Source organism: Stegodyphus dumicola, chromosome 7 (assembly GCF_044657685.1).
Source record: "Stegodyphus dumicola isolate Sdum_Otavi_A_Nest chromosome 7, ASM4465768v1".
In the NCBI taxonomy this organism is placed as follows: Eukaryota; Metazoa; Arthropoda; class Arachnida; order Araneae; family Eresidae; genus Stegodyphus; species Stegodyphus dumicola.
This window is the reverse complement of record NC_140774.1, coordinates 147595142-147738719: the sequence shown is the minus strand read 5'-3', so window position 1 is coordinate 147738719 and position 143578 is coordinate 147595142. Positions and strand designations below refer to the sequence as shown.

Here is a 143578-nt window from a genome sequence, read left to right as displayed (position 1 = left end):
TATGTAATTTTTTAATTCTGATTTAGAAAGTAAGAAATTAAAACCACTTAATACTGGTATTTCAGCCCAGGTTTAAATCCAGGAGAGTAGGCTGACTGCATGGTTGGTTTTTCATAGTTTTCTCCATGTGTAACGTGAGCCAATTTCCCTTAGGCAAATAGCTCGCATGTGGTCTGCCATATTCAAATAACTTATCCTGTATTAAGTAATACTCTTATTAAATAAATAATAAAAAATGTTCTTCAACTTAAATGAAATTGTGGTTAGTAAGTAGATAAAATAATCATTGCTAAATGAGAATAAAAATTATTAAAGGAGATTGAAATAATGGTTAATAAAAATTGAGTTTAAATTGGAAGCTGAATGAACAAAATTAAAGCACCTTGCCTAAATATCAAACATGTAGTTAACCTAATGTTGCAAAAGCATCACTTGCAGAATAACTAGAAATAATATGTTTTATGTTCTTTAATCACTTATATGTATATTATGCCCTAAGAATTGAATTCTATTGTTTCTGCCTAATTATTATGCATATGCATTCAAACATAGTAGATACTTAACCAAAACCAATTAGCCAACTCATGTTGATTTTAAAGCAATAATCTATTGCAGGACTACTTCAACATTGGAAACTGATTTACCGGGCCGTACATGGCTTAACTATTAGATGCTATAACTATTCTTCGTTTGTAAGGCGCTGATGGTGTTGGCAACGATTGTTGGGGTAGTCAGGAAAGTGAAGTTGAACGGAGCAGGGGTATTAAGGAAGTTATTGAACACCTGGTTGACCCGTTCAATATGGTTATTGTCGTACGGAGCGGGATTAAGAGTGAATGTATCTTCCATATAGTCCGCAAAAGATTTAGCTTTATCTTCTGTATATGAAGTTCCACTAGGTCCATGGATAGGTGGAATAGGTTTATAAGGTTTCTTGAATTTGCGGGAAATGTCAAATAGGGAATTGCCCTCTATAGCTAGGTTATTTAGGAAATTGGTCCATTTTTGGTTTTTGAAGTTCTTGATTCTTCTGTTGATTTCTTTTTGCATAGAGTTTAGTTCGTGTTTGAGTTGTGGATCCCTGGTGGTTTGCCACCTTTTACGGATCCGGTTTTTCTCTTTAATCCTATTTCTTATATCGGCAGGCAGGGTAAGGAAATTCTTGTTCACATAAAAATTATTGGTGGCTTCCTTTAAAGCAGAATTAATGTTGTTGGTATATTTTGAGACTTCGTGTTCTAAATCTTTGTTGTTGTACTTTGTTGTTTGTTGTATAGGTTACCTTGTATGGAGTTATTCAGAATTTCAGAGTATTTGATCCAATTTGTAGCTCCTATACTTCTGTCAAGTGAGGGGAGGTATTTATCAATAGGGATTTCAAATGCAATGGGGTTGTGGTCAGAAATCAGGGCTGAAATTACAGAGATATTGCATCTGTTAGTAATGTTATTTGAGATAAAGAAGTCAATTGTGGTGGCGCTATTGTACCCGTAATGGGTGGGCTCGTCTGGAGCATGAATGTTATAATTATTTGATTGAATGAGTTTAAATATGTCATTTCCTTTTTTGTTAGCAGATCCTCGGATCCAGCAGGGCTGTTTGGCGTTGAAGTCCCCTCCGACAATAGTAGAAGTATTAGAATTAAAGAGGTGAATCAATTCTTGTGCGATGGGATTATTATTTGGTGGGATGTATATATTCGAAAGTTTGAATTTTTTATGTTCTATTACAATTTCTATTGTGTTACTTTCGAAACTGGTGCTGGGATTAGGAATTTGAGCGTGTTTTATGCTCCTTTTAACAAATGTGATGATGCCACCGCCTCTTCCTGTCTCACGATTCGTACGGTAGGTGTTATAATTAGCATAAAGTGCTTTGAGTGCTGGTTTAAGGTGAGTCTCTTGTATGAGTATTACGTCAGGTTCAGTTTCAATAATGAGGTTGGATAATTCATCTTTTTTATGGTAAAGACCGTTAGCGTTCCAAGAGAGGATTTTTATGTGGCATCTGTTCTTGAATTTATTAGCATTAAAGATGATTTCCTATTTTTTCAATGATTTCGACTATTACGATTATTTTATCAAAAGGTGATTTCTTGGTTTTAATGTTTTTGAGTCCTTGTATCACTATTGTTCAGATTGTTTTTAGCGAAGAGAAGTCAAAGAGGTCTGACAGGGAGGATTCTGCGGTGCTGGTAGTTTCTTCTGTTAGAATTTCGTTTTGAATGGAGGTTTGAGCGATATTTTCGTTACTGTTTGATGTCAGCGGAGAGAGAGAGAGAGAACGGAGGACATGGGCACTATCCCTTTATCAAACGGATAATTAATATAGCACCACGTCCACCACTATCTATAGCACCCCTTCAAAATACATAATGCCACCTGAAAGGTATTCAACGTGCACAACAAAACATACAATATAATATGTTACAAAGTTACAGATTAATATTCAAGATACATTACTGGTACATTACTGATACAAACATGACAGATGCTGAACTGATAAAAGGCTGATATAATACTAATATTAACACTAGTCTTGTCTTCTGTTAGTCCAGGGATTGGTTGCTGGTGGAGGACTGGGCTGGAACTGAACTTGTTTGTTTTTTGGTCTGGCCGGGCAATTTGAGAAGTTGGCTGGGTGAGGACCTTTGCAGTGATAACATATGGCTGGCTGGTCGCGACTGTGGGTGCATTCTATAGGTTTGTGATTGCCTCCACAACGGACGCATACCCAGTCTCTGGTGCAGAGCAGGGAACTGTGAAAAAATCCCTGGCCTCTATAGCATTGTGGAGGGCCAGGTTTCTTGCGTAATGATTCTATTGTTACGTTCATATAACCTATGCGTTTGATTTTGAATACTTCCTTATTTTCTTCTGATTTTGGTATATGTACTAAGAAATGCGACATTGGTTTATTTTCTTTTCTGTTTCTTAATAGTGTAATAAAGTTAACCTTAAATCCTTTGTCAAGAAGTTCTTGAGTGATGGTTTGGGGATCTGTGGTGATGGGTAAGCCTCTTATTATGACTTTTAAAACTTTATCTTCGGGCAGTAAGTAAGTGTGGGCTTTAAGCTTTGTTTCTTCAACTATTTTGCGAATGAATCGATGTGAGTCAGAGTCTGCAGGCTGTATTTCAAGGCGGCGTCCTTTTAAGGTGCCAGTTATCTCTTTTCCGGTTTGCTTGTTTAAGTTTTTTAAGAATTCATCCGCTTTTGGTACATCATCTACGACAATAATTGGCACTTTATTAATTCTGCTTGTTTTGGGGTTGGAGTTTGGTTTTCTATTTGCGGGAATGGTGTCACTTTTGTTTGGTTGGTCTTTTGGGGTGGTAGTGAGCTGAGTGGCTGATTCATCTTCGTTATCCAAATGCATGTCGTCTATTTGGTTCTCTAATTGTTTATATCGATTGCTGGTTTTGAGGGAAGGCTCTTCATCGGAGTCAGAATCCGTTTGTCTATGGCGCAATTTTCTTTTTCTTTGTTCTTTGAAACCACTAGTGGATTGAAGTATGTCGCAGAAGTTTTTAATCTCTTCAAATTGTTTAGCAAGCTTTTCGTTAGAGGTTTGTAATTCATTTATTTTTGCATTGGCCATCTCGTTTCCCTGCATACGCAGTTGATTAATGGCTTTTACAAGGAGAAAGTTTAGTTCTTTTTTATCACTAGCGGACATAATCACATTTGGGTCGTTACGGATATCTCGGATATCTTCCATCAAGGATCTGGTAGTTTCGACGTCATTGGATAAAGTAATTTTGTAACTTAATATTTGGAGAGCGTTGAGTTCATCATTAAGATTTCTCATGTGAGGATTTTCTGAGTTTGGAGGTGAATTTTTCATGTTTATGTTATTATTAGTTACAGTTATGTTTGTTGTTTCATATTGATTAATCATGTGAGGCAAATAAGTTGGAAAAAGGCCTAACTAGAGGCCGTACCCGAAGGTACCCTTATCAGCACGGTGAATAAAGGAAATCAGAAGAAAGAATAAAATATGACCTGTTTTATCCAGCGAAGAGTGCAGCAGTGGAGTTAAGGCGACGCTTTTGCGAGGCAAAAGCCAAAGAAGAAACAACTCTGAGCCCGTGAGGCGAGGTCGATGAACTCGGTACAGTAGCGGGGGTGGCAGCAACGCAAGGAAACGGAGAGCGAAGCGATAAGACGTCTATCTCGAACGCTGTCCCACCTCGGAATGAGAGGAAACTAATATCTCAGCTAGTGTGGCACAAAGATTTTTTTTTTTAAATAAATAATCGACGAAACTCTAAAGGGTTAAGCAGAAGTCGCCATTATGCTTTCAGCGGTTCGTTTCCCCGAACCAACATGGAGGAACTCTTTTTTTTTTTTCTTCTTTCATATTAAATTTACGATGTTACCAGCAATAGGAAAAATTCGAACGAGCTTTAACTGAAGGGTTTCGCTTTCTGTTAAAGTATTTTTTTTTTTAGAAACACTGCACGAACGTCATAGAGATAACACCTCACCACGTAATTTGCAGAACTCATTCAGAAGGGAATCCAATTTTGAATTATTAGACACATTGATACATTTGAAGAAACTGCGCTTACATGAGCGGGTGTGACTTCCAGTATCCGATCCAAAATGCTTGCGGCTTTCGAAAAATCGAGCGACTCAACAGGCGCTAGAATAGATTGAACATTTGGCGGCATTTACTGAATAAATAATTCCAATGACAATGAGTCGGATATACCACCTTTTCAGCTCGCCTTTTCATGACAAGAAGCAATTCGTATGTTTTTCTGTTTCCACGTTGCTCCATGATGAGTAATTTCCGAATTTCCTGGGTACTGCTTTCCCCGCAACTGTCAGGAATGGCAGCTTTCAGGTCTTAATGAGAAGCATAAGTACACATCTGAAGTATGATGTCTCGAACCAAAAACCCGTAATAGACTTTGGTATGCCTAAAGCAAAAGTTGATTCACGCATAACAATCCACAATGCAGGATCAGTAGGATTCTAGATCGGTATCTTTACAGCTGCCGTTTCCTCCATGGTAGTGGATGAAGCAAAGAAAATGAAGTCCTGAAACAACCAAGCTTTGGGATGAATTTGACACTTCAAATGAGTATGGACGGGTCGCCATTGTAAGAGTTTAGGATGTGGCTCGGTGATAGTTCTTACAACACATCACTCCAGGCTGCTAAAAACAATCAAATACAACTTACCCGTAAATACAACTAATTCATATTAATACAACTTATTCATAAAAACACAGAAGCTTTTACACGATACTTGTACTTTACAGAACTGATGGTAAAGGCAATGTGGTGTCAGCTGGCGGGCAGCTGAACATATGGTATCCATAGTCTCCTTGAATGAGTGTTCGTGGTGAAAGCCTCGAATCTGGGGAAGCTTGAAGTTTGCACGCAGCCCGGAGCTCTACACACTCACTTCGACTTCGCCGTAAGTATTACTGTCTTTACGGGATGCCAACACTAGTGTCCTGTAGTTTTTCGTGATGGAGACTGATTCTACGAACGCGTCTAATGAACTTAGCCCTCAGCAGGATATTTTAATGTTCATTATGAGTAATTTTACGACTACTAAGTTTAATGGCTTGCCACATGATGAACTTATTCTTCTGAAAGAAGCGACCGAAATCGTAATCCAAAGCATTTATGGAACCTGATAAGAAAATCACTGGAACAGAAAAGCAAATTACAAAGTTATACTTCATCAATAGAAAGAATCCCCTTATACTCGCACTATGCAAGCCTTAGAACAGGAATTAACCGGAGAAACGGGTATTAATCCTTTGCACTCGAGAGATGACTCTCACTCACCATATGATTTGATGCCGCAACTCGAGATGTGGCTCAACATGTGATTTGATGCCGCTCGATACAGAAACTCGATGCACGGCAATAACTGCTTACGTTTCTTCAAAGCGGGTTCGTGCGCTCTTTCTGTATAATCTTATGAAGTGTAAAATGATACCCCTTCAAATGGAGATGAGATTTTCTTATTTAAAATCTTATCTTTTCTTATCTATTACAAAGTCTGTTCTGAGAGAAATGGACCCTGAAAAAGGCATCAAACAATATATTATGTAATACTTGCCCGACAAGCCGAACATGCATCTTGGGAATTATTTATAGTGGCAAGTGCGAGAGAGAATTTTCCACAATGAACTTAATTTGCAAGCCGCAACGCGAATCTCTACATGTTAAAACTCTTTCTGTTTTAATGTTCATTATAGTCGTCGTTTCTTCACTCAAAAATGTTCAGCCAGCATCTTACGTACGTTCGTGGCAAGCAACAGGTTATAGTCAGTCAACACAGAGAAAAGGACAAATATCTTAGAAGATCGGGATTTGATTACATTGTGGAAAATACAGTGACCTTTGCACTCGAGAGATGACTCTCACTCACCATATGATTTGATGCCGCAACTCGAGATGTGGCTCAACATGTGATTTGATGCCGCTCGATACAGAAACTCGATGCACGGCAATAACTGCTTACGTTTCTTCAAAGCGGGTTCGTGCGCTCTTTCTGTATAATCTTATGAAGTGTAAAATGATACCCCTTCAAAACGGTTCAAACCCCTTCAAACGACTTCATAAACGGTTAGCACGAAAGCGCTATTACATTATTAGAAAAATGAACCTCAAGCAGTTTAAAATTTATTGACAACACAGTTTAACAGAACATTACTAATTTCTTTGAAAATCTGAATTTTGAATGTATTAAAAATTTATGTTTTTAATATTATCCATCGGTAACTGATATAAAAGAGCTTTGTTTGCGTATTATGTTTGTAGGAGACATTAGGTACTTTTTTGAAAACAGGAGAGATGAAAAATGAGCAGTGCCCTCGCCGGGATTCGAACCACGGATCTCTTCAATACGCGCCGAGCGGGCTGACCATGCATCACGAATGCTACCTTATATGTTTATATTTCATATTTCTAGCATTTATTATTATAATAGTTTAGAAAAAATTGCTTAACTGTGTTGTGTGGGTGTAAATACACTACATTAATATTAATATTCACATAGCGTATTACATTTTTATTGCCTTTTGAATTTTTGTGTTTTAATTAGTATAATTTCTCATCCATTTTTTAAACACTTAAGAAATATGAAGCTCAAAAATGTCATTTATGTTAATTTATTTCAGCAATTACGCATATTTTTGTCATTTAACCTTCCATTGATTTATGCGCTGGAAAAAAGTCAGTTTAACCAGTTTTCCCATATAAAGGAATAAAATAATTGTTCTGATAAAGATATGTATAAATTAAAACTCCGAAGTTGCTTTTCTGGAAGAGATATTATTGTGTGATATATTTTCCAACAAATGATGAAAATGTTAATTTTTTTTTTTTTTTTTTTTTTTTTTTTTTTTTTTTTTTTTTTTTTTTAAGGGGAACTATTGAATAGCAAATTCATTGGTCGAATTGAACTTCGGTAATTTAAAACTTGTTAAGAAACTTGGAATCAATTCATCAGAAAACCTGAGTTTTTATATTTTTTAAATTTGCATGTTTTCCCCGTGTATTTTTATTTTGTTTCTATATGTGTTATATTTATATATTGTTTATCTGGTATTCATAATTAAAAGTTTAGAAGCTTAGAAACTATTTCAGCGCATTAAAATTTAAACTCGTTGTGCAAAACTTTGTCATTATCTTTTAAATTTCTGCATATTTTAAACTCTTTTAAGCGATGTGAAACACAGAACTTCAGTACCATAAGTATATATCATAAAACTGAAGTCACAAATCTTAAACTCCAAATTAAAACAAATTATATTTTTCCTAATCCTAGTAAGAAAATATATGCATTTATGTGTATGATACCCGATTTCATTATTAAATTATGTAAAAAATTAGCCTCGGGCTATTTTTTTACTTTTTTTTTCGGTAAATTAAAAATCTACTTAGGATATATTTATGTTAAATTTATTAGTCTAAACGTCAAGAAAATTTCGTGCAAAAATAAGATAAAATACATTATTTTATTTTTAAGCGACAGTTCTTAGTAAAAAACTTAAATTTCAGGATGGTTTGGTTTATGTGATTGCTGCAAAGCCTCGAGGGCAGTCTACCTAAGGGGAGGAGGGATGCCTTCGTGGAGGACTTTCTAATGGAAACTGGTTAGTATAGACGTTACAAATGGGGAAAAACACGAAAACGCCCATGCAGTGAGCCTGTTCGCGGTAGTCAAACCTCGGACCGAACTACCAGTGTTCAGCGATTTAACCGGTCAGCCGCTGCTGGCTTTGTTTAAATTTCAGGTGCGCATATTAATCTTCGGTACTTTTTTTTTTCACTAAAAATTAAACTTTTTTTTTGATAACATTTAATGTTCAAAATATAGCTGGTGTGAAAATAAATAAAATTAAAAATTTTGTTTAAAAAGTAACTATTACGTTTTGCGTTTCTGTAGAAAAATTATTTAGAATAAATATTTTTATTCAGATAGGAAGATCAATATTAATTAACTGAATTAAAAGCATATGTCACGATTACGAAAAAAAGCGAAATTTATTATTTATAGTATGTACTTATCTTTTATCTTTCGTAGCCTACTGTATTATTAATTTTCTCGTATCACATTTGTTTCACGACTGATTTAATTATTATAATATATTTAATTGATTATTTATCTACTTATAATTTATTTAAAAGCAATTAATAATGTATTTTATTTAACTTTAATTTCTTGTAATTTAGTGTTTTAATTATTAATATTTTGTTCAAACCAGTTTTTATGTATAAATACTCTAATATAGGTATTTTGACACGAAATCGGACTTTTTCTGAAATAGCGTACCAATTTTTTTCTATATTTCAATTCTACGACTCAAATTACTCCAAACTACCAAGTTTTGTAAAAATCGCAGGAGTAGTTTTTAAAAAATTAGGTCTCAAAGTTTTAGCTTCTCAATGTTAATTGAGTTTGGTATATATTTATTAATCTCTCTTTTTTTTATTAAACTTATTTGATTCTTCCTTTCACATTTCGAAATTCAGGTTCATTCCAAATAAAATTCATCTATTTTTTATGATTTATTTTTAAAATTTGTATTTTTAAATAATTTTTAAAAATTTTTTTAAAAACATTTTAAATTATAATGCATAAAATTTTTATCATCATCTTAAAGTAGACTTATTTCTAAGCATACCTGAAAAAATAGAGTTTTTTATTCAAAATGTCTGAAGATATACGTGAATTTATATATTGCGCATTTTGAAATTTGGCATATTTGTTCAAAGCGATAAAACACTAAATGTGGTTTAGACTGCTAAGTACAAGGATGCGACTAAACGTCACAGAAACGATGTGACTAAACGTTCTTGAAAGTAGAAATGATGTGATTTTTTTCCGCTCATGCACAGTGTAAAAAGATAGGAACGAGGTGCCTTTTTCTCCGCTCCGGCATATTGGAAGGGAAAGGAAAATTGGTTGCCATATATTAAGAATTCGCCCAGTGAATTATTCTTGGCGGAAACTGTAAAAATTGCGCCAAGATAAATTTTTGAATTTCTCCGTAAATTTCGCACCAAACTTTACAAAATTTAATATGTAGGCATAATTTGAGGTGTAGAATCGAAATATGGAAAAAAAAAAAAAAACTGGTATGTTATTTCAGAAAAAGTCCGATTTTATGTCAAAATACCTGTGTTAGAACAACGCTATATATAAATCTAACGGTTCCCAGACAAAAGCCCACTGGACCACTAGACGAAAGCGCACGCGACAAAAGCCCAGACACACACAAAAAAAAAAAAAAAAAAAAAAAAACACTATAATAATTGCCCACGCGACAAATACCCACAGCGATGAAAGCGCACATTGATGAAAGCCCACACTGATAAAAGCCCACGTTGATAAAAGCCCTCATAGACATAAATCCACGCTGATAAAAGCGCACATATTCAAAAGGCACTTATTGTTTTTTATTACTAAACGGTGTATTTATAATTTTAATTATAATAAATGGAGTATTCAGATCTGAATTTAATGTCTCAAATATGTCTGTTTGTATATTTTATCACTTTATTTGTTTAATTTATTAGGTTGAAAGCAAATTTTCTACTCTCTGATTAAGTGATTAGCTATAACGTTTCGATGATAAATCTGAAACTGCATTTTATTATTTATTTACTTATTTAACTTTGGTATGTGTATGTGAAAATGAAAAATATCATTGTGGAGTTTCTCACATGCTATTTAAGGTAATATGGCTGAGATTAAATATAATTATGTTTCATTCTTAAAACTATTAACATTTTAATTAAAAACACTTTTTTTACTTTACTTTATTTCTTTTTACTTTTTCTTTTAGTTCCTTTTTTGTTTAAGAATATTAAATTTATTTAAGATTTATCATTAAGCACAATAACAACTTGGCTAACCGATATTTTATTCTTTACTTTAGACTGAGTTTATTATCAAAATTTAAAAATATTCCTCATTGAAAGCTGTTTTGAATGTAACAATTATAATTTGGCGATTTTTAGAGATATTTTCTTTTGGATTTTTTAATAAATTAAAACTGTCAGCTGACACCCTGTCAGAAAGGGAATTCCAAATGTAAACTTTTAATCTTTCAACTACAGCAATTTGGAATAGTGTTTTTAATTTTCATTTTATTTATTTATTTATTTGAAGGGAGGATGGAACAACTGTTAGAAGTCAACATATCTACAAATTTAAGTACAATCACCTCAAACTATAGTAATAAATATGAAGCATTTTATTAGAGATTGTGAAGATTACAAAGAACTATGCATATAATAACATCTAATAAAATTTTGTAACTACATAAATATATATTTATAGAGTCATCAGATTCAAAGTTCATCGTTTTTAGATTCTAAGTATACATATTATATAAATTCATCTTTCATTAATAGTATTCTATATAGTAATATAAAATTAGTATTAATGTTTCAAATTGTAATTTTTTGTTTCAAAATGTAATTAATGTTTCAAATTGTAATTGTGAAAGAATATTTAGTGCTCTCTTATTTACAGTTATAGTGCTTTTAAATCTCCCTATTGTAAATAGCCGTTTTCTAATTGACGTTAGAATAAATTAATTCCATTATCCATTAGAAAATAATTATAGTGCATTATATCTATTGACATTTCTAAGAGGTCGCCTTTTGAAAGAGACTCGTATTTTTTGTGAACATAAACAACCATTGCCAGCGAATATCACATTTCTAGGACCACCATATCTACAACCAAAATCCTTTAAAACCGTGAATGGTTGCGTTTATAGAAGGCTCACTATATTTTTAATAAAACATGTACATCTTCGTTATACACTTGCTACATTTTGATTTTCTGTCAAAGCAGAAGAACAGTGGTTCTATTTCTTTAGAATAGAAGAATCTATTTCTTTAGAATATTTAGTGGTTCTATTACTCTAGAAGTATGCGAAATCAAAAAAATGGACACTGCATGACAAAAATGGAATTAGATTCAAAAACACACATCTTGAGCATGCCTGAAATTCATTATTCTGCTCGGAATAAATTTATCTAGAGAAAATGTTTAATAAATATTAGAACTCTAAGGGTAAGTCAGGTCAAAGTAGTAAGGGTCATTTCTTCTGAATATATCTTTTCTTAATCATAAAGTGACTTTTCGAACAGCGAATGAAACGGGAAAGACAGAATAAGTGCGAACAACAGCGGACAAACGACACTATTTCGAACTCGGCATGAAAAGAGGACGGACGAAATGGCACTAAGGCAAGGGAAAGCATGCCTTCGTGGACGTTTTAAAGGGTGAGTGAGTGATTATGGCGCAAAACCAGAGATGATTATGACGCGCCAAACACAAGATGGAGGACGTTTTAAAGGAAACTCGTTTGTATATACGTTACGCAAGGGGAAAACCACGAAATTGCCCTTTTCACTTCGGGATCCCAGCTTTTCCATCGGGATTTGAACCCCGGACCGAGCTACCAGTGTTCAGCGTTTTTACCGCTTGGTCGCTGGTGAGCCTTGTGCCTACATGAAAAGCTTCAGAACTGAATGACTGACGCTTTCTTAATGTACAGCTTTTATTCCACTTTTATTAATTTTTATTCATCTAACTAATTATTTATTTTTTTCCGATATTAGAACTTTTTCTGATTTATTTTCAAAGGAACAATGTCTAGAATTTTTTTTTTTTTTTTTTTTTTTTTTTTTTAAATCGAAAATAAATGATTAAGATCTTAGATGAGATACGTTCTACCAATTAAAAAAAAAAAATTTTTTTTTCGCGTTTAGAATGTAATATATGTAAGTTGTTATGCATACTGCTTATCTCAACAAATGCTCAAAATTTTTTTCTCTTTTGAAATCAATAGAAATTTTTTTATGAAACTAACCCCAGTAAAACGTAGAATTTTATTTAATTTTATGTTTGAATGTTAGCTTCAAGAATGGAGCTAAGGAAAAAACTTATAAGGTCTAATCGTTCACGGGAGATGCAAATTGTCAATGACCTTCTGTAAGATTTCTAGTGACTTCTTACTAGTCAACAGAGTGCGCCGAGCGGTAAAGTCGCGGAACAGTAGTAGTTCAGTCCGAGTTTCGAATCGCGCGGACGGGCTGGCTGCATGGGCGTTTTCGTAGTTTTCCCCATGTGTAATTTGTATACGAGCCAGTTTCTCTTAGAAAGTCTTTCACGAAGGCATCCCTCCCCTCAGGCAGATAGCCCTCGAGAATTTGCATTGCTGAACAACAGAATAAGGATAAAGGTTGAAACCTTTTATCCAAGAGAACTATTTACAAGAGTACACCTTGTGCTTAACATATAGACCACTGCTTGTGGTGTTATTTTACTTAGAATTGAAGGGGCCACTTAATATTTAACTGAAGCAAGTAGACATTAGCTCTATAGCACACTGCCTACAAAAACAACAACCTTCCGGCGTCTTCGAGTCATAATGGAATTGCGACTCCAGCCAACACTGCAAGTTATGCCACCGCCGAGCGTTAAATTAGATCAAGTAAAATGCATTACATTACATGATACATATAGCGATACATAGTTGTACAGGTGCAGGATTTAATAAGTTATTTATTGCTGTGGGTACAGGCATCATGTTTCAGGACATTACACATTCCAGTAGATAAAGGTGTGATGAAGATGATAAAGACGTGACGTAGATGATGTTCTTTCAGGACGTGTTTACAAACATGATCTTTTAACATCAGTGTTTACTATCAAAATCAAGTTAGCACTATAAAATTGTTTACAAAGCTTACTTCATTCTGCATATTTATGCTTACTGTTTACATTTAAATATTATTGTATAGATGTGCTGATACTGTAGCTACTCAGTATTGACGAATGAGTTGCTAAAGTATCATTACAACCATACAGCAATAAATTGTTGTGTTGATATTTTAACAACTCAATCGACAAAATATTGAGTTGCTAAAGTATCAGTGCAAATAATAAATTTAACATTTCAAGGTAATAAATTAAATAGAGGTGTAGAGTTCCTCACTGTGTAATTCTAATTTACTGTTGAAAGGGAAGAATCTTAAGAACTGATAAGCGAATAATCGCTTGAGTTCGTGTGACAGGAAACAACAAGATAGAAGTGTAAACTAACTCTTTATTATTAAAATTTAACAAAACTCCGTCTTGGAGTGTACAATAAAGCTGACACTTGGGCTTTGAACTTAAGAGACTAAGAATAATACTAAACTAAAGAGGTATAGCCGAAGCTATCAAAATTCTAACAGAGTTAGCCCCTTAACGTTAATAGACTGCGAAGCTTTCAAGGGCCTAAAGTACGGCCGAGCGTGATAATAGCTTACGAGAGAGTAGCCTAAAAAGGCGGTATCTCTCTCACTAAGCCAGAATACATAGTATCTCTCTCACTAAGCCAGAAGAACTTCACGGTTAAATACCACTCTTCCTCATTATGTATTCAGACGTGATTCTAAAACTACGGTCTGGCCGGAAGTAGTAAGTTGAAGTTAAGAATCGATAGGAAAGGAACTTTAACTCAAAATTTAACTGGTAATAAAATTAACATAATCCCTACAGAGGAATTCAACTCAAAATTTAACTGGTAATAAAATTAACATAATCCCTACAGAGGAATTCAAGATTAGCCTAACAAGCTTTCTCAGACAATTAACTTACTGGCGCACTTAATGCAACGGCCGCAAATGGCTAAACCCTGACAGCAGAAGTCGAGTAGCCAATTCTCGCATTTCAATCGCAAAAGCTTCGCCTTAAATACTCTTAATTCATTTTGCATCCTAAACATGTTTACTTACTAACTTATGTACATTCGGGTGAGGAAGCGGAAAGTAGAATTGACAGTACAGGCTGAAATAATACATAACAAGATAGTATTTTCTTCCTCCTTCCAGCATGGCTTCGTGGTGTAACGGTTAGCACACTCGGCGCGTATTCGAGAGGTTCAAGTTAGAGTCTCGGCGAGCGCGTTACTCATTTTCCACGTTTCTAGCATGACGCCTGAAATAAAAAAAAGGTGGTGGATAATTATTCTTCTCCACCAAGATTTGACGACTGGGTCCCCTAATACCCTAATACGTCTTTAAAAGGGGGTGTATATAAAGTATTTTCTCCCTCCTTTCAGAATGCCTTCGTGGTGTAACGGTTAGTACAATCGGATCGTATTCGAGAGATCCAGACTCGAGTCTCGAAGAGGGCATTGTTTATTTTTCATGTCTCTCGAATAAAAAAGAAAAAAACCTAATGACTCTACAATAAGAACTAAAGATCCGTAAAGTATAAAATTCTATATTTAATTCAACTTGACTCAGTTTAGACCAGTGATTCTCAACAGTTTTCCCCTCATGTGCCCTTTTCACCATTGCTAAACGATCATTCAACCACTCCTTCCCAAAACTTGAAAAGTTGGTAAATACCAAAATTTGAATAAAAGTGCTTTTTTATATTCATAAACTAAATCTAAATACTTAATACGTAAAGAAAAGGTTGATTAAATTACTCTCTGAAACTGCGAAATTCCCCTTAGGGTTATTTCTCCTGATTGAAGACTCATAGTCTAGAGAATTAGTTTTTAATAGTGACTGAATGTACAGATAATTTAATTTGTCACACTTCTCTTATACTAACTTTTCTTATATAAAACTTCGGATTACATGCATGTTTTTTGAAAATAAAAGTTAAGACACAAATTTTTAAAAAAGTTATGCTTAAAATTTGATGTTGAATTCAAAAGCGTTTATTTGCTAGTCAGACCTAATAAATCTAAGAGATTAAATTGCATTTCGAGGTGAAAAAAATGACTTCAATGTGATAGTTTTTCTAAATAATAAATTTTTACATGTTATGTTATCAGGTTCAATGTTTCTTCTAACCTTTTTCGGGAACATACAAGGACCTGACTAGGAACAGAGAGCTTACTAAAGCTATGTTCACTAATTGTAGTAAGTAGACAGGATACAGACGAAGGGTATACAAAACCCTTTATTTTTCTTTATATACAATGACTTCCGTACTTCGGAATACAATGACCCTCCACTCGGGGTCTAACGTAAAAGATATCAAAATAAAATTAAACTCTAATTTAACTTTAGAATAATACATGTGGAAGATTGGCCTTATAATAACAGGAAGCGTATGTAGCACAGAGACTGTGAACACTACAATACGTTTAATTTATCAAGAGGATTAAAACCTCTGGCCTGGAAGGCAAATAGCAACTGCGTAACTTCTAAGGTAAGCGGCCTGCTTCGAACTCACTGCTTCCTCTCTTTTGCTTGGCAAAAAGGCCACACTTAAATACTTGGCGTTCGCCAGACAAACTTTGCATAAAATCCTTAACGCTTATAATTCTGGCCGGAAGTAGAAAATAAGAAGTGATAGTAAAGATTTAAAATAAAATAAACGTTAGTAAAACTTAAGATCCTTACATACTTCCCGCCAGAGTTAATTAGTTTGAAACTGAGGTCTAAAACGACCTTGTTGAAAACTTAGCTCTAGAATATAAAGCGAGGCCAACCTTTTACAATCATAACTTCGTTAGAAACTAGAAAATTTAAAAGAAAGAAATTTGTTACAATAGCAGCTCCCAGGATCTACAACAATCTTTTTTTTTCATCTGTACTGCATCTAAACAGGAGCTTTATTCAATTCTGGTTCCTTCCAGAGATCTGGAAGGAAAACTAGTTTAATGAAATGTTACAGAATGACATTGCAAATAACATATAGAATATACTTCTCTTAACCTTCTTATTTCATTCATGACTATTTTAATTATCTCTCCCCGTGCTCTCTGACATGTGTTGTAAAAGAACACCAAACACGAATGTGTTTCTGTCTACGTGTGCCACACTTCCTCCTACAATCAAAACACTAAAGTGTTAAAATTCAACATAACGAGACCTCTTAACACACCCTACTTTCAACTCTAAACCCTGAGGTACTATTCTAAAAGTGGCTAACTCTAAAGTGTAGCGTCAGAGAGCCTAACTACATCATTCAACCTTTACCACATATTCGCCATGATTTAATCTTTACAGTCACACGAATAACAAATTTTTAACATTACTTTCACTTTTACCATATCACGGTATTTCTTAACATTTAAAATAACAGTTCACATGTATATAAGAACATATCAACATGCCGTTAATTTTACACATTTGAAAACATACATTAGTAGTACATTGTTAACTTCTATTCTTTTCAAAGCAGGTGCCAATTCTTTCTACATTGAAATAATACTACATTTCAAAAAGTCTTTCAGACTAAAACTTCTTTCTTGCTAGAATGTTTTAAATAAAATTTATACAATAACTTTTTACAATATTTAAGTCTTTACACAACGCTATTATATATCAACTTTAGTTTTACGCACGAGTAATTTAAAAACATAATACGAAAATCGGTCACAACTCATTTCTCGCCCTTTTGGCGATAAAGGTAGACCTCGCATGAGGTAAAACTTCTTGAAATCTGCCACTTGCAGTAAGAATGAAAGATTAACTTAAGTTTGCAAAGTAACATAAAATTTTACTTATCTTTGTAATATTCGGACATCCTTTTCTGGGCCCAGTCTTTAAAGGTACTGCAGATATTAGCCTGGTTTATCCTCCTTCTTGTACGGGCTCGCCCTTCAGTGCTTTCCTCTGGAAGCTTCCGTTTTTCACCAGTACGGCCACCCTTGAACACCTTCCTTTTCTCCTCTGCTTGTGGTCTTGGCCGTTTAAAGGCAGCTGGTCTTGGTGGAACCGGGAAACTTCTGTCGTGATCCTGCTTGGACCTCGTTGTTGGCCGTTCAAATTTTTCTTGTACTTTTTCCTCCGCCGCTGATGGCCCTTCCGCAGTTCGGCGACTTTTGCTGCGGAGAGTTCTGTCGGATGAGTCGATCTTCCGTTTTAAAGCCGAGTTATAGTTGCCGTCCTTTCTCCTGGTCCTCTTCACATACGCCGTCCTTCTCCCTTCTTCATTCTGGGGGTGTTCGTGAACTCTGTTTTCTGGACGGTGGAACGACTTCTTTTTCTTTTTACCTTCAATTTTTCCGCGGGGCAATTTTCTTTTCACTTGCTTCTGTCTCTCATTGGCTTGCCCTTGTACTTGTCGTTTTCCCACCTCTGGAACTTGTACCTGCGGTGTCTGCCGTGCCGGATCCTGCAAAAGATCTGAAAAGATTTGCATTTTATTACGATCGAAGTAGGGCTTAATTTGATCAATATTTGCGGAACAGGTTTCACCATTTCTGGCCTTTAACACTACAACAGCGTGAGTTATTTTTCTATAACATATGGTCCTTCAAATCGTGGAAAAAATTTGGCAGTTTTATCTTCTGGTGCTGAAGAAAGTGAATGCTTAATTTTTAAAACTTCATCCCCTACTTTATAAGTTACTCCCCGTCGTTTCAAGTCATAATATAATTTCTGTTTTCTTTGTGCTACTTCCGTATTCTTTTTTGCTTCTTTTGTTAGTTTTTCTATATCACCCATTTTAAATTCTGGGGCTCTTTGTTGCACATAAAATAGTTTATCTATCGGTGTTATAATCTTTCTGCCTAGAAATAACTCAGCAGGAGTTTTGCCCGTTGTATCATGTTTTGCGGTCCTAAGGGCGAAAGCAAATTCATTGCCATAGTTATGCCAGCTTTTATGAAAATTTTTAACATAACTACGGATAATTTTCACTATATTTCTGTTGACCCGTTCCGCTATATTTGATTGCGGCCGATACGGGACCATTTTTAAATGACGTATGCCCAGTTTTTGGCACATGTCTTCAAATATATTACTTACAAATTGAGGACCATTATCCGATATAACTTTTAGGGGCGCCCCGTATTTTAAAATATATTTATTTAAAATAGAATCAGTAACTAATTTCGCGGAGGCTCGTTTTAAGGGAACAATTTCGGTCCATTTACTAAAATGATCAACCATAACAAGGAGATAGCGACTTTTATTTAACTGACTTTTTGGGAAAGGGCCCAATAAATCGATGCCAATTATTTCATTTGGAAATTCGGATTTAATACTATTTAGAAACCCGGCCGGGCGGAAATTAATATAATTAACGGCTTGACATGTTGGGCAGGACTGGACATACGCCCTTGTTAACTTTTGCAGTTCAGGAAAGTAGACTGCCTCGCGTACGCGTTGGATAGTTTTTCGAATACCAGCATGAGAAGCTAAAGGGCTGTCATGGAGCTCTTGCAGGATATTTAATCTAAGACTAGCTGGGATAACAGGTCGAAATTCGTTGTTGGAATTCGTAGATTTTGTATAAAATAATAGACCATCTATTAGTTCGTAATGGGCCGCCCTATTTCTTATCGCCACAATATCTTGGTGGCTAAAATTTTCAGGATCCTTCAAATACTCATAAATACTTCCAAACTCAGGATCCTTACCCAGTTCGGTTATTACAGTTTCTCGGGAATTTATTGTACACGCTGTAAGCATTGCAACTTTTACGGTATTACCCTGTTCGTCTAATTTAATTCGTGATAGGGCATCTGCTACGATATTTTCCTTTCCGGGGGTATGCTTGATTACCAGATTATATTCTTGCAGCTTGAGTGCCCATCTTATTAACCTTGGAGATAAATTTTTCCCTGAGTACAATCTAGTTACCGCCGCATGATCAGAATATACTGTTATCGGCGCCTTTCCAAAATAGACTCGGAACTTTTGCACTGCTAACAGAACTGCAAGTGCCTCTCTCTCGGTCGCGGAATAGTTTCTTTCTGTTTGATTTAAAGTTCGGCTAAAAAATGCCACGGGCTGCTGATTTTGCGAAAGTACCGCTCCTACCGCATAATCCGAAGCATCCGCTGAAATTTCTAAATTCTCATCCTTTTCAGGAAATTTCAACACAGGGGCTTGCGTTAATGCTTGTTTTAATTTTTCGAAAGCACTATTGGCTTCGGCCGTCCACGAGAATCTTGCCTTTTTCCTTTTTAATTTTAACAATGGCTCAGCGATAGCCGCAAAATCTTTTATAAAGGACCTATAATATGAACAAAGTCCTAGAAAAGAAGAGAGCTTCTTTGCCGTGTTTGGAGTCGGATACTTTTGTACAGCGATTATTTTTGATTCATCTGTCTCGATCCCTTTTTGCGATATTTTGTAACCTAAATATTTTAATTCAGGGGCTGCAAATTTGCACTTTTCGACATTAACTTTTAGACCGGCCTCATTTAATAAAGAAAACACCTGTCTTAAATCCTGTATATGTTGGTCGAGATTATCACTAGTAATAATGATATCATCTAAATAGATAAATGTGGACTTTCCAAGAACAGGTCTTAACACAATGTCCATGCATCGCTGAAATGTTGCTGGGGCCCCAGAAAGGCCAAACGGCATACGCAAAAATGCATAAGTGTCAGACTTGGTTATAAAAGCAGTCTTAGGCACGTCCTCAGGCCTGACCCCTATTTGAAAATAACCATTCGTTAAGTCTAAAGTCGTCATAAATTTGGTTGATTTTATGTTCCTTAAAATTTCTTCTATGATCGGTAACGGATATACCGGATATTTCGTTATGGAATTTAATTTACGGTAATCAATGGCGAATCTCCACCTTTTTGGATGCTCCAAAGGATAATCATTATTTTTCTTACATAAAACCACCGGGCTAGCATAACTACTTGAGATGGGCGTTATGATCTTTTTACGTAGCATATCGGTAATATGCCATTCTATAATTTTTTCCTTATTCTTATCATACCGGTATGGTTTTTGACGAACCGGCAATGCATCTCCGGTGTCAATACTATGGTTAGTAACCTGAGTAAATCCTGGAATATCACTAAATAAGGAAGCAAATTCACTTACCACTTGTCGGATTCTATCTTGCTCGTCATTAGGCAGGTGGTCAAGATTTAATCTTGGCGGTTCAACCTTTTCTACACGCACTGGTTTCATTGTCAGCCTAAGGGACGCTTCATTAAAATCCAGTGTAGCTTGTGCGTCTGAAAGAAAGTCTATTCCTAGGATTAAATGTGCTTGCAAATTCTTTACTATAAAAAACATCACCTTTACTTGTTCGTCCTTGATACGGATATATAAAGTTACTTTACCTACGCACTTACATTCTTTTCCTTGCGCCGCTAATACTGTCGTATTATCCGCATTATATATGCGGTATTTGCGAAAATACTTTCTAAAAAAGACTTCTGCCACACAGGAACACTGCGCGCCGGTATCCAGGAGTGCGGTGGCCGGGATATTATTTACCAAGACTTCAATCTTCGGAAGAGTCAAATTTTTCACCATTACTGTATTTATCTTGTAGGAAGAGGGGTTTTCGTGGCCTTCGGATTTCTGCACCCTCTCGTCAGCAGAAATCCGTTTTAGTTTAAATTATTTTTCCTTTCCGTGCTTTCCTTCTTTTTCCCCTGGCCTTGAGACTTTTTTCCTGGGTTGCTATTGAACTGTCGACGTTCGCCGGCTGTTTTTGAATGCTCGGGTTTCCTTGCCCACTGATTCGCTTTTTCTCCGTAGCCGTATGCTTGAGTTTGCTGTAGTCTTGGCGTACCAAATTGGTTTCGCTGTTGATACTGGCGTCTTCTTTCGACGTCCGCCGTTCTTCTACTTTCAAACTGGATTGCTAGCTCAAATAACTTTTCCAGTGTAGTCGGATTTCTCAATTCAATAAAGTCTTGCACTTGGGGTAGTAACCTCGGCAAAATCACTTGAATTATTTCAGGATCCGGACGGTTTCCATACAAGAGCTTGAAAACGTGAATTTTTCTTAAAATAAAGCTCGAGATGTTTTCCATTCTTTGTTGATATATACTGAAAAGTTCTGTTTCTAATTTCGCACGATCCCTTACAACAGGGAAGGCTTTAAGTAGGGCAGTCTTGAAATTTTCGTAAGTATAGGTGGGACTTCCTGCTTGACCCAAGAGACTTCTGCCGATACATTTGAACCAGTTAAGCGCTTGGCCCCTCAAAGCGCTGGTAGCTAAGGTAACTTTTTGAAACTCGTGCACGGGGTAGAGCATGAAGTGGTCATCCAATTTTTCCAAAAAACTGGTTACCTGTGAGTTTCCATTAAACGTTGCTTCTGGTTTCATCGAAGCGCGCATGGTCTGGACAATGTACCCAAATCCTTCCAGGGCGGCAGCTGGCATTTCTGGATTCTGAGCTGTTTCTGCAGGCAGCACAGGTTCTTCTTGAAACTCGGCCATGGTTATTCTTCGTCGGGCGCCACTATCAGGTTCAATGTTTCTTCTAACCTTCTTCGGAAACATACAATGACCTGACTAGAACAGAGAGCTTACTAAAGCTATGTTCACTAATTGTAGTAAGTAGACAGGATACAGACGAAGGGTATACAAAACCCTTTATTTTTTCTTTATATACAATGACTTCCGTACTTCGGAATACAATGACCCTCCACTCGGGGTCTAACGCAAAAGATATCAAAATAAAACTAAACTCTAATTTAACTTTAGAATAATACACGTGGAAGATTGGCCTTATAATAACAGGAAGCGTATGTAGCACAGAGACTGTGAACACTACAATACATTTAATTTATCAAGAGGATTAAAACCTCTGGCCTGGAAGGCAAAGTAGCAACTGCGTAACTTCTAAGGTAAGCGGCCTGCTTCGAACTCACTGCTTCCTCTCTTTCGCTTGGCAAAAAGGCCACACTTAAATACTTGGCGTTCGCCAGACAAACTTTGCATAAAATCCTTAACGCTTATAATTCTGGCCGGAAGTAGAAAATAAGAAGTGATAGTAAAGATTTAAAATAAAATAAACGTTAGTAAAACTTAAGATCCTTACAATGTGTTTCTTTTTCTTAATCTAGGCAAAATAATGTTCAACATGTAATAACAGCATAAAACCCGGAAAGGAAGTGTTCCAGTGAAATTCAATTTCTATATGCTGTTTAAATGTGCTTCATTGAAAGTTTTTGTATATAAAATATTACGGTAAATTAAAATGAACTGTTTTTAAGCGTTTAAAGTTAATCGAGTAGTATAATATTTTTTATTAAAATAAAAATTATTTTTAATGTGCAAGATTACTTTTCTTACAACACCGGGCTCATGGTTCTTAAATCTTCTTGTTCTAGAGTTCAGAAACCTTCGTTATTAAAATTATTCGAATAGTTTAACTTTTATATGGTTTCAGATTTTTCATTTTAACTTTCATATGGTTGCGTTTTCAACCGTATGGAAGTTAAAATGAAAAATAAAACTTTTACGTAAATTTTAATATGTTTTTTTAGAAATAGTTCAGTAGTTTTACTTATAAACAATGGCCTTGCTTCGATATAACAGACATGTTTAATTAGTTCATCAAGAAATTTTTAGAGACACTATCGAATCAGGAACTAGCATATTTTTGCACTCTGCAGCTTTACTGCAAAAACAGTGAATTATCCCTATAAAAATGGTTAAGAAATATTTAATTCCTTTCGTTTTTCAGTTATTGAAATTTTTTAAATAATTGAAATTCTAACTAAATCCTTAGATAAAAAGTTATTCAAGAACTAGACTAAAGAAATGCAAGAAAAGGGTTAACTTCAGTTATAAGCGGAATTTCAGATATTGTTATTTTCTAGTAACTAACAAAAAACATTTAAAATCCTCTTTAATTTATTCCTGACCAACCTTTAATTGCTCATCTGTCTCCCCCTCAGAAGCCTGAGGCCATTCTTTGGCACCCCAGGTTCGATAGGGGATAAAGTAATTAAGCAAGGCTCACCTCTCTTTAACTGCTTTTTCACACAGCTAGGGGCAAAAGAAAAGGAACGCAATGGTTTTCCGCTTGAATAACCAGCGGCCAGATAGAAAACTGCTTGACAGAAGCCCACAAGACGAATGCCCACTTAAAAACAGCACACATTTTCAGGAAATCCAAAATAGCTATGACTTCCTGAAAAATCTTACGAGTAATAATTATTATGATTAAAAATGAAATTTCAAGTGGGAATGAAATTAATTTATGTAAAATCCAAGTTGTCAAAATTTAACTAGATTATTTGAAAACGTGCTTTTAATTCACCATTAATTAATTAATTAGTATTTGTGGTATTAATTAGTATTTGTGATAGCGCACACAATTGCTTTCTTAATCATAATAGAATACGGTACTTTTATTTTTTTCGTTGAAATGAAAGTTCGGCTTTAATTCTCCATATTAAATTCATTATATGCAAAATTCTCTGCAGTGTTAAATTATTCATAAATTATTCTCTGTATATGATGAAAATTAAAATACATTTTATACTCCTTATAATTTTGTAGAATTAAAAGAAGCAGTGTGGCCAGTATTCCCTTTCACCTCGCTTTGACGAACTTATACGAAGGCACTTCCATTTGTCGCGTAAATAGAAAAACAAAGTTACCATACATGTATATGTTTTTAATTATATTATTTTGATTGACTCTTTGTTCTGTATACCTATAGGATTTTAATTCAGCCGGAGCCCAAAATGAAATGTGTTCTGCTACTTAAATTTATTGTTCAATTGTTTGTTATTAATTTAATTTAGTTTTTATTTTATCTTTATTCATGAATCTGCTTTGTGAAGCTGAAGAAAAAAGAAAAAAAATATATTAATTTTAACGTAGCATATATATCGGTGTGGGTTTCTGTCAGTGTGGGCTTTTGTCTCGTGCGCTTTCGTTCAGTGGGCTTTTGTCTGGACACCAAATCTAACATATGTCCTAAGTCGAGCTTTCGAGACATGAAAAACGCAATTTGAATTGTGTCAATCGGCCCAGTAGAACAGAAGATATAGAGCTGCTCCCTCCCGCTTTTTTTTTTTCGTAGTGTACTGGATGTTTATGCTAAACCACACAAAACCGCAGCGGCTCCAGTGCTATGCCACAAATGCCAGCGCTACGGCCGCACTCGTTCGACCCAGGGCTTAATTTCTAAAATCAGAAGTGCCGGAGCTCTATGGAAGATTGTCAGGAAGAAGGGAAAATTAAGTAAATAAAATAAATAATTAAAAATAAAATGATTAATAATTAAATTAATAATACGTTATGTTTTATGAAAATTAAATTTCAGTAAAATATAACTATATAAATAAAAATTTAATAAACTATTAAATGCATGACAAATAGTTAAATAAAAGAATAATAAATAGTTAAATAAAATATCGGCTTCATCTACTCACGCACTATTTCAAGAGATGAGAGATATATAAAACATTCTTTGTCCAGAAAATCAGTAGTGAAATATAAAATGATTAAAGCGTCACTAATGAAAATAGAGAGAATGCTAGAAACAATATGGGAGTAAGGAAAGAAATTTTAATGGAGAGCTGTAGCTTCGTAAACAAAGAGAGAAGAGCCCTAAGCTCTCTGACCTCGATATCCTACGCATATAACTCTAGCTATCAAGCGTATTGCGACTGGATAAAAAAAAAAACTTTCTCCCGAATACGATCCAATAACAACATGCAAGAAAATGTAAGGTCTGTGCAATTGGCAACTTTTGTCCCTATATTTGGTTACATAGTTCAAGTCTACAGCAGCTTTGCAGTGAGAGTTCACTAGCGCTGGATATGCACGACTAAGATAATCACTTTTATTACTTTTGCGAACAAAACATTTTACTCAAACTTATAAATTCATTGCACTACCCGGAGAATAAGCCTATATGCATTCGAATTTATAATCGATTTTTAACGCATGTTTATTTTTAAAATAAAATTTGCACGCTGAAACAGTATTTCATTTACATACAAAAAGTGCGGCAGTCCTTCTATTTAGAGCTCTGGTGCGCTTCTGCTAGAATCACATATTACCTCAAAAGTTGAGAAGTGCCGGAACCGGGCTCCATTGGGCTCTGGCGCAATTTAAGCTCTGGTTCGACCTGCTACAATACAGAAAGATACTTATAATATGCAGAAGCAGAAGTAACTTAAGTCTGTACAAGGAACAGGGATGAACTACCAGCTCCTTGTGCCCTCCGTGGCGAGAATCATGCTTCTTATTACAAATGTTGCAAGAAATACCCCCCCCCCCCAAAAAAAAATCTTAGAACAGACAATATTCAACCCAAAACAATTAAAAGTTTAATTACAATAAGGAAGAATTCCCCACCGTCCCAGGAAATGAAAACTGGAGAAAACTGTTGAATGACTGAAAACTGTTGTTGTCAAAAACTACAAATTCTGCTTGGAGTGAGTGCAAAACAAGACATCTGTCTACTTTGTCTGTCTGTCTGTCTGACTACAAAAAAAATAAATGAAACCGCCTGGCTTAAATTGCAGTTCGCAAAAGGTAAAGCTTTCTTCGGAAATTTCCAAAAAGCTAAGACTCTTATGCAGAAATTAGAAATAGGCATGACTGCCGTAGACTATTTCATGAATCATGATCTCGAGTTCTAAACTTTTGTTTCTGATAAGCCTTCTTTAAACAAAATTCCGATTGTAGAGCAACAAGTGGTTTGGCAACCGTTTGTTATGTTTCCCGTTTGTCTTCCAAATACTTGACGCGTGAAGTCGGGCTAGGGGTACATGCTGTGATAATATATTTGTGCACACTGAGCTTTTACTGATCTGTTATTTAAATGGCTAGATTTTTCCGTGCTGTTATAATGGGTCCACCAGGATCCGGCAAAGGGACAATTTCATCTCGAATTGTTCGTGAATTCAGTTTACCATATTTAGCCAGCGGTGATGCATTACGGGAACAAATTTCAAAAGGAACTAGTATGAGGAAATTTATTTATTTTGAATGAATGTCATTTTATGTCATGATTTATTAGTAATTTAGTATTAAACAGTTGTGAGAATGTATTCGTCGTATGTCAAAAATTAAGCAGATCCTCAAAGGCCCAAGTTTTCAGAAGAGTAATTTTCATACTGTCAGTGTGATGTTTCTTGTAAAATTTTGTATTATAAATGTGAATATCAAGGAATTTTTTTGAGTTGGCTTTTGTTTTAATCGCAGTTCGTATATTCAGATAGCATTCCTTTGCAAATTTTGTGTTCATGTCATGTTATATAAAACTTAATTTTTCAACCTTGTTAGACGTTAAAATCAGTTGGAATGTATTGGGAAGGGTATTTCTAAATCTCTTAAAAATGTTTGTAAAAAGATTTCGCTGAAACTTAATTGTTTCTTTAAAATTGTTTTAATACACTATAAAATATGGAAGCTATGCATTTTCTTTTACCAATCTTTCATATTTCTAACCCATGATGGTTTGAATTAAAAGAATCAAGTATTATAATATTTCAGAATTTCTTAATATATGTATATATATTACTTCTTAATTTATTTGCTTCTCTTTCTCATATGCGTTAATAATTATCCAGTGGTTAAAAGCAGCACTTCAATGAGTGATCATTTCTTGATGCTTTGCTTCGATTTCTGCTTTAGAAATTGCTACTTGGCAATAAGTATTTTTCCAAATTTTTTGTCTGATTTTATCACAGCTGTAGTCTCGCACTGCACAAAGCACTATATATATATATATATATTTTTTTTTTTTTTTTTTTTTTGTATATAGCCCATCTTTCAATGTTACTAAAGGAGGTTCTCTTGGCTTATGGCATGTTCTTTTTCGCGTAATATTATTGTATAGTATTCACTTCTCATCTTCAGTAATAAGCTGTTTAAAAAAGTAGTTTCTTTATTTCTTTTGCTAAAAATATATTTATGGATGCTCCTTGGCGAAAATTGGCGTTGCACAAATCCAAAATAACAAGTCAAAGAATTGCACACACTTGGTATCCATGTACACATCGACCGATTTTCGCTTAAAAAAATCATAGACTTGCACAAAATAGGCATTGCACACTCCCTTGACTTAACCAACATTTAACACACAAACTAGCCTTTCCAAATCTTTTCCCTTTGTTCAAATTCACTGCAGTCATGCAACCAGTTATCTCATAATAGGATTTCTATAGCATTCAACTACTCAGGTTACCATAAATGAAACAACAACTTGGCAATAAATGAAATAACAACTTAGTAATAATCCAAGGGGCACCCTTAAGTTTACTCCAATCTTTCTTTTTAGCAAAGAGTAGAGCAATCACATTCTTCTGTGTTTATGTCATGTTCATGTCACTGCTAAGTATGGAGTACCCATACAACAGTTTTCTTCAAATGATCATGATCTGAGCTTTTTGGAATCATTAGTTTATCTGATGATTTCTGAACTGTATGTATTTTAGTGATAGTTCTTGCAGGGCCGGATTTACGTGTAAGCTGCACGAGCTATAGCTTAGGGCCCTCACTTTTTTGGAGGCCTCCAAAAATTATATTAAAATATATTATAACAGACTTATAAAGTTCCCATATCTCAAATATCTTAGGGTCTTATCAAGTCTAAATCTGTCTCTGGGTTCTTGACTGTAGAGGATGATTGCCTGAGTAGGCATCATCTTCAAGGCTGAAATTTCCATGCTTTAACTTCTCAAACTACCTTTGATTTGTGGTATCAGAAACAGCTCATTTCCCATATACAAGACAGATTTTGAAAATAGCGTATCATAGTTTCCTCTCTTAATAAAAGAGTATAGTATGACAAAAATGAACTTTTCGGCTCTCCATTCTTAGCACTACTCTAAAACAAAAATTATGCGAAAACTTGCACTAAAATTACGTGACATGAGCAGAAAAAAAAATCATAATTCAGTATCTGCTTTGATTAGTCACTTCTTTTCAGCAGTTACAAAATAATTAGAAGAAAGCATGCTTCACTTTAAAAACTTCAGAACTCTCTGGATGTCCCAAGATAATGATTTACTGTTGTATTGTAATATGTTTAAGAATACTTTACTTATGAATTAATTCAGTTGATATTGTGCAATATTGCTAGGCAAGAATATTATTTATTTTTTATTTACATTTATATTAATTGATTTAGTTTTTGCAGATTTGGATTTATAAAAGGTTATGGATTTTTAGTTTCTATTTTTTGAGTGTGATTTGTTAAAGATTAAAACTTATCATCTGGTGGGGAAGGGGGGATTTGCATTTTTCAGAGTTCATGTGTGAGTTATTTGTGTGTCTATGCCATAATTTAGAAATAAACTTTATTAAAAATGCAAAGAACTAATAAATCATTGTGGAAAAGAAATAATAAAATAGAAAAGTGATGAAATTAGTAGTGCTATTTAAATAATTTAACAGTTGGTTCAGTATGGCTAGGCTAGAATTTAAATAAAGAAACATTAAACATAAGTTATATGCTAGTTCCTGTTGTGACTATTCATACATATTTAAAAAATGTACTGTTCATTGAAAGAATGTACAGTGTTATTATAGTAATATAATAAAAATAAAATAAACTACTTAATAGTTTACTTGTGCAAATTGCTGTATTGCACAGGTAATTTCTGTTTTATTGCACCCTAATCCATGACTGATCACTGGCTAAAGCAGCATTCACACCAACATGGTCACACGTTCGTGCGTAAAGCGTTAACCAATCGGGAGTGAGTTTTCAGAGGCGGCATTCGCCGGATGGCCACAGACCGTATGAGTTGACTTCAACTTTTTGATGCTTGACGCATCAGTCTTATATATAAGACTTTCATATTTATATGACATCATGAGCTTCAAATGTGGTGATCACATAGCAGCAGAGATTGGCTATGTAAATTAGCATTAGTGTACAGATCAATGTATCAAGACTTTGCTTACTGATGTCAATCACCAATGGGAGCATACAACAGTAGTACTAGTAGAGCATCTGATTTTTCAAGAAGAATATTTTTAAAAAAATTAAATTTAAAATTTTGTTATTCCTGCTAGCAATTTAATATTTTTAAAGCCTGAAACTGAAAAACATTTGAAAGTATTGTAGAAAGATTTAAAGACCTATTGCTGCTGTTCCATTTACCTTTGTGTTAATTTGGTCGTGCTACTGGCTGAAAAAATTGTCTGTAAATCTAAAAGATAATAAGCTCTTTAAAGAACATTAAAAGTGGAAGAAACGGGTTTCAGTATTAGTATGCTTTTTTTGAAAATTTTCCAGAAATAATGAAAAATATGTTTCTTTTATTGCAGAAAAAGGCATAATTGCTAAACAGTATATTGAAAAAGGTCAACTTGTGCCTGATGAACTTGTTACAAGCCTTATTTTGGAATTACTTAGTAGTACTTTCTCTTCACAGAGTTGGCTTCTTGATGGTAATAATGCTTCAGTAAAAATAACTTTTTGTACTAAATTAAATTTTTTAAGTATGTGAAACTATCTTTTATGGAAATTTCTTAGTTACTGAGTTTAATTTAATTATTTGGGTTCTTTTTCATTAAAGCCATAGTACTTTTTTTGAGGGGGGGGAGGAGGTGTATTTTTTTGTGCTATGTGTCGGTAGTTTTTTTTTTTTTTTTTTACTTTCTTGATAAGAATTGTCTTTATAACCATTGCTTGTGTATGGTTTTACATATAATTTCAGTTTTTACTTTTTCTTTATCTTAATTTCCATTGCAGTGCCTTAGGATTTGCCAAGAGTTAAAAAGGAAACTATTCTATTTCTTCAAAAAAGAGATATTCATCACAAAGACAGACTATGTGTGAATAACCACCTCATGAAAATAAAATATGACTTGAAGCCAAAAAGGCTGTGCAACCTTTGTTCATTCTGGGAAGAAAAAGATGCAGGGCTGGTACCGGAGTTGTGCAGTTCAGCCGGTTGGCAGAATTTTGCAGCAGCATAATTGTTAATATTTAGAGGAGTAACATGCAGCAGAATTGAGGAATGGGGAAATTTTTAGAATTTAAAGAATAAACTGTGTAGCAGAATCTAAAAATAATAAAATTTTTAGAAATTTGAGTTCTGGGCAGCAGAATTTACAGAGACCCACAGAGCCTGCCCTAGAAAGATGTTCTAAATGCAAACTTGGTTTATTGTTATCACACAATTATTTTGTTATTGGCTTATGATTCATTTACTTATAGTGCTGGGAGTTAATCTCTATTGGGTTTTGCAAATCAGAGCCTATTTAAACTAAAACACAACAGAGCTGTTGATTGGAATAATTACATAAGAGATGTATATACCAAGTCCTTACTACCTTATACTAAATCTGAAACCGGTGGATGCAACAAAATTATGGAAACTGATGAAACTTATTCACAAAAGGAAATATAGCACTTCCTGTATAATTAATTTTGAGGAAGTTTTTGTCCTGAAATTAGAGAATTTTTCCTTGTTGCTGTTCATTTCCGAAAATTTTTTGCAGATACTCATGTTATGGACACTATAAAAAATGAATTTCTTTGATTCAAAAGTCAAGTACATGTTTGCTGTACAAACGTGCATGACAGATGAAAGTTGACATGAAGAAATAAAATAAAATTATGCAGAACTGACTACAAGATATTGGAAAGTAGACTCTACTTTTTACAGCCTTTCTACTCTGAAGATGATGTGAATTGTTGAGATTCTTGCTGTTATTTAACTCTTGCATATTTTTCATTAGGTAATATTTACCTTAGAAATTCTTTCTTGGATTTTATGTGTTCATATAAATCACTAAATGAATATTTAAAATTCACATTTGAAATTAAATATTCTTTTAGTGTTGAAAATTATTATTGACATTTTGAAGACCAACTATTTTCACCATTGTGAAAATACTTTGTATTAGGGCTGATGCATTTGGCGGCGAAGCTGATTTACAATATATGAATTCAGTCGTATTTAAGAATCCTGGATGCTTTTAAAACTCAGGCAGAAACTTGTCATGCACTTGTCTTCTGCAGTGGCTTTGACGCATATATTTCTGCAGTTGTTTTCGATAGATTAATGCAATGATGAGAAACAAATAGTTACCCATATGCACATCTTCAAAAAACAAGCGGTTAATGGTTTAATTGATTTTTCACAGTTATATTTTGTCAATATATGGTTTTTCATTATAAAATACTGATTATGCTTATTATTTTCAAACAAAATCATAAATTTTTAAATGTCTAATTTGTTATAATATATAATTTTATGAGCAGTTTCTTAAAAAAATAACATACGTACTGAACATTTCATTATTTAAAAACTTTTTCAGGTGGCCATAGTTCAGCAGTTGGTGATAATAATGCCCCAAACACATTATAATATCCTACTTGGTCCTAAATATGAACTCTGTGTTATAGAACTTCAGATAATGGCAAGCCATACCTCGTCCACCATTGTGGTGATCCCGAAAAGCGGTCTACTGTCTGAGAATGAATTCGAGTATTAGGATTGACAAAGTTATACTTAAGGTTCACCATAATGTGATGGAAACCAGCTTTCTCAAGTTCTTATAACTGCATTAGAAATTAATATATATCAATGATCCGTCAGTCACATGTTCTTGTATGTCACCCATTAAGTGTTCTCACATTTTTGCTTCCCACTTGTTCCAAGAACCATTCTTTGTCGTTGTGGCAAATACCGCCTAGAATCCACTGTTATGGCAGTACTTTGCCAGCATTATTCTTTTGCTTTACAAAGAGGATTTCATCAATTTCCATAATTTATCGATTCCTTATATTTTCTTGTCTGAATGTTTGTCGGAAATTCTGAGCAGACTTACCCCATAAATTACTGCAGTCGACAACTGCTCCTTTTCTTATGTGTTTCTCATGTTAATTGCTTATTACATCACCAAACTGAAGCGAGTTCCTCACTGCTACAATACATAAAATGCAGTGCAATGAGAAAGGATAATTGTGATCCTTTAAAACAAGTCTAAGCACGGCGTTGCTTTTACAATTGCTGAGATTGCATAGTCTAATAATATTTTTTGAACATATAAATGCATATTAATTCCATTTTAACAATTTTTTTCTTTTGGTAAAATATCCTTTTCTTTTTAAAAAACCATAGGTTCCTTTTCAGTTAATGGCAAAATGAAAATAATAAGCATGATAAATATTTGCAATGCAAAACTGCTATAATTTAAAAGTAAAAAGTGTCATCAGCTGAACAATTGTGAATTATGTACACATACAAAAACCGTTAAACTGCTGTATTTTAAAAGTGAAAATTTTCATTAAGAGATCAAACTTACATGAACTACAAGCACCTACGAAAGATCATTAAGTTTTAAAAAAGCACTGATAGAAGAAATGCATATGCAAAGATTGTTAACCATAAACATTTGTTTCTTGCTGATGCAAAAACATTTACAAATCAATAATCTCTCCAAGCCTGATGTAGGAGACAAGTACTAAATACAGGAAAAAGGTATAAATCTTGGATGGTCACGGCTAATCCTGGAAATCTGGTAACCTTCTTCAAGAGCCATAATATAAGGGGCAGTATTGTAGTTTTATAATATATGATAGAACTTTTTACTTAATCTGCAGTGGTGAAAATTCTCGATCTTAAAGTTGAAGAAAATATTCCAGACCTTCAAAACTGTAAAACTGCATATTTTATTTGCATTACACCAATTCTCATTGCGAATTTTTCCTTTTTAAAATTATCTTAGTGTGATATTTATAATTTGCTGCAGTGTTGAATAGTGAGAATTCAAGTGTTTTGGTGTCAAGTATTTCCATGATTTTAATAAAGTGAATTAAATACTTTCAGCAAAATTTGATTCTTTTCACTTATATTTAATAATTTCTGGGCAGGGAGAGGAAAGGTTCTTTAGTCTAAAAAAATTTAGCATAACAGTAGAACATTTTTGGCAAAATCTCAGATGTATCTTTTTCATGTTGTTGTGTCCATATTACATGGAACAATGGTTGCCAGAGCCTACTCCAAAGAGAGGTTGGACTTCTACTTTCCAACCTCAATTTTCATGGAGAGCACCCTGGGATCCGGAGGTCTCTGACCCCTCTCGACTTTCACTAATCCACATAAGAGGACTTTCAACTCACCATGTATTTAGAGTGCCGCCATGCCGTATCGACAGTATACATTTACAAACGTCCATGTCTTCTTCAGTATTCGAACCCTGGCCTTTCAGTACCGTAGGAGGCTCCCCTAACTACTGTACCATCTGGGCGACATCTTTTTCATGTAAAAGCATGAGGACTTCTTTTTTTCCTTTTCATGTTAGGATTTTGGACAAATGTAGTGCATGATGCTAAATTTCAATTATCTATCTTTTTTTTTTTTTTTTTTTTTTTTTTTAAGGGAAAATATGTGTACTTTAGTGTATATGAGGAGAACAGCAGCTTAAAAAAAACTTTTAAGTGTACATGTCTTGTATGGGAAAAGAAGAATGTAAAAAAATAGATGGCACTGGATGTATCATTGAAATAAATTAAAAAGTCCAAACAGATATTTCTCCCCAAAAGCATCAACAATTTCACTATATTTTAATGGGGCTACAGATAATCAGAAAATATTGATTTCTTTAAATATTATTCTTATTAGTTGTACTGATTAATTATATGTCATATAGATTTTTAGTTTATATATATAATATAAATATATTTGTAACTAATACAGTGCTTAGGTAAAATAAAAAGAAAGGCATTTTAATATTCACAGATTTCTGCTATGTAGATTAATCATCTGTAAATATCAATACTTTTCTGTTATCAGGACTAGATTAAAAAATGTATGTGGATATGCATGTATGTGCATTTATGTGTGTGTTGTAATGCATTTTGCAGTCATTGACAAAATAACAGATAATCTTCTCAGCAAAATATAAATTTTTAGTTTATGGAGATAGATAATTTGAATACAGTCTTTTAGTTACAAATTTTTCATGCATCTGCTAGCTGGTAAAACTTCAGAATTCTCATTTTAAACAATTTCTTACATTGCTGAGCAACGGTTACATCATACAAATGTGACATTCCACTTATATATAATATAGTTATTTGTTAAATAACAAAATATTACAACCTCTTCCCCCTCCAGATAAACATTAATTTATATTTTTATAAATTAAAGTTTACAATTTTTTTTTCAAAACAACAGAATATCAACACAATAGATAATTGAAATACTACATATAATATAATAATATACAGTAAGGAAGAGAGGAAAGAACAAAATATTTTTTATTTGTATAGAGAAATAAATTATTAATCAGGCTTAATGGGTACGACTTAATGGGTCTACATTTGTATGGTTTCTACCACTTCGATGAATGACAGTGTAATTATAGGGTTGTAATACTAGTGCCCATCTCGTAAGTTGTGGATTTAGACTTGTATTATTTTTTAGCCAAACTAGGGGATTATGATCAATCATAATGAGGAATTTAGTATACATGTCTAAATAATATTGCAGTTTCTTTACAGCAAAAGTAATGGTGGCGCATTCCTTTTCTGTGGTAGAGTACTTTGTTTCAGTTTCTTTTAACTTCTTACTGAGGTGTAATACTAGATGTTCATTGCCTCGTTCGTCTTTCTGAACTAAAATGACATCTATATCAGAGTTTGAAGCATCAGTTTGCAAAATAAATGCCTTATTGTAATCAGGTGAGTGTAATAGAGGCTTTTGTGCCAGATTTACTTCTTCAACAACTTGCTCTTGTCTGTTTGGTTTCTTTAAAAACGTCTCCTTGACTTGAATCTCAACTGTAAAACTTGGCAATTCATCTAGAACTTTTAACTGAGAATCGTTTAATTTTGTCAGATTGCTGCTTGTGAGATGAACTTTTGTTCTTATCTGTTACTTGCATTCTCAATGATTGTGGCAACTGTGAGTATCCTTAATCATGTTTGTGCCTCTTTGCTAAGTTTTCTGACGCGTGCATAGATTCTGAACGTATTTTTAATTTCTTAGCTTTAAAAGCACCTTCACGAGTTCTTTTATCAGATGTTCTTTGATCTGCTGTTAACAAACTGTCAAACACATCTTTGCGTTTTGCATCTTGTAGGGGAATAATCACACACTATCCATAGAAGATGAATCACCAGGTGAATAAGGTGAGTCAACTTCCATATTAATAACTTCAATTTTCATACCAGGAGGTGACCGCTTAGACTGTCTGTCAGACTTTAGAAGCTTGACTACAGTCAAAAGTCGTTAATCTGGACTCGTTGGGACTTCGGCGATTCCGGATTATCGATTTTTCCGGATTATAGATCATCAGTTTAAATCTCGTAAGATGGCATGCAGAAATTCTAAAATTAAAAATATGAAACCGTAATTTATGAAATAAAGAACAATTATGATCTAAAGGGTATCAAAATTTGCAAAAAGAAAAAGCTTAATATTTATTTGTTTACTTTATTAAACATTTCTTTCAATGTAAGTTGTTTAAGTTTTGCTTCGTTTCATGTGATAATACTTTCTCTTTAATTCTATTAAACAAACATAATTTCTTGTTCAGTTACAAAGTTCCGCCGTTCAAGTCCTATAATTGCTGTGTCAAGAACACCGACTAATTTGTCAATCGAAATTTTTTTGTTTTCAATAACCTCTGTCACTTTTCTTCGCTATCGGAAGCGAATTATAATGACGAGGAACTTGTTTTAAATCATATCAAAGACGGAGCATATCGAGATGAAATACTACATTTGGTAAGGAATTATAAGATAAATAAAATAAAAACATCTGCGTTGAAGATAAGGATAGTGCTGACAAATCAACTTCCAATTCATTACGCGCCCGCCGCCGAGCAGCGTGAAATTGATAAACAGATTTCGGATTTCAAACCATACTTTCGCTTTAGATCCTTTACATATTAACATATATATATCGGAAATTCTATTTGATATAATCGAAAGTTTAAGCTTACTTTTATAAAATTGCTCTTACAGTCTGCAAAAAATAATAAGCCGGATTCAATTCGAAAATTAAGGAACAACGCAATCATCAACATTAACTGAAATAGATAATTAGATAATTTTAGCTTATACGTCCATTATACATAAAATGCGCACGAAAAATGTATTCTGCACTTGCGCACACTCATATGCGCAGTCGTAAAAGGTCTTACGCGCACGCGTGAACACCTCTGCGCATGTGTCAACGCGGCGCATGCGCAGAAAGTTTTTAGTTTTGATGTCCGGATTATAGATCATTCCGAATTATGGGTGTCCGAATTAACGACTTTTGACTGTATTAGGAGGGTGAGTGTTGACCAAACTACCCTGAGTTTTAGCACTATTATTTGTTTGGATCTGCATCAAAGATGAATAGTTCTGCATTTGATCGCTATGTTTTTTAGGAATAACAATTAATTCCTTTTGATTTTCATTTTTGTCCATTTTCTTTTTCACCAACAACCCGTTTCCTTTTACTTTTAAATCATTTATCTTGCTGGAATAGTATTATTTTTAGCTTTGGACAGCTATGAGGCTAGATCTCTGCTTTGATGCTGATATTCAATTAATTCCTTAGAATTAACAGTAATTAATTTCTTAATTTCTTTGTCTTCCTCATGAGCTTGTGGTAAAATATCGTCATCAGTCTCAGTAATAGACAGTTCTTTTTTCCCCATTTTGGTGTCTTTACTTTGATCTTCTTCACAAGATCGTTTTACTTGAGATCATGTTAAAACCTCATTTATTTTTTCTAAATTTAAGAATGATTTATCTTTGAACAATTGGGCAGTTTTGTTACCCAATACATATCTGCCGGGATCATGTGTAACAACAGCTGCCTTTCTCTTTATATGACCAAGTTCACAATTAATTTCAACTTCAGCTAATGGTAGACACACTAAATGGTCATTTAAAAGTTATTGTACCCAGACACATTCTCCAGTCATTATCAATGTATTTTTGTGAAATAACATCTACTGTGGCTCCTGTGTCTCGAAGAATAGGCATTTCATTCCCATTAAGAAAACTGTTAATTGTATATGTCTCTAATAAATCATCATTCGAAGATACACAATTTACCTTTTCATTTGGTTTTGAGCTAGGGCACTGAGGCTTAAGATGTTCATATGGCCCACACTTGAAATACTGTAATTTCCGGAAGAAACGCCGCGGCGTTTACGTGTTTAAAACTTAAATTTTCAGCGGGTGCGGTGTTTCTACCCATGTGGCGTTTAGGTGCACTAAAAATAAAATATTTCCTATGATGGTCATTGTACATAGTTTGGATGGCCTTGTCATTGTGCATAGATTGGTGCTGTTCCCACACAAAAGACCACTAAGTTGCTTTTTGCGAATGTTATTTTGTTGACGTTCTTTCCCTTGAACGGACCTACATGCCTTATTCACCCTAAATGAGATCTCAGAACAGTAACATTCTTCCCCCTTTCAAATCAACATTCTCATCAGTTTGAATAGTCTCTCTCCTCTGCCATTCGATGAATCTTCCAGGACCCATCCTCTTTCCACCCCTGCCTTTTCTGCAATTTTTTTCAAAGGCGGACACGACTCCACCTGCCTCACAATAACGAACTCTGACGTATTTCCCCTTCAGCATGAATGGATTTTTCTTGGCATTCTGCCAAATACAGATCCCATCAGTTAGGGTACAAGTACTTGTTGGATAGTTTTTAATTAGGGAGCGGAAAATTTTTGAAAATGTCTCTAAACGGCACAGAAGCTATACATTTCTTACCTTTAATTTATTTTTGAGTTATGGTTTCATTTCATGCATTTTTCTTAACTGGTATGTCATATATCAGGACTTAGGTTGAGTTTTTGCATCTATACGGCCCACGACGATGTCATGCGCAATTTAATCTATTGCGGCGTTTCTGTGTAATTTAAATTTTTTTCCCAGCATTTTTCTCGAGTGCGGCGTTTACGCTGATGCGGCCTTTCTTCCGGAGATTACGGTAACATGGTTGATATCTTTTGTTGTATAAATTTTTGTGGTTTTTGTTTTGGAACTGATTCCTTTGTCGATGATCTTTCTGGTATTTTGAATCATGCCATCTATCAGAATGCTTAAAATGAGGCGGATGCTCTATTTTTTCACAAAATTATCATAACGGGGTTTAAATGATTCTTTGTTAATTTTCTCAGTCTGATTAGCAGAAAATTTCGATTTTATTCTTTTTCTCACATCTTCAAAATCTTCAATTTTTTTAACCATCTCAGTAGGTGAAATGATGGTAGTCCATTCATCCATAACATGTTCTTTGAAATCAGGAGAAGTACTCTTTTTAATTTGATCAACCAGCATGAGATCTTTTAGCTGTTCAAAAGTTTTAATATTTAATCCGTTAAGACATCCTTCTAAATAATTCTTTAATTCATAGCAAAAATCATACCGAGTACTTTCAGTAGATTTTTGGTGTTTATTAAATAATTGTCGGAATTTTTCTGCACTCCATTTAAATCGTTGTAACAGTAAAGTTTTTACATATTCATACTTTTTAGCGTCCTCTTCTGCTTCTCTAGCAAAAAGCTGAACAATGTCAGGAGGCAGCAATGAAATAACTTGAGTCACTTGATTTTCAGTAAGTATATTCATAATTTTAGCTTGATGCTCAAATAACACCAGAAATAAACTTATTTCATCTTCTTTAGAGCTGAAACATGGCATGAAATCGTGAATTCTGATTTTTAAAGGCTGCGCGGGTAACTGCGTCTTCCAATTGAACTTCCTAAAACTTCCAATTGAAGTTTCTCTAACTCAAACGTTCTTTCACATTTCTTTTCTCTTTCTTCTCTTTCGCATTCTTCTTTTCTTTCTCGCGTTCCTTTTCTCTTTCGTGTTCTTTTCCCTTTTTTCTTTTTCGCATTCTTCCTTTCTTTCTCTTTCTTCTCTAATTGCAGCCAGTAGTTCTCAAGTAAATTCCTCATCATAACCGGCACTTTCAGTAATCAGTTTATGCAACTGAGCAATCTTAAATTCAGATTTCATGGTTAAACCTAACTTTTCTGCTAGTACTTTTAAATCCTGTTTTTTTACTCCTAGCTAAGAATGACATGTTGAACAAGTTACCTTTAATAGGCTTTCTTTTATAATTACCATATTTGACGGCATATAAGACCCACTGGCATAAAAGCGCACCCTTATTTAAAAGGCCACACACATGTAGATGTAGAAAAAGTGATGTGTGTCTAGACCTTTATCAGGGCTAAAAATAGCATTCATTATTGAAAGTTAACCTGTGTCCTTCACTTATAAGACGCAGGCAACTTTTTTGAGACCAAATTTAGGAAAAAAAGTGCATCTTATATGCCGTCAAATACGGTAAATCTTATAAATCGTGCTTGTATTAAATATATATATAAAATTTTGGCAAGACTTAAATTGTCAAATACAAAACTAACACTAAGCAATTGTAGAGAATAATTTAAACAATTTTGCCAGGTTGGAACAAAATAATATAATACTATATCGGGTTGACATTTTAACATACTATTCACAAGCCTCGTTGGTGATATAAACACCTTTGCCAGTTAGGCAATACAATGGAATTTTTGACGATTTTACTATCTATCTCCACGCCTGGTTGGCAATAACTAAAACAATTTTTGACAGTTTGGCAATACCATTTTTACAATATACAATCTGTAATATGTCAGGATGACGTTACTATCTACCACACACCTGGATGCCGAGAACTAAGAAAAAACTTTTGACAATTCTGCAGTATAATCGAATCACACTACGTCAGTTTGACTTTACTACTTATTTTCCACACGCCTGCTTGGCAGCAAATTCAAAAACTCAGCTAGCAGTTCTTTATATATATATACAGTACAAGGTCTTCTCGTTGGGACTTCGGCGATTCCGGATTAGGGTTTTTTTTCCGGATTCTAGATCATCAGTTTAAATCTGGTAAGATGGCATGCAGAAATTATAAAATAAAAATACAAAACCGTAATTTATGAAATAAAGAGCGATTATGATCTAAAGGGTACCAAATTTACAAAAAAAAAAAAAAAAAAAAAAAAAAAAGCTTAATATTTATTTGTTTACTTTATTAAACATTTCTTTCAATGTAAGTTGCTAAGTTGCTTCATTTTATGTGCTTATACTTTCTCTTTAATTCCATAAAAAGAGATAATTTCTTGTTCAGTTACCAAGTTTCGCTGTTCAAGTCCTGTAATTGCTGTGCCGAGAATATTAACTTGTCAATTGAAATTTTTTCATTTTCACTAACCTCTCTTTCACTTTCTTCAGGCCTTAATCCATTTTTTGCAGCAATTCCACTTTTTTTTTTTTTTTTTTTTTTTTTTTTTTTGATGGACATCCAAACATGCTTTCGCTTTGTAGATCCTTTGGCAGCTCCAGAATCAGAAACTCTTTTTGACATAATCGAAAGTTCAAGCTTATTTTTTAGAAAATTGCTCTAACAGTCTGCAAAAAATAATAAGCCAGATCCAATTAGAAGATTAAAGAACAACGCAGTCTGCAACATTAATTGAAATAGATAATTAGATAATTTTAATAGCTTATACTTAGCTTATACCGTCCGTTATACATCAAACACGCATGTGTAAACGTATTATGTGCATGTGTAAACGCATATGTGCATGTGTCAAGGTATTATGCGGATGCGTAAACACATATGCTCATGCGTAAACATTACACATGCGCAGAATGTTTGTAGCTTTGAGGTCCGGATTATAGATCATTCCGGATTAAAGACTTTGTATATCTATCTATCTATCTAATAGATAGATAGATAGATATAAATGCTGGGATGGCTTACATATATCAATTATCAACATAAAAATTCAATACAAATAGCAGTAAAGACAAAATAATAATTTAAAATACTTTTTTACCACAAATATCAATTATAATTTACGCCTAAAATTTCTTAGTTTCAGTTATTTTACACAAAAACTTCCACTATTTAAATATAATTCTGAAATGAAATACTTAAATTCACTAAACACTTTTTTATGAAACCAAAAGTTAATCTACCTTCGGAGATCAGCAATATCCTTTTCTGACAATTCTTTGCTAGGCTGTAAGTTAGAGATACCCAGAAGATAACCGTTGAATGATCCGCTTCAAAATCTGGCTTTAATGCGGCAGACTTCTGACTTTGTTTTCTTCTTTGTTTATAAATAACTTTGTTTATTTCACATTGAAATAAACAAATTCGGCATTTGGTATTAGCAAACTTGTTCTCAAAATTTCAGCAACATTCTGGGATTAGGAGACCAGCACCATCGAAATTGATAATTGCACTCCTAATTTCCGGTATCTCGGTGTACCCTCCAATTTTATAAGACTGTAATGTATTTTGCAGTAATTGACAAAATAACAGATAATCTTCTTAGTAAAACATAAATTTTATTTTTAGTTTACGGAGATAAATAATTTGAATACAGTCTTTTAGTTACAAATTTTTCATGCATCTACTAGCTGGTAAAACTTCGGCATTCTCATTTTAAACAATTTCTTACGTTGCTGAGCAACGGTTACATCATACAAATACGGCATTGCCACTTCAATAATAAATATAGTTATTTGTTAAATAACAAGATATTACAGTGTGTACACTGATACATATGTACATACATACATGCATACATCCATAATCCATACATGCATACAGACATGTAATTCTGAATCCAGTCCCGATAACAGAAGAGTACCTAAATATCAATAATTAATGTAAATTTTATTTACTTAGGCAAACTGCTTTTATTAAATGTATTTATCACTCTGAGTAATTATGTTTAAAATGGATATTTTACAGAGTTTGTGTGTACACTTTTTAAACAATTTTGATTAGGCAGTTAACAAAGCATAAAAAATTAATCATCAAAGCTTTTTTGTTTAAGAGATAAATTATCGTCTTTTGTTGTCAAAATTTGTATGAATTCAAAATGGCTCATATAAATAACTCTTGGATAGAAGATTCAATTTTTGCATTTTCTGAAGAAAAATGGTCTCACTTTTCAATAGAAAAATAATGTAGGAATCTGAGAATTAAGTTACCTAAAGCCACAATAAACAATATTCATAACAAAGGAAAAATTTAACAATCACTGCTTTCTGCTGGAGATAACACATAAAATATTTATAAATTTGAAAACCTGTGTTATATAAACACCTTTGCCAGTAGACACACTTACTCAATGAGCAACATCACTAGCTTGCTTAATGTTAAAAAGGTTATAGTGATGCACATTTTGGAGAATGTTAATTTGACACACTTTCTTAAACTGGAGGTGGGAAGCAAGCAGCATAATAGAACTTTGTATAACAACCAATATAAATTATTTAACGTAATTTGAAAAATACACTTGTATAACAAACAGTAGAAACAAATCCAGCTACAACTAATACTCATAGCTAAGTACAAACAATGGGTACAAATCCAGCTCTGACTATTAACTGAGAAAATTGTGCAGGTGCAAAATTGTTTTGCTCAGTTGAAATGTTGATAGTCACAGTGAACCACTGATGCAGTTGAATCATAATTTGAGGTTTCCTCCAAAGGAACAAAATATTTTTTTCTGATTTATCTTTCCACTTTTGTACATAAAATTGCTTTAGACAGTTCATTGAAGAAAGTCTGAAGTAGGTTGTTTAAAAATTTTGTTAGGATTAGCTGTTAAGCATTTTCTGTTTTTAATTTTATCTAATTAATTAAAAACTGGCTTGAGACATTTTTAATTATGTATGAACTTGTATCTTGACAAAGAAAATAATAATTAAACAGAGCAGAATTATCGATGAATGAAGAAAACAAATTGTGAAACATTGGATATCATTGTGCTATAACATAAAAGAAATGAAAATTTAAATACTATTTATAATTATAACAATATTTCTATTATGCATAAAAATGAATGCTTTATATTCTGATGCAATGAAGAAATTGAGAATTTGTTACTTTATTTTAAAGGATTTCCTCGTACAGTACAGCAAGCTGAAGATTTGTCTGCAAAATATGAAATTTCCTCTGCTATAAATCTGGATGTACCCGATGAAGTAATTATTTCTCGACTCAAAGGACGCTGGTTACATCCAGTCAGTGGCAGAGTATATAACACTGACTTCAACCCTCCAAAAATACCAGTAAGCTAATAAACAATGAGTATGTGCATATTTTATAACTATTATAAAATCTGGAAATAAAATTGACATAAAGTAATTTCAGCTCATTTTTAATAAACTTCAGCATAATACAGCAGAAATTTTAATAATCAAATTATTAAAATTTTAATAATTGTTTAAAATATTTTAATAATAAAAAATTTATAATAAATTTATAATATATATATAAATAAAAAAAATTTAATAATTTCAGCAGAAATTTTAATAAACTTCTAGATTAATTTGGTACTGTTTTTCAAATGTTTGACTAATATTCTGGAATGATTTCAAATATTATTTAAGAATCACTCATTTGTAGCATGAATCGAAAGTACTTTGTACTTATTTGTTATCTTCAGATAGAAGTGTGGTATTTATCCATGTAATTCTAGCAGTGATTTTTATATGAGTCATTTCTGTTCTTCACAGGTTACAATGGCTATTTTCAGAAATAACACTGAAGCCATTTAACTGATTGCTTTTATGATTTCTAGTGGAATTTGCCTAATCGTTGCCTACAATATAACTTCAAATCAGTTGTTCTTTTTGCTGCTGTTATATAAATTCTATAGGGTATGATGATGATTAAAAAAAAAACAAGGTAGCAACAAGTAGCAATACAAAGGTATGAATTTCTGGCAAATTGTCATTTGTATTGTTGATCATTGCTTCTGTGTCTGCTGGATAACAAACAAGTACTAATTAGTGTTTAATTAATTATTAATTTAAGATATGGTCTCAAATTTATAACAGTCAGGAATTTGCATGTTTTATTGTTTATTAGTTTTACATATGTAAAGGATAAATATCCTAAAATTTGTTGCAATGAAAGTACAGTGGAATTTCATTAATTTAAATCGTGTGTGAATTAGCAAAATCACTCAAATGATCTGAGGAATCCCTTAGAAACTCCAACAAACTCCTTCCCCATACCTTTGTGTACTTTTAACCATTTTCAAAGAACCAACCAATCCCAATGAGAATAATAGTTTCTGTCCTTATTAAAAGTTTTTTCAAGTTTTTATTGATTTATTTTTTCATACTTTAGTAGAGATATTTCTCTCTCTCTCTCTCTTTTTTTCCTTCTTGAGTGGAATTCATTTAAATAAGATTGCTGTTTAACACTTTTTACGCAAGCATTTGTGCATAAATTAATCACATTGGGAATTTTTTATTTTGTTTTGCAGTTTTTTCTTCCAAAGCTGTGAATATTTTTCATTTTTATACCTTTTTTTATCTTGCTTTCTGTGTGAGAGAGCCTATAATTCAGCTTTCAATAATTATGGGTACATTCTGATTATCTGTTCAATCCTGAAAAGACTTCATCGGCCATCTCAGTTGTTATTTTTTTATACTGTTGGTGGTTTTAATTCTTCTAATAAGTATATTCACATTATTTTAGTTCATGGGTTGGCAATGCAGTGACCGCAGCTGTCATGGCACTTTCTGCCTTTTCCCAATGCGCCTGCACTGAATTATTCTGCTTTTTATGCAACTCTGCAGTTTCGAGTTTATGTTTATATAATACATGTTAACATTATATATTTTTACATCTATGTATCAAACAGCCATTTTATTGCATCAGCGCTTCTTAAAACTTTCATTGTTGAGAGAAGCCGACTAGTCAGGTCAGCCTGATAGCCCAGTGCGATGTGGCATGGTTGGTGCATTTAACTATAACCTCTCTGATGCAATCACCAGTACATGCAGCAGGAAGACTTAGCAGGTGCGAAACTAGACATCTGTCTACTTTGTCTATCCATGACAATTTTGAGTAATTTGTAAACATTCGTGATTCATATACTCCGAATTTCTGACTTTTAGACCAGCTATGAAATCAATCATAGACAAGGTATGTAATGTGTATGTACTACACTCACGTTTGTGAAAATTGCAACACCATGAAGGACTTACGCGAGTGAGCTGAAATTTTCAGGAAATGCAAAGTAGCGCATGATATGCAGATGATTAGAATTGCAAATCCGTAGCGCATGCGTATGCTGAGCAGCGCCCTCTGAATGGCTGATGGATCCGAATAAATAGACGGCTGTAGCGAGGCGTGTATGGTTATCGGTGGTTATCTGCTAGTGGTAAACGTTAACTCAATCTGTACTTATGCCTCGTCGACGAAAGAGAGCGAGATTTGAACAACTTACAGAGTTTGAACGAGGGAGAATCATCGGCCTTCGTGAAGCTGGATTGTCGTATCGTGCAGTAGCCTCTCGTGTGCAGCGTAACAGCAGCACAGTGATGCGCATTTGGAAGCAGTGGACGGACGAGTGTCGGACAACTCGGAAATCCTGGAGTGGACCCCGAAATGTGATGTCAGCTCGCGATGATAGACACCTGGTCCGCATGGCGCGGATGGACCGTACAGCTTCCTCTAGACAATTGGCAGCATTGTGGTCAATAGTTACAGGTGTTTCATTGTGTGCTTCATCAATTCGTAGACGTCTGCTGCAGTGTGGACTGCGCGCACGGACTCCTTTATACAGGATTCCCCTAACGCACGACCATCGCCGCCTGCGGCTACAATGGGCCAATCAGCATAGAGACTGGCGTGCTGATTGGCAGCATGACGTGTTTTCTGACGAATCCCGCTTTAATTTGTGGTACCATGATGGCCGCATTCGTGTCAGACGCTATGCCGGTGAACGCCACCTTCCGGAGTGCATTATCGAACGCCACAGTGGACGAACACCCGGAGTTATGGTCTAGGGCGCCATAGCATATCATAGACGATCTCAATTGCTACGAATTGTGGGCAATCTGAACAGCAACCGGTATATCCGTGAAGTTCTACAGCCCGAAGCTGTTCGCTTCCTTCAAAGCTTGCCAGGCGCTGTATTTCAACAGGACAATGCCCGCCCTCATACTGCTCGGATTGTTAAATCCTTCTTTGCAGCGCAGCAGGTACAGCTTCTTCCTTGGCCTGCGTGTTCCCCGGATATGTCGCCAATTGAACATGTGTGGGATGTCATTGGTCGGCGTCTTGCTCGTGATCCTCGTCCTGTTGCGTCTGCAGACGAACTTTGGGTACGCGTACAAACGATATGGAATGCTCTTCCTCAGTCAGACATTCAAACTTTGTTTGACTCCATGCCACGTCGTGTAGCAGCACTTATTGCGGCGCGTGGTGGCCACACAAAATACTGATTCTGATCTCTTGTTCTTGTTTGTTTGCTTTGAACATTTAATCATTTATTTGTACCACTACCACTCAACTGTGTATTAAATTGCATTCAATTATGACGATTCCTTCTTGGTGTTGCAATTTTCACAAACATGAGTGTATATTGTTTCTTTCTTGTTAGATTTGTATATGTACTTTCTAATCACCTGGGATGTTTTCTTACAGAGATTTTCTTACAAACTGATGACTGTAACAACCTACGAGGTTAAAGTTAAGTGATCACGCACTTATAATTTTAATGAAGAATGGGAGCACCATATTTGCTTTATGAATCATAAAGACAAATATATATATATATATGCTTATTATATAACAAAATCATTTCCAAACAGTGCATCCAAAGTGTGACTCTGAACATCCTAAACTTTCTGAACTTGAAAGAAATAAAATTTTATCATTAAAGTCATCAGTTTCAAAGCTACAATTACAAAGCTACATACTACTTTTGCCAAACTGTTGGAAGCATGAAAGGCAGCAACCATTGCATCAATTAAAGTTTTGCATATACTTGTTAAGAAAAAAAAAAAAAAAAAAGAGTGGTTGGAGCAATAGCAATGCAGACGTACATTTTGCAGATTTTAAAAATAAAAAAGGAATTGTTTCAGCCATAAATGCCATGCACTTGTCAGGTAGAACTATAACAAGAAAAATTAAAACAATTGCAGACCCCTTAGAAACCCAATTGATGAAAGATATGAATATATGTGCTTTTTTTCCCTTACAACTGGATGAATCGAAAGATTGACTGATGTAGCACAACTGGAAATAAATGTCAAGATGGCCTTTGACAATTTTACCATAAAAGAAGACTTTCTAAAAATTCTGTTGCTTATAGAGTGCACATGAGAAAAAGATTTATTTTGTGCAATAAAAAAAGTTTTTGATTGAGGCTAAAATCCCGATTGCAAAATTATCTTCAATAACAGCTGACGATGAGCAAGCCATAACAGGGAAGAACATTGGATTCATTGTTTTATGCAAACAATATCCTTTTTATTTTTCAAAATTTAATTTGCACTGCTAAAATTTCAAAATTTATTGTACACATATCACAGAATTTATTGTGAATGTATCACTTCATTATACACCAGCAATCATTGTATGAAAAATCATTGAATTCCAAGATGTAATTGCTGTTGGTACAAAAATAATCAGTTCAATAATAATCAGTTCAATAATTAAGATAAGTGGAGTGCAACACAGACTATTAAAACTGCTTTTGAGAAATGAGGAAGATATACAATTTACTGATCTTCTTTTGCACACTGAGTGAGGTTTGTTGGCTGAGCAAGGGAAACATGCTTGTGTTTTGTCAATATGTTACCAAAAATAAAAGAGTTTCTAACATCCCAAGGGAAAAAAATTATGAACAGCTGGAAGACAGAAACTTTGGTTAACAATTTTGGCCTTTCTGACTGATTTAATACTGAAATTTAATAAGATAAATTTGAAATTACAACGCTATCAAGTAGCTTCAAGTTAGTGTTACAATTGTATAGGTTCCAAGAAATTTATTAACACATTTTCCCAACACTGAAAAAATGATAGAAGGAGCATAATATTAATACAGACTCATATCTTAATAATTGTGTCTGCATTGCAAACTGAATTTAATTCTAGATTTGTTGATGTTGCAAATTTAGAGCTTATTTTAAAATTCTTTATTAATTCCTTTAATATTACTGATAAAGAAAACATGGCTACAGCAATTTTTAACTATTTTCATCTTAATAATGTGCAAAAATTGGAAATAGTAAGGTTGCAAAATGATGTTATTTTAAAATTTTATGAAACTAAGATATTTTGGGGCTTGTTAAACAGAAATCAGTATCCTATTTTAAAGTCGTGCTGTATGCACGCTGTGCTGTAAATCAATGTTTATCGCTCAAGTACTTACAATTGTGAGACGTTGTTTTCGAATATGACTTATTTGAAATCATTCAACTACAATGTATTGTTCAAAACTTATTGATTCACACTTGGATAATTCTTTAAGAGAATGCAACTTAAATTATATTGTCGATTATAGTAAGTTAGCAGAAATTTGAGTTAGATGAATTACAAACTCAAATTTCATACTGATATATATATATAAAAAAAATATTTAAAGAGTATAAAATATAAATATTTGTTATTGGTTCAGTGAAATTATATCTTCTAAACACAACTAGTTTGCAATATGATGTTTGATGCTTAATTATGAAACTTGAATGGGTGGTGTCCATTAAGAATTTTAAATTTTATTTTGTGTCCTCAATGACCAAAAGGTTGCCAACACCTGTTATCATGCTGCTCATTTCATTTGCTTCTAAATGTGTAACTACTAATACTTAAATAAATTGTTTAGGACAAATTTTTCAGATTCAGGTTCCAAAGAAAAGGTTAAGGGATGGAAAAGCTGCCTTTACTTCTTCAAAATGTAAGCATTTTTTGAAAAACCATAATGTCACACAAATATTAACTACTGCTAATAGACACAAACTATTGGCAAAGTAGAAAGAGTTAATCAAACTATTTTAACTAGATTAAAATGTAAGTTAAATTCTTATCAATGTAATATTACATAGACAAAATTATTGCCTTAGGTTACTGAAAAATATAACACCATGTTCAGTAAGAAATTGTCCACCATCTGATTTAATGGGTGGAAAATTACCATTTCATCCATTAATTAAAAATCAAGATCTATAGCCACTAATTGAAGAAGTTGGAAAAATTGATAAGAAAAGGTTTGATAGTTACTAGAATATAAACAAGCAAAGATATGACATCCATTTAATTAAGTAATTTTAAACCAGATGATTTAATAATTTGTGAGGAATTTCATTATCTTAAAATCAGAAAACTCTCTTTTCCTTTTTCTGGCCCTTACAAAATTTTGAAACAATACTCTGACTTTATTTTTGAAATATATGAACCAAATTCACTTGCTAAAAGAAATTATGAAATTAGCCATTCTACTAGCCTCAGACCTTTTAACCCAGCAAATAAATTTAAATATACTGTTAGAAATAGTAAAATACGTCTTGCTACTAAAAACTAATTTTTATTTTCCAAATTATTCATTAAAATTGCTTTAAACCTTTAAAAATGTTTGTCATCTGGATGTGTCTTTTATCCTTAAATGCTAATAACACTAGAATATACTAATATAAATAAACCTCTAAACCTAAATGTGACAAATTATTCCTGAATTTGATTCTTTCTCCAATCTGGCTCCTTTTCTATCATTTCCATTCCTTTTTTGCAGAGTTTTTGTGTTCAAATATGCCTCCCTAGACATGCTCCTAATATTGAAATTAATTTTTTTACGAGAGTCAGCAAAGTCTATGAACCTAATTTTAGTTTTTGGCAGAAATACTTGTCAGTATCTTTTAAATTTTTGTATGTAACCGAAACAAAATTATCAAATGCAATATTTTCTGAACACAAAAAGTAAGTTAAAATTAATGGACTGGAACTTAATAAATTCCAGCCCTCAATTTCAACACATTCATGAGTATAAAATGACAAGGCCTTGCCTTTCAAAAAGTGTAGAAGTATAGTTAATTCATCTTCATCAGAAGTACTTTTTGTATTAAATCATTTTTCAAAACATAAACTATTTATCAACAGAATGTTCTTGTTTGAATCAAATATAGAACAGTAAATTTATCCTTATCTAAGGAAACAATTTCAGATATTTTCAGAATGTACTGTATCAACAAAATTGGCAACCCATGATGTCACCAAAATATGTTTATGTGGAACTCGGGTAAGTGCCTACACAGAGCAGATGAGCCATGGACATTAGTGTTTGCTTTAGCTACATTGAATATTTTTCCCCCTTGTAAAATATCATGAAGAGACTGGAGTTTGCTGGCTGGTGAAATAAAGTGTTGCATTTCTTCAGGAATATGGTATTTTGTTCAACAGTAAAGAATGCAAAAATATTCAGTCCATGAAATTGTACTTTGTAAATGATCAAATTTTATGGATAAAAATTTCAGTGCCAATATCAAAATTCTACAGTTCTCTGATGGTTTTTTAAAGCAAAGACAGGTTACTCTGCACATGAGAAAAAGAGTACTTGCAGTGCCAAATTTCTACAATTGTTCCACTTTTTTCAAGTGAAAACAGACTGCTGTATACATAGAGACAAGAGCAGTGTGTGCTGAGCTAAGTTGTTCTGCAATTATCTGATGTTTTTCGTAGCTAAACTAGATAGCTGCATATATGGCGAGAAGAGCAGGGGGAAAATGTATATTTCTTGCATTTTATTATTTTGTTAATTGGTTGTTGGTTTATGTAATTCTTAGTGTGCTGCCATTTTAGGAAATGGCTGTTGTTTTCTGCATCTTAATCAGCAAAAAAATTAGTCTCCAAAGATTGGTAACTTTTCAGAAGGGTTGGGTGGATAATCATAAAGTATCTAAATATGTTTCATTTTATATATGTGTATACAAAATAGAATGTCTGTGAAATAAATATAAAATTAATGTTTCCTTGATAATAGTGCATTTTAAGTACTTGGTAAAGTTAAAATATATTTAGATCAAGTAGAGACCTGCTAGCTGGAAAAAGTTGTTGTTACATTTGATATGTACTGTGAACATGATAAATGGCCAAAGTTATTATAATGGAAGAATGCATTTTCTTCATACGAATTAACTATTAAAGTATGAAAAAGTAAACATACGAATTAAATATTAAGGTATGAAAAATATTATATATATAAAATGTTCTAAAATAATTAACAAGTTTCTTTTGATTGCTGTTTGTAAAATTTCAATTTTTTATATATGTTTAAAAAAGTTATTGTAAAAATAGTTAAATGTTAATAGAGTTTAGTATAAAGCTTTATCTTCTAATTTGGTTTCTATTTATACTATTACAAGATGGCAGAACTGTGTTATTCTTTCCTTTTTATCATAAAATATTAACAAATATTGAATTACTATACACTTGCCATGTCATATAAGTTTTTGCACAAGATTCACTTATTTTATTTTTAATTTTTATACATTTTATCATGTAGCACAAAGATGATATCACTGGCGATGACTTAATTCAGAGAGATGATGATAAGCCAGATGTTGTAATGGCTAGATTAAAAAATTACAGGAAATACAATTCTCCAGTGTTGGGATATTATAGGTAAGCAAAATATAAATCTTATCTTGTTAAATTGTTACTTTAAATATATTTTTTTCTAGATTTAAATTTTCTTTAATGGCCTGATTACATGTATTTAGGTGAAATATTTATTTCTGATTAATTTGGGATGACAAAAGTAATCAAAAAATAAATATTAATTTCTTTCTTTCAAATTAGTTATTTTGGTGTAAATTCAGTAATCCCCTCAGGTTGCCGTAAGTCAAAATTTCAATGTTTCATCTTCAAAATCTAACATATGGTCTAAATTAAATTAAAATTTTGCTTTCAGCTTACTTATTTCTTCCATTTGCTTTTTGATAAGATAGAATTAAAATATATACTATTATATCACAAGGTAGAGTATAAAGTGAACATATGGGTATTATTTTTTATTTGATACTCTTTTATTTCCAGTGTGGAGAAAATTAGAGTCCTTAAGCTCAGTGTACACTCGAGCAAATTTCAAAATGCAAATTTCTTCCATTTATGTGATCAAATTCAATCGTAGAACCTTCTACATTGCCCCTTAAAAACATATTTGGATTTAAAGGCATTAAATCTTGAATGTCTTCGGATATGTATGTCAAAGGACGGGAATTGACGACATTTTCAACTTCATATAACACAGTGAGTAATTCTTCGTAATCTAGGCTTGTCCTGCCTAAAATACTCTTCAACATCTCCTTTATAATTCTAATCAGTCTTTCCCATCATCCTCTCCACCATGCCGATGTAGGAGGATTAAATTTCCATTTAATTTTCTTAATCATGGCTTTTCCCTCCACTTCCTTCAAATTAATTTTCTTGAAAAGATTATTAGTTCCCATAAAGTTACCATTGTCTGAATGTATAATACTTGGTCTTCTTCTCCAAGCTATGAATTTTCTCAGGCTTTGCATAAATGCTTCTGTGGATAGAGTAGTAATAATTTCAATGTGTATTGCCCGATAAACAGCACATGTAAATATCACTATCCATGTCTTCTTCTGGCCTCGAAGGTATAAAGGTACAGCCAAAATCGACACCCATAATCTGGAAATATGCAGAGTCTGTTACTCTCTCCTCTGATAATGGTATGGGGTTTACGTCAAAATTGGTTACCTTAAATCATCTACAGCGACCACAGTTTTTTATTACATGACGAACTGTACGCGGGCATTTGAGAATCCAAAATTTTTCTCTCAGAATTGCCATTAAGGCTTGAATACCTGCATGGGAATTTTCCTTGTGTTTTTTCTTGATTAACAGGTTGGTAATAACGGGGTTGGGGGGAAGAATTATTGGAAATCGAAAATTTCTACTGTCGTTTCTCTGAGAGATCTTTGTTGTAGTACGTATCAGTCCTTTCTCATCCACAAAAGGTTGCAATGATACGATTGTATTGTCTTCATGAGATTCAAAACTTTCTTCTTGGATTAATTTTAAAAGAATATTTTCTGCTTCTGCATATTCTGCAGAAGTAATGTTACCGAAGATACGATCTTTAGGTAATTTTCTGGCATTTTTGCCGAATCATTTTATCTAAGCTATTATCCTTACTATCTTTTTATATGAAGAACATCTGTTGTAGAATAAATCCCTTGTATTTATAATGTGGCTAGCTGTTATGGCACATTTTCTTTTCTCCAAATTTATTACAGATTTGTCAGGTTGCACTAGTTTATAATAAGTGTCAATCCTTATGTTTTCTTTCAGCCATTCTGGCCCATTCCACCACTGACCCTTCACTAATTGCCATACTGTACATCCTCTTGAAGCTATATCTGATGGGTTCTGTGAACCTGGAATGTGATACCAATCATTTATGCTACTTAGTTTTCTAATTTCGTTTACTCTATTGGCCATGAATATAGCCCAAACAGCTTCTCATTTAATCCAACAAAGCTGGAATCTGTCCAATAAAAAGTTTTAATATCCATTAGATGCAAGTCTCTTCTTACCACTGCAGCTAGTCGAGCACCAATTAGGCAAGCTAATAATTCTAAGCGAGGTATTGTTGTCACTCTCATTGGAACTATTCTGGACTTAACTTGCACTAACTGACAATGTATGCCTTCATTATTTCTATTCTCATAAATATGCGTGTATCATAGGCCATTTTGCTGGCATCACAGAATACTTGCAGACTCCATTTATCAGGTTCATAAATTTGAGAGCGTTCGCAATCCAACAAGGAATTTTAATATTTTTCAATTCAAGAATTTTACTATGGCATAACTTAAACTTCTTCGAAATCTTCTCTGGCACTTCTTGATCCCACGAGAGTTTTAATCTGCAACATTCTTGTAATAATAATTTCGGCAGCGGTGTCAAAGGACAAGAGAATCCAATCGAGTCGAAGATGGCTTGTGCTAAGGATAAAATTTTTCGGTACTTACGTATTATCGCAACCAGGTTGGCGCTATTTGTAACTTTGAGTAAAAAAGTATGAATAGAAAGAAAATGTACATTTATTAATTACAGATAATTTTTAATACAGTTTTTTTATATTATTTTGTTTTAAAATATAAAATAGCAATTAAACCATTCCGGTTTCGAATTTGAATAAGTTGAACCCTACTTACGGCTTTAGACCCTACTTACGGCAACCCTACATGTTATACGTAGTTTTGTAAAAAGAGCATGTGGAGATTCACAAAATTTTCCTGCATTTTCGTGCAAATTCTTGTAATTTATGAGAAAATGGCAGCGTACATGGATAAAGTCCAGAGTGTGCGCAATGCCATTTTTGTGCAATTCTGGGATTTTTTTTTACGTAAAAATAAGTCGACGTGTACATGGTTATGGCGAATACGGTTTTCAATCAGTGCTAAAAGGAATAGCCAAAAAATTTCAGACGAAAAAATAATTCTGCAACTTATTCAAATTCGAAACCAAAAGGGTTTCATTCCTCCCTCCATCTTTATGTTTCGGAAATGCTTTCGTTTGTGATCGACATTCTACATTAAACCCTTGTCTGACCATTGTTATTCTCTCTTCACCTTCAACTTCTTTCTTCAGAAATGTCATCAAAAGTTCTAATTTGTTTGTTGAAATACCTTTGTCAGCTGAGGCTAAATTTCTTTCCCATATTCTCAAAATATGATCTGATAAACAGGCTCCAACAAGAGGATACAACATAGTGGCATATTTCTCAGTTGTAACCTTTAAACTTTCTAATGCACGTAAATGTGTTTCTATTTTATCATGCAGTTTAAACACAGAAATTTTATTCGCAGAATTACTACTATTTTTCATCACTAAACAGAGTAGTTCCCTCACATAAACTTCAACCAAAAGGTAGTCTCTTCCAAACCTGTCTTTCAAATGTTTGATAGCTTTATTATAATTTTCAGAAGTAGGTGGAAAACTCTCTACAAGATCTCTAGCTTTAGATCCAGGTTCCGTACATTGTAGTAAATACTGATTTTTATCTTCGGAATCTATTTCCTGATCTTCATGAATTTTTCTAAACTGGCCCCAAAATCCCAGCCATTCTTTTGCTTCGCCATTAAACTTTCTTAATTCAATTTTAGGAAGTTTAAATTTCCATTTAACAGCTTCATTTTTATCTTTAGGTAAAATATTTTCCCTTTTACTAAAGTTCTGTTCAAGTCTAGTTACTTTCATTTTAAAATATATAAATTTATCATTGTGTGATTCAGTGGTTTCGATTTCTTTTTCAAATTCTTCATTAGAACACTTGGTATCTTTACTATTAACTCTAATGCCTGTTTATCCAAATTATTTATCTTTTGCCATTTATCTTCAAGTTGAGCGAAAAGAACTATAATCTTATCTAAATCTAATGTATGAACCTTTAAAAGTTCATCTAAATTATTCACAGTCTTAGTAAAATTTGTTCTTAAACAACCTCTAAATTGTTTAAGTTCTTCCATAATTGAAATCAAAAGTAGTGAGTGTTATCACTGTTCATAAATCAAATTCTTAATAAATAATCCAAAGTTCAACAAATGTTCATTATAAAATCAATCATTCAAATTTTAACCTTTAACTGCTGTGAGTGGTCTCTTAGACCGTGCGACATTTTCCATTAAGTGCTTCCACCTCATAGAATAATTAATGGGTATTGCTATTCTTAGTACCTTCCTAAAACAGTTGTCCAAGGTCACATACCAAGTTGCATTTGGCTACCTCTATTTCTTCTTTTATTTTTTTATTTTTTTAAATTTTCCCCCCTCAGCGGTCTGTGGGACTGATCACAGAAGATACGATTCAAAGTTCAGCCGATAAAGTTCACTTTTCTTTGTTACATATTTCACTTTTTTATAAATATTCTTGAAATTGCTTCAGATGCGTGCAGGAAACATTCTGTATATCTTACCCAAGACCAATTTTAATAAATAGTTCGAAATTGGTCTGATTTAGAGTTCTCTGATGAAAGTTCCCATGATGAAATTATTGAGAACGACCACAACACAAATTCAGAAATATCTGCCGATGAAAATGAAAATCCACGTTCTCCTTCTGCAAGAGATTTTTTTATTGGAAAAAATGAATTCAAATTGTCTATTCAAGTGCCCAACAAGGGTGTTCGAACTCGTAGTCACAATATTATTCTTCATTCAATCTATACAACTGCTCGTAGAACCCGGCATTGGTCTATGGCAATATTTTTCAGAAACTTGGATATCTGTGCAATAAATGCATTCGTATTATTTCAGTCTTATCCTGTTGGCTCCGAAAATGAAACAAAAAGATTTCATTAGCAATTCAGTTGGTGCAGTCTCATGTAAAATGGAGGACAACTTCATCATTTTTACCTAAAGAACTCAAACTTGCAATAAGACGAGTTTTCGGAATAAATGATGATGAAGGGAAAATTGCGATCGAAGATGATAAATTAGATAAAAAAAGAAAGGGCTATACACTGACTACCAAGCATTTGGACACCTGTGATAGAAAAGAAAAACTAACTTTATTCAAAATCAATAGTTGGTAGAGCCTCCATGAGAGGTAATTACAGCGTGGACCCTCCGGGGCATACTTTCCACAAGTCTTTGTATGACAGCTAGTGGTATTTTCTTCCACTCGGCTTGGAGAAGACATAGAAGTTCCTTCACCGATTTTGCACGGGTAGTGCACTCCTGAATTCGGCGATGCAACTCATCCCAGAGGTTCTCGATAGGGTTCAAGTCTGGACACTGGGCAGGCCAGTCCATTCGATGAACTTCATTGGCACCATACCAAGCCTTGGTTAACATCGAAACATGACAACTGGCATTGTTGTCCTGAAAGTAACAGGGGTCCAACCCGTAAAACTACCACAATGTAGGAAGCACATTGTCATCCAAAATAGTGCAGTATTCATCGGAGTTGAGCTTACCATGAATGGGGACCAAGGGTCCCAGCCCATACCAGGAAAAACACCCCCAGACCATAATTCCACCTCCGCCAAACTTGACTGTTGGCATAATGCATTCTGGCAGGAGATGTTCTCCAGGTAGACGTCAGACCCAGACCCTGCCATCTGAACGGTAAAGGGTGAACCTTGATTCGTCACTCCAAAGAACCCGTTTCCACTGGTCTACGGTCCAATTTCGATGTGTTTTGCCCCACATTAACCAAGAAGCGTGGTTGGAATTTGTGATCAAAAGCTTATGGGCAGCAGCACAACCATGAAAACCAAGCAGATGTGCTTCCTTACGGATGCCTGTTGAAACTTCTCGCGGATGAGGGCCATCGGTTGGGTGCGGTTCTTCCGAATTTCTCTGTACAGCATTCGTTGGTCTCTATCTCCCAGTTTCATTGGTCTGCCGACTCGGGGCACATTCCGACAATCACCGCTCACCTTCCACTTCTTAATCTGTCAATGGCGACTGTCAATTTTGGGTACTTCAGATCGCTAGATATATCCCTTAAGGATCGGCCACATTTGTGATACCCGATAATTATACTTTCTCGAAATCAGAGAGCTCCGAACTGCGAGGCATCTTGCATGCGACTAAAGCCGATGCTGTTTCCTACACGATATATACCGGCGGAGTCCGTGATGTACTTTAGGACCGAAGATATCATCATTTGCATAGGTGTCCAAATACTTATTGGTATTCAGTGTATTTATCCACCGAGCAAAAAAAGAAAAGGAAAACAGCTTACAAATGTATAGAATGCAAAGAACCAATGTGTCTACCATGCAGTAGAAAAGTATGTATAAAATGCAGCTCGAATTATAATTTTTAAAATAAAGATTAATTTTCTATAGTCTTATTAAAGCATTCTTATCGCAAATTTTAATGCAAAATAAAAAAGTCGCATTTTAAAATTTACTTCTTCCATCCAGATACGTAAGTGAAATGATTATTATCACAGTATATACTTTATTTTAATGAACTCATTGTTTAAAAATTGCTTTATATCTTCATGAAAAAGTTAAATATATGAAATTAAATAACATTTATTCAAATAAAGTAAAACAATATATTAATTTGCTTTTAGCAGAAGCAGTCTGAGAGACCGCTCGCAGTAGTTATGTGACAATTTAAGTCACAGTAGTTAAAGGTTAACAGTAATACTCTCTATTTAAAATAAAAACTCAAAAGTCTCTATTTCACTGTAATAAGTTTTGAATTAAAGCTACCTGGCATCCTGTCGCGGATGCCATTTTGTTACGTTACGAAAAAATACAAAATATCAAGTTAATAAATCGAATTTATTTTGTACTTACATTGCCAAGTAGATCTTCACAAATCCAATAATGTGAAGCTATTAGAACAAACTTTATTACAGTCTATTTACAAAATATATATTCATCACCAAAACAGTTCTTCATTTGTTTTTACATGGGACCTTTTTTTTTTTTTTTTTTCGTTAATCAGTTCTCAACTGTTTATTTTTATCTCAAAAACATCTGCATTGCTCGAGCACTGTTAGTCAGCACCCTCTGTCTATCAGCTCGTGGTTTCGTAACAACTACTCTCTCGCTGAATTTAAAAAAAAAAAAAAAAAAAATCTTCAGCTATATATACAATTTTAATGATACTTGGCAAAGTATCACTTTGCCTAAAATCATAAAAGCCATATTCAGTAGTATATGGTTCCTTCTTTCAATACTGAAAGTAGATACTTTTCGCCAAAAATCACGAGAGTCGGCAAGATTGCTGTATCAACATCCGTGAGGCTGTGAAAACTTCAGTTGTTAGCTGATGTTATGTCTCTTTTGTTTGTCTTTTTTGTATTATTGTGGTTAAATCCTTTCTGAAAAATATATGAATTGAGTGCTTTGATCAGTTATGATTAATTTGTGAAACTTGAGAGAAAATTAGAATCTGTTATTGGTCACTGAACCTGTAGGATTAATTCTTAGATTTTGGTTTGGAACTTAAATGAATGCAAATTTGGTTGTTGAATTTTTGTAGCCAACTTTAAAATAAATTTAACTTTCTAAATTCTAACTATAAAATTTGATGACAAATTTAGGTATTTGAGATAGAAGTTACCAATGTATAAATGGTAATTCCCCCCCCCTTAAATAGGAAAGCATCAGATGAGAAGATAATAAAGAAATGTTCATTAATTTGCATGTTTTTCACTGATTTAAATTTCAAATATGATATTTTGGGATAAATTGCTTTTTATAGCATAATTCTAATCTTGAAGTAATCTGTGTTTGTAACTAAAAATTATAATATGTGCCTTCATTATTATAGGAAGAGGAATATTTTAAAAGAATTTACTGGAAGAGAATCAAATGAAATTTGGCCAAGAGTTAAATTATATTTAGAGGAAATTTTAAAGAAGGAATGTGCATCTGTTCGTACATTGTGATAGTCATCATTTTGTGTAAGATGCAGTATAAGCAACGATATATTATGATAAATATAGATTTGAAATTCCACGCAGTACACAAATATCTGTTGTGTGAATGTTATAATATTTTTAACTTTTTTGTATAACTTTATATGTACGCTCTCTTTTTATTAGCTCTTTATTTAATAATGCTAAGTATTATTTTTGATAATTTTAGTTTTTATCAATTTTAATATAAAAATGAAATTTATTTTGTACTTATTAAATTTTCACAGAATTTGATTTCATTTTTGTAATTAATATATGTTTGTTGTTACGATGAAGCTACTTAATTTCAAAGAACAAAAATATTATATTTTTTATAATTTTTATGTATGTGCCAGATTTAAAAAAATTTCTCAGGTTTATTTTTTTCACGTTTTTATGTATAATTTTAATTTGTGCTCTATTTTTCATAAATTATTATTTAATGCTGCAGAGTATTATTTTTGATAATTTTATTTCATGTCAAATTTAATGTGAACTGAAATTATATATACACTTCTTTGTCAGATTTTATGAATTTTGACATTACATCTTGTATAATAATTTTGTTGTATTGATGATTTCCAAAAATGATATTATTTTTCATACTTTTCTTTTAATATATTTAATATATTGAAAATGCAGTGTTTTGCATTGTAACTTTGTACACTTTTTTGTGCTTATATGTTTATACATCTGTTCAAATTACATTATTGTCATCTTAATGAAAGTATATTTATTTCAGTTGGTATGTATATATAATTCATAATGCATAAGGAAAGCTTTGTAAATTTTAAATGAATTTGTGGTTTTAACTATTTATAAGAAATAAGTATTGTACTTAAAATTGTACTTAATTGTGGATTTTTTAGTCATATTTTTCATCTTTTATTATTTTAGTCATATTTGCATTTGATATTACATTACTTTCTGAATGCATAATTGCATATAATGTATTTTCATGGTTTAATGCATTGATACTAACTAAATATCAGTTTCTTAAATTTAGAATTAAGTTCCTAAATAAGTTTATGTTTTTAGTAAGTAGATATTGCTAATGATAATTAAACTGTGATTCCTGGCAAAGGATTTTTTTGGCATTAAAAAATAGGTATTTAAAAAAAAGAAAAAAGAAAGAAAAAAAAATCATTTCGGAATTAATGATCAAACACTTTAGTATTATAATAAAGTATGTTTTTTATACTTTCTGTTTGTTTAATTATATTCTATTAAAACTAAGCACAGTTTGTGATGAAGCAATAAAGTGACATTTTAATGAAAATGCTGAAATTTTATTAGTTATGTGTATAATTTTCTTTCTCTCTCAGACAAGATCAAAAGTTCATATGTTTGTATACTCACACACATAAAAATTGCATTTTGTCAGTCTGAAATACTAAGCATATGGGAAATTACATGAATATTTTACATTTCTATAATAGGCTAAGCAACATATATTTGTTTCTTTGATGAAATATGAAGTAAGTATTTTTTAGTATTTCAGTAATTGGAAGGATAAATATAGATGTGAATTTTAAAGTCTGTTGAAAATCATGATGAATATTATTTCTTTAAATAAAAAAAAGTGTTTTTGTTTGAGAGGCTATATGTGTAATTCCTTTAAAAATTTCTATCTGTTTGCTATCATTTTTAGAGCTTATTTTCAATATCATTTGAAATTTTTAGGGTGAAACTGCAAAATGCATTGATTAATTTTTACTAAATCTTCTGATAATTTGATCATCAAGTCATTCTGTTTGTAAATGACTGATGCTAATATCCTATTGTAAATACAGTCAAAAGTCGTTAATCCGGACTCGTCGGGACTTCGGCGATTCCGGATTATCGATTTTTCCGGATTACAGATCATCAGTTTAAATCTCGTAATATGGCATGCAGAAATTCTAAAATTAAAAATATGAAACCGTAATTTATGAAATTAAGAACAATTATAATCTAAAGGGTATCAAAATTTACCAAAAAAAAAAAAAAAAGCTTAATATTTATTTGGTTAATTTATTAAACATTTCTTTCAATGTAAGTTGTTTAAGTTGTTTTGTTTTATGTGATCATACTTTCTCTTTAATTCTATAAACAGACATAATTTCTTGTTCAGTTACAAAGTTTCGCTGTTCAAGTTCCGTTAATTGCTGTGCCGAGAATACCGACTAACTTGTCAATCGAAATTTTTTTGTTTTCACTAACCTCTCTGTCACATTCTTCATGTCTTTATCCATTTTTTGCAGCAATACCACTTTTTGTTTGTTGGACATCGAAACATACTTTCGTTTTGTAGATCCTTTGGAAGTCCCAGCATCGGAAATTCTATTTGACATAATCGAAAGTTCAAGTTTACTTTTATAAAATTGCTCTTACAGTCGGCAAAAAATAATAAGCGGGATCCAATTCGAAGATTAAGGAACAATGCAATCATTAACATTAACTGAAATAGATAATTAGATAATTTTAGCTTACACCGTCCGTTATACATTAAACGCGCAGGCGAAAACGTATTCTGCACTTGCGCACACGCATATGCGCAGTAGTCAAGGTCTTACGCGCACGCGTAAAACGTCTGTGCGCATGCGCAGAAAGTTTTTAGCTTTGAGGTCCAGATTATAGATCATTCCGGACTATGGGTGTCCGAATTAACGACTTTTGACTGTAATTCGAAAAAAAGTGTATTGCTTTTGAATGACTAGCTGGTGTAATTCAGTGGTCTCAAAACCAGATTACGTGAAGACTAAATGCTTGGCCTAAAAACAATTGACCAGCCAGGTTTTTTTTTTAACAAAATAAAAATTTTTGTAAAAAATAAGTAAGTAAATTTAAAATTTTACTGATTAAGTATTTATTGAAACATACATAAATAATAATAATAGTAATGCAAAGGAAAACATTTAAATTTTTATTTGTTTTCAATCTGCAATCAAAAGTTTATTGCTTGGAAAGCATTTTTATTGGTTACAATTTCATAAGTCAAACATATTGGCTACCAAGTATTAATATTTCTAGTATGTTTAATTAATCATTAAAGAACTTTAATTTCAACTGAAAATAAACAAATTATGAAAACTTCATAACTTTTCAAAGGAAACTTTTTAAGTGAATACTGGAGACTAAATGATGACAATGTAGTAGTCTCTATCACATAATAATAGTAGCAAGTGAATATTTAAATGGGAATTATTGGGAATGCAGCTCTAAGCTATGTTGTAGCACAAAATTGCAAAGCCTTCAAGCATAATCAGTGTTTCATGACATCTGTCTTTTGTTTTGTCTCATCTTTCAATTTTTAGGGTAACCCAAATTGCAAATAATTAATTATAATAATTTTTCTTTTTTTATCTGCTGATCAAAATCAGTTGTTTAATTTCAGTTGAATATCAACCAATTGTGAAAGTAAGATGGAAAAAAAAGCGTTTTCAAGCAAAGATCGAAGCAATTATTCAGTTCTAGGTACATCAAAAGTAAAGTTGCAGAAGGGTGCAATTAATTGCTTTAGCTGCAAACAATTTAAGTGCAGCAGAATCACCATATCAAGAATTTGGAAATGTGCTTCCAAAAATAATTGTCATGGTGAATCTTGAGCTAATACTGATTCTTTGAAAAGCAAAACTGTGGGCGTAAATGCAAAGATTATGGAGAAAATTTTAGGCATATTTCTGTTAGCAGAAGAGGTACTATAGAAGCAATAAACATAGTTGATAAAATTTCTTATGAAAAACTGGATAATATGTTTCTGCGACTTCAACATATTAGGCTGGAAGCAATGAGGAACAGTGTTTCCTATAATTTTAAACTCACGCATATAGGGAAAGCAAAGCTTTGCAGCAAAGGGATCCTACCTAAAGTTTAGATTGTCATAACAAAATCATTGAAAAATCTAAAAACTATCTGAAGACTCAAAATAAAAATTAGGAGTAATATTTTTAATTTATTGTTTAGTTTAATCTAGTTTTTTGATAATAAATGTTCCATTCTATATTTTCTTTTGCTGCTATTATTATGGGGAAATTAAATTCATTCTCTGCTATTGTTATTATGGGACAGAAGGAATATTAAATTTTTCTTCAGCACATAAATTAAAATAGATATGTTTGTATATAAATAATTATAAATGTCTCTATTTCTTAGAACAGCTTGATACTTTTGCCTTGGAGAAAAATTACTTTGGCAAGTGCGAACAAAAGTTAATCAAATCTGTGAATAAGATTTATATCACTTTGTAAATTAATTAGCTCAATTTATAGACTTTCTGGTGCATTATTCATGTTTGCTTTTAATGATAATAAGAATATTGTAAAGTAGGACTTCAAGTATTTAAAATTTTGAAATCCTTATGATACCATATTTGAAACAAATGCTTAATTGAAATGCATTTGCAGGCTGCATAAAATTGTTTCAGGGGCCACATGTTGTTTGCAGACCATGAGTTTGAGACCACTTGTGTAATTTATAAAGTATTTTATTAACAGTATTTTCAGATATGAAGATAGTATTTTATTTGATTACATTCATTTCAGCATCATTAACAGCATGTTATAAGTCATTGTTGAGTAGATCTTATCAGTGCAGTATTTATTGAACAGCATGTTTACTTATTCAATTTTATCTGTAATATTTTATCCTAAATGATCAGCATATTTGTTTGCATGTATATATGTAAATATTTAATAGGTGTTAGGTATTTATAATACTATTTCTTGGCTTCTCCATTGCATTATATGTTAACTTGTTTCAAAGATAAATTAATAATAAATTAGTAAATATTAAAAGAGGAATTTTTATTTGTCATAATTTTTTAATAAAAATTGCTTAAAAGGTTTTCGATAATTGTATGTAATTGAAAAACGTAAATTATTATTCAATAGATGGTTATTAATATATCTGTGATCTGAATGAACTAGTCTTAAACCTTTTTTAAAAAATAAGATTTCTAAATTAGTTATTGTAAGTTCATAAGTATTTCATATACTCAAAAAGTAATTTCTATGCCAATTTTATATAGTTATTCTCAATCATTAAGAATTTTCTTTTTAACAAATATCTGTGCCATATTAATCCACAGAAATGAGAAATAAACCCACAGAAATAAGAATAAAGACTTTAAACTGTATATTCTGTCCATTTTTATTTTCAACAATTTCATCCAATGAGGAATTTTATAACTACTATATAGTCAGCCATCCATATGCATATGCTCCGGGCATCAGTTTTGAAATAAGAACAATAAGATAATAATAGAGAGAAAAGAAGGAAACACAATAGGGAAAAAGGTTTTTTATATTAGGCATATTAATAGAATTATTTATACTCATAAATTTTTTGATAAGTTAACTGTAATATCTTTTTAAATGATTTACGTAATTTTATCTTCAGTATTTTTTGGATTTAAAAGTCTGTTAAATGTAATCATATTTTCCTTTTTAACTCACTACTAGTGAAATTCTAATAATCATCTTTTATAAAAAGTACTTTGGAATAGTTATTGAACAACAGAAACAAATTTAATTTTAGAAGAATTATTATTATTAAGAAGTCATATGAAATATGTGATATTAGATTTTAATATTAGCCGGTATGCAAACCAAGGCATTTTTTTTTTTTTTTTTTTTAAATTCAGCAATTTTTTACTTTACTATCACAGTTTTATAAACCACTGCTGAAAGGATTAGGTAAATGTAGTAGTGATTAGCACCAAAGCTGGCATGACTTAATTTTATCTTACAATTTTAAGATATTTTAATCAACATGTTTATTTGCTAGTGTTTGCTTTATTTGCTCTTTTACTTAAAAATGGAAGAAGAAGGAATTTAATACATAAACTGTAACTGATACATGAACCTTATTAACCATAAATAATATTTAAGCCAGTTTTGCATATGTGAAATATTGAAAAACAACTTGAAATTACTCTTGGAAGTATTTGATAAAGCATTTTTAATTCATTCCTATTTTCTTTTTTATAATTTTTTTTCTTTTGTCTTCTCTAAATATTTCTATCATAATGTTCTAATATTTTTTTAATTTTGTGCCATATGATGTTGAAGCAGCTGATAAGAGTAGAATTTTCTGAATTATAAGTCATGTTTATCTTTTTACATGATTTTGTAGAATATTAATTTGTATATTAACTGTATGTGCAGCCAAATTGGGATTCACAAGTAAGTAAATATATATATATATATTACTTACTTGTGAATTCCTATATATAATCATTGTTAATACATGCTTAAATATTAGTTAATCTTTTAAGTGCCCAATGTTTTACCTCCAAAGCCTATACTTCTCGGAAAAGCCATGCATAAATTCCATTTTCTTGATTATAATTTCAAAATGGCCTTCCCACTTTGTACGTTGAATTCTTTCATCTAGTATATAATACTACCTTAATTGTCAGAACATATTTCAAGATGCATGTCTGTGTATTTAAAGGTATCACGACAAATATTCTTGAACATAAATATATATATATATTAAAAAATATTTCCAGCCCTATATATATGATCCTATGGACCTATATTCAAAGCCTTGTATGTTTATATTCTTATATAAATGGCTTGGCTGCGTGAAGGGTTAAGAGGTTCTTCTACTCCCCCTTCTTTTGACAGAGAGAAAGGTGATATTTCTAGATCAATTGTGCCAATTTTTCTTCCAGAAATTAAGTTTTCCTGTGCTTCTTTATTAATTATGCTAGTTAAAAGTTAAATGTAGTGCATTATAAAAATTTATGCCCCTCAAAATTCTCAATATCTGAATGAAGAGTTTAACAATTCTTTGAGAATTGTCTTTGTTGAAATTTGTTATTTGTTACAGTTTACCCTTTTCAGAATATTGGAAAAGTATACAGTGCATAATAAATATAATGCATTCTGTCAAACAATAAAATTTGTGAATATTTAAAGACTCTAGAAATGTTTATCAAATTTTTCAAAAATATAAATTTGTTAACTGATGTATTCAAAAACTGAAAAATTATTTTTGATTTTTGTATTTGAAATAGTATATTGTTTATATTTCTGTACTTATAATGAAATTTTGAACAGTGTTATTTTATATATAATTGTAGAGCATAATTATTTTTGTAATTTTTTAAATTTTGATAGTATTTTCTCTATATGTTTATATTTATTAGATATCTAATTTTAATGTGATATGAAAAAAGATAACACATATATAAAGTGTTAGTGTTAAAAAAATGTATTCCTATTCTCACAGTATGCTATAATTATTAACTGAATACACATATTATTATACTGTTGTTTAAATGCATTCTGTTCCATTATATTCTAAAAAAGTATTTTTTATATCTTCCATGTGTCAAACTGATTATAAAATTAATAATTTTGTGATATTTCTGAGACAACATATTTTATGAGTATTATATTTTCATTTCTTAGGACAGTATGTTGTATGATTTTATTACAAATACATGTAATAAATTGTTTTCTTTTTGTAGTAAAACATATGTATAGAAATAAATTTTTTCAGTAGTTGTTTCCATTCCTTTAATGTTAGAGTATATTTTATTTCATTTTTCTTTTATTGCTTTTGATATTTGTTTGTGTTAGAACTTCCTGCGTGTTTTCCCTAGAATGCAGCAAAATAATATGTAGTTTGATGAGCATTATCTCCAGATATACAGTATGTCTAGACAAGTCTTGTCTTTACATGGCTTTTAGTATAGTTGTTGGTCTTAGGCATGCATTTTCAGCCCTTTAAATGAAAGAAATATTCATTTTTATGGTATTTTTAAACAATATAAAGTTTTGTATAATATATGCAGTCCAATCTTCCCTCCCCTGGTTTCTGTAGTTGTATTTAGTAAGAGTTTACACTCATCCTAAAAAGTAAAGCAATAAAGTTTGACTGTGTGATTGACTGAGATATTTAATTTAAAAATTTGAGAGATTTTTAAGAATTTTAAGTGCTAAAAAGCAATTTTTTGTCCCCTTTCTTGAGATGTCAGTTAAAAAATAAATTAGTCTAATTTGAGGTTGATCTTCCCCTTTTAATATCATGCATTGGATATTTCTGTATAATTTACTAGTATGTAATAATTGTTTTAATCTATAATTGTTAGTTTATTTGTCAAAAAATATTTTCATGGAAGTAATTTATCTGTTCTACAAATGTAAAAAGTATTCACATACAGTTTATTGCTTTACGATGGTAGTTCAATAATTATGCTAAATATTTCATTTGACTATATTTACGATTTTATATTTTTCATTTTTAATTTATGCAGATAATGCTATTAGTTGGTTATATGCCAATACTTGAAACCTGCCAATTTTTTCTAGAACATAAATCTTGCAACAATCTTATAAAGATCTTCTAAAGGGTGTCTCACTCAAAAGAGGCCCCGGAAAAAGTGTGATAAAAAGCATAAAACAGAAGGAAAGGAAACCAAATTTTTACATAACATGCCTTTATGTTTGAGAAATGAAAGTGCATTAGAAGAGGAGCTATAAGTGACAGTTCAACACAGTGTTGCATTTTCGTGTATGTTGCTCCCAGATTACACGTGGTAAAGTGATGAAGCGTGGTTCCACTTGTCAGGATAAGTGAACTAATGAAACACACGTTTCTGGAGTAGTGACAACCAACATGCAACCCTCTAGGAACCCTTTCATTCGCAGAAAATGGATGTGTTTTGCGCAATACCACAGAGCTTATCATCAGGCTAATTTTTTTACATTATTGTCAAACACTTTTTCATTAATTTGTGCAACATGCCACACATCTGTAGCAAATATAAACGCGATGGAATAACTTTTTCCGCCTTTCCAGGTGATCTCCCTTGAGTTTTTTTATGGGGTCATTTTAAAGGTAATGCATACGAGCACAAACCACACACATCGACTATTTCCGTTAGAATGTCTGTCGTGACATTACAAGGAGTGTCGCCCAATACTCTGGCAGCAAGATATGTGAGCATACAGCGCTATATTTGACTACGTGTATAGGTGTGGGGGGGATCAATTCCAGCACCTCTTCTAATGTACTTTTATTTTTCAAACATAAAGGTATGTCATGCAAAAATTTGATTTTGTTTCTTTTTTTATAAAATTTCATGACAGTTTGGATATAAATGGTTGTCATTTTATCTATTAGCATCATAAATGTTTAAGTAATACTTCATTTAGTCACTTAAATATATATATATTTACATACAGATTTGTAAATGTATTTGATTTCAATAATATAGTATGGGATCATTTACAAACTGAAATGCTTATCAGCTCTTCAGTTTATAAATGACTCCTTCATCTTAAACTTTAAATATCTCTGCCAGTTTTTGTCATATGGTTTGGTTTGGTTCAATTGGTTATGGCAAAGTGTGCTAGGGTTATTTGTCTGAGGTTGAGGGAGGATTTCATGGAGGACTTTACTAAGGAAAATTGACTCTAATCTGCATTATACATGGGGGGGATGTCCTTTTAGCCAGTTCGTTTGCCTGGAATAGGACTACCAGTATTCAGTAACTTCACTGCCTCAGCTGCTGGTGGTTGAGGCCGAGGGTGATTTTGCCATATGGGAATTTAACATATTGTGTTTTATTTTTTTAAATAGATGTAAACTATTATATGAATGGAAGAACTGTATAAAAAGTTAAATTTTGAAATTTGAATTTTAAAATTTATTTTTTAAATTAAAAAATTGTCGCTTGAATATTATCTTATTTAAAACATTTTTGCTCTTCAAGGTACATGTCTTAAAGGAATTATTGTAAAACGCTGCATAAAGATCTTTATGGGCATAATGTTATGTTTTATACATAATTAGTTGCTAATTACATTCACCGATGTTGAAAATGCAACACCAAGGAGTAGGCAGAAAGTGGTGAAATCCGGCAAACAGAGAGACGGCAACGAACAGTAAGTGATCTTTATTACGAAATGATATGCACAAGAACAGTGTTGGCTCAGTAGGTTGTAGGATCACCTTGGCCGACGATACGTGAAGCAACATCTAGGTACAGATTCAGTGAGACTACAGATGGTTTCCCGAATGGCTCTCCATTTGCTGTAAACCAGCAGTTCTCAACCTTTTGACTAGCGCGTACCATCTAAACAAAAAGTGAAAAACTTTCATACCACCATTACATTTTACAATGATTATTTTTCAGTTTCTCGAATATTAAAAAAATATTTTGCTATTTGCACAACCTAGTGGCTATTTGTATTAAATATACACACATAAAAAAATTACATTAAAAATTGGTTACCATTTTAACTATCAAAATTTAAGTTATATTACTTAAATTCTAAAGTTTAATGCGAAATTTGGACCTGTTTAAGACAGATCAATTTCTTTATGTTTGGTCTTATTTCACTTAGCTTTAACCGCAAATTAGTATCCACTTTTAATTTTGTTCTTTATTTATTTTTCATATATAACATGGAAGTAAATCCTTGTTCATGCAAAACAGGTTGTGCAAAGAGGCAATAAGAATTTAATAGATTTATTTGAAATGCCTTTTTTTTTTTTTTTTTTTTTTGTTCAGCCAAAAGTTTACAAGTGTGTTATTTTTGAAATCTTCAGTTAGAATTCGATCACAGGAAATTTCTGTCAATTGTTCTTTTTCTTCAGGACATAAAATTTTTGGAACATTTGAACAAAATGGATTTCTAATTGAATTTTCTTTTTCATAATTTTCGGGAAAATACGTGTTGAAATTATTTATTAATGAAAAACAATGATTTTTAATGTCAAATGCTACTTCTTTGATTTTCAAATTATTTTCGGTTAGAAAACTTTGTAAAAGAGATAAAAAGCTTAAAATATTATTATCCAATTCTTTGATTATTAGCTCGAGATTTTTTATCATTGCTTTTTTTAAATCTGTAATGGTAAACAAATTAACACTTTGGCCTTGTAATCCTAAATTTAATTCATTTAACTTAAATTCATTAACTAAAAATATCACCTAAATATGCCAAACGGGCCCACCATAATTCACTAAATAAACATTTTTTTCAATTCGAATTTCTGATCGAAGTTCAAAAAGACAATTTAAAACTTTGCCCCTGGCCACCTTACTTCGGACTATAAAAAAAGCGTTTTATATTCACTGCCCATCTCTTGGCATAAAATCGTAAGTATTCTTGAATTTAAAGCTTGCCTTTTAATAAAAATTAAGAATTTTTGCAACTTCATTTAAAATGATTTTCAGGGATTGTTTAGGCTACTAAAGCTTCACGATGAATGGAGCAGCTAGTAAATTTAGTTTCAGGTGTGGCTTTATTTGCAGTTGATTTATCATGAAACGATTCACAAAATAAATGCCCATCAGCAATTTGTTCTTCGAAAGGTATGTAAACTAATAATTGAACAAAGTTCATTACATCAGTACTTTCGTCCAATTGCAGTGCGAAATACTGTGTTTTATTTTTTAAAGAAATGTCTCTTTTATGGGATTTGCCATTTCATGAATTCGTTCACTTACTGTATCATTTGATAACGGAATATTATTAAATTCGTTAGACGCTTTTTCGTTGAATAATGTTAAAACGATATCTTTAACTGCTGGTCATATAAGGTTTTCTCCAATAGTGAGCATGCCTCGTCTTGGCAGTTCTTAGGCTTATTAGGTAATTAGCTTCCAAAGCTTTCTTATTTGAAGTAACAAAAACATTTCATTACTTTTATATTATTTTTGAACTCCGATAATTTCCTTTAAAAGTATTATTTAGATTTATCGTTTAAAATGGCATGCTTAGATTCAAGATATCCTTTAAGAAACGATGGTTTCATACTTTGATTGAAAAATAGTTCACCGCGAACAACACATTGAGGTTGAGGGTCCATTTCATCTCCATTCCAAATAAACTCAAATGATAAATAACTTTAATTATATTTTCTAGAAACAATTTTTTCTTTTCTTTTAAATATTTTTAGTGCTAGTAGCAGTGGCGTAGCTAGGGTGGGGCAAGGGGGGACATCTGTCCCCAGGCGCAGCATTCAGGGGGAGCCAAATTGATGTTACGAAATTTTAGAATGAAATGTTTTCCGTTCTTGGCACAGAGAAAGGGGCGCAAAATCTTCAGCTGTCCCCGGGCGCCGAAAACCCTAGCTACGCCTCTGGCTAGTAGATTGTTCATCACCTGTGAAGCATCACTTTTCTGCCTAGTCAATCCTAGCCATTTTTCCATTTTTTAAAAGTCTGGGTTTGTTTCATTATTTTTTCACAAATATTTTAATGCACAATATGTAAGATTCTTTAAAAGCAAATGATGGTATTCTCAAATCATGTAGAAAAGTGAGGAATACAAAGCAACAACTTTTTCACTTGAAGTAACAAAACCTTTCATTACTTGTTTAGTATTTTTAAACTCCGATAACTTCCTCCTAAAATATTCTTATTCTTGAAATTTCTCACGATTTTTATATAGCTTGGCTTTCATTATTGCAACCAAAAAAATGATTTTTGGAGTCTGAAAGCGCTTGGTTTCTCTTTAGATACGTATAAAAGGAAACCGAAATCGTTTCATCAGTGAGATACAGTACTTCTGCTTTGTGTGTGAGAGTCCGAAACACGTGTCTGAAAAAATCGTGTTCCAGTTCTGCAATGAGAATCAAGCGCTGCTGTGGGTCTTCTGGGATATACAGTACAAAGTGCGTAATCCGGACGTCCATTATCCGGAATAATCTATAATCCGGAACTCAAAGCCACAAACTTTTTTGTATGCTTTATGCATGCGCATGCGCGTTGGGAGGATGTGTCTCCAGATACGTTAAAAAATGCTTGGCATAATTTATTACCAGCTACCATATTTCATGGTGAGGACGATGAAGAGGATAGCCGCGAATTTAAAGGTTTTCGGACGTCGCAAACTAAAGGTGAAATTTTCCAGTTATTGGATTTTGTAAAGAAATGTGGAGAAGCGTTAATGATGAAGATTGTATAACAGAAGATTTTCATTGCGACGACAATGCCCCAATCAATCAATTAACGGACGGCGAAATCTGTAGTATGGTTCTAAATCCAGGAAATACCGCTTCTGATAGTGAAGAAAGTGACAGAAAGGTTATTGAAAACAAAAAAATTTCGATTGACAAGTTAGTCTGTATTCTCGACACAGCAATTACAGGACTTGAACAGTGGAACTTTGTAACTGAACAAGAAAGTATGTCTGTTTATAGAACAAAAGAGAAAGTATTAGCACAAAAAACGAAGCAACTTACATTGAAAGAAATGTTTAATAAAGTAAACAAATAAATATTAAGCTTTTTTTTTTTTTTTTTTTTTTTTTTTTTGTAAATTTTGATACCCTTTAGATCATAATTGCTCTTTATTTTATAAATTACAGTATCATGTTTTTAATTGCTCATCAGCGGTAAAGTCGTTGAAACACTGGTAGTTCGGTCCGAGGTTCGAATCCCGCGAACGGGCTGGTTGCATGCGTGTTTTCGTGGTTTTCCCCATGTGTAACGTGTATACGAGCCAGTTTCCTTTAGAAAGTCCTCCACGAAGGCATCCCTCCCCTTAGGCAGAAGATAGCCCTCGAGGCTTTTCCGTAATTAAATAACCTAACCTAACCATATTTTTAATTGTATAATTTCTGTATGCAATCTTACCAGATTTAAATTGATGATCTATAATCCGGAATCGCCGAAGTTCCAACGAGTCCGGATTACGGACTTTATGCTGTATTAGTTAATGAGCCCATAGCAAGATCAGGGTTGTTATTTCGTTGGTCTCGCCAGTGAGCAGTATAAATTTCACGTGCTTCCGGGAAAAAGCTTGAGAAACTGTGATTTTTTGTCTTTGTTATGTCTGCAAAAAATGTAAAATACTCATTACTTTTCGGTGGAAGGGCAGATATTCTTAAACATGTGCACACACCAGGACAACGTGAGATATAAAACATGTTTCAGTGAAAAAAAAAGGACCGAACCGTTATTAATGCAGAATGCCTCTTCTGGGCCTTTTTCTTTAGCACAACATAACACTGAATGCATTGGATCATGCTACAGCTTTATTTAGAAAAATGTTTACTTGTAATGAAATCGCTAAGAAATACTCAAGAGCAAAAACGGCTGCAGTTGTAGATGAAATGGCTTCAAGAAATTGGTATGAAAAATAAATCTTCAAGCATTGATTGCATTAAAACAGTTCTGTTCTGCCTCTCTACGGATGGAAGCAATAATACCGATGCAAAATTGTATCCAGGTTTTTTTTTGTTTTTTTGTTTTTTTTTTTAATCTAGAGTTTTCAGAAATTCAGTATAGTTTACTTTCCCTTCTCAGTTTAGAAGGAGATTTGACAGGTTTTAATCTATAGTATAGCTAATTATTAAAACTTTAAGTGCAATTCTTCAGGATAATTGCTTAGCACTTAGTGACAAGAATGCCCCAATATTGGTAGGCTTGAAGACGGATGTTGCAGGCATCTTTAGAAAAGATATTTCAAATTTGCAAATTATGAGGTGCATCTGCCACCTCTTAAATTTAACAGCTGAAAAACGGGCAGCTTCTTTTCCATTAAATGTAGATGAACACATTGCTTATATTTATTATCTTGCAAATATTTCTAAAAGGAATAAAAAACGGAAATAATTCCAACAGCTGAGTAATACTAAAATAAGAAACAATCTTACACATATAGGTGCACGCTGGTTATCTTTAGAGAAATGTTTATCTAGACTCCTCAACCAATGGAGCCAACTTCTTACATTTTTTAAGAAAGAAGTAAATGCTTCCACAGTTAAGACTCTATTGAAAGTTATAAAATACTTTAAGTAAATGGAGATATATTCATTAATTCCACTGTTAAAAACAGGTGTCAGAAAAATCAAGTAATTTCTGGAATTGCGACCAATTTTGTTGGAAATTCTCAAAATAATACTGCAAAATATAAGCAAAAGGCTCTTCCAGAATAAAAAAAAGTCACCTGAAAGGCACACATTTTCTGATTATTGTAACTTTATCTCATGAAGAACAAATATTTATGTTTTTATCTTCAGACCTTAACAAAGCTTCCCCCCCCCATTTTTTTTTTTTTTTTTTTTTTTTTTTTTTTGTACGCTCTTACATTTGCACACTTCTACAGTATATAGTTCCATGAATATATGTTTTGCAATCAACGATTGTATTATTTAATACGTCATCTATTATATTATTTAATGTTTAATAAAACTGATCAGATTATTTTTCTATTATTAAAAGGTAAAAGTATTTTGGTATTACTTGCATTTAAGAATTAGTAACTGAACTTTCAGGTAATAATTAGTTACTATTTAATGTTTATTCAATATTAAAAAATATATTTTCTTTCTATGTATTTTCATTATTTAAAAAATCTTTCAGTCCTTGAGAAAATTCCGATTTTTTGAGTTTCATAGGCTGGAAAGTATGCATCAGCTGCGATACAAAATACGAATTTTAAACTTTTGTGTGATGAACACAATCTTCTTTTAACAAATATAAAAACAAATATTTTTTCAGTTTTCACCCCTTTCTAATTTTTAGTATAAAGGTCAGCTGGTTTTTAATATCGCATGGACCACAAAAATTAACAATCCCAATTAATTATTTAAATAATACTTTTATTTATCTTATTATTGTTTCTTAAATTAATGTGCTGTAAATACGTGTTTAACCTGTAAAGTTAGCAATAAATAATGTTTTCCTTTTTAGGATGCACTCAGAATTAATCTAGGTGCACACTTTATTAATATGTCATCCATGTATGAATCTGTCTATCTAACGTCATTCATGTGTATTTTATCACACAATCTAAAATAATGTAAGTAATGCACAATTTCGCTGATATTTAGTAGTAATATAATCCACTACTTTGGAGACTACTCCACTGCCCCATTTTAGAGAGCTACAAAAATTATCCACCTCTCTGCCTAAATTATTATTATCACTGAATTACATATGTGTATAAACGCAAACTATTTATCTCTATTTTTGCATATTTACGTATATATACAGATAAGAATTTTGTAATGAAAAACCAAAATTTTACTAGTGTATGTCTCATTCTCTTATCACAAAAGTTACACTGTCACACAGAATTATCTCTCGATTAGATGATAAACAGCAAGTAACACACATGCATGCACCTGCAAAGATAAAATGATTCAGATGCTAAAAGTTTCTGAGCATCAGCATTGATGGCAATTTAGAGGGAAACTGGATCATTATCATGCAGCCAAAATTCTAGCTTTTATCATTTAGCTGCGAATTTAGAGGATATCTTCAAACTAACCTATTTGTTTGTATGATATAATTCTTTAATGTTAGAAACAAACAAAATTTAAACTTATTACGTTATAACGCATAATATCGCGTAAAATATTCTATGTAATATGATATGATGTGAGTAATATGATAGTTTTTAATTGGTTGAACCTACAATTAAATTCCATTTTTTCCAGCCCCTTGTTTTCTAGCAACAAAAAATGCAGGAACTGTTTCTAGAATATATCTGATGCATTCTAAAATCTTAATGAGTAATTCAGAGTTCAATTAAGGTTTTTTTTTTTTTTTTTTTTTTTTTTTTAAATTATGAATTGTGCATTGTATAGGGCAGTGGTGGGAAACTTTTTATATATTAAAATGCCACATTTATATAATTAATGCATTCGCTTTTTTCACATTTATATTATTTTATATAATTAAAATGCTACATTTAAATTAGGCAGTGATAAAGGAGGCCGCACAAGTTGATATACCTATAAATGCGACTTTTGTGAAATTACTATAGTTACATTTACGTGAATATAGTTATCAATCAAAATAGTTCTATTCATATTGTCTTACAAAATGGTTACTTTTTTCGCAAAGATTTTGCTGATGCAAAATGCAGTGAAATGATATCATCCCCCCCCCTTTTTCTTCTTTTAATAAAGCAGCGAATCCTTCTTTTTTACCTCTCATGAAAGTTGCGCTACCCGCGCAGACACTGACTAAACTACTGATGTTTAATTGTAATCTATGGTATATTTGTCTGAAGTTTTCGAAATGTCAATTCCGCGAGCTTTTCCAGTTAGTGTACCCAGCGCAAAAAGTTCTTCGTAACACTGAAAATCTTTAGTTACAACACGAACAAAATATAAAACTTGCGCCGAGTCAGTTTCATCAATGCTTTCATCTAAAGCAATTGAAAAGTAATCATCTTCATTTTGTATGATTGTACAAAGTTGCAGTGTTACATTTTCAGATAATTTGTGCTTCTGATCTGTTAGAATTCTTCTTGAAAGGAGCAGTTGTTTGTATTTATCAACTTTTTCTGGATCTAACATACCTACTGCGCTATGCATTCTTTAATTCTTTCTACGTCACTAAAGGCCTGCCTCTTTTTCCAAGCATTTGTTCGATTTTGTAAGTAACAGCAACTGCATGGGTATTTTTCTTTGCAAAAGTATTAAAAGACGCCTGTTGATGATGCTTTTCATGTTTCAATTTTTGAACAGCTTGTCGAGATTCACCTTCTAAATTAAAATATTTATGTTCTTTATGAATCAAATAGTGTTCATTTGCATTCGCTTTTTTCAAAGTGGTCAAAACTATATTGCATAATAAACACATTATATTATCTTTAACAGAAGTAACAGAGGGACAAAAGTAGGTACTGTCTATCTCTCAAAACAGCCACCGTCATGTTGTCTGGTGGGTGGCGGTTGCTATAGCAGCAGGGTCAGTGTATTTCAACTAGGGTTGAGCCATGGCCAAAAATAAGAACAAAACAGAAGAATTTCTGTTCTTGGATATTGGCAAACAGAAAGTTCGCTAGAATGGCGATAATTTCAAGCTATGAAAGACTGTAACACTGCAGCATCAGATGGCACTAAGTTATAAAATTTTGTTAATTTTCAAATTATCGTAATCTATATAGTTAAATATTAATACAAGAGCTAGAGGCGCACAAGAAATTCACGGAGGCCGCAAGTTCCCCACTTCTGGTTTATACTTTCGACAATGCAGTTCGATTAATAAATTTCGTTATTTGAGATCGCATGCTTTTATTATTTGTGATATAAAACTGTAGATAAATTTTGTAAGGATAATTATTTAATCTCTTGTTCCCATGAATCTGTATGATAAATTATTTTTCGATTTTATTTCTTTAATTATTTTATGAGTTATTTAAAAAAAAATATGTTTTTAACCTTACGCAATTACGTTTTTAGCCTAAATGACTTATTGGCAATTAAATTATTCAGTTAAAAAACCGGTTTCAAACAATTATTGAATTAACTGAAAGAAATTATTGAAAGAAAAATCACTATTTTACTTTCAATAATTCTGTCGCGTCAAATGGTCGAAAAGGCGAATGATTTTCGAAATTTCGCCAGGAAAAAATCATAAATTATATTAAAACTTGCAGATAAACTTCACTTAAAAAATACTTTTTTTGCTGTATTCCATGGTGCAAACAGTAAACTTCTGAGAGAGTTAATTTGTTTGTTAAATGAAAGGACTAAAAAAAAATTTTCAATATTAAATATAAAAACATCTAAATTTAATTATGAGAGAAATATAGCTGCTCAGTGAGTGTTTATGCAAAATTTGAGCTAAACAGCTTATCAGGAAGTAATTTAATCTTTGGCAAATTTTTGATAGTAGCAACAAACACTATGAGCGAATTAAAAAAAAAGTTTGTAAAAACGTGGCTAGTTAAAAATATTCTAAAAATATGGTTAATTAATTTTTCTAACTGTTTTTGTTTTAAAAGAAGGTGAAAAGCTTGTTTTATAACGCTTTTAGAATTTTAAAATCTGATAAGTACACTGATAAATGATTACAGTATTCCCTATAAGGTAAAATTAAGAAAATAAACTTTTTAAATGGAATACTTAGAAAAACGCATAGAAACGTTTGAAATGGAAAATAATAATAAAATGCAAAACAATAATAAAATCGTCATAATTGAAAAACAATAATAAAATCGACACGGTAGATTTCATTATAAATAATTTGAAACGCTCAATAATCCTTAAATTCTGCTATTTTTTATATTAATAAAATGAAATTATTAGTAAACGCATAGAAATCTGTAGAGAAGTAAGTAGAATCGCGTGTCCTAATGACATCATAGCCTCGAAAGCATTTTTCACGGTGATGGCCAAGAAGAACCGATTTGTTTCTATTTCAAACCGTAACGTATTATTTAAAATAATCTGATGTGGGTACCACATCTGACTTCTTTGTACCGCCTGTTAAATTATATACGATTTTGCAGCATTTCACTTAAACTTATTTTCTTTAATTTCATTAGAGATATAGTATATCCTCATTCAATTATTTCAGTTCTCACTTACCGGCAAAGCAAATATACATAAAAGCTCAAAATATATCTATTAAAAATTTTAAAATACAGGAAAATATAAAACACCAATACAGTTAAATCAATTTAAAAAAGACAATTTTTTCAATTGAAATTAGAGGGTCTAGGCAAAAACAAGCGATTCGGCCAGCCAGCTAAAAAAGAGATATTTTTGTGTGCACAAAACTGAAAGTTTACTTTTGGTCCCACTCGGAAAAGACACTGAAGGCAGAAACTGACTTAATTCACTATTCCACTAAGAGTTCTAAATGTAAACAAATGGCTGCTTCGTTAGGCTCAGCAGCTCTTAGACAACTTTCAAATATAGAAAAAAAAAAAAAAAAAAAAACGAAGAAAAGTAGCACAATTTCCACTTCAAATCTTGGAATTAAACAAAGTTTACAGTCATGAATACAAAATACTTGATTAAATACGAAGAAAAATGAACTATTTACATATTTACAGTTACCAAGATGCGTTATGGTGTATTGTGCGGGGTCTCTTTACGCTTTCAATTATAGGATCGTAGTCACACAAACTTCGGAGGGAGGCTTATCCCGAGTTACTTAAACTTTCGAAATTATGAAAAACTTCGAAGAAATTATGAGATGAGATTGATATCTGTTCGTGCATGGCTTTTACGTTGAGGTCGTGCTGAATACCTGCATTTCTCACGTACCAGAAAGCTTTCACTATGGAACGCAGAATTTTATTCTGGGGAATATCAAGTTTAGCACACTCTGTATTATTGGCGGTTGCCCAAGCTGGCACAGCATAAAGCATGATAGGCCTTATTAAGGTGATATAGAGAGTTCTTTTGATTTTGAGTGATAATTTAGAGTTCTTGCCTGTTAGGCTGTAAAGTGCACAAAAAGCCGCATTTGCTTTATCTTCCACTGCTTTCACATGATAGGCGAAGGTGAGCCGGTTATCAATAATAACTCCTAAATATTTGTAAGAGCTTTCACGCGGAACAACTTCATTCTTACTTTCGATCTCATTATTTATAATTACACTTTTTCTGTATCGTCTAAAAAGAACAACAAAATATTTGCTTGAGTTTAAATTTAGTATCTTCCAGACCTCACACCATTTATTAACGATGTTAACTTTTAACTGCAATTTGTCCATGGCGAGCAATGGGCTAAGTGAATCCGTGAGGACCACCGTGTCGTCTGCATATTTCAAAATTTTACAGTCAAGAGGGCTTGGCAAGTCGTTAATATAAGATGTTGAAAAGACAGGGGGCGAGAACCGCTCCCTGTGGGACTTCACTATAAATTATTTTCTTGCGAGAAATAGCATCTCCACACTTGACTTGAAAAGTCCTGCGTTTAATATATGAAATACGGAGCTGGATCAAACTGACTGGAAGCAGAAAGTTGCTAAGTTTGTGGATTAGTCCTGCGTGCCACACTCGATCGAAAGCTTTTTCGAAATCGAGGAAGCACGCAGCAACTGCAACTGCTTTCTTTCTCTGAAAATTATTTGCAACATATTCTACAAGGTTTGATGAGTGGTTTCATATTATAACTCAAAATGCACAAAATTTATATCATTTGAAGAATTATCTAATCGTTGCCTCATATTCTATTCAAATACTATAATAAATCCAAAACGCTGTATAAAAGAAACGAAGCAAATAAAACAAAATAGAAAGAGTTTTTCACAGACGATTCAGTATTTTTCATTCAATTAATTCAGTTCTCACTTTGTCACTAGGAAAAATACATAAAAACTCAAAACATCTACAGTGGCGGCCAAAATTGTGGACACTTTTGGAAATTTTTATGTTTTTTAACTTTGTATGCTTATAGAGAATGTTACGTTTCGCAAAATGCAAACTTGTATAGATTATTCTAAAGAGAATTTGTTACTGAATTCAATACAAAACACAAAATTAAATTATTTGCAATACAAAAAAAAAGTTATATGTACTTTAATATAAACAGGGGCGTAGCTAGAGGAGGGCAAGGAGGGGCATCTGTCCCTGGGCGCAGAATCCAAGGGGCGCCAAACTGATGTTACGACATTTTAGAATTAAATGTTTTCCATCCTTGGCAAGCAGTAGGGGGCGCGAAATCTTCAGTTGTCCCTGGGCGCTGAAAACCCTAGCTATGACTCTGAGTATAAATAAAAAACACAGTTATAAAGTGATTTGTAATGTCTAGCTTTTCTGGCCAATCACTGTTTTTGTTCTGAGAACCAATCAAATGTTAGTAACTGCCAGTAGAATCTGACATCATGTTTACACTTGAAACAATTCATTATTTTGCTTTGTTCTGTAGAAGGAGGACCTGTTTCTTATACACTGCAATTACAAGTAGGAAGTTTTGTAAAAATTTTTAATATTTGGTCAAGAAGCAATGACATCAAATAAAAGAGAAGATTAGACACCTAGAAAGAGATGTAATATTTTTGTGTTACGAGAAAGTGGTCTTTCCTATGCTGAAATTGCAAGACAGGTGGGTGGTTCACTGACTACATCTGGAGTCCAAAAGTTTTGTTTACGATATCAGGAGACAAATTCAATAAAAAACAAAGAAGGAAAAGGCCGAAAAAGGTGCACCACATCTATTGATGACAGAAGAATAAAAAGACTATGTCTCCAAGATAGAAAAATGTCATCAGCGGCCATCAGAAGTGATCTGAATGATGCTGGTGTTTCTGTCAGTTCAAGAACAATCAGGAGAAGATTAACAGATGTTGGACTGAGAGGCAGAATTCCACGAAAAAAGCCTTATCTTAATTTTCAGCAACGAAAAAAAAAGACTACAGTGGGTAAAGGAACACATTAATTGGACAGATGATCAGTGGTCACAAGTTATATGGAGTGATGAAACTAAGATAATGTTATTCGGTAGTGATGGGGGAAAATATGTAAGACGTAGAATAGGAGAAGAGCTACATCCTGACTGCATTCAAGCAACTTTGAAGAACCCAGTTAGTGTTATGATTTGGTCATGCATGTCAGCAAATGGTATTGGTCGCCTTCATGTCATCGATGGGACACTGAATGCCAGAAAATACATTGACACTATTCTAGAACAAAAACTTCTACCTTCCATCAGAGATCTCTTTCCCAACAATGCTTCGTTTATTTTTCCGCAGGATTCTTCTCCTTGTCACACGGCCAAAATATCGAAAGAGTGGTTTCGTACAAAGAGCATTAAATTGTTGTCATGGCCAGGAAACAGTCCTGACCTCAATCCTACCGAAAATTTGTGGCACCGTTTGAAAACACTTGTCCGAATGAGGCGCCCATCAAATAAAAGGGAACTAATTGAGGCTATAATTGTTTCCTGGCATCATGTAATAACGAAAGAAGAGCTTAAAACACTTGTCAGCTCAATGAAACGTCGATGTGAAGCTGTAATCAAAAATAAAGGGTACCCTACTAAGTACTAATAACTCACTGCAATCATCACTATCTAATGTATATCGATAACTATTATCGTTTAACTTTTTTTGTATTGCAAATAATTGAATTTTGTGTTTTGCATTGAATTCAGTAATAAATTTTCTTTAAAATGATATATACAAGTTTGCATTTTGTGAAACGTAACGTTTTCTATAACCATACAAAGTTCAAAAACATAAAAATTTCCAAAAGTGTCCAAAATTTTGGCCATCACTGTATATTAAAAATTTTGAAGTAAATCGTAAACACTTATTTTCTCGAAAAATTCCAAAAAGGATTAACATGATTTAATTCGCAATAATAAATGAAGGCGTTATCTTTGCTGTTGCGAAGCTTAGTCTCTCTAGTTTGGCAGCAACTCTACTATTCTGCTGTTTCAAATGTAAACAAATATGTCCGCCATGTTATTTAAAAATTAGGCTTAACCGCACTTAAACAGCTTTTAAATTCTTGATAATTCTACAAATACTGCTTGCTGATTTCCTAAAGGCATAAAAACCTTAACCAGAAGATAAGAACAACATAATTCAATCATTTTTAAAGGAAAAAATGCACAATTTACAAACATATACGAGTAAAGAAACTGAGATCACTGACCCGGGTAACAGAGTGGATATATATATACATATATTTATATGCGTTTGGTGCGGCCCATTCCAACTAAAATACGAGATGTACATCTACATGTTATAGCAGTCCTATATACAAAATTTTAACGTCCTGAAACTACTCGTTTTTGAGTTATGCGAAATACATACGTACGTACGTACAGACACCATGAAAAAATTCTTTTCAGAATTCATTTTAAAGCAATTTTATAATTTTTTTTTTTTTTTTTTTTTTGAGGAAAAGAGTCTTTTATTCTGTCCTTATTTACAGATGTCACGCAAGAACATCGTTAAATTGCATTCTATACCGGTCAAAATGGATATTTTCTTTGAAATATGCTGCGTGAAACTTTTCGCGATTACAATACTTTCTTTTTACTTCGTACAAGGAAGTAAAAATAGCTCAACCGAACTACCGCTGAATTTAATCCCTCAATATTGTATCTGTATAATGTACTAATTATAAAAATGATAGAAACTAAAATAAATCATTTCCTGGCATAATAAAGAAAGATAAAACGATTAAAGAATCACAAATGAGAATAAAAAGAATGCTATAAAGAGTAACAGAATACAGAGGAAATTTCGTTGGAGAATGTTTAAATATTAAGACAAAGAGAGGAGTCCAACACCTTCTGACCATTATTCTCTGCTGATATAAACCTAACTGTAAGGTATAGAAGGTGACAGAGGGGGAAATTATTTTGAAAGTTAGCTGAGATCAAACGTAAGGTTCTGTACTAGGGACAACTTTCTTCAGTATTCGGTTACATCGCTCTAAAGCAGTGTTTCCCAATGTGGGGCCCCACGCCCCACAGGGGGCAATACAATTGTTAAGGGGGCAATTCGAAAAGGGACTCGTCCAGAGTTTAAGGGAACAAATGACGTTCAAATTTCCAAATTTTCTTCAAGAAGCAGAATTTTTCGAACTTTAATTTTTTTTTATTCCCCAAAGTAAAAAAAAAAAAAAAAAAAAAAAAAAAAATGTAAGTGATGCATATGTCAAAAAGTTTTTAAATTGCCGTGCGCTTAAAATATTTTATAAAGAATTTTCGCTGTAGACATGGACGTTTAAATGCCTTAAAAGAGCATTTAAATAGCTGACGCATTATGCTTTCCAAACGTTTTTCCCTCATTTCACCGAACGAATTTCTTTTATTTTTCACTGTAGTAATGACAACAGGTTTATTATTCTTCCTTTGAATGCCAATAACAACTGCTTTCGGCTTTTTTTACATTGACCTTATAAGGTATTTCTCCCGTCTTCTTGGCATGCCTGCGCGGTGTGGTGGTGCGCACGCTGGGCGCGTATTCCAGACGTTCGCGGTTCGATTCCCAGAGAAGGTGTTTGCTCATTTTCCTTCTTGCCTACTTCCAAAAATACCTAATGTCTCTACAGTGGCGCCCAAATTAAAAGAGTGGTGGATGATAGTTCTCCAGACCCAGGATTTGGTGATTGGGTCCCCTAAAAACCCCAGCCGCCCTTTAAAAGGGGGAGTATATAAGGTATTTCTCCCACCTTCTTAGCATGTCTTCGTGTTGTGGTGGTCTGCACGCTGGGCGCGTATTCCAGCGGTCTGTGTTCGATTCCCGGCGAAGGCATTGCCAGTTTTTCATCTTGCCTGCTTCCAAAAAAAAAAATCTAATGTCTCTACAACCTTATATTTATTTCTTTCAGCCTTTAGTGAAATGATGGTTGCAAGCAAGAAAAAGGTTCGTCAGCATTCGGAGTAATATTTAAAATTTGGTTTCATACCCGCTGTACACAATGAACGGTCACCTTTTTGTTTTTATGCCAACAATATCTGACCAACGAATCAATGAAACAAGGTAATCTTGAGGCACATTTTAAGGCGAAACGTAATGCTCATATTAATTCAAATTAGAATTTTTTTCAAAATTTAAAAGAAAAATTTTGAAAAAAAAAAGGTTAACATTAAATTCTCTATTTACCGCCCATGATGCAACTGTTAATCGTGTTCTTTTGGCTATTTATCAAATTTCATTACTCATCGCTAAATGTGGGAAAATCCTACTTCAGAGAAGAATTTAATCAAACCATCAATATCAGCATTTCTTAAAACTGTTCTAGAAAAAGATGACAAAGACGTTAAAGCTATGCTATTAAGTAACAATACTGTTACAATAGAATAAATGAAATGAGTGGGGATATTGAAATATAACTTGTTGGAAAGCTGAAAACAAGAAAATTTTCGGTGCAAATGGATGAATCAGCTTTGAGAGACAGTGAGGCCGTACTTATAACTTACGTAAAATATAGTCATAGAGGTGATTTTGCCGAAGAAATGTTATTAGTGTCATAAATTATTAGAAAGCACCACTACCCCCAAAGATATTAAGCTAAAAAAATCACTAATTTAAATTTAAATTTGTTTAAATCAATAAAAAATACAATACATTTTGTGCTGCAGATGGTGCTCCTAATATGATAGTTCAAAAATAAAATAAAGAATGGAATAAAAAAAAAGGGTTGCTTAAAATTGATGAAAGATGAGAATTAAGAGATGCTTCTTGTGCATTTCTTAATTCTCATCATATTCATAGGTAAAACCTGGTAAGTAAAAACATTTCGCCAGTTCTAAATAAAGTACTAAATTCAGTTATAAAGTCTATCAATGCTATTAAAGCTAGGGCCAAATGTAAACGTCTTTTCAAGTTACTTTATGAAGAACAAAATGAAGAGTATATGAGACTTCATACTGAAGTAAGATGGCTATCGAAAGGGAAATGCTTGAAAATATTTATGGAACTATTTGATACTCTTAGTTATTTTTTAAGCGACAAACCTGAAATGAATTTAGCCAAAGAACGTCTATGATATCGGCTACACCAAAGAATACATATTCTTTGATGTAGCCTATATCATAGACGTTCTTTGGTACATATTCTTTGGTGAAGCCAAAGAATTGAATACATATTCTTTGGTGTAGCCGATATCTTTGGAAAACTAAATGTATTAAATAAACTGCTTCAAGGAGCAAATAAACTCGTCCATGCAAAGGTTAAGATATTTAGTTTCATTATCTTTGTTTAATTATGTCAGGCAAATTATACTATTTGCAACAAAAATTATGAAAAATTTCATTGGCTCCAAGAAAGGGAAGTGTGTGATACCGCTATACATGTTACTGACGATCATCTGAAAATTTTATCGGCTGATTTAAAAGAAAGGTTTTTCTCTAATTTGAAACAAAGTGATTTTCCAACTTCGATGATGCAGCTAATGTTAGAGTATCTCGCTGATATTTCAAATATGCAGTATCAAGAACTCGCAGAAATGCAAAATGATCAGTCAATTAAAACTTTAGTTAATATAAAAGGAGCGATGGAATGGCTTTGTGAGGAAAGCAAAATCAAATATCCAAATGCAACAAAATGTGCAAGAGAACTATTGTTACCGTTTCCATCTTCATATTTTGCTGAATGCTGATTTAGTGCCATAAATGATTTGTTGCTAAAGAAAGAAGAAATCGTCTGGATATAATAAAACGGGAAGACTTGAGACTCAGGTTAATTAAATTGGAACCAGACATAAAATTCTTTGAGAGCAAGCATCAAGCACAAGGATCTCACTAAATTTAAATAAATAATTACTAATACATAAAATAATACAGAAATTTTTTTAAATTATTTTGTTCTTGAATTTCACTTCTCCATATTTTGAAAGTTTACTTACTATGTTTGCTCAAAAAATTTCCTAGTGATTTCTTTCTAAAACCTATCATTCAAGTTTCTTTCGTGAACATTTCAATTTTTGAATATTAAAAATTATGTATATGTTAGGAGGAGCATAAGAATTTCAAAGAGAATTAGTTGGGGCTTAGCACAAAAAAAGTTGGGAAACACTGCTCTAAAGAGTTTGCAGATGGTCTTTTCTGCAGGAATTCACTAGCATTGGACCTGCATTAGTAATAAGCCTTTACCATGAGGGTGGGGTGGGGGACTTTTCCTTACTTAAAAGTCTCAACCTCCGTGCAAGAATTTGTTTCTTAGAGAGATATGAGGTCAGAAGTTAGAATCGATTTCTAAGGTTTACCTATTACTAAAATTAAATTTACAGATTAAAAGTATTTACCGCTGAAACTGTAGTTCAGTTGTGTCAAATAAAAGTGTCGGAGCCCACCTACTTTGAGACCCGAAAAAATTAAGAACTGCAGCAGCCGGACTCTGCTGGCAGTTTAAGTTCTGACAAGTAATGACTGTATTTACAGCTTTCATTAAAAATGGGAAAAACGGACCTTTTTTTAATCACAACATTGGAACGTCACCATCGAGATAGATAAGGCCTGCGCGCTGAGTTACTACGTCACTGCTAGGGGACCGGTCTTCGCGCAGTTTAGCTTCCTTGCTAAACACCCGTTTTTGTAAACCTATTCTATGAAATTGGTATCTCGTACTATAAAATCAGTCTAAAACAAAATTACAAGCGGCAATATAATGTTTTACAAAGCTTATACGAATATGAAATATTTTCATTTTCTTTTGTTGGTATTTATTTTCAAAACAAAATTATTTGAGAATGGTTGGTGCTTTTAAAAGCAAATCATTTCTTTGAAGAAAAATTGGTTTTAAAATTCAAGTAGCTAAAATTTTTACTTTGATTTTTCTGCACTGTCTTTGTGTCTCTTGTTGATTCTCATCACCGCATCAAATTTTTTTGTTTCACCCACTACTTTAACAAAATGTTTGCCATTGGGAACACATGTTATCTCTCATTCTATAATTATTGTATATTTTTATATCTATCATATTAATGTAGCAGGATTATAAAACATCAAACGAATGCAAGAGACTACTTAATATTTAGACTAACATTTAAATGCCTTATATCAGTCAGAAAATTTTTCTGAATGTAATAAATTACTAAATAGTCTAGTCTTAAAATTATTTCTTACTTACATATTGTATGTTAATCTGTATTACAGTTAATGTTTTCCTCTTAATGCTACATAATTATTCGACAGAATCTGTAGTTAAATTGAGATAATGTTTATTACATAGCTCTGAAGACTATCAATATTAAAATTCCAAATAAGACAGGAAAAAAGTTTTTTAAATATAGTTATACACAATTTTTTTGAAAATATTTTAAAAATATACGAAATACTTAAAAAACTTTTAGAAACTGAAATTTCTTTACATCATACCTATTTAACTATAAGCGTTACCTCTGTTCTGAAAATATTTTTTCTATTAATATCCACATAAAAAGAAAATATAAATCCTAACATCATGTTCAAAACTTTTCTGTATAATGTAAGCAATTATTTTAACTTAACTTACATAGCTTTTGGTGATGCCACGTACTCAAATTAAAGATTGTAATTTAAAAGATAATTAAAAAAATTTTTTTTAAATTGCATTGAATTGAAATACAATGAAAAAAAGTATGTCTACATATGAATTCAATTACTACTGCTTCTTCAATAACTGTACATTTTAAAATTTTCATTTTGCAGTTTCGCAATTTAATTACCTTAATATGAATCTTACATACATTACTTTAGAAACTTTTCTATTATTCTCAGAAAGATTTATATTGCGTAACAAATTTTAAACAAACTGATTGCATGATAATAACATATATAAAAGTGAACAGAAGCTATATTAGCTAAACATATCCATTTAAGTTTCATCATGATAAAATGATATTTAATTATTTGCAAAAAACATTGATATTTAAATTTAAGAACACAGTACTCTGCCAAGAATCAAATTTACTCTGCATTTGATATTCTACATATTATGTAATGAAATAAGTGTTATGCTTTTAACCCCTTAGGACAGTTATTTCATATAAAATTAGTTTCCAATTAAAATAAATAATCATAAATTTTGCTGACAATTTTTATATTACTAGTGTTAGTAATTATTACAAGGGATGATGCTTCAGATGTCAAAAGTAAACATAAATTCAATTCTTAAAACATAATGAATAAAAAATTACAACTTATAAAAGCCGATAAAAAGTTTGCTGAGGGTCCCTTAACCGTGACGTCACAAGCCAGTTTCGTTTCAGAGCGCAGGCCTTGTCTATCTCGATGGTGACGATTGGAACCGTTGGGAAATTGGACAAATTCAAGAAAGTATAGTCATGTTGCTTTGAGCAGTCGGTGTTGCTTTGAAGAGTAAATAATTTCATATTTTATAGCTTGAATTTTTGGAAACTCTAAAATTATTTAAGGTGTTTCTGGTGAATTAGAATTTCAGTTCAGATTGCATTTTTTTTTAGTTTTTGCAACTGACTTTTTTAAAATATTTCATATTTATTTTATTATTATTTTTTTAATTTTTAAAGTTTAGTGAAGTTTTCAAAGTTAACCGTGATTGCATAAGCGAGTATTATGTTGCAATGGCAACTTGAGTATGAATGAGTAAATCCAATGGCTTTTGCGTAACCTACTTATGAGAGTGCGATAAGTGTATTTTGTTTTCCGTCATGGTGTTTGAAGTGTTCCACATGTTGAAGTGTGCTCAAATTATGGGTTGAATGTTTTTTGAAATGCACTTAGACAGTTTTTATAAATTTGTACCCTAATGTCGAGGTTAAGTTCTCCAGATGCACAAAATTTTTTTCCGAAAGCGCTACATCTAGATGTGGATGAACGCCTTAATTCGTGGATTTTGGATGATATTCAAGACCTGGATCTGGATGATACTCAGAGCAGAAATGTTCCTACAGTAAAAAATATGCCTGAGTCTAATGACTCTAAATGTCCTGAAGAGTCTTGGACGTTTCCAGATCTAAATGTTTGTGATATAAAGGACAAGAAAAGTTCTTACGTTAATGATGTTTTCCATTCCGATATACCCTATCCGAACGAGCTTACATACAAAGACTGTAAAACGGGCAAGCAGTCTGTATGGCATATATCAAACGAACCAGATTCATCCCTTTATCCAAGAATAACTAAATCCAATAATTCATCTTTGCTTTTCTGTGATAAGTCTAAACATAGTTCAGACGAAAGTAGTCATGTAAATAACAAATCTAAACCATGTTCTAGCAACTCTTGGTCTATAGGGCAGTTAATAAATAAAAGGCAAAATGATAGCATTTTTGAAGAAAGTAATGTAGGAAAAGAAACTGTGCCAGCAAAGATTGAAGGATCGCCTACTTTTGTATTCAAGAAGAGAAATGCACTGCCATCTAGTACAAACTCTAGTGATCAGATACAGGTCAAGACTAAATTACGTTCAATGTGGAATAATATGAAATATGGTAATGTTTTAGCTAAATCACAGTTTATTAATCACAGTGTAACTGATTGAGTTCTCTAGCATAAGTGATTACATATGGTATTGTGAAAACTAAAGTAGTGTATGCTTACTTATACCTGAAGTGTTTAAAGCTCTGTGATCATTGTCTTATCTTCTGCAGCCCTCTTATATGAGGGTAAGATCACTGAGGTGTGGTAATTGTGTCTTGAATTTGAATAGCTGCAATGAAGTAATTGGTTATGTGGTTTTTCCTCTATGTAGTATGAGAGTAAATACAAGTCAATTTCTTATAATTAAGACTTTGTAAAGAATAGGTAATTCTGATGTGCATTGCTAAACTAAATTACTTATATAATTGTCTTCAAAACTGTTAATGCATACATTTTTTTGGTCTTTTGAATCAAAATATTTTCCTTGAAATCTATTTCTCATGTTAAACAGCTATTCAGCTATTATGTACTTTGTCATAATTTTCTATCCAATTATTATATATTAACATCAATTAATATATATATCACTGATAGATCCAGCTCTAGTGTAGAATTGGGTGTTCCTTTGATTAGTGACAATTTTTTGAAAAATTTTGCCGATGAAATCTCATTTCTGGTTACTTTGCTTTAGCCTCCTGATTTTTTTTAAATAAAAGTAGATTGATGTGTACATGGTCAAATTTAAAGCAGTGCGCAATGCCTAGTTTGTGCAATTCTGGGATGTATTTTTAAGTGAAACAGATCGATGTGTACATGGACACTTGGATTAGTTTGAGTTTATGCAATTCCCTGACTTTTAATTTGGTTTTGTGTAGCAGGCATCTTGAAATTGTGTCTTCCTGGCGCCAATCTTGGCGTCAAAAAAGAATCGCCAAAAAACAAGGGGCACGCAATTGTAAACTTTTACCCTGTTATAAATGTTTCTAACTGCCTGCCGCTTACTTATAACTCAGAATTTGTAAAAATTAAAATGTCTATCTGATTCTTAAATTAGAAATTTTTGTTTGTTGAATTATTTTAATACTATGTGTAAAATATATTACCCCATACAGTTAATTTTATAGCTTATGTATTTTTGTTCATTGTTTTATCCATTAATAATTAAGTTTTGAACTTTCATCTGATATTGTTTGTTTCATATGTTTGAGTTACTCATATAAATATGTACATTTATATAGCCATTACATAGTACATTATACGGGGTGTTTATAATGTCCCGGACCCATTTTGATGTTTAATAACTCATAAAATAATGAAGATATAAACAAACTTATGGCATTTATTGATTGAATAACATATATTTTTCTTTTCAGGTTTGAATATCTTTACTTTTGTAAACATCGTCTGCATGTGTGGTTAATTTCAGATAATTTCATTTTCCAGTCTAAATATCTGTACTTTCCTAAATATCATCTGCTTATTAATTGCATTTTTCTGTCTTTTGTTTTTGGCAACTATTGCAATGTTATGGACTTTTTCCTTTGGGGATTTGTAAAGGACAACGTTTACAGGAGGAGAGTGTCAAACATTGAAGACCTAAAAGCCAGAATTACAACCGCAAATGCCTCTGTGAATGCCGACATGCTTGCCGGTGCCTGGCGTGAAATTGAATATCGACTTGATATTATCCGTGCGATGAAGGGGGCACACGTGGAAGTTCATTGACAAGGGTCATGAAACTTTTTGAGTCTATCTAACCGTTTATGTTATTAATTTTAATCTATCTTTATTATTTTATGAGTTATTAAACATCAAAATGGGTCCGGGACTTTATAAGCACCCTGTATTTAAGCCATTCATATATTTATTATTACTGTATGGATAATTCTTCATTTATTTATGTTTTAATTAAAATTCCTGTCTAGCAATAGTTCCCCCCATCCCCATTTTTAGCTGTCAGTTAGCTTCCATGATAGCTGCACAGATTTCCCTTCAGTTTGATGACTTTTACCTCTCACAGTTCTCATAAGAAATATGTGCACTTGTATTGTAGTAATCATCAGTTGATTGTAATGTTTCATTTTTTGAATGATATCAGTAAATCTGATATTCCCATAAATTATTAATCAGGCTTCAACTCAGAAAAGAAACCATATGACAGAAGAGAAAATGCACGCGCTGCTTATAGAATTTATGCATTTTGTACATTGAAGTTAGTTTTATTAGGCAGTCAATAATTTCCCCCCACATTCAGTTCAGATTACAATTCAGGTTGTTTAGTGCATAAGGAAATTATTTCTAATAAATGCCAGAACACTCTGTGGTAGCCTCATTATATTTCAGTTTGTTTATTATTAGAGGTGTTAAATGTAAATTTAATCAATCAGTTGTTTTTGATATTAAAATGTAAGAAAATCTCTGCAAAACTTGAAATTATGCGATTGTGCATTGAAGTAAAGAGAAATGCAAATTCAGTTTATGCAATAACCAATTTGCACAACAGTGTGATTCTGTTTTCTTCTTTATTCAAAAAATTAATCAATTAGTGCAATTTTTCATGACATGGAAAATTGGTAAAAGTATATTTTAGGGTATTCCTTGGCGATTTTTGGCGGTACATGCATATCGAATTTGTGCAAGTCTTTAACTTGTTATTTTGGCTTGTGTAGCAGCAGTTTTTGCGCCAGATATCGCCGCTACGCAAAGCCAAAACAACAAGATATAGAATTGCACAAACTCAGTATCCATGTACACCGCAAAAATCACCACTACGCAAAGCCAAAATAACAAGACAAAGAATTGCACAAACTCAGTAACCATGTACACATCAATCTATTTTCACTTAAAAAAACATCCTAGAATTGCGCACTCCCTTGACTTTATCCATGTACACATCGACCTCTTTTCACCTAAAAAAAATCAGAGACTTGCACAAACTTGCCTTTGCGCTCTCCCTTGAGTTTGTCCATGTACACGTCGATATATTTTTCGGTAAAGTGCAGAATTGCCCACTTATTTATTTGGGCCTTTTTACAAGAGTGAGAAGAATTGGATTTTTGTCAATTTTCTTTGACTTTTTAAGCGAAAATAGGTCGATGTGTACATGGATAAACCAAGGGAGTGTGCAATGCCATTTTTGTACAATTCTGGAATGTTTCTTTACGTGAAAAATAGGTCGAAGTTGTACATGGATACCGAGTATGTGTGACTCTTAAAAACACACCAAGCAGTGGGCGATTCTGCCCTTTCCCCACATTTTCACTTAAAAACTCAAAGGAGCACCCAATTCTACAGTAACAAAAAATATATAATCTCAATAAACTACATTTTAAACCAAACAATCAAATAACATAAAAAGGGATTATGTTATTTGATTATGCATTTAAGGGCTAGACCAGAGATTACGGTCCAATCGCCAAGTGAAATGAAATCGCGCCAAATCTGGTAACCTCTTGGCTTAAATACGAATCAATGCCTTCCGATCATTTACTGCTTATTACAATTTCTTAAATTTTGTATAAAATGCTTTACTCCATTTTGCTGTCTTAAAAATGGTATATGATATGAAAAATTTTAGTATTGTTGATCCTATAAAATACGTAGTTATTAACTTTCAAATATATTGGGTAAAGAGCAGAATCACCCACTTATTTGTTTGGTGCTTTTTACAAGAGTAAGAACAAATGGATTTTTGTAATTTTTTTTTTTTTTTTTTTTACTTTACTTTTTAAGTGAAAATAGGTTGATGTGTACATGGATAAAGTCAAAGGAGTGCACAATACCATTTTTTTGCAATTCTGGGATATTTTTTAAAGTGAAAATAGGTCGATGTGCACATGGATACCGAGTATGTGCAATTCTTAAAAACACACCAAGCAGTGGTTGGTTTTTCTTGTCCTGTTTTAGATATTTTTGCATGTTTAAATGATCTATTTTTGTATGTTTACAGAATTAATTCAAATTCGCAACCATTCCAAGTAGCGCATGACGTAGCAAAGACATTGCAAACTGGTCCAAGAGGTTGCAAAGTGGTCGTAGTAACGTCTTTGCTACGTCATGTTCTACTTGGGATCTAATATGGGGATATGATGAGGTAGCGATTTTGTAACACGTGTGAAAACAACCGATTTGGCGACTTGGCAATTTTTTTAAAACGGGCCAAACTGGACCGTAATATCCAGTTTTACCACATTTAAGCATTACACAAAACAAATATCCACCTACCTCTACAAAATCCCTTAACAGCATCCAAAAACTTCCTAAAATTATCTGAACTGGAATCTATCACAAACAAAAATATGTTAGTGACTTTGAAAAGAATGCTTCATTTGGGTATCGTTACATCTATTTTGATTAGTCATCTAGTGCCACTTATTTTTTACATTTTTCTCTTTCCACACAAAACATGCATACTTCTCATTTTTTTATACGGTTCTTCCCATGTACACAGTAATCTGTTTTCATTCAGGAAAAAAAAAAAAAAAAAAAAAAAATACAGAGAATTGCACAAACTCTATACCAAATACAGCTTTTGGCTTTGCACACAATCTCGGCTCCAGACTCCTAAAACGAGGGAAAATAGGGTACTTACTATGATACAGTCTGGCATATTGATGAAAGTTACTTATCAGATGCAAGTTGGCAATTGTTTTTAAAAGAATGCTTAACTATTGATATTTATTCCAAGTTGACGAACATTATCAACATGTCAAAAGAAAAACACTTCAGCAAAACATTATCAACATGTCAAAAGAAAAACACTTCAGCAATTTGAAATAGAAAGTTTAATAAGTAAATAAGGATTATATGATGTATTAAAAAATGAAACACATTTTTTCACCAAGTTCTGTAATTTATGTTCTCTGCATGTACACAGTTATTTACTAACACTAAAAAAAAAATGAAATCACAAACTGAAACCTAACTTACGTACAAGTTATCTGCTAGACACATATCATTGCACACAGAACCTTCAATCTTGCATACAGTTGAATCCATTCTCATTGACAAACATTTTCAGTTACAAATACATAGTTTTAAAAATAATGAATATCTTTCAAAAACAGACAAGTCATGACTGGAAGAGAAATATCCCACAATCCTTTTGATTCAGGCCATGCAAAAGAGGTGATGTTGGTTGTTAAAAACTGAAGAATTGTCATGCACATTGTTGCCAATTTTGGTGATTCCTATTAAGGTGTTTACTGCTATATGTAAGTATAGAAAAATAGTACATGCTGCCTTTAAATGAGCCACATTATGTTTCATGCTTGCAGAAAGCTGAGACTCATTTCACCAAATATATCAAAACCAGTGATTTGGAGTCCACTGTTATGTTGAAATTGGCATAGCAGGAATATAGTCGTAATCGGCAGTTATACGGGTGAAAATATCTGGCAAACTGGAAAACCGTCTGTGCAGATGTAATGCACATACCTGGATTGCCACATGAATACTTTTTAATGACATCAAGGGTTACCAGGTAAAATACCTCTTGGCAACATGGAGCTTTACCTCATCAAAATTTTTTCTTGCCTTTTCGATGGGAGTGTGGATTATAGAAAATTACGGCTGATCTTTGGAGTATGGTAACAGCTAGTTTGGCGACATTTTGGTAAGGCGATAAAGGTCACTAGCTAGGACTTTAGCAATGTACATGGATAAAGTCAAGAGTTTGCGCAATGCCATTTTTGTGCAATTCTGGGATGTTTTTTTAAGTGAAAATAGATCAACGTGTACAGGGATGATACCGTGTATGTGCAATTCTTAAAAACGTGCAAGCAGTGGGTGATTCTGTACTTTCTCCCAATTTCGCACCTAATCTTCGTCATGATTAAGCACTTTTGTCCATAAAAGTTCTAGCTTAAGCGTAATTCGGCTAGCAGATTGTTGGAAAAAAATGTTGAGTTAAAAAAAAAAATGCCTTTCTGAAAACAAAATGGCGTCTCAAAAAAAAAACTAGCAGGGTTGGTCGCCAAATTTTCGCCAAAAAATTGCTAAGTTACCATAATCCGAAGATTAACCAAAATTACCAAACTACTAAATGATGATTTAAAGTATATTAGTACTTAGGTATATGTCCACACTGAATAATCCAACTTGGTATACATCCTTGTTTGGACACGAACTTTTTTTTGGGAATATGACTCATTTAATTCGGACTGCACTCACTACACTTTATTACCTCTTTTGAGACAGTCTTGTGACTGTTCATGAGCATCAGTATCCTTGTTGTTGTTATTCAGTAAACAACTCATGCTATAACTCTGAGTTTTTAGTAATATTTTGTTTTTTTGCATTAATGTTTCATAAATTCATTAACAAAGAGTTTTAGGATAGTTAATAAGAAGAGTCAAACAAAAAGAAGATGGTTAGGATCACCATGGAGATGGATTGTTAAAAAAGATGAAGATAAGGGGTATATCCAAGACTTGGCTATTGTATACATATCTGGAGTACAATGGTGTACAGGGTTATAAAAAACAAAGACACTAAAAAAGGCTAATTTTGTGAAAGAAGTGAAATTGATTTCCAACAATCAGAAATCTTAGAGAGCGGGGGCTTTCAACCAGGGAGGGGAATTTCATAGTTAAGGGGGAAACACAGTCACCCTTTTATTTACCTGTTAAGTATTTAGTTTTAGTTTATGAATATAAAAAATAAAGTTTTCATATTTATCACCTTTTCTTTGGTTCTATTTATGAAGCACATTAAAAAAAGTCTAAATTTAAATGAACGTACAGTCGAAAGTCGTTAATTCGGACACCCATAATCCGGAATGATCTATAATCCGGACCTCAAAGCTACAAACTTTCTGCGCATAGGCATTTACGAGTGCGTGTAAGACCTTTACGGCTACGAATATACGTGTGCGCATGCGCATTTAATATGTAACGAACGGTATAAGCTAAGCTAAAATTATCTAATTCAGTTAATGATGCAGATTGCGTTGTTCCTTAATCTTCGAATTGGATCCGGCTTATTATTTTTTGCAGACTGTTAGAGCAATTTTATAAAAGTAAGCTTGAACTTTCGATTATGTCAAATTGAATTTCCGATATATATTTACTAATATGTAAAAGATCAACAAAGCGAAAGCATGTTTCGAAATCCAAAATCTGTTTATCAATTTCACGCCGCGGCGTGCAATGAATTGGAAGTTGATCTGTCAGCGCTATCCTTATCTTCAGGGTGGATGTTTTTATTTTATTTGGCTTATAATTCCTTACTAAATGTAGTATTTCATCTCGATGTACTCCATCTTTGATATGATTTAAATCAAATTCCTTGTCATTATAATTCGCTTCCGATAGTGAAGAAAGTGACCCAGAGGTTATTGAAAACGAAAAAATTACGATTGACAAATTAGTCGGTATTCTCAACACAGCAATTACAGGACTTGAACAGCGGAACTTTGTAACTAAACAAGAAATTATGTCTGTTTAATAGAATTAAAGAGAAAGTATTATCACATGAAACGAAGCAACAACTTACATTAAAAGAAATGTTTAATAAAGTAAACAAATAAATATTAAGCTTTTTCTTTTTGTAAATTTTGATGCCTTTTAGATCATAATTGTTCTTTATTTCATAAATTACGGTTTCATATTTTTAATTTTGTAATTTCTGCATGCCATCTTACCAGATTTAAACTGATGATCTATAATCTGGAAAAATCGATAATCCGGAATCGCTGAAGTCCCGATGAGTTCGGATTAACGACTTTTGACTGTATTTGTATTTTTTGAGTTTTGGAAAGGATGAGGGGAGAGATTGTACAATAATGGAGAAGGATTTGCTTGGAGCAGAAGGGCTGAGAACCACTGTATTAGAGTATGTTAAAAAATTGCTAGTGGATAGCAGAAAACTCTTATGTACTGTATAATGTGCAGTGCTGCATTTATGTACAGTATATATTTCGCCCACTGCATTTGTTTTAATATTAAACAGTATTATAATAATTAAAAATAGGATTTTTTATAAGAACATATTAATTGTTTTCCCTTTATTTATATGTCCAAGGGTCTGGAATAGATTAATGGTACATACCAAGGTACTACAGTCAGAAGTCTTTAATCCGGACCAGAGGCGTAGCTAGGTTTTCAGCGCCTGGGGACAACTGAAGATTTTGCGTACCTTTCTCTGTGCCAAGAACTGAAACATTTCATTCTAAAATTTCGTAACATCAATTTGGTGCCCCCTGAATGCTGCGCCCGGGGACAGATGTCCCCCCTTGCCCCACCCTAGCTACGCCACTGATCCGGACTTCGGCGATTCCGGATTATAGATCATCAGTTTAAATCTGGTAAAATGGCATGCAGAAATTATAAAATTAAAAAAATGAAACCGTAATTTATGAAATAAAGAACAATTATGATCTAAAGGGTATCAAAATTTACAAAAAAAAAAAAAAAAGCTTAATATTTTTTTGTTTACTTTATTAAACATTTCTTTGAATGTAAGTTGTTTAAGTTACTTCGTTTTATGTGATAATACTTTCTCTTTAATTCTATAAACAGACATAATTTCTTGTTCAATTACAAAGTTCTGCTGTTCAAGTCCTATAATTGCTGTGTTGAGCATACTGACTAATTTGTCAATCGAAATTTTTTCGTTTTCAATAACCTCTGTGTCACTACCGGAAGCAAATTATAATGACGAGGAATTTGATTTTAATCATATCAAAGACGGAGTACATCGAGATGAAATACTACATCTAGTAAGGAATTATAAGCCAAATAAAATAAAAACATCTGCCCTGAAGTTAAGGATAGTGCTGACAGAAACAGATTTGAGTGGTTAGAGAAACAAAGGATATGCCTTATCCATTTTTTGCAGCAATTCCACTTTTTGTTTGATGGACATCGAAACATACTTTCGCTTTGTAGATCCTTTGACAGCTCCAGCATCGGAAATTCTGTTTGACATAATCGAAAGTTCAAGCTTACTTTTATAAAATTGCTCCAACAGTCTGCAAAAATAAATAAATAAATAAATAAAAAAATAAGCCGGATCCAATTCGAAGATTAAGGAACAACACAATCTGCAACATTAACTGAAATAGATAATTAGATAATTTTAGCTTAGCTTATACTGTCCGTTATACATTCAATGCGCATGCGTAAACCTATTATGCGCATGCGTAAAGGTGTTAGGCGCATGTGTAAACGCCATGCATGAACATGCGCATGCATGAACGCATTCGCAGAAAGTTTGTAGCTTTGAGGTCCGGATTAACGACTTTTGACTACTGTGCTGATATTATTTTCAAACCTTCCCAAACTGGTTTTGTTATTGTAGATGCATGAAAATGCTAACTTTTTATTTGTTAGTCATATGATAATTGGTAATGGTGTAGTGTGCGATCTACCGCTTTTATTTAGTTAGTTATTTCTCAAATAACACCGCTAAAGTGCTATTTTTTAAGATGAAAATACATATAAATAATTAAAGATACAAATAAGTGAAAATTATTCCTTTAATTAATAACTTATTAAACCTTTTATTCAATTAAATTTAAATTTCTTACAGTTTTACAAAGCACAGCATAAAAGCCCTTAAAAGAATGTTTTTGTGAGTTTGTCACAAATGTCATGCAACATGCCAAAAATAATCATCACTTTTACTAATGAATCTCCCCCATGCCTCTGCGAGATAACTTTGAGGATTTGTAATGTGGTACTCTGCATTTCATGTAGATTCTTCAGCTTCAAAATCCTCTAGCATAATTAAATTGTTTAAATATTAATACTATCTGCAAGATTGAGAAGAACTTTATCAATCCTGTAGATAATAATTGCAGACCAAACTAAAAGAAATGATTGAAGCAGTAACTGGGTTTTAATGTCTCCAGTGAAAATTTTAATGCCAAATTCTAACCGAAACTGGTAGATTGCATCTTACATCATTACATGATAATTTTTATCTCTTTGTCCCTTTCATTATATTTCTTTCTTTTAAAATAAAAGTTTTATGGGAATTTTAAAGTTATCTGTTATAGTGCTTCTTTACAATTTATAGATAAAAATTATTCTAATATTTCATCAATTTTTGAGCAGAAGTATAGCTTTTGATATATTTTAAATCTTAGGAAGGTTGGAAATATTGATTTAAACATTGCAGATAATCAAATTAATGTTACATTCTTATAGTTTTTTTTTTAACTTCGTAAACTTGACTTATTGTGTGTTATTCTACACAGTTTGCTTGTAATTTTCTTATAATTTAAGCATGCGCAACAAATCTGTGAATTTAAATCAAATCAGGCACATTCTCCTTATGTCTGTTTTTTTTTATTTGAATTATTTGCATTTGTTAATTATTATTGAGTGTAAAGAATATAAATATAAAATTTGATGTCTTCATAATAACACTACCAAGCTACTGTTTGTGATCTTATTGCATTAAACAGTAGTAATTACTATTTTTGGTTTTTAATTCTGTGTGTATTTCTTTTTCATCACAATTTTGTATATTTATTTATTTGGTGTTATAAATTATGTCATTTGTGATTATTTCATGTTTGTGCAGAACTATATTTTTATTCCTCTTCCAAGGTTGGCGAGTGAAAAGAGAAGTGAATTTAAAAACAGACTCAGCAATATGGCTACTGGGGAAGTGCTATCATAATAAATTAAATGGTATTTATCAGGTATTGCATGATTTGTGTGAAATAGAGATAAAATTTTTTTTAGTGTGAAAAGTTGCATTAATTCATTTTTAAATGTGAAATGTAATGAGTGTTAAATGCATTTTTTTCCCTTATATTATTTATAAAACCTTTAAAATAAATGTCTGAAAGTGAAATTTTTAAATTTACATGCAGTTTCATATCATTTGAATACAAGTGTGGGATTCTTCTGTTAATTACCAGAGTAAGAATTCTTTCTTACATATTCACTTCCATGCAACTTCCTTTTGGCCAACTCACTTGGTTTCCAAAATTGGCTAATTTAATTACCTAATTTATAACATGCAAATTACAAATGTTGCAGGTAATATTTCAGATATTAACTGTTAAATTCTTATTTATAATATTTGAAATAATTGAAAGACTTAAAGAAGAGATAACCTATTTGAAAAGGAAGTACCACTTCCATTTTTTCATATAAAAGACACTGTGCATATTATATGCCTCAAATGTCCAAATCTTATTCATAGGTTCATTTTTGTATTCTCTAAATATCCATGTAATTTTAGATTTCAGACCAGAACTTAAAATGATAGTAGGTATCCATGATTAAAAATGATTAAGTCAATTTACAAGGAAGGTGAATGCTTCTCTGTTATAGCAGCCTACAAGATTGAATTGCCAATCAACCGAGATATATCCCCCAAATTTGGCTACGTGTTCTTGTACCTTGCCATATGATTGTATATTAATGCTGGCTAGGTGTTCTTATACCTCGCTACGTAATCACATATTAGCACCATGTTGCATTTTTTTCTTGCCGTGTGTTCTTATAGCATTAATTTTTTTTATGAGATTTTCCTTTTTTTTTTTTTTTTTTTTTTTTTTTTTGCATGAATATGATTTTAACAATTTTTAATTTACTAAGTAATGAGGTGAATACTGTATCATTTTTTCAAGAAAGAGGTCTTTTATCTGACAAACCAGTATGCAAAAATGGAAACAACATGAAATTTTATATTAACGATGAAGTCATATGAAGGCGCAATGTTAAAAATTGAAAAAAAGAAGAAGGACCTGCATATTTGAAATTTTTTTGAGATACCTTGGAATGCTGAAATTATCAAGGTATTAGTTTACTCTACACAAGTCTAAATTATATTATTATAATTATGTCTATTTTCTGCAATGCTTAAGGCTTATATTTTCCGAATACACAAATTTCCGCATCTAGTACAGAATCTGATCTAAATAACAAACGAGTTATTGCTTATTCAAACAGCATAAAATGTGGTCTTTTGGCCTATAAATATCATTTACAAAATCACTTTGTTGCATATGGAAAGAAATTTCTGCTAAATTTCTCCTTGCCGAACACACTTAATGCTTCGCAGCACAGTTGGAATGAAGTCCTGTAATTGCCAAGTATAATGTCAACATAAAAGGTTACCATGCAATTTCTGCTAAATTAGCTAATATTAAAAAAAAAAAAAAAAAGTTTTTAGAAATTTTTGCGAGTAATTTTTCAAGTTGCCTTGAATTGATAGTAACGTGGTGATGAAAGGAGAAAGTAATAAAAAATTATTGACAAGTTTGCATCAGGGCAATAAGTTATTCAGTAGGTTTAAAATCAGTGATTGACTTAAATAAACGTTTTGAAATGAGATGGATTCAGAGCAAAAAGGCAGCTGCAGAGCTAACAAATTGTTGATTTTTTAGATTTAAACTAATTAATGATTGTGTTTCTTCAACATGGAGGCATGTTATTTAGCATCAAACTGAAATTACGAATCAACCTTTCTCAAACTGAAATTACTTTATTTTGAAAACTGAAATTACTTTATTTTGAAAAAATGTCTACTGTGCATGCAAAAAGCATTATACGAACGGTAGCTAATTTCAGAGTCTAATTTTTTCTCTCTTTTTGAGAAAAACAAATATTAAACAAAATTGCTGGTGGTTCAGAGGTTTGGATATAGATCATTTAGGGTATTAGATGTTCGGATTTTGTGCTGTATTTAGAGAAATGTGAATGTGGTGGTATTTTAAATGTCAGCATATTTTTGATTGCAACATTGGGTAATAAACATAGAATACTGTTACTTGCTTTCTTTGCTACCTTAAATAAATGATTAATTTTCAATAAATGTGAAATTTTGCATTTCAGACCATGATAACATATTAATTGTGTGAACAATTGAGGACTCTGTGCTTGAAAATGATTTTGGGGCAGGAAAGTAATTTACTTCTTAAAGACATTCATCACTTATATTGACTTTTAATCCCTTTATATAATATTGATCTAAAATTAAAAAAAATAATAATAACAATCAGAGTCATTGAAAAGTGTCAATATTTGGCAATTCTTAATTTTTATTTAAATATCTTTTCTGTTGCTTCTCATACAGTCATTATACTGTACAAAACTTTATTCCTTTTGACTCTGATTTGCTTCCACATTAGAGCAAAGTTCAAGTTAATAATAGTAGTACCTACAATCATTGTTCTACATGCTTTTTAGTTTGTTAAAGCAGGTAGTGTTAAGATGTCATATTTGCGTGCTTTTATATCCTTCTATTAACTGTTGTTGGTGAGTTTTTAATAATCTGCGTGGGTTCTTGTGTAAACTTGTGCAAGAGTATTATACGATGTTTGATGAAAGCTTGTGTTATAAAGTTGCGATATTTTAAGGCAGTGGTCTCAAACTCAAATTGCATGTGGGGTGGAATGCATGATCTGAAAGCAGCTGACAGGCCAGAATATTTTTTAAACAAAATTTAAACATAATTTTAAGAAACGAACAAAAAAATCTATTAAATATTTACGAAAACATACATAAACAATAATAGTAATAATGCACAGTAAAAGAATTGAATTAATATTTATTTTCTATCTGAAGTCTAAAAGTTGCTACCTACAAGAAATTTCTGTTGGTTATAGCTTTGTAACAAATAAGTATTGACAGCTACATCTTAAATTTTAGACTTGCATTAATTTCAAGTAATACCAATATTAATCACTAAATAAGCACTGCACTTGCAATGAATACATAATTAATAACAATATAGAATACAATTATATTCACAGACTGCGAGTTTGATACCACTGGTTTAAAGTACAATGCTAGAAATTACTTTAATGAACATTGAATAAAATTTATGTTAATTTTTAATTTACATTTGTAAAATTTTATACATTTGCAGTCATTTGGAACTTTGATTTTAGCTAAGATTGACCAGTTTGTAACCATTGTCAGTTATTTGTTACATTTTCTTAAATGTTTTTTTTAATAATTCATATTACATTTTTCTATTTTCAGAAGGTATGCTACTGCCCCAGGATGTTGCCAACCAACTTAAGCTGGATCTTTTAAGTAAAATATGGCTTACCTATCGCATAAATTTTCCTGCAATACCAGGAACAGATCTCGTATCAGATACTGGTTGGGGTTGTATGTTAAGGTGTGGACAAATGATGATGGCTCAAGCATTAGTTTGCCATTTTCTTCATCGAGGTAAAGCACATTTAATTTGGAAATTTAGAATTTCTAGCATTCAGCAGTTATATATCCTACTTCAAAGAATATTAATATTTTCCTTTTTTTTTATTTCCCCCTTCCCATCATGATTTTTTAGGGGGGGGCATTGACTCTAGTCAAATGTAATTTTTCACAGCTTAATTATTTTTTATATGATTTTATTTACAGACTGGTGTTCAGTTTTAATAAATGGAGCATGTTCATTTACTTCAGAATTTGCCAGTCTGTATTTGATTCTCTTTATTTCAGAAATGACTAAATTAATCAACTTTAATTACTACATATTAATGGCATCTTGGCATTTGAATATTACGCTGGAATTACTTGTTTTTACCTTATTTCTAATTCTTTCAGTGTTTACAATAGGAAAAAAGTCAAGCATTGTTCTGTTCAGTAAAACAGGAATTAAATTTTCTGGCATATTTTAAACTGTTAGTGTGTCATTTTGTGGAAAAAAATAACAACAGACCTCTTTTATATATATATTAAAATGAATGAATGCTATTAAGATCCTGCAAAATAAATTATTTTATAAAAGAATGAGATAAAATGTATAGATTATATATCAACCTAGAGTGGTAATCTGAGTAACAGGAAGGAAAAAATTAAAAACAGATTGAAGCAAAAGAAATTGAATTAGATATTGATTGAAGCAAAAGAAATTGGAAATTAAACTGGAGGCAGAAATAAACAAAAGTTGAGAACTCTTTGGGTTTAGTCAAGGAGCAGCTAAAAGAGTTAATTATCAACAGAACTATATTTAATTATATCTAGATGAATTGCAAAAGAAAAATAATCATAATCAAATTCATTTTTAAATTTAGAATAAAACTAATTGAATGAAAAATATTTTTACAAGTATCAAAAACAATACTTAAAACTTTTGTAAAGTAATCTTAAAAACTTTCCTCAACATGTGATATGCTCCAGTATGGCTTGACAATGTGTACTTTATATTTTACAAAAATTATAGTTTAAATAGTAAGTAATAATAGAAATGCAATAAATCTGAATCTTAAAACAAGCATATTGAAACATTTACAGCAATTACAATTAGAAAAATACAATAATTTGAGTACTTACATGAGAGAATGCAGTCCATTCAGTCAAAAAAAAAAGGGGGGGGAGGAAGAAAGTAAAAGTAAAAAGTTATTCTGAAGCTCAAAAAGTGTCCCCTCCCTGTTTTTTAAGGTGTTGTGAATAATTGTTACAAATTGGTAGATACTGCCTGTTGAAAAATTTGGTGAAAAAAATTTAGCTTCACATAAGTTCATAAATGCAGTTTGAATAATATAAATAGAGGACAGTTTGTCCCAAGCAGAAATTTATGTGGCTGATTGCAAATAATTAAAGGTGCAGAGTACTTGTTTGAAACCAAACCAATTGGAGCATGCTGTTCACTAATTGGCTATCCAATCCTTTGTCAATCCTGGCCACTGATTGTCTCAGCCTCACACGAGTTCATTTCTATCATACATGCTTCTACATTGGAAGCATTAGAAGCATCTTTGTTCTTGTTAGTATATGCATTTTCATGGTATCAAAGTGTGCTTGTTTCATCTAAGCCTTGTGATGATGAAACTAAGTGACAGAAGAGTAAGAGGAAGAGCCTTGCCATCCAGGAGAAGGTGAAGCTCTTGGATATTATCAGAAGGTGGCAAGAAATTCATGGAAGTTGCCTACCATTATGACTTGAATGAGTCCGTTGTTCGCTTCATCTATAAAAATGAAAAGAGCATCTTTGCTATGGTTACTATCTCTTTAAACAAGCAAGCAAAGCACACCATGAGAAATCGTGATAAGTTCATACTGAAAAGTCTGCCCTAGCCATTTGGATCAACAACAGCTGCAAGAAAAAAGATTCCATTCGATTTGCTAGTCATCCGAGAGAAGGCAAGACAGCTCTATCGGTTACAGCCGAAAACATCGCGGACGAAATCGTCGCGGAGAAAACAACGCAAGGCGAAAATGTCGTGCTACAAAACATCGTGGGAGAAAACATCGCAAAGAGAAAACATTGCAGTTCTAAAACATCGTGGTACAAAACATCGTCGTCGAAAATAAAGCGGTCCAAAAACTTCGCAGTTTAAAACATCGCCGTCGAAAATATCGTGGTAAAAAATAAAGTATCTACAAATCATCGCATGACGATAACATCGCAGACATGCTTTTTTCAGGCTTTAATAACTGTAAATGGATATTCCCATAACGATTTGTGAGCGCAAGTGATGTAAGGAAGGATAATTTTTACTTTCACATTTTTTATTAACTAATAAATTTTTGCTGAAAAAATAAGAAGGAAACTTAAGCATAGAAAATTAAATGCAACTTAATAGATTAGACTCTTTATGAAAAATTATCTGTAAAATCTTTATAAAAAATGATTTATTAATGGTCTTTGTTAGTTAACTATGTCGATTTAAAATTCTATTAAGTGCTATAAGTTGCATTAATTTTCTATGCTTAAGTTTTCTTCTTATTTTCCCAGCAAAAATTTAATATTTAATAAAAAATATGAAAGTAAAAATTATCCTTCCTTACATCACTTGCGCTCACAAATCGTTATGGGAATATCCATTTACAGTTATTAAAGCCTGAAAAAAGCATGTCTGCGATGTTATCGTCATGCGAAGATTTGTAGATACTTTATTTTTTACCACGATATTTTCGAAGACGATGTTTTTAAACTGCGAAGTTTTTGGACCGCTTTATTTTCGACGACGATGTTTTGTACCACGATGTTTTAGACTTGCGATGTTTTCTCCCACGATGTTTTGTAGCACGACGTTTTCGCCTTGCGTTGTTTTCTCTGCAACATTTTCGTCCGCGATATTATCGGCGGACACCGCTCTATCAGTGCTTTACGCCGAATGAACCTCAATTAGGACCCTCTTTCACAACGTTCATAGATTTCATGCCGAGCAAGGGTTTTTTCAATAAGTTCCAAAAGAGGTATCATCGGAAGTGTGTTGTTCTCCACGGAGAAGTATTGCAGTTTTGGAATACACTGGGTGAATGATGTAACCTTGCAAAAGTTTCCTCATGCATATGAAAAGATAGCAGCCTATCATGAGACTCTTCAGCTATGCTCCCAGACATCCACTGCTTATTCCTAATACTCCTTCAGTGGAAGAAGACAACACCACACCTGATGAAGATACTGCACCACTTGAAGACTCTTCTATTGAGGTCATGTCTTCAGAGGAGCAGTAATCTTATTCTTCTTTGCTGTGAAGTACATCTCTTTATATTCATCGCCCATCTTTAATTTGCACTGTTTTTATAGGTTAATGATTTTTTGTAAGAATTATGTATGTGTATAATTAAATGTACAATAAAATGTGGTATTTGTAATGTCTAATATGTCTTATTTTATCTGAAATATTGATTAATACGAATGTATTGGTGACCGAAAGGTGCTGTTTCATGTGTAGAAACTTAAATAATGTTAAAAAATGTATTTAGGTCGCAAACAGGTTTTCTAAACTCTAACAATGAAAGTATTTAATTTATGAATGAAGAGTCCTATTCTGTAGAAATTCCCCTATCAGGGTAGTGCCTAGAAATGATTAATCGTGATAAATGAGGGCAACTGTATGTAGCTGGTAGAAGCATGTAAATTTACATTTACTCAAACATGTGTATGGTACTCACATGTATGACAAGGCTGTTGTAAAGTGCATACTAAAAATATATCAAAACAATAAACACATTTAGGTTGTAAACAGGTTTTCTGTGCTCTAACTATGAAAATATTAAATTTATGTATAAAGAAAGAGTCCTACTTTGCAGAAATTCACTTATCAGGGACTAGGACTGTCTAGGACTGATTAATTGTGATAAACGAGGGAAACTCTATATAGCTGGTAGAAGCATGTAAATTTACATTTACTCAAATACATGTATGGTACTTATATGTATGACTTTGCTGTTGTCAAGTGCATTCTCAAAAATATATTAAAAGAATGGCAATTGTACTGAATATTATAACTGGTGGTGTAGATAATAAGAAAGTAACCTTCTTCTTACCCTCTTTTTTTATATGTATACTTTGTACTATTGTAATGAAAGAAATGATCACTTTATTTGGTTTCAGATTGGCGAGTTTCTTTAGATCAATCTGCTGAACAAAAAAAATTGTATAAAATGATCCTGCGTTGGTTTGGAGACTCCTTATCAGAAAATAGCCCATTTTCACTACATCATTTAGTTTCACTTGGAGAGAGTTATGGTCGAAAAGCTGGGGATTGGTATGGACCAACACATGCTGCTCATGCACTTAGGTATATTTATTCAATTTTTAGTTGCAGTAGTTTTGTAATTTAATAAGTTTAAGGGAACTTCAGTGTCATCATATATTAAGTAATACAGTACAGTTTCAGATCCGGAGTCATCGGGACTTTGGCAATACCCGATTTTAGATCGTTTCAAATCTAATGCAGACATGACAACATTAGGGCTTTACTTTTTGTTTAAGTCAGATGGAAAAATGCTACCCTCTACAATCACTTAAAAGCTGAAAGCCTAATTATAGCCAGCATCAATACAAAGTCAATCAACATATTGTCAATAGCCCTGGTAGAGCTCCCTAGCCAAGCAAGTTTTTGAAAGTGACATGCAAAAATTTCAGTTGGGAAAGAAATCATATTTATGACATTTTTGTTGAGTGTTATTACATTCTGTATTCCTAGACTATGTAGGGGTAGGGGATTTTTAATTTTTAATTTTTTCCCCCTGATTCGTGGTTTAGATATTAGATCATTCTGGATATTGGACGTCTGGATTTGGGACTTGTACTGTAATATCATGTGTTGTTTAAATGCTTCATTTCTAAAATTGAGTTAATCCAGCTTACATATTTTCAAAACCACAGCTATTTTCTATTAAAAAAAACTGTGCGTATTTGGCAAAAATTCCTAAATGAATATTTTGTTTATTTTCCTAGAGATGCTCTTACTATATCTAAAGTTGAACATCCTCAGTTGAGAGATATTTGCATGTATGTCGCTTCAGATGGAATAGGTAAGCTGAACGTTTTTCATCTTTATGCAAATACATGTATATTTTTCTTTGAAAATGTATTAATTTGTTCTGACATTTACAGTATTTAAACAAGATGTTATTGACCTGTGCCAGGTTGCCACAGAATGGAGTGCTGCAAATAGTGACTTACCAGAAGAAAATGGAACTTCAGCTTATCTCAATTACGAGCTTCCTAAAAAAACTGTCGGATATCAAAGAATTGATCCAGTTTTAAATATTGAAAAGAAGGAAATGAAGATAGATAGCACTCGAAGAAACATTTTATATCCTTGCCTTGAAGATGAAAAAGTTTTTTCAACTCCAAGTAGCTTACCTCGGAGCAGTTTATATCCTAGTCTTGAAATTGATCAGATGAGTTTCACAGATATGTGCCCATCATATTCTGAATTTGGCCCTCCTAGTTTTAACTCTGCACATGCAAATTGGAGAAGCTTGATTTTATTTGTCTCTGTTCGTTTGGGAAATGATAAAATTAATCCATTTTACATACCATGTCTTAAAAGTCTTCTGGCATATGAGCACTGCATTGGAATCATTGGTGGTCGCCCAAAACATGCTTTGTACTTTATTGGTTGGCAAGGTAAATATCTCAACAGTTATGGTTCTTATGTATTTAATAATATGTAGCCATTGGTATTAAAAATGTAAATTTAGTAAGTACTTTTAGTGGCTTGAAATATATTAAGTGTAATAATGTAATTATACCATAAATGTCTATAATATAAATCTTAGTTAAAGTTTTTAACTCCCTTCAAAGTTGCTTTAAATTCTTGAAAAGGTTAATACGTTATCAAAGGCTGGTTCATCACATCTCCTGTTCTGGTAAATTTCCACATCTCCCTAGTTTTAATTTATTTAAATTAGGTGATCTCTTTCAAGTGTAGTTCTAGAAGATTTGTTGGTCATTGAACTTTGAAGAAAAAAAGAAATATTATAGAAAATGTTTAATATTGAATTCTTAAAAAGCTAAGACATTGTCATTTCTGAATGAAACTTGTATTGCTCAGATTCAGTCTCCCCAAATTAATTTTAGTTCAGTTTGAACTGTTTTAATTTACTATAAAGATATTTGTAGAGCATTTTATGAAGACTTAACTAATGTGTAATAGGTAAATATTTGTATTTAATTTTGCTTATGTAAATGGTACATTATTTAGTTAAAAGTTATGTAAATCAGAACTATATTACAACTAGTTTAATAACCTGAATTATGCATTACAAAATAATTTTTAATAAAATTTATCATTGGAATTCTTTCGAAGTTATGTCACCGTGCAACATTAAAATCTTATTTCATATTTTAAGGTAGGTAGCTGTGCTGTTTGATGCCATATATTAATATTTTAATAAAGTTTTGATAAAAAATAGTGTTAAAGCTAAGGTTTTTATTGTTTACGTGTTACTCCGCTTTAAATTCCCCCTATTAGTGTATATATTATGAAATTGAGAGTGTAGCTGGAATGCTTATCTTTAGATTATAAGTTCTGGATAGTCACATAGCATATAATCTACTGCTTTTAGTTGTTTGTTTATTTTTTAGATGATGGCACTGAAACTTTTTGCTGTTTTATTCCTTTTTTCTGCCATCTTATTGCATGTCTGAATTTAAAAATGGCATTTTATTGGCACCATTTAAGAAATGATTAACTAGCTAAATGTGGTAGATTACATGATTACCAAATTTTGCTGTAGACGACTGCAAGCAGCTAAAAGCAATGAGCACTAATAGTTCATCTAGAGTTCACTTTTATGAACAATTTATTTCCCTTAGAAAGTTTTCTACAAAAGTGTTCCTTCTAACAGAGATAGTGTTCTTTGTCATAATCGATAAACGTGTCAATTGATCATCTATTACTGACTTATGGTGGTTTCAGCTGCTGTGCAGAAAAGATATTACTTCAAATATGCTTGTGCTGGGAGAGCTTCGTTTGGTATGATCAGATTGAGCATTATGCTACGATCCAAAGTGTTGCAGGTTTGAGCTTGATCCAAAATAGCAGCCAGAAAAGACATTCTTTCAAACATTCTCAACTAAATGATCTGGGTGTCTTTTCTTCTAAAATATGTTAAGTAAGTAAAGATAAAGAAAGCAGAGGGTACATATATGTGAAGTTTTAAATAAAGCAGGAACTAAAATGGCAAAAGACACATTACTCATTAGCTCGTAGTAAATTTTGCTCATTCCAGAAGAAATACATATTTTATTGTTTTTAGTAAACCTGTGTATTTTCTAGTGTAGTATGAAAATGATTGGAAGTGTTTCTCTCATGTATACAATAGCTCTTCTCTCAAGTTTTCCTGTCACTAAATGAAATTTATACACTTCTTTTTTTTTTAATTCACAAAATTATTATATTTTGTATGGTTGAATTATAGTTTTGTTTTTTGTTTTAAAGATGATAAACTTATTCATATGGATCCCCACTCTTGTCAGCCTGCTGTTGATGTTGATAAAGATGACTTTAATGAAAAGGTATTTTTTATAATCCTATAAATTAATAAACTTAGAATCATGATAAAATTGCATTTTATGTATTGAAAGTAAGTAAAAGTGCTTAAGGGAATTATATGGAACATAGAAACATTCTTAAAAATATGCATTTGAAAACTGTTATATTTTTGTATTTCATTTTAAAACTCTAGTAATGTTACAGGACAAAGAAGACTTAGTAGTTTAAGCTAAATCTAGATGATGAAAATTAGAAGTATTATAGTTGATAAGATGTGAATAAAAAGTGTTTGCTAATTTGGAGTATAAAGCAGTGATGGCATGGCTGGTAGTTGTCGTTTGAGGTAGTCTTCCTCCAGTGAAGCATATTTGTTCCAACTGTATCAGGTAAATGAAAGGGCTAGATTTGAATGTTTTTTACAATTTGGAAAGAGAGGAATGTGGATAATAAGTGTTAGTTTTGTGTCATTACAGGTACATAATGTCAGCATGTTATTGTTTATGTGTCATTTTGGTATATATTCATGGTCAAAATCATCATAAAAGAAAATCAGCTATATTTTAATTTATTTTCACATTGATATTCTTTTTTGGCCTGAAAATATTTAGTGTACTTTCTAATTATCCAGACTCTCAGTTTTGAGATTAAACTATTACTTATAAATATGTAATCTTTTGGTATGTGATATAAAAAATTTATGTTGGTACTTGTGTATTATCATGTCGACCTTGAAATTTGACAACCATTAAGCCATGCAAGTTGGCAGAGATCCTTTCAGAATTGCACAAATTGTTTCTGCAGTATTCTGAGCTGCACTTCTTTTTGTAACCGTTACAATACAATACCTGTCAGTCTCTGCACAGTTCACCAAATAACCATTGCTGCAGAAGTAATTGATCTTTTTCTTAGAAAGGCTTTCTTTGATTTTTACTTTTTTGTTAGGACAACCAATTTTACCAGAAGCTGTGTTTAGAATGCTATGAGTACAAATTTCTGCAGGTGATTGTTCCAGTCTGTTACTGTTTCGTCAGCCAAATGCAGCTGTTCTTTTTCCCTTTCAACAGATGTTATTTCTCTGGACTAGCTGCAAATGAACCCGAATGTGGTTACAAATATTATTCTACAGCCCCCCCCTTAACCCAAAATGCAAGATGAAAATACAACAATAACAGTTGATTTATGTCTTTGTTCATAAAAACAAAAGGTAGCTTAATGAGTATCAGTTGGCCTACATCAAATGAAGGTGTAGATATCAGGAGTATGTCATGTTTCACGTTTATCCATAATTGGCACCATGCCATTTGGTGACAGTTTCGTAGTCAGTGTGATAATAGGCAGGTACCCGTAAATCTGACTGTCATTTAAATATATCGTAGTAAAATTAATTGTGAAAAATCCATTTTATATTCAAATATTTAAATCTGTTAAATCAAATTCTATGTTTATTGAACATTATTGAAAAAAACATTATTGTGTAGAAATCATCAATGATGGTGATGTTAATTTATATGACTGATATTTAAAATTGTATTAATTATGTAAAAATTTCTGTGAAGGCCATAGCTGAACAGCATTTGCAGCTATTAATTTTTATTTTACTTTAAAATGCTGAGATTTTTTATATTTCCTTCATTTTTCTATTTTCTAATGTTTATACTCTCATCAAGTATTTTTGAAAGAATTCTGCAATTTTTTTTTAAAAAACAACTGAAAGTTTTAGTATTGTGGTTTGGTACAAAATTGTTGTACAACATAAAGGTTTGTAAAGCATAAAGTGTTAAAGTGACTAAAAGGTAATAAAGATATAATAAGGGAAACATCTTTCAAAGCAAGTTAAGCCTCTAAGTAACTTTTTGTATGATTATGAGATTTGTTTCCAGTTGATAACGTTTAATATTTTGCTTGCATAATTTCTTTATGATTTAGAATTCATTCCCATGGTTTGAAGATGAATAGTAATGTAAATTGTAGTTATAATAAAGATAGTAAATACTCTGTACAGTATATCATGAGTATATTAAAAAAACATTAGCATTCAGGTGTGTAAATTAAAAATAAAAAAAAAAAAAAATCTTCACAAACAGTTGTCATATTCAAGTTTTTGGGTGATTGTTTCAGAATATGAAGTGAATGAAAGGGATGTATAGAATAACTCTTTGAATAATGTAATTGCTGCCGCTGAAAAGATTGTTATGAAAAAGTTATGAGATAAGAAATTTTAAATTAAACTTAAAATAAAGCTGCAGAGTTCCAAATGTACATTGGCTTATTTTTTTCAAAACCAATCAAATTTGTGAGTTTAAATTGGAAAAGAAAGTGGTTCTGTTTTTTTCCATTCATGTTAACCCTCTTTGGAAATATTCAGGTGTGCACTATAGTAAACCATTGCCAACTGGAGGGGGGAGGGTGCTGCTTGGTATTCAATTACTGGTAGTACTGATATTTAAAATAAAAATTCTTTTAGACATCAGAGTCATTTCTCAAGCTGCTTTGAATTGATAATAGTGTTTTTATAAAAATTAAAAAGTAATAAAAAGTTACTTGCCAGGTTGGTGTAAAGGTTATATATTATTCAGTAGGCATAACATGAGCACTAGAATGTTTTTCTTTGAGATGTATACCAAGCAATAAAGTGGCTACTGAGCCAAAGTACTGATCATACACATTTATGTTAATAAATGAGTTGTGTTTCTTCAACATGGAGGTGTTTCATTTAGTGCTGAGTTGAAATTAAAGAGTCAGGACCATCCACACACTTTACTATGAAAAAACGTCTACCATGCATGTGGTATGCTCAAAATCTAATTTCTTCTTCCTTGTCGCAAAAGATATCTTATATTGCTGGTGGTTGGAAAATCTAGGTATTAGATCATTCTGGACTTAAAATAATAGAATATTTGAGAAATAATATTAAAATAAATTTCATTTTATCCTCTCATATTCAAAGTGACATTACTTTCTATTCTGGTGTCTTAGGAATGTTTTAATTCTGAAAAATAAACAAGATAATAAATGTTATAAAGCATAGCTTCCGAAAAACTTCTTAGTGAAAGCAGAAAAGCTACTATAGTTATTTTAAAACTAATTTCACTTGCCTTCTTTTAGAATTTTCATAAGAGTTTTCCTTGTGTAATTATTTTAGAATATTAAAATTGAGTCAGTTTTTTCCTCCCTACCCTCTATAAAATTCAATTTTCTTTTTAAAAATCTTCTGGCCTTTTGCTCTTTCAAAATTGGTAGGGATAATTTTTCTTTTGGATTTTAGACCTTGCACTTCAGATGGTTTAGAAGACATGATTTATAGACTTACAATTCTAAAAAATCATGAAAGTATGACAAATGACTTCATGGTATCAGTACTTAATAGACATGTTTTATAGGACATTTACGAAGAATTTCTTATTTTTTGAAGAACAGTGAAAATAAAATTATTTGAAATAAAATAATAAAAAGTTACTTGCCAGGTTGGTGTAAAGGTTATATATTATTTAGTAGGCATAACATGAGCGCTAGAATGTTTTTCTTTGAGATGTATGCCAAGCAATAAAGTGGCTACAGAGCCAAAGTACTGATCATACACATTTATGTTAATAAATGAGTTGTGTTTCTTCAACATGGAGGTGTTTCATTTAGTGCTGAGTTGAAATTAAGAGTCAGGACCATCCACACACTTTACTATGAAAAAACGTCTAGCATGCATGTGGTATGCTCAAAATCTAATTTCTTCTTCCTTGTCGCAAAAGATATCTTATATTGCTGGTGGTTGGAAGATCTAGGTATTAGATCATTCTGTATTCTAGGTATTAAAACATTGTTTCTGTTTTTGATTCTAAAAATTTCCATTTAATGTGTAACCCTTAATTTTTCCTCTTTTCAATAAATACGGTGTACCCTCGCCACTTCGTGCTTCATGTTTTGCGACTTCAGTGCTTCGTGGGTTTTTCAAAAATATTCATCAAAAAATAAAAATGAAAAAATACAACCAAACAAAGAGAGGAGTTGAGGTGCGTGAGTAAAGAGATGAGTGAGTTAAGGTGCGTGATTGGTTTCCGGTGTGACATTGACAAATGAGAATACAAGTTGATTTATCCCTGTGAGTTGATTGTCTGTGCATCATTGCAGCCTCACCTAGCATATTCTCTTGTTGCATATCGCCAGTTTTGTCCATGATGTTGATTGTCTCGCATACTGTATTTTAGTGTTGTGTTGGCAATAACTTTTTTATTAAGTAAGCCCATATAATGCCGCCTAAGTGCTGTGCCCCTGCAACAGCTTCCTCTGGGGCACCCAAGAGGAAGAAGATAATGACCGTCAGGGAAGAAGTAAAACTTTTAGATATGATCAAAGAAGGCGGAAGTTATGCATCTGTAGCACGCCATTACGGGGTGAATGAATGTACAGTGCAGTAGATCAAGAAAGAGGAAGCAAACATCCACAAAACTGCTTCAGTAAAAAGCGAAACGTGTGGTGACTCCACGTAATAACAGAATTGTGAAAATGGAAGCTGCACTTGCGTAGTGATTTGCTGATTGCAGGAAAAAGACAGTGAGTTTGGACACTAATATTGTCAGGACAAAGGCCAAAGCTCTCTACGACCAAATCTTGCCCGATGACGACAATGAAGAGGCTGAAGAAGGTGCTGACGAACTTCAAGCAAGTAATAGCGCTGCCAGAAGTGATTCACCTCCTTGAGGATGAGGCTTTTCAGCCAAGGCTGGTTCGAAAAATTTCAAAAAAGGTATTGCCTTAGAAATATGCTTCTGTATGTTCCTCTGCTGACAACAATGCTGCTTGTCGTTACGTGGAGGAAGAGTTTCCCAACCTCATCAGTAAAGGAGGCTACCTCCCTGAACAAGTTTTCAACATGGATGAAACATGCTATTTTTTTCCCTTCACGTGCATTCCTCTTCAAGGACGAAGTGAAGAGGCCAGGCTTCAAGGCTCACTAAGACTGCGTGACTGTCAACATGGCTGGCAATGCTGCAGGTTTTATGATTAAGCTAGGCCTTATTTATAAAGCCAAAAATCCATGGCCATTAAAAAACAAAAATATGGCTCTGTTGCCCGTGTTCTGGATGCATAACTCCAAGGCTGGTGAAGCTGTAGCTGGCCGAAAAGGGCCTCCCCTTTAAGGTCCTTCTCCTGATGGACTGTGCAGGAGGCCATGCAACAGACCTGCAATATGAAGGTGTGCAGATAGAGTTTCTGCCCCCCGAACACTACATCTCTAATTCAGCCAATGAATCAAGGTGTCATTCGTGCCTTTAAGGCACTCTACACTCGCTCCACGATGGAGGGCCTCATCTCAGCAGTTGATGATGCCAATGACGAATTCATCTTGAAAGCATACTGGCGCAATTACGACATTGCCTCATGTTTATCTAATATTAAGCAAGCATTAAAGGACATGAAGAAGGAGACCATAAATTATAGCTAGAAGAAATTAAGGCTGCATGACTATCCAGGCTTCACTCCTGAAGTTCATCACTCAGCGGTGGAGAAGGCGGTGAGGCTGGCTCACATCATAAAGAATGAAGTATTTGTCAACATGACAAAAGAAGACATTAGCACCCTTATCGATTGCCACTCGGACCCACTGACCGATGAAGACCTCCTTGAGATGACAAAGTCTGCAAGTGAGGAAGAAAACAAAGAGGAAATGAAGAAGAAACTGAAAAGCGTGGCCTTACCCTGGAGAATCTGCAACAATTGTGCAACATTGATTAATGTTTATTACTGTATAAAGTTTTGTAATTAACCTTATTAATTAACACTGACACGTTTAAGTAAATACGTATACTGTTTTAATTTTTGTCTTAAATGTGTAAAGTATAAATTCTGTTTACATATTTAAAAATTTGTTGTACCTGCATGCATGAAAATTCCTAGGGGCAAATCCTACTTTTTTTCGGTTTTTGCGGTTTTTCAGCTTTCGCAGAAGGTTCTGGTCCCCATTAACTGCGAAGAACGAGGGATCGCTGTACAAACATAGGCATGTAAAGTTGCAGAAAAGATTCTAATCTTATCACAACAGATGGACATCTGTATATAGGAATTTTTCTATATAAAAAGAAATTGGAAACTGACAGTTTGAAAGATTCATGTTATACGTCTCAGTGCAGCACACACAGGGCCAGATATAAGCATTTTGCTGCCTGGTGCAATCTTTTGTGGGTCCTAAATTCTAAAATTTTGCCATTCCTGAATTTTGTTGCTGATGCAGAGTCTCTCAGATCTATGTTCTAAAAAATCTAGCACCACTGCCTATCATATTTATTCTCATATATAATATATAACTCATATCATATTTATATATAATTATTTCTCATATTGTAATATATAACTCATATCATATTTATATATAACTCATTCTCATATATAATATATAACTCATGTTATATTTATATATAACATGATATATAACTCATATCATATTTATTCTCATGCTTATATTATTAAAGAAATTAAATTATCAATTTCTTCTACGCATTCTAAATGTGTTATAATTAAATCTTAAATTCTTTAATTGAACTTTTAATTAATCTGAAAATTCTAAAATGAAAAGGAAACTTATTGAGAAAGAAATTGATATTTACATAAAGGGAAAGAAATTTTTTTATCAAATACATATTGTTGAAACATTAACAAATTAGGAAATAAACCAGAGACTAGAGGAAGCATTGATTTGTTTATTGAAGAAGAAAACTTAAAAGGCATCAGAGGGAAAGAACTTCATATAAATTAGCTGAAGTATTTTGGAAAATTTTCAAATTAAAATGATGTGTAGATATTGTGTTGTTGCTTGATATAGATTAGCTGAAATATCTGGAAAAGTTTCAAATTAAAAACATGCATAGATATTATATTGTGTTGTATGTTGTTGCTTCAAAATATGCATGTTTTGCAGCTTTCATTGTGTGATTATCCTAATTACCAATTTAGAGTCAGTGTCATAAATTAAATGTGCTATTGTCTGTTATTTTAAACTATAAAATGTTCTTAGATTTTGATTTTAATTCCATTTTTTAATGAAAATATGTTATAGACCTTTTAAGTCTATATTAACTAAGGGTATCAAATACCTGATAGTTGATTTATAACTAATTGCTCACCCTTGGAAGTTATCTCTCCACATTAAGGCAATTTATTGCCTCAATCCTTACTGTGAACACAAGATACAACACAAAAATGTAAAAATTAACATAAAACATTTCTTCTTATAGTTCGTGGGACTTAAAATAATATATATATGTATATATATAATTTATTTACTAAAAAATATTGTTTAATTGATTATATTATCTCCTAAGTTTAATTATAGTAGGATTATCTTAAAAGAGTGAATCCATACTAGTAAGTTATATTTTGAAAGATGTTTTGAAGTAACTTAAAAGTTAATTGTTAAAAATGTTTTAACGAGGACTGGAATTAAATCATGAATAACAAAATTTGAATTGTAAAAGGAATAAATTAAAGCAAGAATTAAATTAAATATATGTAATCATTGTCATCGATCGGAAATTAGTTGACTTTTCAAGGGGAACAAACCAACTCCCATTCAATGAACAGTAATTAATTGTTTCGTCTTTACTCGAGCAATAAGGCTAAGCCAAACCGGCAATTCAAGTCAGGCCAAATATTTCCGTGAATAGAAGGGATTATGAACCAATGCTGATATTCAAAGAACTTATTCCTATTAAGCATTTTAGCCAATTCAATTTTGAGTGAAAAGCAATTTCTGCAGTAAAATTTCGATAATGCTCGAGTAACCGTCCGCCGACACCCTCGTGTTTATGCATTTGAGTTCAATATTATTTGTAAAAATTAAACACTGGAAATTGTCGTTATGAAATAGAATTCAAAGTAGTTAAAATAAGCATTAGAAAATTACAAAATAAAAGATAAATAATGCAAACTTTGTAAAAATAAAATAAAAATAAAAAATATAATAAGAAAAGTGAATGTACATGAAGATATAAAGGCCAGAAAAAGTATTAATTAACTACGTTCTTTCTAGTTTGGAGTGGCCAAAGCGTTCTCTTTGCGTCTGACTCAGAAGTGTAGTGTTTCCGAAAATTCCTTAGCGGCAGCGGGGGCTTTGAATAATATCAGTCGGTAAGACTTGGGTGAAGTAATTTATGGTAATGGGTGGGACTCGGAATTCTTGAGGGATGTATTTTGTAGAGTTCTTATTTGAGTGAAACCGTCTGCTAAAATTTTTTTTGAAAATACTAGTGAATGGAAATTAGTTAATTTCTGGCTAATTGTCGTGTCGAAATGATTAAGAATTTAAGAAAGGAAAATTGGAACTTCACAGTATATTAATTGGCTTACAACTTCATCAATTCTATGCTAAGCTACACATTAGGTCAGGTAAACAAAGCATGACTAAATTTCAGCATTTACCAACCATTCCGACATTAGGTATTCATGTCTGTTGTGGCAATTTATTATAATAAGTCTCTAAACAGGCAACTTATTACAGTAGCAACAACAGCCAGACTTCTGTTATGAATCATGCTGATTATGATTTTACTACTCATTTTAATCTATGCTGTTTTATATATAATTTGTAAAAGTCTGAAAATGAGGTATAAAAGAAAAGACAATATAAAGCCCATTAGTAAAACTTCAGTCTTCTTTAAAACATGTGGGGCAATTATAAATTAAATGTTTAAAGAAACTTTGTAATTTGATACTAATATAAATGTTAAAAGAATGTAATTTGATACTAATTATTTAATAAATATTACAAAATTGGTTTACTCATGAATTTTTAAAAAATACACTGGTGTGCAAAAATTAAGGACGAAGTCGAAAAATTAGCATATCAGCTGAACGAAGAGGCAGAGCGGACAGAAAGACCAATCAGGAGATTAAGTAAGGTGATGTACGGTAGCACATGCACAGATATGCAGGTAGACGTAATGGGGGAGTGTCTGAGTAGTATAAAACATGTTGTTGGTGTAAGATCAGTATTTCTGGCAAAGAGATTGCACACCGTATAGCAGTTAAAAGCCCACCGAGTTGCTGCCTCAGCGAGAAATGGTGAATAATCAATCTGTTAGACGACATCTGGATGCTTTTACCCGAGGTCGAATCATTGGGAAGTTGGAGGAAGGCCGCAATGTGATAAGTGTGGCTGCAGAGTTCGAAATTGCTCACAGCATCGTTTCACGACTTTGGAGACAATTTCAAACTACAGGAACAGCTATCCGGGGGTTTAGTAGTGGTCGTCCACAAGGAACCACACCCACAGATGACCGGTATATTGCCTTACAGGCCAGAAGAAACAGGCGGCAGACAGCGTGAGAAATCGCTAGACACACGACACAGGCGACTGGATGACCGATATCGCGTTTTACCGTGGCCAGAAGACTGCACGGTGGTGGTCTGTTTGCACGACGCCCTGTACGGTGTGTACCTCTAACGCCTGCCCATCGGAGAAGGCGTTCTCTGTGGTGCTGAGAACACCGGAATTGGAGAGACAATGAATGGGGACGAGTACTCTTTACAGATGAGAGCAGATTCAGTGTGAGTAGCGATTCTCATTGCATACTCATCCGAAGAGAGCGGGGAAGCCGCAATCATCCCTCGAACATCATTGAAAGGGACAGGTACGGAGGTGGCGGTGTTCTCGTTTGGGGAGGCATCATGCTTGGTAGTCGTACAGACCTTCACATCTTCGACGCAGGTTCAGTCAACGGGACCCGTTATTGTAACGAGATTCTTCTTCCATATGTGCGTCTTTTTTAGAGGCGCTATGGGTCCGCAGTTCCTTTTCATGGACGACAATGCACCATGTCATCGCACAGTAGCTGCCAAACAGCTCTTAGAGAGTGAGGATATTGAACGTATGGATTTGCCGGCACGATCTCTGGTTCTCAATCCCATCGAGCATGTATGGGATTTTCTAGGCAGACGCTTGGCAGCTAGTACCTTACCACCAGTAACGATTCCAGAGCTTCGATTGGCGCTGCAAGATGAATAGGCAGCAATGCCTCAACAACTCATTGACACCCACATTCTCAGCATGGGCAGACGCTCTGAAACCTGCCTAGCAGTCAGAGGAGATCATATCCCCTATTAAAGACTGGATGTTTCTTGCTGGACACCCATCACAGGGATGTTTCGGCCTTCAGTTGCATTGCGCTCCATGCTACTTTTTCAGTAAAGCTTCTTTTTATCCCTCTGATTTCTCTTTTAGTAAGTGTTGCTTACATTACTCATGTCCTTACGTATTGGGGATCTTACGGTATTAAATGTGTTGATTTGGAAAGCTTTTGTACAAAGTTATATTGAAAAAACCATCTCGTCCTTAATTTTTGTACACTAGTGTATGTTAAATAGTAGATTATGTTTAATAATAATGCCATCGTACTTAAATATCTGTTTTATTATTCAAATAGTATTATAAGTGTGAAGTTTCATCAGAGATAATTGTTTTAATTCATTCAATTACGCCCCTCAGGGGGCTCACTCTTGTGAGTTCGGGTGTGGCAATCCCGAGGTACCCTAGCCCTTCAGGGGATCATCTTCTTGATGAGACGGGTGTCACGATCCTGGAGCCCCAGTGATCTATCCTCTTTTCCGTCTCCTCTCCTCTTGGCTGGAACTTTTTCCCTTCCCTTCTCCCTTGTGGTTTCTCTCTACGGAGTTTGGGGCTCGTCACGAAAGACTGGAGCAGACCTTGTCTCTAGTTCTCGAGTGGCGAGAAAACTGCCCACGTGTTTGCCGTGCATGGAGACCCATGTCGCTGGAAAGGAGGGTCCTGGTAGTTGAGGGGCGAGGTACTGTCCCCAACACACTGCTTTGGCCTCTGCTTCAGCTAAACGGGAGGCACCTTAGTCGTCCTCACGGGTGTCAATCGGCTGGTCACTAGTCCTTGTGTCAGTGGCTTGTGGTCAAGCTCTCGGGAGTACCTGCTTTCGGGAAAGCCGACTGTGGGGCTTCAGTTTGCGTATAGGTCCGGCTAGCCCTAACACAGGAATCTGTGTTCCCTTGTTGGGCTCCATGGTGGGCGGGGCCGTCGGACCCGAATCTTATATTTTCTTAATCATGGCTTCTCTTTTTATTCTAAAAAAACCTGAATCAAATGACACGAAGAAAGATATAGAAATCGTTGACAAATCGATTAACAAGAAGATCCGTACGGATGAAAATACCAAAGATATTGAAGTTACTGACAAATCCGTTACCAAGAAGATCCGCACCGATGCAAATGCCAAAGATTCTACTGATTCTCCGCGCTTTGTTGTTGTTTCCAGTGCCTCTGGAGAATTGCAAAAGATGTCTCCTTTCCTGGTAAGCAAATACATTCATTCCTGCATAGGTGAGCCAAGGAACATAAAGCGTCTCCATTCTGGAGACTTGCTTATTGATACCCTTTCGGCCACCCAGTCTGCTTCACTTTTACGTCAAACCAAATTTGGACAAGTAGCTATAACAGTGTCAGCACACAAAACACTTAATACCTGTAGAGGCGTGATCTCGGAGATCGACCTTCTTTGTGTTTCAGAAGAAGAGTTCATCTCCGAGTTAGCTGACCAAAATGTCTGTGGTGCTAGGCGAATCAAGATGCGAAAGGAAGGTCAGTTGATTGACACGAAACACGTGATCCTGACCTTCAAATCGCCTGATCTGCCGAAGAATATAAAGGCTGGGTATCTTAACTGTCCCGTAAGACCATATATTCCCAACCCAATGCGATGCTTCCAATGCCAGCGGTTTGGTCACTCTAAGACCCCCTGTCGTGGCACCCTTACGTGCGCCAGATGCTCGTTGGTTGGCCACGATAGTGAGAATTGCACCGCTGCGCCATTGTGTGTTAACTGCAAGGGTGATCACCCAGCATTTTCTCGCTCTTGTCCAAAATGGAAATCTGAAAAGGAAGTGCAGGCGACAAAAGTAACTCGAAATGTGTCTTATGCTGAAGCCCGGAAAATAGTACAAAGCTCACAAGGGCGCCCAAATTTATCTTTTGCGAATGCGGTTAAGTCCACAAGATCAGTTGCCATCCAAACATCCTTCATTTCAACAAAAAGCCAAGAGCCTCAAACTAATAACAAAAACAAGAAAGACCCACTTCACACAACCCAGAAGAAAGAAATAGTAATTCAGAAAAGTCCAAAAACAAGCCTACAAAAAACAGCTAACAAAAATCGAAACGCAGTAGTTCAATTGACGATTTAATATCTGACACCCCGGACTCGGATAATATGGAAATAGAAGAAGGAATGGAAATCCCAAAACACCTGCTCCCTCAAAAGACAAAAAAAGGAGCACCGAAAAAATAAACAGGAGACATAATGGCCACCCTTATCTCTTGGAATTGTTGCGGTTTCCACCGAAATTTGCTTGACATCAAAGCTATAATCAATACCTATAATCCTGTCTGCTTAGCAATACAAGAAACAAATCTCAAACAGGAACAACAAGCAAAACTTCGGAGGTTTTCTATTGTCAGGAAGGATAACCTTGCAGGTGAGCGTGCCAGTGGGGGTGTAGGCCTCCTCACCTCACTGGATTATCCATCAAATGCACTTCCTTTGACGACATCCCTCCAAGTTGTCGCAACTCAAGCCAGATTTCATACTGTTGTCTCAGTGGTTTCTCTGTATTTGCCTCCAAATGAGCACATTGATCAGCAAGATTTAAATGATCTCATAGAGCAGCTGCCTCACCCCTTTATCATAATAGGAGACTTTAACGGCCATAGTCCGCTCTGGGGTAGTAAAGACACAAACTGCCGAGGAAGACAAATTGAGCAGATGATCGAAGATCATAGCCTTTGTCTCCTGAATAATGGGCAGGATACGTACTTCCATGAGCCTTCAAGGACATTCCACGCTCTCGACCTTGCCATCTGTTCATCATCTCTGTTGCCATTTTGCACTTTTAGTGTCGGAAGTGATCTCTACAACAGCGATCATTATCCCATTTTTGTGTCTCTTGCACGAAGAGGAGCAAACCCCATGTCTAGACTCCCTCGGTTTATACTAGATAGGGCAGACTGGGAACTCTTCTCTTCCATTGCAGAGCTGACAGATGAAATGGTAGACAATGCGCATATCGATGATGCTGTTGATGCTGTTACAAATACTATTATTGAGGCAGCTATGCTTTGTATTCCTAGAACATCAGGAAAAATATTTAAATATTCGAAACCATGGTGGAATGGCGACTGTCATGAAACACTGAAAAAACAGAAAAAAGCATGGGGTATTTTTCGTATATATCCGACTCTGCGAAACCTTATAGCATTTAAAAGAGCCAAAGCAAATGCACGAAAAGTAAGGAGGCAGAGCCAAAAGAATTCTTGGATTTCATATGTGTCGTCAATAACATCCTCCACGCCTAGTAAGCGAGTTTGGGAAAGAGTTCGAAAAACATGCGGCATATATAAAGACCACTCACTTTCCTTTTTGGAAAAAGATGGCCGTGTGATTAGCTCCATAGAAGAAATTGTGAATACTATTGGTGAGACATTTGCTGCCGTTTCCTCCAGCAGAAACTATTCACCTGCATTTCTCTCTATCAAGCATCACTCTGAAATAAATCCCATCGCATTCAACTCTTCCAACTCTGAGCCTTACAATAGAGACTTTTCTATGCCGGAATTAAGGAGAGCTTTGTTGCAGACACATAGGTCTTGTCCGGGTCTGGATGGCGTTATGAAATGCTAAAGCATCTGTCCTATAAGTCACTGACTGCCCTTCTCACACTTTACAATAGAGTGTGGAAGGAGCGTACTTTTCCCAGTGCATGGAGGAGAGCTGTTGTAATTCCTATTGCGAAGCCAGGGAAAGATCCAAGAAATCCCTCCAACTATCGGCCAATTGCCCTTACCAGTTGTGTTTGCAAACTCTTTGAAAAGATGGTAAACAGCCGCCTCGTCTACTTCTTAGAAAAGAATAAAATTATATCGCCTTATCAAAGCGGTTTTCGAAAGGGGAGAACTACCGTAGATAATATGCTCCTCCTAGAGACATCCATTCGAAAAGCTTTTGTAAGAAGAAATCACCTTGTCTCAATTTTCTTCGATATAGAGAAAGCTTATGATAAGGCATGGAGATACGGTATACTTCGGGATCTTCACGAGAGTGGCTTGCGCGGCAACCTACCAATTTTTATTCAGAATTTCTTGAATACTAGAACATTTCATGTAAGGATTGGCTCTGTTTTGTCTGATGTTTTTGAACAAGAAGAGGGTGTGCCTCAAGGCTGTGTGCTCAGTGTAACTCTTTTCAGCCTAAAAATAAATTCTGTATTAAAACAACTTCCTCCCACCATTTCAGGTTCTTTGTATGTTGATGATTTACAAATTAGCTGTAGAGGTGTGGATATGAGACATGTAGAGAGACAGCTCCAGATCGCCTTGAACAGGATCCAGGAATGGACAAAAAGACAAGGATTTACGTTTTCGAAACAGAAGACTGTCTGTGTGCATTTTTGTAGAAAGCGAGGTCTCCATCCTGAGCCTGAATTATACCTTAATGGGTCTGTGATTCCAGTAGCATCTGAAGTAAAATTTTTAGGGGTGATGTTCGACCAAAAATTGACCTTCCTTCCTCATGTCCTAAACTTGAGAAAAAAGTGTATAAAAATTTTAAATATTTTAAAAGTCCTGGCGAACGCCTCCTGGGGTGCAGAGCGTTGCTCCATGCTTCGCATTTGCAGAGCTCTTGTTCGCTCTAGACTAGACTACGGCTCAGCTGTTTATGGATCCGCTCGGTCTTCAGTGTTGTTAAAACTAGACCCTGTTCATCATCAGGCTCTACGGATTTGTTCTGGAGCCTTCAGGACATCTCCTGTCCAGAGCCTTTATGTTGACTGTTACGAACCATCACTCCGTTTGAGGCGTGAGGAGTTATCTCTTTTACAGTATTTTAATATTTTATCTCAACCTGACCATCCTTATAACTTGTGTATATGTGACAATAGCTGTGACCTTTTATTTGAGGCACGTCCATCCTGTGTGCCTTCTTTTCCTGTTAGAGTTCGTCCCCTCATTGAAGAATTCTCCCTGTCTCATATTTTCCCACAGGCAGTACAGCATTTTGAAATTGCACCTTGGGAAAATGCACAAATCCACCTTCTTGACATTTTCCACAATTACGGAAAAACAACTACTAATGAGAGCATCTACAGACAAATTTTTGCTGAGCACAGGCATAGTTACAGGAGTTATGTTCCGATATATACGGATGGCTCTAAGTCAGCTTGCCATGTTGGCATGTCATTTATAATTGGTGACCACATGGAAGGCAGACGTTTACACGACGCTTCCTCTGTGTTAACCTCCGAACTGACTGCCATATGTTATGCGCTTTTGTACATCTCAACGCTGCACCATTGAAAATTCATTGTATATACGGACTCCTACAGTGCATTGAAAGCTTTAGAATCCTTTTCTAGCACTGAAAATCCTGTGATAGTGGATGTTCTCAAGTTGAATATTAAATTGACATGTCGTGGATTTGAACTTCTGTACTGCTGGGTCCCCGGACATACAGGAATAAAGGGCAATGAGCTGGCGGACATCGCAGCGAAATCTGCTGTTGAAATGTCCGGCCGCCTCATCCCTTTTAAAGATATCCGTTGTGTCATAAAAAAGAAGATCCGAAAGAAGTGGCAGCAACTTTGGGACCTCCAACTTCATAACAAGTTGAGAAGGGTGAAGCCTAAAATAGAGCATTGGGATACTACTAGCAATCGCAGGGAGGAAGTTCTTTTGACTCGCCTTAGAATTGGTCACAGTAGAGTGACACATAACTACCTTCTCAAAGCTGAGAACGAGCCTATTTGTGCAACTTGTAATGTTTGTCTTTCAGTTTATCACATTTTAATTGAATGTTCATATTTTAATACTCTTCGTGAGAAGTATTTCAATGGCTGCGACCTGCCTCTCGACCGTTTAATCGGAAGAGAGGTCAATAATAATTTGTTTCACTACCTCAAGGAAACAGGTTTCTATTATTTAATTTGATTTTTGTCCTGAAATTTTATGTTGGAATTTTAATTAATCAGATGTTTTAGGATTTTATATCTATACTGCATATCTCATTATCAAAGTTATAATCAGCATTTTCATCCCATCATTTAAATATCTTTTTACTTGCCTCGATTTTAAAAGTGTGCTGTTGTCTTTATATTTTTTGTTCCTTTAGTTTGTATGTTAAAAAAGAATCCTGTGTTTGGCGCATATGGCCTATTGAGCTTTGCGCCATAAAACTACTACTACCACTACCACTACCACATTCAATACCGATTTGCTAATAGATTCTTAAATTTTTCATTTATGACCCATAAAAATCCTTAAAAGTACTTAATTTCCATGGGTAATGTGTGCAGGTCCTGCATATTTTTTTCATCTTTTCCAATTGAGTATCCTTGTAGTTTGAGCAATCTTTGCCAGTGTATTGTCTGAAGCATTAACTTTAAACTGAAATTTTTTCCATATTGTCATTATGCTGTATTCTTTTGTAACTAGTTCTTTTGCAACCAATAAAACACATGTACCATTTGTCAGCTTTTTTAAAGCTTCAGTTTTTAAAGATAATGTCAAACTTTGTGTCTTTATGCTAATGTTTCATTTTTATTCTTCTTCTTAGATCTCATATTGAATTTTTGCTGTTAAAATAAATACAAATGCAAAAGAAGAAGAAGGTAATGCTGATAAATACATGATTATGGTGCTACTAAATGTTAGTAAATGATCACATCTTACCCTAGGTAGATATGGCACCAACATGTGGGCAGCAATAACAAGTTTGTGACTGGTCCTTTGTCAACTGCATTGCTATAGTAAAAAATGTAGTTCATGTTTTGCAGTATATCATATATAACAGAAATTCTAGTATTGGACAAATCAAATGGAAACCATTAAGATAATGCATTTGTGTATGACCTTGTTCAACAAGGATTTACTGTATTTAACCTATTTCTTCATGCCTACTTTTTCCTCATACCCTTGTGGGTGTGGGTTGTTCTTCATTAGACTAAAGAAATAAAAATGTGAAAGTATAACACAGATTTGTATGATAAATGAGAGACCAGTCCAATTTGCTGATCACATGAGTTATTGCCAAATGTTTGCAATAGCATGCTTTATCATGGTAAACATGAATTTCATTCAGATTCTTGTCTAGTCTTTTCTTTTTAATTACATTTTTAAACTTTTGGAGTGTCTGAATATATTACTTGCTGATTATAATATAGCCACATTTCAAAATATCACATAAAGTGATGCCATTGCCATAACCCCCCCAAAAAAGTAATTAAAAAAAGTTCACAATAAATTCCTGTTCTGATTGCTGCTTCTTAAACAATTTAGATCTTGCAAAAGGATGGGAATGCCATGAGCACATTTTTTCCCTCCTTTATATCAGTTTTTAACTGGCAAGTACGTATTCTGTACATATTTTATGAGAACGTTAATCTTCTGCTATATTTTGTTTATCATTGTGACTGCAGCCCACTTGCACAGAAAGCTTGCTGATTTCCTGCCTGACTCAGTTCAGTCAGATTTGAAAGTTACTGCAGTTGATGGTCTCTCACTGCATGAATTATCTTTCATGCTCATTTTGCTTTTTTAAATTTCTTCATCCTTCTGTACATGTTGCTTTTGTTAGTGATATTGCTTCTATAAAAATCGTAGCTTTATTTAAATGTTAGACAGACTGCATCTTTCTTTTGCCAAGAACTAAATGATATGAATTGTTTATACTTCATATCCATTATTACTATATATTTGCAGAGATAAAGAGTTAATTTAATAATATATACAGTTTGGATGTTCTATGCCAGTTATTAAAATAGTTGGGCATCCTTTTGCATTACTTTCCGTCAGTCCGCATATATGAGCGATTGTAGTGTCAGGCTATTTAAAAAAGTGCAGTTCCTTCTTCACACCTTTTGTGAAGTACACCTTCTTCACACCTTTTATACCATTAGAGAATGTTTGGAAAAAAAAAAAAAAACTATATTGAATTTTATCACATTGTTTGAATTAGTACAATGTAATTTTTCCCATTTTCAAGAATTCAGTACTGTTTTATAATGTGCTCGCAATTAAAAAAGCTGTGCTCATTATTCTTAACCGTTTGAGTCCCAAGCAGCGCGATCACGCTTTTGAGATTTGAGTACGTTGTGAACATTGTGGTCAATTGACAGTGCACTTGATGTTGATAATGTGGAAATCAAGTGCACATCGATGCAAAATAAACAAAGCACTATCACATCACTTGTTATTTCTTGACATAAAATAAAACAATCATGATAGATTCAAAAGAAAACTTTTAGGAGTGAATAAAATTTAGTATTTTGTTAGAGTAATTTTTTTTTTTTTTTTTTTTTAAATCTTTCAAGTTACCACATCTAATGCAGGGTTTCCCAACCCTTTTGTCCGTAAGAGCATATTCTAGAATATCTGCTGGACAGTGGGCACCATTTACTTTTTCAAGGTGAATTTATAGTTGGGTAGCATTGACGCATAATTCACAAAAAAATACTTAATTCAAAAAATAAAACCTAACAAAGTTATTGTTTTCTTGAATTATTAAGAAATGCATACAAAATTTACAAAGTACAAAAACTCTTTATAAAAAAGTACAAATCTAATAAGGCCAAAGGCTCAGAATTGTTTGTCACCAGAAGACTTCTGAAATATCTCCCAAACTGGCTGCATTCAAGTTCCACACCAGAGGTGAGACTTTGTACTGTAATAGTCTATTTGTAGAGATGTCACTATATTGTTATACTACATGTTTAAAAGCTATTAAGTTACTAATTTTTTATTGCCCAATTTGGAAACTGTGCTTTCGAGATGAACCATTTCATTTCATTTTGGATTTTAGGTATGGGAAATTAGGTTGGCGAATGTACCCAAACTGGTTGCATTCAAGTTCCATACTTGATGTAAGACTCGGTGTTGTTATAGTCTATTTGTAGAGATGTAGCTATATTTTTATATTGCGTGATTTTAGGTATGGGAAATTAAGTTTGTGAATGTGCAAGGAAGAAAAGAGATTGGTTGCATTTTGCTTTGAGCTGGTATCTGTGTTGGATGCAATTTCTATTTCATTAAAAATGAGAAAACTTTCACATAGAATTTTGTTGAAAACTAAAACATTTTTATTGTGAGAGCAACAGGCACACGTTAAGCGATCGGCGGGTGCCATGGTATCCGTGGACATAGGATAATTTATATCTGTAATAGACAAAGAAATAGGTGAGAAAATTAAGTATTTATCTTTTTTTCAGTCATTTCATTCATCCTCTATACGAACTATGTCATTCATGGAAATGGATCCTAGCTGTGCCATTGGTTTCTACTTCAGAAAAAAAGAAGATTTTGACCATTTTGTGACAAAGTTTTCTGAAGTAGGTATAGAACATGTATTTTTTATACAAATTATCTGTGAAACAACCAGAGGTGAGACTTTGTCACTCTATTGATTGAAATCTCAACTAATAACATATAACATGTATGTGAAACTGAAAAGTAGTTATAATTTAATCTGATAGGAATGATTTTTTTTGCTTTGGTAACATTAGTTTTCATCCTCTTTTCTTTCAGTGTGTGATTTATCACATTTAACTGTGAAGATTTCATAGATTTATATCTTAATTTTTTGTTTCAAGTATTCAATGTTTATGTAATTTCTTGTTTTATTACATTATTAACTTGTGTGTGTATATATATATATATATGCATATATATATATATATTATTTATTATTAGAATATTTATCATCTCCAGTGAAAAGAAATTTAATTAAAGCTATGAACTTTAAGAAGTAGTTTAAGTAGCTTTCCTTTACTCCTTACTTTCCCTACTTTCCCTACCTTCCTTACTTTACCTACTTTAAGAAGTAGTTAAGTAGTATTCTAAGTTATCTAACAGTAACCAAATTAAGTGAGAATGTTTCATCTTTTTTCAAATAAGGATCAGATTAGTTATTTTTTTAGAGTTATAAGCTAAGAACAATACTTAATTATTAGAAAGATTACTTAGTCTACTTAAGCCCAAAAAAAAAAAAAAAAAATACCATTAACAAAATCTAAAATAAAAATGAGTAAGAAAAATCTTAATTTAAGGTATTTGTTAAGAATTGAATTTAGACAAGATCCTTATTTTAGAAAAAATATTCCTTTATATTATATATATAATATTTTTATTAAAAACAATAAAAAATTTGTTAATATTTGTGCAAATTAATATATATAAAGGAAAACATTAATAGAAAAATGTATAAACAAATATAATATTTTAGATTAAAATTTTCTTTTGTAATCAAACTCAAAATTTATATATTCTTATGTATATACACTCATGGGCAAAAAAATTAACACACCAAGAAATAAACGCGGGATCGTAACGAAACTTGCAATGAAGGTACATGTCGGGGAGATATGCAAATGATTAGAAATGCAGCTTGATTGCGCATTATGTATAGCCGGTAGAAAGCGTTGACTGACATACTCTGTGGAGTATAAAACAGGTAACCAAAGCTTGTTTGAGTGTGCTGAATCATTTTCAAAGGAAGGGCTGAGGTAGAGATGCCATTATGCCGTGTTCGAAGACAATATGAGCAGTTGTTGCAGTTTGAGAGGGGGAGAATTGTCGGGATAATGGAAGCTGAGTGGTCAGCTAGGCAAATAGCTCGTCAATTAGGCCGCTCTGATTGTGTTGTGAGGAGGTGTTGGGACCAGTGGACCCGAGAGATGTCATGCACACGAAGTCCAGGCTCCAGGACGCTCTCAACAGACCAGTCGTCAAGAAGACCGCCACATCGTAAGAAATGCATGCGTACAGCCAACTGCTTCATCGGCCGCCATCCAGGCACAGGTAGTGCCTTTACTAGGGGCCCCTGTGTCTTCTCGAACCATACGAAGGCGGCCTGGCTGAAGGACAGTTGGTATCATGGCACATTATATTACTCGATGTCCTTTAACAAAGTCAACTCATATTAAATTGCCTAATTCAAATATCAATGCCTTCGTTTTGCAGTTACCAACAAACATTTAAAAAATAAAATAGAAAATACAATCAAATATGTATCTTCAATAGGCAAAAATTTATGTGAGCACTAATGTAATTAATGTCAAAATTCATTTTTGAAGCTGCAAGTCATCTAAAACTTTTATTATCTAATTATCTTAAAAACAAACCCTTGCAATAATAATGATATAGTAAAAAAGGGAAAAGAAGAGGAAGAAGATACAGATTCATATAATAAACTTTATCTCAAGGAACTATTATGAACTGTTATAAATTATGACTATTAGCCTACTATTATTATACCTAATGTAACTACTCTAATTATATCTAATAGATATGATATCAATCAAAATGTCGATATACTATTTATACTGTTATATTATGTGTTATATTATACTATGTACTATTTTGAATATTAACTTTAAAAATAAACCGAAGTGTAGTGGGACTATACCTACATTACTTATAGTAAACATTGGGTGTCCCACTACATTTCCACCTGAACGTGATGCTCATTACGTGTGCTGCCCTTGATGCACACCCATCGATGCCTCCGTTTGGAGTGGTGTCGAGCACGAGGAAACTGGACTGTAGTGGAATGGAACCAGGTCATCTTTAGCGATGAATCCAGATTCAATCTCGGCAGTGATGATAATCGTGTTTGTGTGTGAAGAGCCCATGGTGAACGCCTCAATCCTACCTTTGTTGTACAGCGACACATCGCTCCCATAGCTGGTGTGAGGGTATGGGGTGCCATTGCCTATGATACACGGTCACTCCTAGTATTGTTCCGTGGCACCATGACAGCCCAGTGGTATATTCATGAAATCCTGCAACCACATGTGTTGCCACTAATGCAACGGCTCCCAAGAGCCGTTTTTTTAACTAGACAATGCTTGGCCTCATACGGCAAGGGCTGTCTCCGCACTGTTACTACCCTTTCTTGGCCTGTCCGATCCTCAGATTTATCTCCAATCAAGCATATCTGGGATCATTTGGGATGACGAGTTGAACATCCCACGAGTTTGAACGAACTAGAAGCAAGGTTACAGCAAATATGGAACGAAGTGTCTCAAGACATCATACAGAACTTGTATGACTCAATGCCCGATCGTATCGCATCTTGCATTCGTGCTAGAGGGTGTCCAATGGAGTAGTAACTCCTCCGTTTTTTTGCCTTTTTCTCTGAAATAAATTATCCTTTTTTTTAATTTTTTTTCTTATCATTTACTTATATCAAAGTAGTCATTACGTATGTAAAATTTCATTTCATTTTGACGACTCCTTCTTGGTGTGCTAATTTTTTTGTTCATGAATGTATATATGTAAGAAAAATAAAGAATATGTGAAAGATGAAATTAGCAGTGTAAATTAACTTCCCTTCTCTATTCTAAAAATAGTTTCTTACATATATATATATATATATGCTATAACTACTACAAAGCTGGGCTATACTATTTAATATATTTTCATGGTAATATTAACTTTTCAGATTGCCCATGCCACTTTATGCCCTTGCTTCTGCATGAAATAATTTTCAGCTGTTCATTTTAGATTATTAATTTCTTCTATTGTCTACTAACTAAACTTTTAACAGATTTTTGAGTATACCATGCATATGTACAAAACCTGTAAAAACAAAATATAAAATAACAAATATTTCTTCTATTGTCTACTAAATAAACTTTTAATAGATTTATGAGTATACAGTCAAAAGTCTTTAATCCGGACTCGTCGAGACTTCGGTGATTCCGAATTATCGATTTTTCCGGATTATAGATCATCAGTTTAAATCTGGTAAGATGGCATGCAGAAATTATAAAATAAAAAATATGAAAACGTAATTTATAAAATAATGAGCAATTATGATCTAAAGGGTATCAAAATTTACAAAAAAAAGCTTAATATTTATTTGTTTACTTTGTTAAACATTTCTTTCAACGCGCGCATGCGTAAAGTATACGTTATGCATAGCCGAAATTAGAAAATTGCAACCAGAAAACTATTTGATTTGTATTTGTGATATTTATAATGACGAGGAATTTGATTTAAATCATATCAAAGACGAAGTACATTGAGATGAAATACTACATTTAATAAGGAATTATAAGCCGAATAAAATAAAAACATCTGCCCTGAAGATAACGATAGTGTTGACAGATCAACTTCCAGTTAATTGCGCGCCGCCAAGCCCCCCCCCCCCCCCCACGCAGAGCAGCGTGAAATTGATAAACAGATTTCGGAACGGTTAGATAAACAAAGGATATGCCTTTATCCATTTTTTGGAGCAATTCCACTTTTTGTTTGATGGACATCGAAACATACTTTCATTTTCGTAGATCCTTTGGGAGCTCCAGCATCAGAAATTCTATTTGACATAATCGAAAGTTCAAGCTTACTTTTATAAAATTGCTCTTACAGTCAGCAAAAAATAATAAGCCGGATCCAATTCGAAGATTAAGGAACAACGCAATCATCAACATTAACTGAAATAGACAATTAGATAATTTTAGCTTATACTGTCCGTTATACATTAAACGCGCAGCGAAAACATATTCTGCGCTTGTGCACACGCAAATGCGCAGTCGTAAAGGTCTTACGCGCACGCTTAAACGCCTATGCGCATGCGTCAACACAGTGCATGCGCAGAAAGTTTTTAGCTTTGAGGTCCGGATATAGATCATTCCGGATTATGGGTGTCCGAATTAACGACTTTTGACTGTACCTTGTATATGTACAAAACCTGCAAAGCAAAATGTAAAATAACAAATATTCTATTAACTGATTAATTGGGGTAAAAATGTTAGACGCATTTGGGGCATCAGTATTAACAATTCTAGTATGTTTCATGCAGTTGTTTAAATCCTGAATAATTCATATTTTAATTTGAATGTGTCATATTTATGTAGCATTTTATAGTATGATTGATTTTCTTATAAACATTGAGGAAATGCACACTTATCTGATAAGAAATTATTCTGCATATTATTTCTCTTCCAAGGAATCCCTCTACTGTTATTCTGTATGTAGTGTCTAATTTCCTCCTCTCATTTAATTTGATTGCTGTCTTTTTCACAGATCACTGCTCCATTGAAAAAGAATTTGGATTACCCGGTGTTTGCATTAGCTGATGGTAAAAGAAGTGAAATTGAAGAAGTGGATGCTCAAAGAATACATGAAAGATCTTCATTTTCACATAGCAACAATAAATCTCTTGATGAGGTTGATGAAGATTATATTTTATTATAAGACTGTTCCATTTTCATCTGTGGAAAAATATGACTAGAATAGGAAATCACATTACTTATTTGTTTGTTTAATAAGGACTTTTTGAAATTAAATGCAACACATTGGCAAATGCTTTGTTATTAATATTTTATTTATTTGATTAATATATTTATGTTATACTTTTAATTTAAATCTTTTAAAAGTACTAATGAATTTTGTACTTAGTTTTATGATAAATTATTATTAGGAACTGATATTTTTAAACACTTTTATCGAAGAGAAAGGATGTGTAATATGCTATAAATTAAAAGCTGAACAATTTGAGGAATATTAGAAATCTCATGGTATCCACAGATATTACTAAAATTTAGAGTTCAGAAAATATTTTCCCTAACCGAATTTCAGTATACTGTTTTTAAATTTTTACATGAACTTAATCACATGTAAGTACTTTATTTCATTCCATATCTGTAGAATTAAATATAGTAATTCATTATTTTAAGTGTATTTCTGTAAATATTTTTTTATTTCCAAATTCATGGAAATAAATAGCGTATAAATGTTTCTGGTGGTACTTTAAAGTGAATAAATTTGTCCAATTACTGACATGTGCAAATGCAATATGTAAAACCAAAGTCTGATAAAAAAATATTTTATCTAATTGTATTACATCCATTAATGTTTTGATTTTTATTACTTTCCCTTATTACAGTACAAAAATTCCAACATTAGAAGTCTTTTATCAGTTTCAAAATTCCTATGCAGACTGGTACAGTTTTCAGTTATGTATTTATCATTCAAGTGGCAGCATTTCTTACAACTACTGATATAATGCTTTGCATTATATTTTATGTAATTATTTGTTTTTATAATCTGAGCATAAACTAAATTATTTCTGCAGCATTAAGAAAAATTAAGGCAGCAAAATATTTTAATGAACAAGGTAACAAAATGAAGACAAATCTGACTGGATAAAGGCAGCTATGCTTAGTTTGAAGTAATTTTGTTAGTCATCCATTTTAAATCATAATTAAATAAAAAAAAATATCTATAAACATTCTTGAGTGAAATTTTGAACTAAGGAATCCCTAGTTTAACACTTTTAATTAGTCCTTTTGGAATGCTGTGCTGAATGAAATCATGTTAAAATACAAATAAGTATAAAATAGCAAAGTTCATCCATTTGTTTCTCACATTTTCATTTTATATTTCTGTTTAACTATTTATAGAAAATTAGAAGGAAATATAGTAAATTTAATCTAAGCCTTTTTTGACAAATCATCTAAAGTAGGTTAAATACTGTTTTGTTTTCTCTTCATACTTTTCTTTATAACTCATTGGGCACTGTCAGTCACACAGCGAATTTGAATATCTCTTTTTCCATTCAAACCTAAGTTTAAAAGTTATATTTTTAACCCTTTCAGCAATGCGGTTTAAAATTCATATTGGTAACCCTTCAGCAATGCAAAATATTTTATACATCTGCTCCAAGTTCATGTCACTTATAGAAGGGCTTTCTTGATCAGTAAATATGCTATCATAAATTTGTCTTACAAATTTGACAGTATATACATTTGCCAAGTTTACTTCATTGAAACATATGTCCAATAATAGCTAATAATTGTTTTATCAATAGCTATGATAAGCTATTTGCTGGCTATACCCAATATGATCAGTTGTACAATAAAGCGAAAGTTCTTTCCATGCATTTTATATACTCGCAGATGTTACTTACTCTCATGGTATCACAAATATTTTCAGTTACGCTTTTTTTTTTAACTTAATTGCTTTAAGAACTGGACTCATCAAATTTGGCTATTACTCAATATCTTGTATTGCTTATTGAAAAATCAGTTAATTGACTCTAAAGTTCACAAAGACCCATATGGCTGCAAAAAAGATGTCATGTTATGAAGCAAAAACACAAGTTTGATATTTTCACTGAGGTCACTTATTGTAGAGAATGATCAAGGGTGTTATTTAAAAGTAATAAAATTTAGAGCTCAGACTATTTTGCTTTATTTTTATTTTATTTTGCTTTATTTTTATTTAGACTATTTTGCTTTATTATTAAATTTAGAGCTCAGTCTTTTTATGCATAGGCAGATATGAGTTTTCTATTAATTTTCAAAAGTGACTTGATTATATACACTTTTGTATTTGAGCACCAGAGAATTGGCAATGAGTTAGATAAAGTTGTATAAGCAGATTCTTGAGTTCAAACTTATAAATATGAAGATATATGTTGCTCAATCGTATTTGTTACCTCTATAAAAATTTTATCTGTACCATGTGAAGTCTTCTCACAGTAAATAAAAACAGATTGCAATTAATGAAGCATTTAAATTTAAAAACTTGTAAAATTATGTGAAGTGGGAAATTTTTGTAACTGCATATAGAAATATTTGAAAATAGTATCACCTGCAAAAATGCATGGCAGTGAATATTTTATAACTCAGTTTCCAAATAAAATGAGGTGTCTCCAAGTTAAGCATTATAATTAAAATCTCTCTTAAAACAATACACATTTTATTCTTTGTTATAAAATTTCCTTTTTAAATAATGACTTTGTAATGTATTGTAAGGAAAATGAAACTAAAAAAATCAAAGAGTAGATTGTTAAAAGTGATTTGAATATATGTATTTTTAAATTAAAATCTGTTAATTTCTGAAATATTATTTTGTATGCAGTAATGTGTTAAGGAATTACAGAAATTTATCAGTCTAGTATATTTATATATAATAAATTCTCATTTTATTTCAGAGGGAAAAAATCACCTTAAAATTTAATTCTAATTAATAATGGGGAATTTTTATGAAATGTAAGTGCATAACATTAGATAGATGCTTATAAGTTCATCAGCAGTATTATCATTAATTTTAATTACTAAAAATTACTGTTATTTTTTTAAATCTTGTATTGAATAATTTTAATCTTGTATTGAATTGTACTTGATCTTGTTTTGAAGGCTAATTAGGAAAGTTCAAGAAGAACACATGTTTAAACAAACATCTTTGAATGTTTGTCTAATTATGATACATTCTTATTATATAACAAAAATAGAAATCTGTTGTTGATATACGTAACAAGGCTTTCTGAATATATTAACAGTTCAAAAAGTCAATATATCCCAGTAATTTTAGATTGAAAGTACTAAAAGCTGTTAATTATTAAAAAAATTGATATCTTAATGTATGTGTGGTCCCTCCCCCATAAAAAATGGATATTTTTATGCAAAAAAAGGAGAACTCAAAAATATGTTTTATATAAAAGTAATCTCCTGCTTTATGAATTATATAAAATTTTGAATTTTATGTGTATGGTATTATTATAAATAATTTACATTGATTTATCAGAATCAAGCTAGGCTGTTATGATAATTTTGTATGCATGATTGCTTGAAAAAAGTTGAAGCTGAATGGGGGGAGATAATCATTTTTCTCATTAATAGCAAAATGAAACAAAATTAGGAGTATGGAAATAAAATAATTACCATCTGTTATGTTTCAGAAAAAAATGTGTCATTTTGAACATAACTTGTGTCATTAAAATCTTTTTTTTTTTTTTTTTAAATAAACTGGGCTTTGTTAAAACAGCATGAAATCTAATTAATTGGAAATATTTTACATTATAAGCTTGTAAATTTACAACAAATTTTAAAAAGTAATTTAAGTAGGATATTAATTGGAAATATTTTACATTATAAGCTTGTAAATTTACAACAAATTTTAAAAAGTAACTTATGTAGGATATTTTATGTATAACAAAATTGTTATGGTAAGTTTTTAAGCACTGGATATGTTTGTATTTCAGTCTTTGTAAATTTTACTAAGATTTTTCTTAAAAAATTAATTTGTTGTGCACTTCTCATTTGTATTTTGCAATAATGTGCAAAGCATTTATTCTTTTTTTATTTTAGTTATTTTTTAAATGAATTAGGTGATGGTAGTTCTTAATTGCTTATATATATTACAAGAAAATTTTTAATCATCTGTTACTTGATGTGAAATATTATATGATGATACTGAAAACATACAGAAATGTAAGTCTAAAGCATTTTTTAAGTCATTAGTGTTGATTTTTTCTAATTTTAAAATGTCAAAAAATGAAAAATTGTTCTTTACTGGTATAATTATTTATTCTTCAATATATTGTTTGTTTAGTAATGTCTTAAAATTTAATATATTAGCTTATGTACTAGTCATTGTAATTAGAAAATTTGTCTGCCAAATTTATTATTATTTTGCATAAATATTAATCAGTGTTTATTTAAATATATTCACACATTTGTTTACTAACGGAAATCTTGTACATAAAAAAATTCTGTTGAGAATAAAATCAACTGTGATAATGGAAATACTGCTTATTCATTATCTATGTAGAAATATTTAAATAAATGTTACTTTGTTAAAAACTTTTTCATAGTTACAGGACTATATATTAGATTGACGTTTTATCACAATAAAATAAAATGCTTAATTTTGAAATGACAGTTTGTTGAAACCATTTTATTTTAAAAATATGATCACTCATTTTTAACAATCTGAATCTTTTTTTTCCTGCAAAGTTGTGTGCAGAAAACTTTAATATTTTTCTAATTTGCGGGTTCATATTTTTCTTTCCCTAAACCAATAATCTACATTTTACATTCCTATTACTTTTCAAACATGTCTGTGGTTTGAACAGTGAAACTAAATTTAAATGTACTGCTTTAAGTATTTTCTAAAATAGATACTGTATTGTCTAACTGAGGTTATTTTGCATCTTCTAGAGAGGAATACATATACACATTTTGCAGCCATCTTTACCATCTATGAAGTGTAACTATTGATATACAAATTGCTATTTCCTTGATTGTTTCCAGCTTAGAAATATTATAATACAAAATATTCATATTATTATCTGATAATTTAATAACTATAACTGCTTTGAGAAAAATTGATTGCAGACTGATTTTTTTATAATAGCTAACCTGTCATAATGAACGATTTTAGGCTTAGAGTTTGATGACTTATGGATCCAAACCGCAACGCCGTCCATCCTGTTTAGGACTGTGTATGGACCATCCCAAAGTGACTGTAGTTTCGGACAGAATCCTTTCCGTTGAGTCGGATTCCACAACCACACCATGTCTCCCTCGTTGAATTGATGTCCTGTAGCTCTCATATCGTATAGTGTCTTCATCTTCTCCGTCGCTGACTCGCTGTCTTGCAAAATCGGGCATCACTTCAAACCGTGCCTGGGAGATCGTGGATGTACTCCTCAGGCGATGGAGACGCATCTGGAGGGCCACCAAACAAAAGATCACAAGGCAGACGAAGGTCACGACCGTAGAGCATCTGGGATGGGTAATAGCCAGTAGTGTCGTGGCAGCACTACTATAGGGTAGTAAGAAGAGTGTTAATTTCGTATCCCAGTAATTTTGGTTTCTGGGAACACCTAGCGAGAGGTTATTAAGGATGGTTGGATTAAACCTTTACCATGCCGTCTGACTGGGGATGGAAATGTGCTGTTTGGGTTTTTTTTTTTTTCAAACTCTGCTCCGCCAGATTGCCACAATTTTGTTATTGCGTCCTTGCTGGGGAGCGGTCTTATTATCCGTGTTCTAGGATGTCTGCAGTTCCTCCGTACGTGGCCATTAGCACTGCAGTTGCTGAACTTTATGGTAGGTTCTGTTTGCACACCTATTCCGTCTCAAGGCACTTAATGGTCTGGTTAATTCGTGTAGACAAACAGTCACTTGATCCACTGGCTTCAGGTCTTGAACAGTTCTGATTGAGTGGCGGTCTCTATGAGTTGCTTCTTGGGCTACCTCGAATTTCATGACGAACAGAAGAGCACTGTTTAAATCAGCCATCCGTAGAGCTTTATGTATTTCAGGATCCCGGATGACGTCCATGAAGTATTTGTTACAGGAATAAGATTTGCCTTGTTTCTGTCGGACACTCCAAAAGGACAAGGTGAGGCAGCCTTTCAATATCTGTGTTGGGCTCCTGGAATGTGTCTGTGGGCTTCTTTTGATGGGATTTTAATTGAAGCCAGCTGTAGTCTTTTAAACATTTCTCCTCAAAGCGCAGCTCTAATGCACCGGATAGAGATTCGAAGTCTAGCCTCTGTTTTGGGGTAGAGTTTGAAGGATATCCACTGCATCTGCTGTCAGAGAAGCGGCGAGAGGACAGGCCATAGCTTGCGAATCCCATTCATTAGCATCCGCCACTACAGAAAACTGTGTCTTGTACACTTGTCAGGAGGTCTTACTATCATATGTGGATAGCATTAGAGGGGGACGAGAAGGTAAAATTAAAAACCATCAGAATTGCTTTCTGCTGTCTCTATGCATTTCTTTAAGGTGTTAATTTCTTTGGCGACAGCAGTAACTCTCTTTTCGATCTGTTCTTTGACGGAAGAAACACTTTCATACATTTCTCCAATTCTATTTTCAATCGTGTCTGTTCTGACTTCCATAGCCTCGAATTTGGTTTCTATTATGACAGTAATTTCTCTTTGCATTTCCTCTTACCGGCTTCCATTTCTTCTTTAACGAAGCTGACGGCTTCCTCCATCTTTTCTTAGCCCACCTTCATTTCTACTTTAATGGGTACTTGTCCTTTCATCTCTTCTTTGACGGACCTTTCCATTTTTTCTTGAAACGCAGCAAAGGCAGTCACAAGCTGTCTTAGTTGCTAAATTATCGCTTTTGCAGCGGCATTCAATCCCACTTCTGACACAAAAATTGCTGCCTGTGTACGGGTTCTTAATAGATTTATAGAGACATTAGGTTATTTCAAACAGAAGACATAAAAAATGAGCAATGCCCTAGCCTGGACTCAAACTTCAGACCTCTCGAACACGCGCCGAGTGTGATGACTACATCACGAAGGTATGCTAAGAAGGCAAGAGAAATACCTTATGAATTGAATGCACACAGGTCTGATGATAGGTTGACTCGTACAGGTAATCACAGACTCACAGAGAGCAATCTGTATTTACACTTTAAACTTCTCAGACCGTTAAACACAACGTAAGCAAAGCGCGTCTAAAAGGCGAAACTTTCAGTACTCCGATGTCGCTCTGAGCTCATAAGGTATTTCTCCCGCCTCCTTAACATGCCATCGTAGTGCAGGGGTCAGCACGCTCGGCGCGCATTCGAGAGGCCCGTTGTTCGAGTCTCAGATGGTGAATGGCGACTCACCACCACCAGGATTTGGCGACTGGGTCCCCTAAGAACCCCACTCGCTCTTTAAAAGGGAGAATATACAAGGTATTTCTCCCGCCATCTTAGCATGCCTTCGTAGCGAAGGGCTCAGCACGCTCGGCGGGTATTCGAGACTCCCGGCGAAGGCGTTGCTCATTTTTCATCTTTTCTGCATCGAAATTACCTAATAGTTCTACAAGCTAACAACTCACAACCACAAAATCTGAGGGCAAATGCTGTCTCCATTCTTATACAGTTTTCACCCGGTCGCCGAGATATTTCTGACACTTTCTGCTTCTCGAAATTTCTCGAAGGTACTCGTATATGTGGGCCGAATTACGATTACAGCTAATATAGCGACCAATTACATTTAATCAATGACAATACTTATTTCAGTGATACACGGACCGGACCAAAAAATTTGTCTCCCAAAACCATTGCCAGCTTGGCGATGTTTCTCCAATTTACCGAGATTTTCTCTTTTCGAGATTTCTAGATGTTAAATAGATTTGACTCTGCCTTCTTATTTTTCCGGCAGAGCATCCTCCCTTTAGATTTTTGATATTCCATCATACAGGAAAATACAACAATTTCACTAAAATT

General features: G+C 32.9%; 2 protein-coding genes across 3 annotated transcripts; both read left to right on the top strand.

Annotated features, from left to right (window-relative positions):
* The first annotated feature begins 25848 nt into the window (after positions 1-25848).
* On the top strand, positions 25849-66897 carry Ak3 (Adenylate kinase 3). 2 transcript variants are annotated; one of them, XR_015042209.1, is made up of 6 exons: positions 25849-26159; positions 29476-29598; positions 43105-43277; positions 48850-48907; positions 51506-51624; positions 59274-59291. XR_015042209.1 is itself a non-coding variant. In XM_085820895.1 (5 exons), exons 1-5 carry the CDS (start codon positions 26018-26020, stop codon positions 59389-59391), a joined length of 675 nt encoding a protein of 224 aa, XP_085677021.1. In that variant the 5' UTR covers positions 25853-26017; the 3' UTR covers positions 59392-66897. The 2 variants fall into 2 exon arrangements, 1 of the variants encoding a protein (XP_085677021.1); XM_085820895.1 differs by lacking the exon at positions 48850-48907 and having other exon boundaries at positions 25853-26159; positions 59274-66897.
* A 22174-nt stretch (positions 66898-89071) lies between these two features.
* On the top strand, positions 89072-139348 carry Atg4b (Autophagy-related 4b). The gene is made up of 9 exons (XM_035355736.2): positions 89072-89957; positions 100443-100526; positions 103836-104030; positions 108151-108337; positions 109000-109076; positions 109159-109677; positions 111494-111570; positions 130811-130930; positions 135630-139348. Exons 1-9 carry the CDS (start codon positions 89273-89275, stop codon positions 135798-135800), a joined length of 2115 nt encoding a protein of 704 aa, XP_035211627.1. The 5' UTR covers positions 89072-89272; the 3' UTR covers positions 135801-139348.
* The last annotated feature ends 4230 nt before the right edge of the window (positions 139349-143578 follow it).

Coding starts and splice junctions, on each gene's coding strand:
- Atg4b (XM_035355736.2), top strand. CDS start 89,273: ATGTCGAGGTTAAGTTCTCCAGATGCACAAAATTTTTTTCCGAAAGCG. Junction 100,527..103,835: donor CTATCATAATAAATTAAATG/GTATTTATCAGG, acceptor TTCTATTTTCAG/AAGGTATGCTACTGCCCCAG. Junction 111,571..130,810: donor AAGATGACTTTAATGAAAAG/GTATTTTTTATA, acceptor TCTTTTTTTCAG/TCATTTCATTCATCCTCTAT.
- Ak3 (XM_085820895.1), top strand. CDS start 26,018: ATGGCTAGATTTTTCCGTGCTGTTATAATGGGTCCACCAGGATCCGGC. Junction 26,160..29,475: donor ACAAATTTCAAAAGGAACTA/GTATGAGGAAAT, acceptor CTTTTATTGCAG/AAAAAGGCATAATTGCTAAA. Junction 51,625..59,273: donor CCAGTGTTGGGATATTATAG/GTAAGCAAAATA, acceptor TCATTATTATAG/GAAGAGGAATATTTTAAAAG.